This window comes from Rhinatrema bivittatum, chromosome 16 (genome assembly GCF_901001135.1).
Source record: "Rhinatrema bivittatum chromosome 16, aRhiBiv1.1, whole genome shotgun sequence".
NCBI classification, from domain to species: Eukaryota; Metazoa; Chordata; class Amphibia; order Gymnophiona; family Rhinatrematidae; genus Rhinatrema; species Rhinatrema bivittatum.
Window position 1 is genome coordinate 29378570 of NC_042630.1, and position 141390 is coordinate 29519959.

General features: G+C 47.6%; 6 protein-coding genes across 15 annotated transcripts in view; 2 read left to right on the plus strand and 4 right to left on the minus strand.

Annotated features, from left to right (window-relative positions):
- Positions 1-2851: 2851 nt before the first annotated feature.
- Positions 2852-11220, plus strand: LOC115078759 (cortexin-2-like). 2 transcript variants are annotated; one of them, XM_029581775.1, is made up of 2 exons: positions 2852-3579; positions 8311-11220. In XM_029581775.1, the coding sequence occupies exon 2, from the start codon at positions 8377-8379 to the stop codon at positions 8608-8610; it is 234 nt and encodes a 77-aa protein (XP_029437635.1). In that variant the 5' UTR covers positions 2852-3579; positions 8311-8376; the 3' UTR covers positions 8611-11220. The 2 variants fall into 2 exon arrangements, with proteins under 2 accessions (XP_029437635.1, XP_029437636.1); XM_029581776.1 differs by lacking the exon at positions 2852-3579 and adding an exon at positions 4348-4649.
- A 5619-nt stretch (positions 11221-16839) lies between these two features.
- Positions 16840-43981, minus strand: GABPB2 (GA binding protein transcription factor subunit beta 2). Its single transcript, XM_029580626.1, has 9 exons — positions 43678-43981; positions 40270-40377; positions 39308-39475; positions 38686-38880; positions 37681-37837; positions 25076-25189; positions 24150-24332; positions 23391-23503; positions 16840-21796 (listed from the first exon to the last, which is right to left on the minus strand). Exons 2-9 carry the CDS (start codon positions 40375-40377, stop codon positions 21509-21511), a joined length of 1326 nt encoding a protein of 441 aa, XP_029436486.1. The 5' UTR covers positions 43678-43981; the 3' UTR covers positions 16840-21508.
- A 1350-nt stretch (positions 43982-45331) lies between these two features.
- On the minus strand, positions 45332-51555 carry MLLT11 (MLLT11 transcription factor 7 cofactor). The gene is made up of 2 exons (XM_029581631.1): positions 51399-51555; positions 45332-48030 (listed from the first exon to the last, which is right to left on the minus strand). Exon 2 carries the CDS (start codon positions 48015-48017, stop codon positions 47769-47771), a length of 249 nt encoding a protein of 82 aa, XP_029437491.1. The 5' UTR covers positions 48018-48030; positions 51399-51555; the 3' UTR covers positions 45332-47768.
- Positions 51556-56249: 4694 nt separating this feature from the next.
- On the plus strand, positions 56250-87893 carry CDC42SE1 (CDC42 small effector 1). The gene is made up of 5 exons (XM_029580653.1): positions 56250-56395; positions 68896-69208; positions 77327-77437; positions 80782-80869; positions 82877-87893. The coding sequence occupies exons 2-4, from the start codon at positions 69155-69157 to the stop codon at positions 80854-80856; spliced, it is 240 nt and encodes a 79-aa protein (XP_029436513.1). The 5' UTR covers positions 56250-56395; positions 68896-69154; the 3' UTR covers positions 80857-80869; positions 82877-87893.
- A 6752-nt stretch (positions 87894-94645) lies between these two features.
- BNIPL (BCL2 interacting protein like) lies at positions 94646-121929 on the minus strand. 4 transcript variants are annotated; one of them, XM_029582009.1, is made up of 10 exons: positions 120333-121929; positions 106787-106894; positions 105884-105945; positions 104664-104891; positions 102859-103041; positions 100898-101000; positions 100256-100387; positions 99509-99595; positions 97436-97534; positions 94646-96596 (listed from the first exon to the last, which is right to left on the minus strand). In XM_029582009.1, the coding sequence occupies exons 1-10, from the start codon at positions 120377-120379 to the stop codon at positions 96572-96574; spliced, it is 1074 nt and encodes a 357-aa protein (XP_029437869.1). In that variant the 5' UTR covers positions 120380-121929; the 3' UTR covers positions 94646-96571. The 4 variants fall into 4 exon arrangements, with proteins under 4 accessions (XP_029437869.1, XP_029437868.1, XP_029437870.1 ...); XM_029582008.1 differs by lacking the exon at positions 120333-121929 and adding an exon at positions 112396-113212 and having other exon boundaries at positions 105884-105974; XM_029582010.1 differs by lacking the exon at positions 120333-121929 and adding an exon at positions 112396-112526.
- Positions 121930-122094: 165 nt separating this feature from the next.
- PRUNE1 (prune exopolyphosphatase 1) overlaps positions 122095-141390 on the minus strand; it is a 22021-nt gene continuing 2725 nt past the window's right edge. For 5 of the 6 annotated variants that reach the window (XM_029582003.1, XM_029582002.1, XM_029582007.1 and 2 more), the window contains exons 2-8: positions 133776-133880; positions 132489-132694; positions 130412-130596; positions 129998-130156; positions 129513-129607; positions 128588-128746; positions 122095-124327 (exon numbers count right to left, since the gene is read on the minus strand). In XM_029582003.1, the coding sequence (XP_029437863.1) occupies positions 123782-124327; positions 128588-128746; positions 129513-129607; positions 129998-130156; positions 130412-130596; positions 132489-132694; positions 133776-133880 (1455 nt within the window). In that variant the 3' untranslated portion in view covers positions 122095-123781. Of the gene's footprint in view, positions 124328-128587; positions 128747-129512; positions 129608-129997; positions 130157-130411; positions 130597-132488; positions 132695-133775; positions 133881-139026; positions 139195-141390 lie in introns of those variants that run through there. The other variant, XM_029582004.1, reaches the window with a different exon arrangement.

Here is a 141390-nt window from a genome sequence, read left to right on the forward strand (position 1 = left end):
AAAAATAAAGGGTAAAGATGCGGAAAATGTTCAGGTTAAAGATGCGATATTTTGGGCGCGCGTTACTGTATCGAGGGGAATAGCTAATCGGTCATTAAATACATTAACATACCATCTACATGCGGCGGGCGCCAATTGTAACGTGTCGTTTTCAGCACACGCTAAGGACGCATTAAAGGATATACTGAATCGCACATCCATCTTACGCACCCAAAACCCGTGTCTAATTCGCGTTAAAAAGCGCGCAAGCTCGGCAGCGCTTTACTGTATCGGCCCGAATGACAGCAGATAAAGACCAAAAGGTCCATCCAGTCTGCCCAGCAAGTGGCTATGGTAGTAACCGCCGTTCCATGCAGGTTATCCCCATGCCTTCCATTAAGGGTAGTAACTGCCGCTCTGTGCAGGATACCCCCCATGCCTTCCATTAAGGGTAGTAACTGCGACTCCCTACAGGTTACCCCCCCCCCCCATGCTTTCTGTCAAGGGTAGTAACTGCCGCTCTGTGCAGGTTACCCCTATGCCTTCCGTTAAGGGTAGCAACTGCGACTCCGTACAGGTTACCCCCTGTCTGTTAAGGATAGGGCACACGGTGTAGAAACGGCATCGGGAAAGCTAAGCCCGGCAGTCTTGCCATTCATCATAGCCTGTAAACACAAGCTAAGCAGCAGCGGGCAGCCAGCTGTGTTGAAGCAGACAAAAATGTATGGAAGGAGGTCTGCTGACATCTGTAAATCAGAACAGAGTGATTTATGGGTCTCCAGTGCCCTGCTTACATGTTACTGTCTTGTAATGGTCTTCATTTATTATAATATACAGGGGTAATTCTAAGTTTGACAAGTAGAAAAATAATTTTTTCCTAGTTCGGAATTAGAATAGCTCTGTGACATCACTCCTTCTCCATCATAGGACCAGTGACATCATCCCTTTCTGTTACAGGACCAGTGACATCATCCCTTTCTCCTTTACAGGACCAGTGACATCACTCCTGCTCCGTCGCAGTGTAAATTGATTGTTTGCTACCTCCTTAATGAAAAGCTGCTTTTAAAGATCAAACTCTTCTCGCCTTGCCTCTGCTGGGTTTGGGGGCAGGTGTTGCTACATGGGTGGTTTCACTTTTTAAATGAACCATAAGGTATGCAGGCATAAAAGCACCTGGTGCTTGCTGAATCTGCAGGCAGAGGAAGAGAAGTAAAGCTGCACACACAGACTGCACAATTCAATCCCACGCACGGAGGTTCCTCCACCACCACCACCACCCCCCTCCACTCCTGAAACGCCTCTTTTGAATCCAGCTGAAAGCATGCCCGCCGTGAGAGTGCATGTGTGCCTTTAGCAGCATCACTCAAATCCTTTCATCTAGCCAGCTAACTCCCTTTGAATATTGCCCTCCTCCCATCTACTTTCTCAAAAGACAATGCATTTAAATGTCATACTGTTCTGTGGCTTTCTTACAGCCACGAGCCTTCCCCGAGATCTATCTGGCTGCACTGTACATATTCCATCAGCGCTCTCACAGAAAGCCCCGCGCTGGATTACGTCTCCAACCCTGTGCTTGTAACCTCCTGGAAATCCCCCCCCCCAAGCCCTCTTACTCCCCCCCCCTCAACTGTACAAGCTAAGGGCCCAATTTACTAATGGGCTTATACAGTAAAGTCCACGGGAGAGCGGGTGAATGCCCGCTCTCCCAGCGCGCACACAGGCCACTCTGTGTGCGCGATTCAGTATTCGAGTTAGGCCCGGTGGTAAAAAGAGGCACTAGGGACACTAGCGCATCCCTAGCGCTTCTTTTCGGACAGGAGTGGCGGCTGTCAGCGGGTTTGACAGCTGACATTCAATTTTGCCGGCGTCGGTTCTCAAGCCCTTTGGGAAGGTGCTAATTTCTGACAGTAAAATGTGCGGCTTGGCTGCACATTTTCCTTTCTGAATCTCGCAGGAATACCTAATAGGGCCATCAACATGCATTTGCATGTTGCGGGCCCTATTAGGTTCGGGGGGGGGGGGGAGGTTGGACGCGCGTTTTCCACCCCTTGCTGAATAAGGGGTAACGCTAGCGCGTGGAAAACGCGCGTCCAATCACGGGTTAACAGTGCGCGCCACCGGAGCGCTCTGTACTGTATCGGCCTGTAAGCATTTTTTCCCATAGAAAGCACAAATCTTGCCTCGCTCTGCCACCCCTGCACCCAGCCTCCCTGGGCAGTGCTGTCAGGGTGGGAGGGGAAGGGATCCTTTCTGATAAAGAGCTCTCCTGTGACTGTTCACACCCAGGGCCCTAAAATACTGGAACCGGTTGGTTACCCTAGCTCAGTGGTTCACAAACCTGTCCTGGTGACGTCACAGCAAATCGGCTTTTCAGGCTATCCACAATGAATGTGCAGGAGATAAACTGAATGTAAATCATATAAATTAACATACATTGCAACAGAGCCCTAATAAAGGATGGGCAAGAGAGGCAACTGTCCAGGGTGCAAAGCCTCTTGGGGTGGGGGGGGGGGTGTTAGTGGCTGAGCTGCAGATGAAAAGGCAGGAGTGACCCTTTCCTTCTACCATGGACAAGGGGCTAGGGATCAGGGGAGAAAGAGGTACGAGGATCAGAGTCGGGGGTCAGGGGTGCTAATATGCTTGCCTACCCCGGGCTTTGTATTGGACATGCCCGAGCCCGGTCTTAGCACTTAGCAAGGCTCTTCTGCGCCCAGAATTTCTACAGCATCTGTGCACCAAGAGACCAGTTTATTTTTAAGGCTGCATTGGGAGGCAAGCTCCACCGAGACTGGGCTCCCTGCCAGAGCAGCAGCCCATATGACAGAGGGAATTCAAAACTACACATCCCGACATGCACAGGGGTAAGCTCGGAGCCAGCCTAGCTGTGCGGGAAGGAAGAAGCTTGTTGCTCAAAAGCAAGTTCTTATGAGCGGCCTCTCCACCTCCACTCCCCATCAGGTTCTGGCGCCTGGGGAAAGCAGACGGGGGGGACCGCTGAGAGATCTGGCTAGGGGACTGTGCCTTCCTTGTTTGTTTGCAATGCACCAGGCTCATCTCCTTGAGCCTCCAGGCGGTCGGCTTTGGGGAATCACCGACTCTGTGCAGCAACAAGCCTCAGCGTCAGGGAAACCCCCGAATCCCACGTAATAAGCCAGAGGTGGGGGAGGGGTGGTTTCTGGTCCCTCTGGCCGTGGAAGCAGCCTCTCCCCCCCCCCCCCCCCCCCATCCATGCACAGTGCACGCTCAGGGCTTCGCCACTGATGCAGCGGCCAGTTGCAGTCTGAGGGGGCCGTCCCGAGGACCCTAGAGCCTGGCTGCCAGAGAACAGGAAGGTGGACGGATAGCCATCTCTCAAGCATCAGCCTGCCACTGACAGCAATCCAGCTGCCTCCAGGGTTGCCATAGCTACTGGTTGCCACGGGCGACCCCGCTACTGCTTTGAAGTCTCTGAACATCCCCGTGAAGAGACAGAAAAGGGCAAGCACAGCTGGAAAAGCCGAAAGGGGATCGGCTGGGGAAGAAGGCTTACCCTCCTTAAAGTGGAGCCACACCAGCATGCAACTGACTGATCTGACTACCAACAAGTAGACAAGTACCCAGGTAATGATACTTCCCTTCATCCTTTAAAGGCAGCAGATGCTGGGTTTGAGGTGTGGGAAAGGATTGATGATGTTACCGGGTGGAGGTCCATGTATAGCATTTTGCTAGATTTTCTCCCCTGGATCAGGAGAGAGACTTGTAGTCTCTCTTTTTTCGCAGCTTCTTCTCGATGCCTTTGTATTTTTTTTTTTTCCCAGTTCTGGGTTGACACCTTCCTCTTCTTCAGTGGTAAAATATAATAGACGGGTCTTGCGTGCCAAGTATCTGGACGTAGAGCACATAGCTGCCATTGTGTAGGGACGAAGGAGCAGCCCAGGGAAATCGAGCCCTTGTAAATGTGCCTTCAAGCTCTGTGTGTGCACGCCGCCTCACGTGCAGATACATGTGTAGCTGCATGTAAATGCATTGCACGCGCCCACACACATGCATCACGCATGACTCTTAAGGGATAGCATGCCATGCACACAGACCCATTTCTGCTTCTGCGTGAGGGGCTATGTGTCTTTGGCCCAGACATGCCAGTACTGCATGGTGGCTGCCCCTGGAGCAGAAAAGGATGTGACCAAGAGGCCTTTAGGCGTTTCTGATTGGGGTGGGCCTTGGAAGAGGCTGGGGGGGGGGGGGGGGGGCGGAAGCATGGACCTGGCAGCTACCCTACTGAAAAATCCCCTTCATTCAGGAAGTTAAGAGCGCGTGCCAGAAAATCCATGCACAAGCATGGGTTTCACATCCTCTCTTGTTTTTGGCAGCACTTTGCTTGTGGTACCCGATTGCTCTACCAAGGCCGGCGGCAACACTCACGAGGCCCTAAGGCAGCGGACAAAAGCCCAGCTGGCACAGCAGAAAGAGAAGAGCAGCGCAGAGCAGCAGGAGCAGGGAGGTGCCACCACCATCCTCGCTGGCCCCCCCCGCCCCCCCCCTGCGGGCACACCTGCAGACATCACTGATATGGAGCGATCCAGCTTAGTCCCAAAAAGTGTGGCGAAGCAGGGCAAAAGGGGTTCCTTCCCAGAAATGGAGGTCCATGCAAACCCCTGAGTTCTGCTCACATTTACCTCCATCAAAGTGGGGTAGGTTCAAGCTATGGCCCTAGCTATTAATGTTTATTGCATTGTTCTATGACATATATTGTTACTGCTTGTATGTTTTGTGTTATTTTAATGATGTATTGCTATTCATTTTAATTATTCTCATGATTTGTGAACCGCTGTAAGGTCGGACGTCGCCTAACGATGCAAATACTAGGGATCTACTCTATCAAAAAAAAACATTTCCCTCCCATCTATGTTATGCTGGAATCAAAGCACAGCTCCCAATCTCTTCTGATAGACAGATTTATTTATTTCTTATACCGACATTCATGATACAAATCATATCCTATCGGTTCACAAGGAACAAGGAGGTTATAACATTTTTATTTCCCAGCTTCAGCGGCTGAGAAAAGCAGCAGCGGGGCCTCCGTAAGAGCTCCCTTTTCTGCCGAGATTAAACAGAGAGACCCGGCAGAGGAGATTTGTATGAATGCAGAGCCAGCGAAAGGCCACTGCCCTTCCCCACCGCCAAAAACAATTCCATGAGTTTGTCCATTGGTGCTTCCATTTATCATCTTCAGATGCCCAAATCTGTCTAGGTGACCCCCCCCCCCCCACAGCCTGTCAGGCCACCCACCATGAATATGCATGAGGTAAATCTGCATACACTGGAGACCTCATATATGCAAATGCATCTCTTGCTTTTGTAAAGAGAGTCACTTCATCGGGGCCAATGGCAGTTGGGCCCATTAAAGGAGGTTCAGGGGAGCAGGGACTTCATTCCCCAACCACCACCTTTACTTTGTGAGCAGTTTACAAGGGGCTCCTGAAAGCAGCTCCTAGCAAATACAAGTATTTACCTTCCAGCAATCTGTGACAAGTTTGGTCTGCGTTTCAAGGAAAAGGAAGCAGCTGTTAATGTAAGAGTGCTGCTTAGTTGACTTGCCATGTTACTCTGTAAACATGTACTCTCTCGCCTTGTCTTTTCAAGGGATTTATCTACTGGGTGCCTCCTCCAATATGCCTTTGCCCACATCTCCCTTCCCCATCTGCTGAGTCATGAGCTCTCATTGATCTAGGTTTCACTTAAAGACAGCTTACACATACTCATTACTTGTTCTAAGTCCCTTATCCCATCTACCTCCCCCTTCCTGCCCTCCCAAGGCTGTTTGCTGATTTCAGGATGGCATGATGCAATACAGCAAAGCTATGAATGAATGAATGAACGCTGCTTTCACATTCGTACAGTGCCATTAGGGTATTGGTCTGCAGTTGGAATATAAAGGCGGGGAGGATTGGTGCTGGGATCCGCTCTGGCGCTGTAGGCCTGGTCCCTAAACATCCAGGCTGCATGAGGTTGATGCCTGTTGGGAAGTTCCTTGAGCACCTTGAACAATAGCACCAACGCCCCAAATACGTTTTCCCACCTTGACAAGTTATCCTCTGGCTAAGCGGGGGAAATGCATTGCTGGTTTTAAGTCCTGGCCTTACACTGCAGCATAGGAGGCCCTAAGCATCCCAAGGTGCTTGACAGCCACCAGTAGGCCACAACAGCATTGCAGAAGTATGATTCTTGGTTCATGCTCTTCCTTATTGCTCTTTTTTCAAACCAATTTAAACAGGAGTGCCACCAAAGCAGCTGCAGATTTTTTTTCCTTTGAAATTTACTTTCTATTGGAAACCTTTAGAACAGTACAAAAGAGCGGCAGAATTAACCATCCAACACCATCATTAATGTAAAAACAAACAAACCCCAAACTAGGTTCACAGCATTTTCCATTTAGCTCCAATCAAGCCCCAAGCGTAGCTGCAGCTTTATACTCGCTGCCTCTTGCCAGTAGAGTTTCCAGAGGTGAAATACTCGAGCAAATGGGCAGCCAACTTCCTGATGCACAATGCCTTCTTTTTACACATTTAGGGCCAATGCAATAAGACGTGTGTTGAAAACGGGCACTTGCATTGGGCACCCGTTTTCCTAACGCGCGAAAGCCACATTCTTTGGGTGCTCAATGCAGTATTTAAATGAGGGGCTGAGTAAAAAACAAAAGGACATGCTAGAGAATTGTGTGTTCCTAGCACTGAAATGCATCGGGCGCTAAATGCGAGCATCCATTTTCATCCCACTTCTTCTGGTCAATTTTGCTGAGGTTGCACAAGACATCCATAGCCCATATCTTGCATGCCATTAGGCCATCAAATGGCACAACTGTTTTCCTCAGAAATAACCACCTATTTGCACATGCAGCTTCCCCACCTAGAATACACTAGATTTTGTTTGTCAACGGAATATGTTGGTTTCAGAGTCAATAAACAACACATTAAAGGAATTAACGTCCTTTTTGTAGCTCATCAGTGAGGTTTCTCTGGATTGTTGTTCTCATAAATACCAGATAAGACTACTGAGCTGCATCTCCTCTCCCAGCATTTCTACCCACGTTTCCTCTTTCTTGTCTTCCTTAAAACAATCACCAACCCAACCTCTGTTTCCTTCTACTATCAACATCAACAACCAATCATCAAGGAAACTCCCCAATGCGTGGTAATGTGCGGTTGCTATATCTGAGGGAACCCTTTGTGATTCCCTCTTAATAGCTACTGGCTTTATTCTTCAAATTTTTATTTTTATTACTTTTTGTTTGTATTTATATAATGCAACCATGTACCTCTTTTTCAACAATGAACTGTGTCTATCGTTTTCATTTTAAGTAAGTGTCCTCTCCCTGGCGGTCAACTCGACCTTATTCAGCGTTCCCGCTCCTTCATGTGAATACTTATTGGTTCTGTCTAAACTCCTATGCTTCTATGAGGTTGAAGCCGCCTGCCCGACACAGGCCATGTTTCGACTGCTTGTCTGCTTCAGGGACCATGGAGAGATCTTGCTTACCATCCTATGGTTCAAACTTCTTTGTCACCTTGCGGTTTGAACAACATCGAAGTGTGTATCTCTCAAGTTTCTCTTATAACGACCATTTCGATGAGCGGCGCTATTAAAAGAGGATAGCTATTAAAAGGGGGAATCACAAAGGGTTCCCTCAGATATAGCAACCGCACATTACCATGCAACGGGGAGTTTCCTTGATGATTGGTTGTTGATGTTGATAGTAGAAGGAAACAGAGGTTGGGTTGGTGATTGTTTTAAGGAAGGCGGCAAAGAAGTTTGAACCGTAGTATGGTAAGCAAGATCTCTCCATGGTTCCTGAAGCAGACAAGCAGTCAAAACACGGCCGGTGTCGGGTAGGCAGCTTCGACCTCATAGAAGCATAGGAGTTCGGGCAGAACCAATAAGTATTCACATGAAGGAGCAGGAATGCTGAATAAGGTCGAGTTGACCGCCAGGGGGAGGACACTTACATTATATAAATACAAACAAAAAATAAGGAAAAGAAAAATAAAAATTTGAAGAATAAAGCCGGTGGTTATTAAAAGAGGGAATCACAAAGGGTTCCCTCAGATATAGCAAATGCACATTACCACGCATCGGGGAATTTCCTTGATGATTCCTTAAAACAAGATAACTGTCATGATGGGGATCACAGGGCAATAGCAAAGATGGGAGGGGAACCAGGGAACTGGGTGACAAGGCTGCATCTCATTCTGCCAGTGCCTCTTCTCTCATTTCCTAGAGGGATAAGGGATGGGGATGTGGAACTGAAATTCACACCCCCTACAAAAGACCTAACACTCTGCTTTCTGCTCACAGGTGCCTGAAGAAGAGGACAGGCGCATTGATTCAGCAGGTGCTGATGGGGATCTGAAGTGACTTGCCATGACAGAGGACGTCCTGAGCACCACGTTTTCAGCCTCTGGCGCCGCTTTACCCGGGACCTCTCTGACCTTGGAGCAGAAAGCGGCTTTTGTCTTCGTCTTCTTCCTGTTTATTTTCTTGGGGCTTCTGATCGTACGCTGCTTTAGGATTCTCCTGGACCCTTACCGCAGCATGCCCTCCTCCACCTGGACAGACTACATGGAGAAAGATACCTTTGATTACCGCCTCACCTGAGGAAAAGGTGGACAGTGTATGCTTCCAGCTAAGTGGAGGAAGATCCCCCAAAAGACAGCCCCATACAGGAGCTTCCAACTTATTCCTTAGCATCTGCCACCCTCACCTACAAACGAGCTTCTGTGGGTAGAAAGGTGCAATCAACTAATGACCTGGTTATCACTTGTAGCCTTTAAAGCTGTCAACAATTAGTTCTAGATTAGAAGGGACTTGAAGAGCTGATGCCAAATATTGGTTTTCCAACCAGTAGAAGAGATCTCAAGAGAAAGCCTCTTTTGACTCAAGCCTAACCCCAGCTCGCAAAGCACTGAGGTATTCGCCACCTACTGACCTCCATCCACATTACCCTTGGTAGAACTTGGCAGGTGTACTGCATGGCCCTTTCCAGGTCTGACAATGGCAGTACTGTTTCTCGTTCAGGTTCTTCCATGCCATCTATGTCCACTGGGATGACAGTTGAGGACCCTCAGCTTACCATGAAGGCCAGCAGGCTTTCAGAGCTATGAATCTGGGTCTCTGTTGGAAACAACACGGTTTACAAGTCAAGCCAGAGAGCACATGAGAATCAATTCAGGTTGCTGGTCATTCTAGCACCAAATCAGAGGGGGGTTCTTTGTGTTTGGAAGCAGCAAGAACAAAGCATGCTGATTTTTCTTGCCCAAACAATATGAAGGCTACATGGCCTTCTTAGCAGGTCAGGCAATCAAAGTGACATTTCACCATTAAGAGTAGTTGACTCAAGTTCCTGACAGGGCTTCACACATATCAGCTCGCTTAACTGACGGGCAGCAAATGTAGCCCCCTTTGGGAACTCCACTTCTCTTTCACAGTTCTCTTGGCCAGCAGTTCCCTGTTGCACTTCAAGGCTTCTGGCGCAATCAGAACTGGTTTCTGTTGGGCTTATGGAGCTACAGGCCTTCATCTGCAAATACCTGGGGCGGAGGTCATACCCCCTCCTAGCTCACTTAGCCCAGTCTCTGCAGTGAGAGCCCTCGGCCTGGGGCCACATACCGGGGCTCCTTCTGGATCCCTGCAATCATAGGCCCTAAGTCTGGCCACAAGGTGCACAATGACTAGGACTCTCTCTCCAGCCGCCCTCCCTCACCTGGCTCCTCAGTTCCTCCAGGCCCCGTTGATGCGCAGACAGGAAGACTGGAGCCAGGAACTAACCCCGAGTCGCCCCGCCCCCACCCCTGTTCTTCACAGAGTGCTAGCAAAGCCTTTGCACAAATCACTGAGCTTTATTCTAATCTCTATGCGGGTTCCATAGGCCTTCCTGTTTATACAGCTGTGATGTTTTCTCTTGAGATCCAGGACTGTCCCAGTATTTTGCAGTTGAGTCCTATGCCTACTGTACATCCTAATTACAGCTTGGGAGCTTTCGCTCATCTATTAATGTCCGTTTACAGCTTATCGTGAGGTACACGAGCATACGATGTCAAGCTTTGTCACGCTTCGTGTTCATCCTTTTGCAAGTCAGCAAATCCAAGATGAAAGAAATTGCTTAGGGCTTTTTTTTTTTTTTGGGGGGGGGGGGGAGTTTAATTTATTTGACTGTAATATGTTCCTCACAGCACTCCCAACTCATTAGTCGTACAGAAAGGGTAGGTTGCAACTTCGAGACAGTGCCTTACAAGCAGGCCTCGGTCTCCCGGAGGCGTACTATGCTACGCTGAATGCTTCGCTTTTACAACCCTCGGTGTTCCGCAAGGTGCTTTATACCAAAACCAGTTCTTTAACAATTTTGAATTGTAAATAGGCTGTAGAAGTTCTTGAAGGAGCCCTGGCTGTGGCCACTGAATGAGCGATAGGAGGTTGGGGATGGCCAGAGCCTCCTTACTAAAGGAACAGTGGAGTGTAGGGCCTTAAGGAGCAACAGCTGAGATAGCTAGGCAGATACTGCAAGGTTTTTGTCCATACACCAGTATCATTACACTAAGTCGGCACTAGGTACTCCAAACAAAGTGTTTAGGACCGCTACAGTTACCAAGTTGGATTTTCTCAGCCTTTAAGAGGATTACTACCAACCCTTTTGTCTTTTCTTGGGAGCCAAAACAAAGTGTTACAGCAAGATTGTATTTATTTATTTAAAAGCATTTATGTGCTACCTTATCCATCCATGGTGGTGTAGCCAATGAAATTAGAAGATCATAAGATTTGCCATACTGGGACAGACCAAAGGTTCATCAAGCCCAGTATCCTGGCAGGATCCTAAAAGGCTGATAGATTCCATGTTGCTTATCCAAGGGATAAGCAGTAGATATCCCCAAGTTCAGCTTTGTAATGGTTTATGCATTTTTCTTCCAGGAACTTGTCCAAACCTTTTTAAAATCCAGCTATACTAACAGCTTTTATCATATGCTCCAGCAACAAATTCCAGAGAGTTTAATTATGGATTGAGTAAAAAAAAAAAAATTTTCTCCTATTTGTCTTACCTGGTACCTTCATTGCATGTCCCTTAGTCTTTGTTCTTTTTAAAAGTGTAAACAGCCGATTTGTATTTACCCATTCCACTCCACTCATTTTATAGACCTCTCTCATATCTCCCTTCAGCCGTCTCTTCTCCAAGCTGAAGCGCCCAAACCTCTTTAGCCTTTTCTCATAGATGAATCGTTCCATCCCCTTTATCATCTTGGTCACCCTTCTCCTTACCTTTTCTAATTCTGCTATATCTTTTTTGAGATGTGGTGACCAGAACTGAACACAATACTCAAGATGAGGTCGCACCATGGAGCGGTACAGAGGCGTTATGATATTCACTGTTTTATTCTCTATTCATTTCCTAATAATTCCTAGCATACTATTTGCTTTTTTGTCCACTACCACACTGAGCAGAAGGTTTCAACATATTATCCACAATGATGCCTACATCCTTTTACTGGGTGGTGACTCCTGATAGAGAAGGATAGCCTGGCAGAAAATACTTTCTTCAGCCATCCATGTTTTATCCGTTCATCTTGCTCCTTTTTTTTTCTAGTTTATATCATCTCTGTTCCGAGACCATGCTTGGAAACAATTACGAGCCATTGACCTCAACGAATGCTAGAGATGAGAAACAGGCAAGCCTTAACATACCAGACAACAGCAGATTCGGCCCATAAGGCCATCCAGTCTGCTCAATTTACTTCTGGTTGCAGTACCATAGATCCCAGGTGTTTCCGGCTCTCTCTTCATATCTTTGCCTGCATAACTTCAGGAGTAACATTAGGAAGTATTTCTTCCCAGCTAGGGTGGTAGATGCATGGAATAGCCTCCCAGAGGAGGTGGTAGAGACAAAAATAGTAGCAGAATTCAAGGCGGCCTGGAATAAGCACAGCATATCCTTAAGTTTGAAGAAATAATGGATTAGATGTCTATTGCATGGATAAAGGAAGTAAAGTGGGCAGGCCTGGCTGGGCCTTAGGGTCCTGATCTGTCATCACATTCTACATTGCCAATGAGCACAAGTCATTTACCCTGGAATTCCAACTTGTTTTGCAGTCTGTACAAATTTAAAACAAAACAAAAAATATTCTGCCTTGCTAACTAGATCTCCCCCTATCTTTCATTGCCTCTGAAGAAAAGAAAGACCAATATTCTCCTTCTTGCACTAAAACCTTGTTCACTAACTCCTGCGGGTACTGGGACCGTCACACGTTGCAGAAAGCAGCAAGTGCATCCAGAATACAAAGGTTGCTGTGGTTTCTATGGAAACTACAGGAGCTCTGGTCACTGGATTGACAAATGACCTAGTCCCCATCAAAGCACAAAGACGAGAGCTCGCAGGAACTCCAATTACAAAATTGCTGGCTGCCTTGCAGAAAATGAGGCTCACTTTACAGGCAAAGGATAAGGGCTGATCCGAGATGGGCTTGTTTCCTGCCCATGACTGTTTCTGTATTTGGGCATTGGTTCTAAGCACAAGCAGAGAACATCTACATGTGGAATCCAGAGCAAGGGGGAGCTTAGCGCAGAAGGGGTTTTGAGCTGGACATTCAAACTAACCAAGAAGATTAAAAAAAAAAAAAAAAAAAAGGGTAAACAAAGATTTGGGAAATGAGATGTATTTGGTGTATTTAATGTTTGCGTCCTGCCCCCCCAAATCATAATTGTAAAATATGAATAAAAACGATTACAAAATCATCAGAATTCATGACCTGCTCTCATCCTGCTGCACTGGTTTCCACCGTGTTGTCTACGGCGTTTGCATACGCAAAACAACGGGGATGCAATGTCGGGCAAGCGATAGGCAGCCAAGGCCCTTCAGCAGAGCGAGCGATACTAAACCAAGCCACCTTCCTCCTTTTTTTTTTTTGCATTGCTTCAGTAATAGTAAAAGATGCCACAACCTTTCCATACCTCAGGTATGGTCAGCGCAGGCATGCGCTCGCTCCGACACGCTTTGAAAATCACAAACACCCCCCCCCCCCCAAGTCAGGGTCAAACACCACCACGTGCAAGACAAGGGGGACCTTTGGTTATTTTATTAAAAATCTCTTAACAGTAGTACAAAATCGTATAGGTACACGTTTACATTAAAACAAGGTTTTTAAAACATTATCCTAGTAATAAAAAAAATTCCGCAGGTAAAGCTATTGCAGATTTGTATTTGCTGGCATGTTGTAAAAATCCTGAAATCACAGTGGTCTGTCATATCCCTGACGTGTGAGCGGGGGCATGGGGGGGGGGGCTCTGCCAATCACTAAAAGTGGGCACAATATGCCCACACTTCCAGGAGAAATATACTGTGTTTTTCTGGGGGGGGGGGGGGGGGGGGCGAGGAGAATATTATCGCCTTTGTTATTCTGCAGCAGAAACATGTGCATGATCTTAGGTTTCTTTTTTAGGGATGCAGAAAGAGAAACTGGAGGGTAAAAAAAAACCAAACCTACCAGATAAGATTTTTTTCGGTTTTAAATACAAATGAAAATATATAAAAAAAGTGATGGACATACATGCAACACCAATGATTAGAATTCACACTAGAAGAGAGCAGTGTTGGCAAATTCATTCTGAAGGTCGCTATCATATCATAATGTGACCCTTTACAGGTGCATTATTGAGGGCTGAGTTTGAGGATATCTAATCTTATTTGTTGAATATTTGGGGGGGGGGGGGGGGGGAGCCAGCGGTATCCTCCCGAGTGCGCTCTGTAAGTTTTAAGTTATGTTAGAAATCCTTTCAGCCTCTCCCCAAGCTGCAACTGATTGGTCTGCCTCAGCTATGAGGTCATAAATGACATCACCCGCCCGGCATGAACCATGCGAGGTCATCTGTGGCTCAGGAGACTGGTGTGACAAGACTTCTTTATTTTCCCTTTGGGAACAGCAATGTCCTCCTGGGTCCTTTGTACTTCCAGTGCTGGGATCGGGTGCTTTTCTCCCTATTTTATACCCACTCCGGTCACTATAGGGGCAGGGCCTAGGCTGAGGGCCATGCACCCAGACTCCTGCAGAACCAGGCAATCACGGGCCCTGAAACACTGCACGTCTAGGACGCCTCCCAACAAGGGGCCGAGAATGTCACTTTTACAGCATCTTTCCCGGCCAATCCGGGAAGTGAAAGACCTGAGCCAGGAAGCCAATTCTGGTCCCTCCATATGGCAATGGCCACAGCAATCCATTCCAATCAAGCAACTGGGCAATTTATTTTTTGATTCAGGATGAGTATTTTCCCGCCCATCATTCATTTATTTACTTATGCTTTTTATTATAACAGAAGATCCACATCATGTGGATCTTCCGAAAGTTTACATGGTACAGAGTGAAGACTGTTTTCTTGTAGAGCAAATTTAGCGCAACGAAGCAATCGCTTATCAGCTGCATGACAAAAGCGAACCTGTTAACACTCAACGCAAGCTTAGCATTACTGCAGCCAGGGTGCTCCAGCAAAGGGCCCAACGAGCCACCACTGTAAATGTATTAATGGCAACTTAAGGAAAGGGGGGTGCAAACTTTACTTTCTCCCCTGCCAAGCAGCTCTCCGACCCAAACCCAGCAAGTTCCAGTAGGAAAGCTTGCGCTCCCATTACACCAGCTCAGGAGGACAATGGAAGTTCAAGGACCATAAAGGATTCACTCTCCCCGTCCCTGTCAAAAGGTATACCCGGCTAGTGCCCTAAGCCACTTTAAAAGTACGACAGATCATCTTCTGCTGCCCAAAATTAATTAGAAAGTCCGACAAACCTCATGGAAACCACCATTTCATGAAAGGGGGAACGCAAATAAATTCAGATGGGGCAGCACTATCAGATATTCGAGTCCATTCCACTCTTTTGCTTTGAAAAGAGTTTATTGCTGGGAAAACATTTACTTGTATACAAAGCTTCTCCGGAGAAAACCAGCGAGTTAAAAATTATCACCATCGCTGCAAAGGCTGTAGGAAAGCAGCACGTCGTACAGCTGAAACAAACCTTCATATGCAGGGAAGTCCGCTGTCCACATGACCTTACCAAGGGGTAAAATACAACTGCCCAAGGGCCCAGTCAACTCGCTCTTCTGTCTCTGGATCCGGACGCACAATTCTGCTCGGCTATGCAAATCCTCCATGGATGGCGAGAGGCTGCTAACTAAGATGGATCCTATGTTTTGCTGTTCTTACGTTCTTATCATTTAACCATGCAAATTAAAATCTAGAACCCCATGAACAAAATTGCATCTATTTTTCGTGGTCGTTATTCCCCTACCTGACCCTTTTAGCAAGAGCGAGTTTGCTTACCGTAAATGGGGTTTTCTGTAGGTAGCAGGACGAAACAGCCATGCTATCTGGGTGACGGCACGCAACAGCGCACCACGCGGAGCTCTCGCTCCAAGAAATCAGAGCTTTGCTCTGCTGCGCCTGCGTGGCAGTTCCCGTGCGAACGAGCGGCCAGTCACTCCTTAGCCCATGATTAAGCCTTAGGCAAGCACTGTCTACCTTGCGAGGAAAAGGGGCTCTTCAAGGAGGAGGCTATTCAGGTTCACATGGCTAATTCATCTTGTATGTACAGAAAACACAATTTACAGTAAGCAAACTTGTTCTTTTCCCATCGATAAGCAGGCTGAATTATCCATTTGTCTGGAGAGACCCAAGCTTAGGGTGTAGAAATTTAGAGAAGATGGAGGAGGCACCGTATAAGGTAATGTCCCTTTTTTAAACACCACAGCTCCCCCATGGATAGTTCCCGTCAATTGCTTAAAACTGCTCTACCCACTGCACTGTCTGAAGCTGCAAGCTGCTCCAGGCAATAATGGAAAGTGAATGTGTGAACGGATGACCACGTGGCTGCCCTGCAAATCTCTTCGATAGGGACATTGTGCAGGTGCGCAAGAGGCGGCTGTGGCCCTCACTTGGTGTGCTTTCACTAAGCCTGTCAAGGTAGAGTGCACTTAATGACAGCACTGCTGAATGCAACAGGAAATCCAGTTGGACAGTGCTCTCTTAGTCACTGCCATTCCCAAGGCATTAGGATCACAGGGGACACACAGTTGTGATGATCGCCTATGGCTCTGAGTTTGTTGCTTGTAGTATGCAAACACTCTTTGCAATCAGGAGTATGTAAGAATCTCTCTCTTTGGAAAAATAGGTAGGAAGTTGATGGCTTGGTTGATATGAAACTTTGGGCAGAAATTTGGATGTGTTTGAAGAACAGCTTTATCGTGGAAGAATTGCAAATAGAGTGGAAAATGAACCAAGGCCGGTAATTCACTCATTCTTCTTGTGGAGATGACGGCCACAAGAAACAGTACTTTCCATGTTAGAAACTTTACTGAAACTGATTGTAACAGTTTGAACTTATCCCTCATTAAGGACGTCAAGACCACATTAATGTCCAATGGAACGGGTGGTTTTTGAAGTGGAGGATTTAGATGGAGAAGTCCTTTCATGAATCGGGATATGAGAGGATGAACTGAGATGGCAGAATCTGCGCCTTTATAGAGATAGGCTGCAATCACACTGAGGTGGATTCTGATCGAGGATATCGCCAGGCCTGACCTGGACAAATGATGTAGATTGGCAAATAATTCCTTTGGTGAAGATTTAAAGGGGTCAATGAGTGAAGGGTACACCACCCTGCGTACAGTTTCCATTTGAATGAATATTTACGTCAAGTTGATGGCTTTATAGCTGCTATAAGTATATCTTGGATCGGTGAAGGATTGGATAAGTTCTTGGAGGAGAAGTTCATTACCTGCTATTAAGTTCACTTAGAGAATAGCCACTGCCATCAGCAATGGTTACATGGAATAGACTTAGTTTTTGGGTATTTGCCAGGTTCTTATGGCCTGGATTGGCCACTGTTGGAAACAGGATGCTGGGCTTGATGGACCCTTGGTCTGACCCAGTATGGCATTTTCTTATGTTCTTTTAGAATGTTACATTCAACATCCAAGCTGTAAGATGAAACGAAGAATGGAGGGGTTGAAGACGTGACACCCCCCTCCCCCACCACCTGAGTTAGAAGGTCTGGACTCTGACCCAGAGGTATCTGTTTCTGTGCTGAATTCTGTATGAGATAAGCATACCAAGGCTGCCTTGGCCATGTAGGCGCTATGAGAATCATCCGAGCTCTCTCTTGACTCGGCTGTTGGATCATCCAAGAAATAAGAGGAACTGGCAGAAAGGCGAATAATAGACCGCTGACCGTGACATTGGGAAACCATCTGGTGCCTCCCTGTGCCGGCTTGGCAGGATGGAACAGAACCTGTGGCAATTTGATCAGCCAGGTGGATATTGGAGCTGCAGGTTTTGTCCTGTAAAGAGCCTTTCCTACGGATAACAGAGGATGGGGTATCATTGCATATATTGCCCTCATTTTTGCCAAAGATCGTTTCCTCTTTCCACCTTAACCAGATGAAAGCTTCTGGCCTTTCCAAAATAGGTTTTGGAGATGTTACCATCTAGGAAGCTTGTTGGATGTGAGACCGATCCTGTTACGCTATCTGAAAGTCACTAACAGCTTTGGTGTTCGGATCATCTGTTTGTCTTATCTGGTGGGGCAAAGAAAGGAAACAAAGCGTCCAAGGCTATGATTGCTAGGTGAGTAAAGTAGGCTATTTTCTCAGTCTATCTTTGTAAGGGCTGGAAGGATGCACAGGGGTCGTGGGTACATTCTACTAGAGCGCAAGCAGCCTCCTGGGCGGAATGTCAGTTGGTCTTCTCAGGAGATCTGTAGGGTGGCAACATGGTCTTCCCTTCACACTTTCAACCAGCATTACTGACTGGATGTCAGGGTGTCGGAAGAGACTACGCTTGGTGAGTGTGTGTTGCGAGTGGGTCTTTCGGGTGCCCACCCAGAGTAGTGGAGCTTGGGTACATCCCATTTGTCTGGACTGATCTGCATATGAACAGGAAAAGAAAATTGGTTCTTACCTTCTAATTTTCTTTCCTGTAATACCACAGATCGGTCCAGAGTCCTGTCCCTCTGCTGACAAAGTAGAGTTACAATGGTTTTTTAGTTCCTTTGATGAGGGGGGCTCCAGTTTAGGGAGACTCCAACCATGAGCCGAACATCCTAAACATTCCAGCTGAGCCCTCAGCACTGCCTTCTCGTGCTGTTCTGGACACTCTTATGTCTGTCATGATCTCCATTCTTCAACCTTCTGATGGTGAGAAAATTAGACTTGAAATTCCATCTGCAAAAGTCTCCAGCCTATGGGGGGGGGGGGGGGGGTTATGTGCAGTTGCCCCATGCATTTGTGGTCATAAAATCTGCGCTGAAGAGGGCAAAAAAACTTGAAACTACATTCTAGTGTTCCTCTGGGGAAGGATCACAAGATACAGACCGCCAGGATCCAGCAGCATTAAATTTACATGGTCCAATATTTGTATGAGTGTCTGCAGCAGTTGAAGCCTTTTATTTGCTTGGAGACAGGTGAGCAAATATCTCCACAGCCTCTCTATGACCTTGAGGAAGGTATGCATCTCCTGCTCAGAGCTGTCTGTGAATCCTTCGAAGCTTCTTCCCATCTATCAGCAACATCTATTTCAGCATGCCACATGGCCTGGTTACAGGCCAGCATCATATGGGCAGATGTTCATGAAAGATTGGCAGACTCACCATGTTTGAGAGACAACTTGTTTGGGGACAAGCTTAAGGAGACAGTCTCCCAAAAAAAGGAGCAGAATGTGGCAGTGCAGTTACTATCCAAATTGCTGGAAACTCAAGGAACCTCTAAGCGGTTCTATCTCCAATTCCGGAAGTACTATCAGCAGAAACAGTATAAGTAGTTTACACCTTATCGTATGCAAATATACCAGCAACCACGGGTCCAATCCAAGTCAACCCAACCTAGAGGTCATCCACGAGACCGTAAACAGCAGAAGTAGACACAACCGTCTGTGGCCAAACCTTTGCAATCTTTCTGAGCAGGGAACAGCCACAGCCCGACCCTCCAGTTGGGGGCAGACCTCACTATTACTTAGAGTGGAACAAATAATATCTGACCAGTGGGTACTCAATATTGTCCGTCGGTATATTGTCTGGATTTCAAGAACTATCCCGGCCTTCCTTACCTTACCACTCTCTCACAAGATCAGTCATGGACCCCTCTGTTAGATCAATAGGTTCAGAGATTATAACATCAGAATGCCATCAAAGTGCTGCCGGATCATGCGGTCAACACTGGCTTCCATTCTGGTTCTTTCTCATCCCAAAACGTTCGGGGGGGGGGTGTCTATGTCCTATCTTAGACCTCAAATCTCTGAACAAACATCTTCAAAGAGAGAAATTCAAGATGACTTCGCCAAAATCAAATTTTCCTTTTGTCCAATTGAATGACCTCAAGGATGCCTACACTCACATTCTGTTGGCGGTACCTCTGCTTCCAGATGAATTCCAAACATTACCAATTCACAGTGCTCCCTTTTGGTCTATCATCTGCCCCCAGAGTTTTCATCTGCTCTAGCTCACTTACTTCATCAGGGCATACATGTCTTTCCTTATCTGGACAACTGGCTTATAGTTTCCCCCAACCTGTCAGCTCTATCATCAATAACGGACATATGTCCGCAATGACAGTATTTAGAGCCCGTTTTTTTGGACATAGTGTAGTACTGAAAAGTGCTTTTTGGGAATCACTTGCGTGAAAAAAATTTCTACTGAGAAAAAACAAAATGGAGAGGAACTTCAACACATGCCTGTGAAAAAAGGAAAAAAAACAGACTGAGGAGTGATTGGCCGAGCAGAGCAAAGCTCTGATTTCTTGGAGACAGAACTCCGCGTGGTGGGCTGTCCGATGACGTCACCCAGACAGCATGGCTAATTCAGCCTGCTTAACAATGGAAAAACAAAGGCCTCCAGACGGCCAAGTTGTAAACGGCAATTTATAAACGTTTTGAGTTTGTCCAGTCATACAAGGTCAAAATATGACCATACGTGGGCATTGGCCTCTTAGAGAGCAATCTGGATGTGGGCTTTGGGGAAGTCTGCAGTTGGGCTGCTATTTGAGAAGTCAGTAGAAATCCCCCCTTGGAGAGGCACTGAAAAAGAGCGTATGTGTGCTGCAAATGCCCTCCTGTCCAGCACAGGTGAAGAATCAGAAGGAAATACCTCGCACATGAAAATGTCCAATCTGACCACACGTACCAAGACGCCCAGTGTACTTGAAAGGGGGACCTCACCAGAAGACCATTTCCTTACATCTGTTAAGCCCAAAACCTTCGGCCACTAGGCCTATTTGTAATTATTCGCCTGCACTAGAAGGAGGGAGCCCATAGGTGCAGAAGTCTGCAAAAATAATAATTAAAAAAAAAAAAAAAGGCATCCCCTAAAGTCAAGGAACTTTATCTTAAGCTAAGAAACCAAGAAGATCCAAACTAATCCAAACCCCTCTCCTCCCCCGCACCCAAAACAATAAAAACCTGTAAATGTCAGAAGATGAAAGTTAGCCCCGCTCCAATACAAGTAAGGTTAAAAGCGGCACTTCATTTTTCTTATAAAAAAAAAAGAAAATACTGAGAGTTCAGACTAGTAAAAGCTGGCAGATTCCACTGGATACATCCTTTGGGACTCTTAAAACACAGTTCTGGAGGTTTACATTGTGTCTATATATGGATGTATATATATATATATTTATATTTATAAAAATGGATTGCTACTAAATAGCAATAAAGTAGGCCAAAAAAAACTTGACCAAGTTTCATAATTTCTCATAAATGAATGTCAGAGAGTAAGCAATCTGAACAGCAACTACCGCTTGGATGTAGGTGTTAAAAAAAAAAATTTAAAAAAGGCATTTAATATATTCCCTGATATCTCACGTTGCCTTGATCAGTATTTTCACACAGACACTGCCTGTGCTTTCTCCCTGCATCCGAGATACATGGAGCTTTAAAGTAATTAACATATAAAGCTGTATTAACAGCACACACACAGGTTCTCTCTTCTGCTTTCCTGTGCCGTTTTTCTGGGAAGACACAGAGCCATGGGGAATTCTCAGGTTTGCGTCGAAAGGAAAGCCAGGGTGATAAAAATGGATTTATTAGTCATTAAAAAGCAGTCTCTTCCATGCGCTGTCCCCCAACATAGACCATGGGTTTTCAAAAAAATGTTTTTAAAGACTCCTAACTGAAATTTACAGCTCTTGCCCACATAAAAGGGTGCAAATGTGCCGACCACATGTTTCAGGAGAGTAAGTTCAAGGGCAACTGAGTGCAAGGACCCTCTCCTTTGGCAAAAATACTTTTCCTACACCCCAGTACAGAAAAAAAAGAAAAAAAAGGGAGCTCGGGAAGGTGCTAACCCCTTAGCATAATTTAACTTAAAAAAAAATAATGGATGTCCAATGATCAGAATGCCGTATGTAGCTCATCGCTCCTTTGTTCCTTCCTCTGCATCTATTGCTTCGTGCTCCAGCCGCACCATGCGCTGTCGCCAGCAGTGGGCGCTCAAGCACATGCAGAAGCAGACGATGCAGTACCGTGCTCCTGGGCCTGACGGCTATGACGTCACACTTTCCATGGGAAGATGCTGCTCTATGGTTTCCACCTCTGTGGTGGTGGAGCCATCCAGTTCCTCGGATGTTATGATGACTGTGTTCACCTCACTGACCTCTTCCACCACAGTGATTTCATCCCCGTTGGTCTGGTGCCGGGCCATGGCCTCCAACTTTAGCCGGTATTGCTCGGCTTCCTGCTCTTTCTTCAGCAGCTGCTGCCGGTACTCCTGCGCCTTGCAGTTGGCCTCGCGCAACTGCTGCTGTAACAGCTCTCTCTCCTCATTACTGTCCTGTGAGAAAGAAAGAAAAAGGGTACAGGCTTTGCAACGAGAGCCAACAGTTCACCGACGCCAACCACACAACAACTTTCCTTGAGAGGGAAAGGAAAAGACAACCCGACACTGAAGACCTCTTTTTACAGCCTGGACAATTTTTTTTTAGCTTTCTTTTCAAAGGGAGGAAAGCTTTTGCCAACGTTCTCATTCCATCACATGACGAATCTGACAATGGGGTTTTTTTTTTCAGTGCATGTATGCCATGAATAAACTCATGCAATCGTCACCCCTTAATAAGTATTTGGCTTTTGCATCCAAGACACACCAAATTTTTACATCAAGGGATCCACGGGTATCCTAAAGGGGTAGTCCACAAATTAGCATGTGCAATTTACAGCACCTAACAGCATTACGCCAATTGTGACACCCAATAGCTTTTTTGATTGCTATCTGACACACACCAAATTTTCAGGAGTGGGGGGGGGGAAGCACAAGTATATTGTTAGGGTAATGCAACTATTGCCCACCCCCCCCAATATCTTTTGGTTTTGCATCTGATCCACACCATAATCCACGGACACATCAGGGAGTCCCACGATGCATTCAACAAATACCCGCACTGATGATTTTTCATCTGATCCATATCACGTTTTTATGAAATGCGACGAGCCCACTAGGATCAGGCCATGGGAATTTTGGGGTAGAGGGAGGGGGGTGTTCCACATGTAATCATGCCCCATAATAACTTCTTGTTTTGGTGCTCGATCCACACCAACCTTTCAGATTTTAGAAGATCTACAGGATTATGGAAAGGGGTATTTTTTGAGAGAATCTGCTTACTCACTTTTGGGTTTTTTTAATGCAATCCACATCAAATTTTCAGGCAATGTCACAGGAAGCCAAGAGTTGTCAGAGACTGGCCCTTTATTCCTGCATCCGTGTAGGCAAACATGCACGCACACACACGTCCGGAAAGCAGGCTCCATTAGCTGTGTGTGAGCTTCCAGTTTTCTACATTAGCTTTTTACCCTCGTAGGCTGATCCTCTTTGGCAGGAGGAAGACTAGAAATCCAGCATGCATCCACACTACCTTACACAATAAGATCTTGCTGTCAACACAGCCTTCTACCGAATGCTCCACCAGCTCTTCATTTTCACCCCAAGCCAACCCTATATAAAGTCATAGGAGACGGGGTGGGTGCAATGTGCACCAAGCAGACATCGGTGACCACGTGCATGAATGAAGTCAAGCCAAGATACAACCACTCTTGTCTGCAGGGGTCCTAATGCCAACTGTGGAATTTAAGCCAAACCACAAAGCTAGAAAGTGTTGTTCATCTGATGAAATGCCTTCACAGGCAAAGGAAAACAATGCAGAGGATAATGCAAAAAAATCATCTCATTGCTGAAAATATCTCTATCTGTAGGATATAGGAAAGAAAAAGAGCATTTAAATGCAAGGGAGCTTTTTTTTTTTTTTTTTTGTTTGTTTCTGGAGGGGTTGGAATTCTTCCACTACCTGTCTAATTCAAACCAGATTCAGCTCTTAGTTACAATTCACCGTGTGGACTAACTCCGTTGTGCAATGCGACCAACTGCGACTTCTAACCTTGTTCTGCTCCACGTCGCTTAGAATTAGTTCGATTCTTTGCTTCTTTGCTGGGGGAGGCTCTTCTTCCAGGATGGTCTCTTCTGTAACCTGACTCGCAGGTACGGTTATCACTGCCGTACAAGGCAAAAATTTTATCACCACTGCACAGAGACTGTCCAGAAAACCAATGCTATAGAACTGGTTTTCCTGTTTCCCTGCATGAATAACTTGCAAATTCATATTTTCTTTTCTCAACCTTACTAAACACTAGTTAAACCCAACTTTCTTTTAATTATATTTTTGGCCTGGCACCTCTAGCTCAAATTAGAATTTGCCTGTACTGCCCTATGGCAATAAAAATCTTCCTTCATATTTACTTGGCTCTCCCCAAGGCATGCATCCCTCAGACCTGCCACTAGGTGTCATCAATGTGTAATGCCCGAGACTCCCTCCCCTTGGGGGCTGAGCACTGCATCTACAGCCTGGCTGGCAATGCGAGCAGAAGACTTGGGCTGGGAATCAAACCCAGTTCCCTGCTATTGGATTGGCCAGTTAAAGCCAACTTTAATTACACACTATTAATACATTTTCTCTAATTACAGCCAGAAGAAAACCAGCTAAACAAGTTTTGTTTTGTTTTTTTTTCACTTAAAGTGCTCTTTTACACACAGCATGAAAAGGCAGTAGTCAAGCATTCAAACCTGCTTTAATGGTAGAAGAAAATAAGCCTAGTCTCCGGTCATATCGTATCGTTTACCGGCATAAGCATGGTCTTACCTTGCTGTCCATCTTGCATGGTCACTATGAAAGGCTGACCGAGGCCACCAGCTGGGATGGCTCCCTGGAGACTGCCCAACTGAACACCATCCGTGACGATGGTGATAACTCTTTGACCGCCACCAACCATCTGTTGTATCGCTGTATCGACAGAATCTGCTTCCACCATGTCTTCTGTGCTGGCTGTAGAAATCCGGAGGACAATGTTAATGCAGGCCGCCCCCCCCCCCCCCGAAGCGCCAAGCTGCTTTCTGCTGAATGTTCACGTAAATGGTTAACAGGTAAATTATGCCTCAAGGAGCATGTGCCAGCTACCAAAAGCAAAGAGTGCAGGAGCTCAGCCAGTGAACCTCAACAAAATGATCTCATATTATGGAGAAGCTACAGGCAGATATTTTCAAAAAAAGAAATAGCAGGGACCCTGTTCATTAAACAGGAAGCCTGTTCTGACATGGGAAGGGTGGGATTACACAAGGTCAGAAGCCACAAACGTCATACGGCTGATGGGTGGTTTTCAGAGGCATGACAACACTCCTCAGCTAAAACACAGCCCTCAAACTGATAGCCTGATACAGTACAAGTAAACCCAGAAATCTATAGGGTTCAGGTAATTCTGAAATCACCTGGAACAAGAGGAAACTGCAGGATCAAGTCTCCAAATACTTTGATTTAAGCTACTATCTTGCCTGCCACCCGTGAACACCTCAAAGCGCAAACTGTTTTAAAAAAAATATCACTACCAATGTTTGAAACTCAGTCCTCTCACTGCACACTCAAGAAGACCCCCCTCTACCCTTCCAAGGCTTGCGAGCACACCAATCCCCTCTTATCTCAGTCCTTCTAATGTTAATCAGAACATTCCGGGCAAGAAGACAGGTAAAAGGAGAGCATCATTCCAGGGGACACGTGCTGTTCATTTTGCCTACCTGTAACCCTGCTGGAATTGGACAGGGGTGCAGATGCTTCAGCTAAAGCTGCAAGTGTGGCCAGCACCGAGGTGGTTGAGTTGGAAAACTGAACTGTGGATGCATTTGAGTCCCCTGATAAAAGGAAGAGTTCTCGTTAAGCGTAATCTTGATGAGACCATGCATCTTACACTAAAAGTCCCAAAGCAAATCTAATTCTACTTTAATTTGTAAAACACTAGCAAAAATGTTCAGCAGACCAGACAGGAAAATTGGTTCTTACCTGCTAATTTTCGTTCCTGGAATACCACAGATCAGTTCAGACAAGTGAGTTTCTCATCCCTACCAGCAGATGGAGGCAGAGAAAACCTTTTCAGTCACTGCTACATAACCGAGGGTGCCACCTGCAGTCCCTCAGAATTGAACTGTACCCAAGCCAAGATGAACACCCACCAACATTAACTCCCCTACCAGGGCGAGCAGGAAAAAGGTTGGACACCCCTCCCTCCAAACCGGAGCACTCACATTTATCAAAGGACACTGAAAACCTTCAACCATAAAAGGTCTAACACATAGACAACCTCAGTAAATTCTGCACTCTATACATACAGGTATTTTGAAGTCAAGGGGATGGGCTTCTGGACTGATCCGTGGTATTCCAGAATGAAAATTAGCAGGTAAGAACCGATTTTCCTTTCCTGTTCATAACCCAGATCAGTGGGATGTACCCAATCTCCCCTACACTGGGAGGGAAACTGAAAGACCACCTCGCAACACACTTTCCCCAAACGTTGCCTTCTCTGGCACCCAAACATCCAATCGGTAATTTTTCATTTTATTTATTCAAATGTATTAATCGCTTAACACAAAATAGGTCTAAGCTATTTACATGTAATACATTCATAAAATGGATAACATAAAAATATAATTAAAAACAATCGAACAAACATTTAAACCGCAGATAATATTCACATACGGAAAATCTTACAAATGCACTAGTGGAAGGCTTGCTTCAGCAGAAAGTTTTTTAGCAGCCAGATTGAATAGATTGATTAACAATCTTAGATAGAAAAGGAGCAATAACGTCTTTGCAAGCTTTAAACAATGCTATGGAAACATTAGCAGCCGGACAGACCACGTTATTCATTGTTGAGATGATACTTGAGATTTCAAGGACTGAGGAGACTTCAAACGAGCGCCAGGACTCTGGTGTCAAAGATGTCGCATCACGATTCCAGGGGCGTTAGCTTGTCTTGAGAGAGAAATATTTAAGAAAATATTCGGCAGAGAGATTATCAGGAGAGATCTCAGCATTAGTTACGCTAGTTAGATTTTTGGCAAACTGGAATAAGGCATGAGTCTGGTAAAAGTGTGATGCGAAGACCACGTCGCTGAACGACAGATCTCCTACCAGCTGACACTCTGCCCAGGAAGCCACCTGCGCCCTAGTAGGGTGCACATGCAAACCTTCCGGAATGGTTCGATCCTTACAGATATACGCCGAACAGATCATCTCTTTTAGTCATTGCGCCACTGAGGCCTCACAGGCCTTCACACATTTCTTCACCCCACTAAACAAGACAAAGATAATCTGATCGCCAAAAACAATTACTGACCTTAAGATAATGCAACAAACATCCAATAAGTGAAGTTCTCTTGCATGCGGCATCTCCGCCATCAAATGCCGAAAGATACCCTAAAGCTGCTACCTATACTCGAAGTTAATTGTAAGCCAACCCCTTGGCCAAACCTTTCTGCAAGAAAGCTAGGATCTGAGAAACCTCCACATACGGAGGATCTAGACCTTCCTCCATACACCACAACTCAAACACTTTCCACACTCGGACATAAGTTAGAGAAATGGAAGGCCTCCTGACCTGTAGCGAAATAGCAATAACCACTTCAGAGAACCCTTTCAAGCGCAAGTGCCTCCTCTCGAAAGCCAAGCATTGAAACAAAAGCGATCCGTCCAATCCAAGAAGATGGGCCCTTTACAAAGTAACCCCTGCAGATGACCTAATCTGATGAGTCTGTCTACTGCGAGATGTACCAGATCCACAAACCATGGACAGAGTGGCCACTCTGGCACTGCTAGCACACTCTTCGCGGGTGTCGCTCTATGCGATGCAAGATGCTGCCTACAAGAGGCCATGGGGAAACACATACAATAGGATCTCTGCTGTTCACGGACAGATCAATATATCGATCATCTCGGACTGACCTCTCTTCTGTAATTGAAGAACTGACTCGCCTTGGCACTGAGCTGCGAAGCCATCAGGTCCAACTAGGGTCTGCCCCACCTGGCTTGAATGATATTCATGACGTCTGCGGACATCTCCCATTCTCCTGGATCTAACTGCTGCCGGCTGAGATAGTCAGCCTTCACACTGTCCTCTCCGGCCACATGAGATGGTGCTAACCCTGTCAGACACTGCTCTGCCCAGTCAAAACGTTCTTGGGCCTCCTAAGCCACCAAGCAACTCTTCATCCCACCCTGACAGTTGATATACACCACCGTCGCTGCATTGTCTGACAAGACTCTCACTGTCCACCCTCGAATCTGATGAAGGAAAGAAAGTAATGCCCTGCAAATGTTTCTCGTTTCCAACCGAATGACAGACCAGATTGCTTCCCTTGTTGACCACCAACCTTGAACTGTTCACCCTTGACAAACTGCCCTCCGAACCCCCAGTCCGGAATCTCCAGCTCCATCCCTCTCTCCAAATTGGGACGAGACCACGAGATACTGAACCTGAAACACCCCTGAAGTAATAAAGGAAGTGAAAGTCCTCCAACAGCGGATTCCAACAAGATAGAAGCGGAAGTCCTGACCAAATCGTACAGCGCATCCATTACATAGGCCATCGTTGCTTCCAAATGGGCTAATAGCTTGGAATTGGCCAAAGACCCAGACTCCTTCTCTTGCACCTTCTGCACCCAGCTCAAACAGGCCCGCTGAGTAAGGCTCAAGGCAGACCCCTCAAACATCCTCCAACTGACTCTCTAATTTACGATCCTGGGCATCCTTCAACACGGCCAACCCCACCACGGGAACAGTCATCTTTTTGGTCACCGCCAAGACCAAAGCATCCACTTTCGGAAGCATCAAGAGCTCCAAGGTCTTCTCAGGAAAAGGATATAACTTTGTCATGGCCCTGCTTACCTTAAGACCCACCTCTGGAGTATCCTATTCCCGGATTACCAACTTCTTCGCCTTCTTAGGTAAAGGAAAGGTCTTCAGAGGACCTTGCAGCCCATCCAAAACTGGGTCCACCCCTTCATTGTCCGATTTGTCATATGTAAGCTTGATCTCCAGCTCATCGAGAACCTGGGGGATGAGAGGGCGTAATTCCTACTTCTGGAACAATCAGACAATCTTCGGGTCATCCCCTTCCATTACCAGAACCTCCTCCATGTCCGACACCCCCCCGTCCGCATCTGGGACACCATCCTCAGAATCGTCACCACGATCATCTCCAGGTTCACCTCCAGGAGCCCCCTGAGGATCTCCCTCATTGTTTGAATCCAGGGAGGACTCCAGACCACCTCCCGAAGGATCACCAAGGCCTAAAAGATGGAGGAGCTCTCCAGATTTCCCTGGTGGCATCACCTTGCGCACCTTAGTGGATACGGAGATTTCTGGGCCAGCTGCCATTTTCCTCCTACTCCCCGCTTGGCCAAATATACCTTGTGAAGGAGGACATAATCTGCAGAAAAGGCCCCTGAATCAATGGCATCACCGATCACCACATCCTCAGCAAGCTCCCCTACACTATCCCGATCCTCAGGTGATCTTTGGACCATCAGCGACAGTAGGGGAAGGCAGCCTCTGGCCCCTGCCATTTGGTGACAAAATGGCCACCACTCCCTCAGCATTCCCCCGAGGCCTGCATGCTAACCCCTGCAGATTGGGTGACTCGCCAGGTTGCCTTCTCCGTAGAGCATCCCTCACCCCTGGAGACACAAACAGGACACAATGCACTTGCACTGAGACACGATCTTCTCTCTGCAGGTCAGACAATTTTTCCCGTGTTTGGCGGCCGGTTCCTTGCTGCTGAGTGCTCCTGCTAGAGCATTCGGCTGCGCTAGAGAAACTTAGCCTCTCGCTGAGCTATCCCAGACTCCGGGACCACTATTGCATTGTCTTGCTGCCTCACACTCCTGCTCCTGGTACTACAGGAACGAAAATTATCAGGTAAGAACCAATTTTCTTTTCCCTGTACGTACCCGGATCAGGCCAGACTCCTGGGATGTACCAGAGCTGTCATTAATTGGGATGGGATCCGGTGAGGCCTGCTCTGAGCACCCCTTCTCCAAATCCACCAGTCCCTGGAGCCTGAACGTCCAGATGATAATGTCTGGCAAAAGTATATAAGGACTTCCATGTAGCCGCTCTGCAAATCTCCTCTGGAGAGATTTGTTGGCATTCCGCCCAGGATGCAGCCTGAGATCGCGTAGAATGAGCCCAGAGACCCACCGGCAAGGACCGTCCCTGCAACAAATACGCAGTTTAAGGCCTCCTTCAACCAGCGAGCTATCGTAGTCTTTGAAGCCTCATGGACTTTTCTAGGTCCACTCCACAGTACAAACAAGTGATCCAAAACACAGAAACTGTTGGTAACCTCCAGGCAGCGCAACAACGCCCTACGGACATCTAATTTCCGCAAGTCCTTAGACAAAGGATCCGAGCTGTCCAAATCCAAAAACGAAGGAAGCTCCACCACCTGATTTAAATGGAAGGAAGACACAACCTTAGGGAGAAAAGAAGGTACCGTCCGCAGAGACACCCAGACTCCGTGATCCGCAAAAAGGGCTCCCAACAAGACAGGGCTTGAAGTTCTGACATCCGCCGCGCCGATGCAATAGCCACTAAAAACACCACCTTTAGAGTGAGATCCTTCAAGGTGGCCCTGTGCAAAGGTTCAAAGGGTGCCCCACACAAGGCCTTAAGAACCACATTCAGATTCCAAGAGGGACAGGGCTGCCGGAAAGGCGGGCGTAAATGTTTTGCCCCTTTGAGGAAATGAGCCACATCAGGGTGAGACGCCGACGATGCGCCATGGATCTGACCGCGCAAGGAACCTAGCGCTGCCACTTGTACACACAAGGAGCTACACGATAGACCCTTTGCCAAACCATTCTGAAGAAAATGTAAAATCTCTGGAACGGTCGCCCGAGTGGGCACAACATCCCTAGCAAGGCACCAGGCCTCAAAAACCTTCCAGACCAGCACATAGGATAAAGATGTAGAAACCTTGCGGGACTGTAAGAGAGTAGTCACCACAGCATCCGAGTACCCTCTGGATTTTAGCCGTTGCCTCTCAAAAGCCATGCCACTAGACAAAAGCGTTCTACCTGGTCAAAACAAATGGGCCCCTGATGCAGTAGATCCGGAACGTTCGGAAACCGCAGGGGCACCTCTACGGCCAGAATTACCAGATCCGCAAACCAGGGACATCGCGGCCATTCGGGAGCTATGAGCACCACTTCCGTTGGATGCAACTCTATGCGGCGAAGGACACTGCCGATGAGGGGCCATGGAGGAAACACATATAGCAGAACATCCGTCGGCCAAGGTAGTACCAGAGTGACCAGAGTGTCCACATCCTCTGCTCCCTTCTCCCTGCTTCGGGCGAAGAACCGAGGAGCTTTGGAATTCTTGAACGTTGCCATTAGATCCAGATCCCCTTCCCTCACCAGCACCAAAACCCCAATAAAGCTATCTGGAGTGCCTCTACTCTTGTGTACAACTTGTATTTGCTTAGGTGTCTCTGCTCAGTGACCTGCAGATCAGATCTGCTTAGTCTAAAATTAAAGAATAAATGTGTGCTCTTCTAACTTCAGTTAGGATTACTGAGTCAACAGGGGGTCGTAAAGTCTTATTTTGATTTTGAAAGCAATAATAAATCACCAGCCAAACCCCAGTCCCCTCACATAAAAATATAAAAGAACATCTGCAAAACTTTGTCCATCCTTGGGAACAGAAGTTTCACATGTGGACGATACCGTGTTCAACTGCAGTTGCAGTGCAATGGCCTCAGCTCTACGACAGTTTCTTATGTTATGGCAGCAGATATCATCCGCTTTTGACTTTTCTTTTTACTTTCTGGTGATGCACTAACTGAACTGGCCTGACAAACCCCTTTCTGTCTTTTCCTTGTCCATGACATCAGACAACGAGCAAATTACTGTTACACGACGTCATCAGCAGCATAAAACAGGTCCATTACTCCCTAAATACAGAAGGCAGAAGCTGCCGTTTAGAGTCAGACCAAATAGGTCCAGCTCCCTGTCTGCGACCGGCTTTTCTATGTCATTCGCATCCCGTCGCTTCCTCTCCCTAACAAATCCCAGTCGGGTTTCACAGGCCACGCTCACCAACTTGCCAAGTTCTGGAAATCTGATTATTTTTGTTTCGTTTGTTCAAGGTATCAATCGTAATAATAAATAAATAAATAAATAAATAAATAAATAAATAAAAAGGCAGGCGGCTTTCACTGAATTACTATTACACAAATTCTTCTGCACCATTTCATATGTTTTTAAGATGACTAGTGGTACATGCAGGAGGTACTGAAAAGACTGCTTTAGGGGGCACAGTAAAAGAAAATTATTATTTACCTGCTAATTTTCGTTCCTGTAGTACCATGGATCAGTCCAGACAGTGGGTTATGTCCCCAATCCAGCAGATGGAGTCAGCACAAGCTTTGAGGGGGCGTATCCATATATACTACTACCCCCTCTGCAGGAGTTCAGTATCGAGTATATCAAAGCCCGAGTAGAAACCCCCGAAGGATCAAGTTTGTGGAAACAGATAATGAAAACAATTGTAACCGCAACAAGTAACTGCAAACATCCTACCAACTTGTAGGGAGCTGTGAAAAACAGCGAAAAGAAACAACTGTGAAGACACAGAACACTGCGAGCAAGAAGCAGCGCAGAGCTGAGCAGGATCAAGGACCCAAACGCGGTGGGCGTCTGGACTGATCCATGGTACTACAGGAACGAAAATTAGCAGGTAAATAATAATTTTCTTTTCCCTGTACGTACCTGGATCAGTCCAGACAGTGGGATGTACCCAAGCTTCCCTAAATCGGGTGGGGTCCTGCGAGGCCTGCTCGGAGAACCTGCTCGCCAAAGTGTCCAGAGACCGAAGAGGCGAGGTGCAGACGATAGTGCCTCGAGAACGTGTGTAACGATTTCCAGATGGCTGCCCTACAAATTTCCTGCGAGGATACCGAGCGAACCTCCGCCCAGGAAGCCGCCTGAGAACGTGTAGAATGCGCTACGATTCCGGGTGGGGGAGTCCGACCCGCCCCAATGTAAGAAGCAGCAATGCCGGCCTTCAGCCATCTGGCAATGGTAGTCTTCGAGGCCTGAGACCCCTTCTTAGGACCGGCCCAGAGTACAAAGAGATGGTCAGAGGTTCGGAACTCATTTGTAGCCTCCAGATAGAGGCGCAGAGTGCGCTTGACATTCAAGAGACGGAGAGACTTCGGCTCTGAGGAAGAGAAGGACAGCAACTCCACCGTCTGGTTCACATGGAATGCAGAAACCACCTTCGGAAGGAAGGAGGGAACGGTGCGAAGCGAAACTCCAGAGTCGGAGAAACGGAGATAGGGCTCTCTACACAACAGAGCCTGCATCTCCGAGATGCGTCGAGCGGAACAGATGGTCACAAGAAATACAGTCTTGAGAGTGAGATCCTTTATCGTTGCGCTGCGCAGCGGCTCGAACGGTGGTCCCGACAGGGAGCAAAGCACAAGGTTAAGACTCCAGGAGGGACAAGGGTCCCGTAACGGAGGACGCATATGCTTGACACCCTTGAGAAAACGAGCAATGTCAGGATGCTGTAGAAGAGAGCCCCCATCGCTCAACAGTGAACCAAGGGCGGCCACCTGAACCCGTAGTGAATTATAGGTGAGCCCTTTTTCCCACCCCCGCCTGTAGAAACTGAAGGATCTGAGGTACAGAAGCCTTAGCGGGTCTCGTGGCCTGGCTGGTACACCACAGCTCGAACACCTTCCAGACTCGAACATAGGCCGATGTCTTTCGTGCCCGCAATAGCGTGGATACTACCGCCTCCAGGTAGCCCCGACGCCGGAGGCGGCGCCTCTCAAAAGCCAGGCTGCAAGACAGAAGAATTCTGCCTGCTCGAAAAATAGCGGGCCCTGATGTAGGAGCTGGGGGAGGTGCCCCAGCCTGATTGGCCCGTCGATCACCAGCTGTAGCAGGTCCGCAAACCAGGGTCGCCTGGGCCATTCTGGGGTGACGAAAACCACGGTCCCCTGATGGCTTTCTATTCTGCGGAGCATCCTGCCCACCAGGGGCCATGGTGGAAAAGAAAGATATGGCGGCCACGGGAGGACCAGGGCATCCACTCCCTCCGCGCTCTCTCCGGCGACTGAAGAAGCGTGGAGCCTTGGCGTTGAGAGCGGACGCCATCAGATCCAAGTGGGGGGCCCCCCACCGATGGACGAGAAGTTGCATTGCTTTGTCAGAGAGAGACCACTCTCCGGGTCCAGCAGTTGACGACTGAGGAAGTCCGCCTGGACGTTGTCCACACCGGCGACGTGCGAGGCCGCTAGCCGGACGAGATGACGCTCCGCCCATTGCATCAGCAGCGCCGCCTCGAGCGCGACCTGCGGGCTGCGCGTGCCTCCTTGTCGGTTGATGTAGACCACGGTGGTAGCGTTGTCCGATAGGATTCTGACTTCTCGGTTCCGAAGAAGCGGGAGGAAATGTCGCAGAGCTAGCCGGACCGCTCTGGTTTCCAGACGGTTGATTGACCACTTCGCCTCCACCGTGGACCACATCCCCTGCGTGGCGCTTCGATCGCAGACTGCACCCCAGCCTGCTAGACTGGTATAGGTGGTCACCACCACCCAATTTGGCAGATCGAGGGACATGCCACGGGCCAGGTTCGGCGGATCCAACCACCAGCCCAGACTGTCCCTGGCATTCTGTGGGAGCGGGAGAATCATCTGATAGTCCTGCAATACTGGTTTCCAACGGGAGAAGAGCGCCCACTGTAAGGTCCTGAGGTGCGCGAAAGCCCAAGGTACAAGGTCGATGGTGGACCCCATCACTCCCAGGAGTTGCAGGTAGTCCCAGGAGGTGGGCTCTGGTAACGCAGAGAACCGTCGTGTGTGATCCCGCAAGGATTGAGCTTTGTCCTGGCGCAGAAAAACTTTGCCCAGTAGGGTGTCGAAAGTTGCCCCCAAAAAAAACCCAAGCGTTGCGAGGGCATGAGGGAGCTCTTGGAGAAGTTCACTACCCATCCCAGGGAATGTAGAAACCGTACTACTCGAGTCACCGCTGAGCGTCCATGATCGAATGACTTCGCCCGGAGGAGCCAATCGTCCAGATAAGGATGAACCAGGATGCCCTCCTTCCGGAGAGATGCCGCCACAACTACCATGATCTTGGTGAAGGTGTGCAGCGCCGGCGCCAATCCAAACGCGAGAGCCGTGAACTGAAAATGCTGGTCCAGAATTTTGAAACGAAGGAAACTGTGGTGGTCCGGGCGGATGGGAATGTGCAGGTAGGCCTCCGTTAAGTCCAGGGAGGCGAGGAACTCCCCCCGATGCACCGCCGCAATCACTAACCGGAGCGTTTCCATGCGGAACCGAACGACTCGAAGGGATTTGTTGACTTCCTTGAGGACTAGGATAGGCCGGAAGGAACCGTCCTTCTTTGGTACGACGAAATAGATGGAATAGTGGCCCGAGTAGCGCCTATCTCCCGGAGTCTGTCCAGAGTCAGCTGCACCGCTCCTCTCTTGAGGTCCGAGCCACAGGGGGAAAAGATGAACCTTCCCTGCGGGGGGCGGACAAATTCCAATGCGTAGCCGTGTTTTATGGTATCCAGGACCCACTGGTCCGAGGTGATCCGTGCCCACTCCGCTTAGAAATACGTTAGTCGGTCCCCAATCCTGGAGACAGGGGAGTGGGCGAGACTGGCATCATTGTGAAGACTTGGTATGGGGTTCCCGGTTCCGGGAGTAGTGCGTGCGGGCCGATGCCCGCGGAAGGCGCGCAACCAGGGCTGAGACCTGGGGGCGGATGGCCGGGAGCCCGTCTGTCTGTAGCCCCTGTAGCGCCGTTGCGCTCTGGCTCTGGTCCGAGAAGAAGAAAACGCTCTGGATGGTCGAAACCTATCCTCCGGCAGCCGATGAACAGCGTTCTCCCCCAGGGACTTGATGATCTGGTCCAAATCCTCCCCGAAGAGGAACTTGCCCCTGAAGGGAAGAGAGCCCAGACTGGACTTAGAGGACGTATCAGACGCCCAATTGCGTAGCCACAGTAGTCGTCGTGCTGCCACTACCGAAACCATGGATCTTGCGAGGACCCGAAAAAGGTCGTACGAGGCGTCCGCCCCATACGCCACTGCGGCTTCTAGCCGATCTGCCTGGGCAGCCTCATCGGACGGCAGGTTCTGAGACGTGAGGAGTTGTTGCACCCAAAGGAGACTAGCCCGCTGGGCAAGCGAACTGCACATCACCGCCCGCATACCCAGAGCGGAGACCTCAAAAACCCGCTTAAGGAAAACTTCCAACTTACGATCCTGTGTGTCCCGCAACGCCGCACCTCCCGTCACTGGGATAGTCGTCCTCTTCGTGACCGCCGACACTGCGGAGTCCACCTTTGGGACCTTGATGAGGTCCAGAAAATCTTCGGGGAGCGGGTACAGCTTTTCCATAGCCCGGCTGCTCTTCAGGGAGGCCTCCGGGGTGTCCCATTCCCTGGTGAGAAGTTGTAAAAACGAGTCATGAATGGGAAAAGCCCGAGCCCTCGGCCGGAGTGCCGCCAGGACAGGATCTCCCTTCCTTGAAGAAGTGATGACAGCGGGAGCTACTGGGGCAGGCGGGTCTGGTGGCGGATCCAAATCTAATTCTTGGATGATCTGCGGGATGAGGTCGTCCAGCTCTTCCCTCTGGAAGAGGCGTAGGGTACGCGGATCATCCCCCTCCTGTGTGCCGTCCCCTTGTCCCCCGTCCGGGAGGTCAAGTCCATGTCCCGCTGGGTCTGGCACCGCCCCCACTGCCGCGGGCGTGGATCGGACCCGGGTAGGAAGGCGGGAGGCCCCCACTCCCGGAGGGTCGGGGGGGGCCGGCGTCGAGGGCGACATCCGAGGGATCTTAGGAGGGGGGGGGGGGGTCCCACAGGTGCTTCCAGCCCCTGCAGATAAGCGGTATGCATGAGCAGGATAAACTCCGGAGAGAACCCCGGCCTGCTCGGGTGCGCTTCGGGGGCAGCGTGGTTCCTGCTCCCTGGCTCTGGGTGCTTGGTTCCTGCACCAAAATCGGGGGAACACCCCCGCTGGTAGAGTCCTCCAGGGATCCGTTCTCCCTCGTGGCCTCCAGGGATCCGTTCCCCCTCGTGGCCTGCGCCTCAGGGCGCTCAGAATGTAAAATGGCCGCCGTTCCCGCCAAAAATGGCGGAGTGGCCGGCCCGCACCGCCCGGGCAAAAAAGAGAAATCAGTCAGGGACTGTGAGGTACCTTCCCCCCCGGGAAGGCATCGTGCACAGATGCCCTCCCGGGAAATTCGGGACCCCGGGTCTCCGCAGGCCGCACAGCGGGACGGCCGCGGCATCAGGATCGCTGCAGGAGAAAAGAAAAAGCCACGGGGGGGGCCACGCGCACAAAGGCGCCGCTGCGGGGGGGCCCGGTCGGCCCGCACTGCCCGCTGTCTGAAAATAGAGGAGGGTGCCGCGGGGGGGGGGCCTTCCTGGCCACACGACCCGCCCCAGACATCTTTCCCTAAATGGCTCAGCAGCCCATGAGGAGCTGTAAAATGGCCGCGGGTGAGGGAGTAAAGAGCGAAGAGGCCGGCTCCACCGGCTTTCGCGGGCACCGGGGGCTGAGCTGTAAAGGAAAAAACTACAAAGGAAAAACAAACTTACCCCTGGCTGCAACGAGAAATAAACAGCAAGGCCGCAGAGAAGAGACAAGGAAGATAAGCCACTCCCCAGAAGTTGAAAGAACTCTGCCTTTTTTTTTTTTTTTAAACTTAATACAAACTTGATACAAACTTGATCCACAGAAAAAGACAACAACAAGCCATAATCAAGCAAGAAAGTGAAGGAAAAGGAGGGGAAGCCTGATTCCCCTACTCGCATCTGCTGGAGTCAGAAGATACTGAACTCCTGCAGAGGGGGTAGTAGTATATATGGATACGCCCCCTCAAAGCTTGTGCTGACTCCATCTGCTGGATTGGGGACATAACCCACTGTCTGGACTGATCCAGGTACGTACAGGGAATGCAATTTAGTCTCAGCTCCTTTTCCCCTCCAACAGGAGATCGGAACACAGATGAACTTCCTGGTGTTCGTTCTTTCGCAGCACATTCGTATGATAGAGGAACGCCCAAACCTTTTAATATTCTAACGTGCATCAGTTGTACTTGATTAAATTTAAACTGCATATTGTCAACCATACACTTATAAAGATGTTACACTTAAAAAAAAAAGTCCTCCACCTTGCTACAGTGTTCGTCGATATCCCAAAACGACATGGACAAGCAACGGTCATGGGGGTTTCTCGAGAAGTAACATCAATCCCCAAAACTAACACACCAACAAAAGTTAAAAAAATAAATAAATAAATCTGCTGGGAAGCATTACCTGAGGTTGTTTTGGTACTGGCTGTAGACACGAGACTGGCGAGGTTAACCAGGTCCCCCGATGCAAAAATATACTGTGGCGCTGTAGCCAAGGAAACAGCATCTGTGGTGGGATCTGACCTCTCAGGATGTGTGTTCACTTGATTCTGCATTGCCTCCTGAAAAGGAATGAGGGAGGAGAAAAAAAAAAAAAAGCATCATCTTCACTTCCCATGTCAGTCCAGCTTTCACATACAGTAAATTTTCAGCATCTTTTCAACCACAAACAGGCACGTGAAAGTGTTATTGCAAAGTGGCCTTGCAAAATCTCTCCCAAGATGTAGATGTATCAACTTCAAGTGCAAGGCTTCAGCTCGGCTACCAAAGGAGCACACAAGTCAGTTAACTGGGGCACAGGAGAGAGTCAGCAGTAAGCATGAGACCCAGCGCACACCCACCGAAGCATATTCCATTCCTATTCCAGGCAAAAGAAGTGCATCACAGAGACTTCAGGCAGCGGAAAAGCGACGTCATGAGAAGTTAGTGCAAGCACGTAAGAACCTACTGCTTTACGGAACAGCTCCTTGCAACACAAAAGTCTTAGAGGCGGTCTGAATCATGCAGAACCATGATCTGATGGATAGAGCGTAGTTTAATTTGACCAGAAAGGCATGTTAAAATAAAGTATGCATGAAAAACTAGTAGGATAGAAGTGTTATCTACCTAACAAAAGAAGATCAAAGCGGGTCAGGAACATGCTCGCTAAATACATAAGGAAAAAGATGACTGTCATGTCGGGTTTCCGCTCTGTCCTGGTTACACACAAGCAGTGAAAAAGCAAAGCAAAGAAATCATTAGGCTCTTGTCACTTTCAGTACGATTATGGTGGACGTTTACCCTCCCCTATCCAATCCCAACTGGTGCATGTTAGGGGACATTATTGCACCTCCAGATGGACAAGGCGGACAGACACAACCGGCCTCATGGGTGCAAAATAACAGCAAGCCCCATCTTTCGTGTAACCCACCTGTATTAAGACCAGGAGCTCGCCGTTATTTTTGTCCAGGGCTATATCAAAGGCTGTCTTATCGAACTTGCTGAAGGCATGAACGTCGGCTCCATATTTAATGAGCATGTCCACCACATCTCGGTGGTCGTGCTCTGTTGCCCAGTGTAAGGCTGTCATCTTTAGCATGTCCTTGGCATTCACATCTGCCCCGTTCTGACCAGAAAAAAACCCCAATTATTATCTATAAAAATATTCCTCCAAATTCCCCGGAATACATCGTAAGAGCATTCCACAAAACTCTGGATTTCACAGTGCTTTAAGCAGGAATTAAATTACAACACTCTTTTACAATCTACTTTAAGGCATTTACAGATGTGCTACATAGATTAAACAAAGGCATCATCCTCTATAGCTAAGGACAGGTGCAGATGTTTTAGTGAAACACCTCACTCATGGCCAGCAGTCAACCTGGCTGCTATTTGGTTTAAGTGTGGAAGTAGTAAAGGGAGTATAAAGACACCTAACTAATAACACACTGGAATGACATCAAACATGGCCAGCAGAGTCTATCTGCTATTCAAATACCCTGCAATTTTTTTTTTCAAACCCTACACTTGCTCAGAGCTCACATCTCAATTACCCTAACCAGCAGTTCTACAATATGTGCGTGTCCATCAGCCGCCGCCATGTGCAGGGGTGTCCTGTCCACTTTAGTCCGGGCATCCCTGCTGACACCTGCTCGGAGCAGTACTTCCGCTGTGGAGTAGTGACCATACTGGGCTGCCAGATGAAGGGGTGATGTTCCCAGCTGAAAAAAACATCAAAAGTGGAACACAAAGGAATTAGATATACATCCAAGGAGAAAACAACATTTAAACTAGATGTTAAAATCCAGCATGATCCAGCCGGGGGACTACAGGTTTCAAGTGCTGCTTTCCCACCCTCTCCCCCATTCCCTGCAAAAGTCTATCAGACAGTTGATCATGGGAAAAGAGCTGTACCACACCTCAAGATAGGGCCCCAAGGTTAAAAATGGAGCTCATCAATCGCAGAGAAAACACATGCTTTTTCAAACTCTGTTCATTCTAGAGATACAATCACTGGTACTACTTCCAACCAGTCATTTACTGACAGTAATGAGACTAAATACTTTATCCATAATCATGTTGCAGTCGCTCCCTGCAAGATCACAGGCCCCGTGAGGTTTTTGTTAAAAATCCTTGTCAATGTAGGGAACCGTTTGCCAAGGCTTTTGCAATGGGAAACATAATAGGGCACTATTACTGCAACCACTGTCTGAAGTGCTTTATAAAAGGAAGTGCAAAAAAAGCATGTGTAGCACTACAGAACACTATAAACACTGATACGTAAGCATTATAACAGCCAGCATTCTGGCCACCTCTATGGAACTGCTACTTTTAAAAAGGGCAAAAATCAATCATCAACCGTCCCCAAAATATGCCTTCTCCCCTATGCCCTTTGCACTAGTGAAGTGACATGGGAATTGACAGATTTCAAAACACAAACCAAAACGGATATAAATCAGGATGGGACCAGACAAGGTTTATAGCAGGAGCCTTGTATCATGCCAATGGAACGTACCCAGTCGGTGGTGAAGGGAGCACCATTGGCCATTAGTGTCCTAACTTCATCATCCTCCCCTTTGCGCGCAGCTTCAAGCAACCTCTTTCCCAGGTCCACCAATGACATCTGCAAATGTAAAAAACAAAGAAAAAAAAAAAAAGGTAAAAGGAACAACATTCTATCTAGCCTCGGTTCTAGTCCTAATGCACTTCTTATAGCAAACGTACCAATTCTGCCCTGAAAGTATTCACCAACTTTCAAAACTGAACTGATGTAATGTCCCTCCAAGAAATCTAGTTGCACACCAAGTTATGGGGGGAGGGGATGACACACGCAAGCCCAGAAACTGCAACACCCAGAGGCATCAGTATAATCTGATAAGCCACAAGGAACCAAGGCTCTAAAACTACCGCAAGGGTTTATTTACATGTGACATACTGCGTGAGTCTAGCACTTACACAGAACCAGCTCCCATGTCAACAACAAGTGCTCAGCTAACATCCAAAAGTAATAATAGAGAACCATCTCCCTTTGGTCACAAGAGGACAGAGACCTCACATACCACACATGTGTCAGGTGAGGGTTCATAAAATCATCCTCTTGCCCAGCTGATTTGGCCTTTCATCCAAATCCAATATATTTAAGTCCGAGTGTTGAATTAGATTACACACATCTTCGTCCTATCTGCAGCACATGTCAGACAGAAATAATCTGCAAGCCTACGACTATTCAAAGCTCTGTGTACCACAACACAAAGCTCTTGCATCTAAACCAAAGCTCATTTTTCCCCCAGGGACTTTTGATTGCTCTTAAAAGGTATCACCTCTCTTTCAATTGTATCTGGCACCAGTTGCTTGCCCGATTAAGAAGCAAAGGCATCTATTATGAGTGCCCTAGGACCTGAAATAATTGTATCACTCTTTTGCAGCCACTAGAAGAGAGAGAAAGAAAGGGAGGGGGCATTCCAGATTAAATAAGGTTTTGCAAATGCCCTAAAAGTCATTTGGAAATTTAAGGAAAGCTGAGCCGATAAGTTTTCCTATTCAGCAAGGTGGTTCTCACTTATTTACCTGCAGAGCTGCCTAAAATTCCCCTTTCTCCCCCCTAAAAAGCTCTCTTAAAGGCAGGTCATTTAAATGGAAGACGAAGCTATGTCCCTTTTTCATGCTTTCATATGTTGAAAGCGTTTTCACTCCTTATTGGTGCGATATACCTAGAAATAATTGGATTCACAATGTTCCTGTACTAAAACAGTATCCTTAAAAGATTTCTAATGGCCAAAATAACACTTAAAATGAGGGATGACGTGACTTTTTCACTCAGTACAGCTGGTCGTATAATAAACACAAAACTGTATTATTTTCCCTTCTGATCTTTAAAAGCTTGCAGTGCTGTATAAATATAAAACGGGATTATATATGAGCAATAAAAACCTAACATCTGAGCTAAATCACTCTTAACACTCAGCTTTCCAAGCTCACACAAACCAAACTCTGATGGGATTTGCCCTCTGCTGAACTGGAGGGTCTATGCCTCACATTCTTGGCCCTCAGAAGTTTATTGCTCCCTTCCCATGAAAGTTCAGGGGTAATGGGCAGTGGATTCTGCTGTTCAGAAACTGATTTAATCCCACTAGAAAACTGTCAGTTGGTTTTAATTTGGGTATTAGAAATGCCCCAAAACTCATTATGTTTGACTTCTTAAACCGTGATGAACTTCCAAAGCCCTCTTCCCTGACCAGAGTTGCCTCTTTGTATCACTCTCCTCCAACACAAGATAGTGGAATTGTTTTTCTCAGAGTTGCATGACTGCCTTACATTTATTTACAGGTAAAAGCTAAGGCTTGCTCTTCTGTGTCTCTTAAGATTTCCCCCCCTTTTCATGATTAGTACTGGCTGGGTCCTAAGAAACATGACATCACCATTACAGGGACTCTCAACCAGACTTAACACTCCAGACAAAACTAGCTTACTGAGAGTCCTGTAATGCTGTCACGTTTCTTGAAACCCTGCCAGTACGTCATGAAAAGGGGATGAGAAAGGGAAATCTTAGGACTCTCAGTGTTGCTAACCAATAATAATTAAATAGCAGCCTGGCAGAGAGTGCTTTTTAAGCCAGTCCCTAGACTGCTCTCTGCCAAGCTATTTTATTATTATTGGTTAGCAACACAGTCGTAGTTCCACAGCCCTCATCTGTAGGGTGGGTGAGTACTGTTACAAATGCCAGCAAACAATTTTTCCATAATACTATGCCTACAAACACTTGATGTACAGTATTAAATCATATACCAGTTGTCCACAAACAGCTGACTGCCTTGACTAGACTGAACTAGACTGCAAACTCCATGGCGTATCTGTACAGCATTGTGTGCACCTTGTAGCACTATAGTGGTAGTTGGTCCTCCATTCCCTGGGTCAGTTAGGGCTAGGGGTGCTGTGGAGGACGTGCTCTCTGCTTCAAAGGCAGTGAGAAAAGGGGAATTGGATTCACACAGCAACCAATGAGGGCCCCGACTTTTATGGTTTGGGGAACAAATAAACACAGGGGTAACTTGCTGATGCATCACTTACCACCCTTAATCACTATGCCTGATACTTTTGATGCAACTCAAACATTGCTCTCTGCTTTCACAGAAAGGTTAAGGAAAATTGGATTTAAATAGCATCCGAGGGCCCTGACTTTTAGGGTCTGGGAAACTGATAAGCATGGAAGTAACTTGCACAGTGCAGCAGTTACTGGCATAAGCTTGCTGGGCAGACTAAGTGGATCATTTGGTCTTTTTCTGCCGTCATTTCTATGTCTCTATGTGTTCACAGCCCCTGAGGTGGTGGAGCCCCAGCCATTGCTCAAAGGCAGATTTAGGATCCATGATCGCAGAGCGTCAGAAGCAGCCCCTGTGCGTGGCCCTATTGCAATGCCTGCACTTCATGAAAGCTGGGAGGAGATTTAAAACAGAAAAGAAATTCCCAGGGAGTGGCGAATGAAGGCGCATACTTCCAGCAATCAAAGTATTATAAACATAAATACGCTTATAAACTACACAAATGGCTAGAGGCAGATACTACAGAACAGGAAGAGAGCATGGACAGGAAGTGTAAAACAAGAGGAGAAACAAGCCACTATAGTCAGATGCGAGAGAGAGGCGGAAGGACGGACTGACAGAAGGCCGGCAAGAGGAAACGCAGCTCCCGTGCTCTCACACAGACACGTGCTCCGGGTACCGGCAGTGAATCCTGAGCCGCCTGTGCGAGAGCCCTGACCCGGCCCCTTCCCGCGCTACCGAAGGAAATGGGGGGAGGCTTCACTTTATCGCTGCCCGGAAGCAGGGGGGAATGCAGTTCCCACAGGAGTGGAAGGAGGCATTTTTAAGATTGAAGAAAGACGAAAAGTGAAAAGAAATTCCCCGTCTCCCCCTCTCTCACTCACCGCCGCGGGATCCCTCGCTCCGGCCCGGACCCCCGCCCGGAGAGCGCCAGCTTGCTTCTCGGCTCGCTTTGTAGTGGGGGGGGGGGGAACCGGAGGGGGAGGGATGTCGTTGGATTTTGTTTTGGTTTTCCTTTAGATAAACAAATTATTAAGAAACGTTTGTTTTGTTTATTAGCTTTGTTTGTTTGGATTCGTTTAATAGACATCCATTATTTATTTTATTATCCCTCTCGTTTTGAACCATATGTGGAGCCAGCTTACAAAATGGCCGCCTCCGCCTCGAGAACCGGAAGCGGAAGCAGAATTCGTCCTTCCCGCCCCTCCGGGGCACCGGCTGGCAAATACGCGCATGCGTTCCCCCCTTCCCGGCACTAGTGGCATGCCCATGCGTCCTTTTCCCACGCTCCCCAACCCGTGCGCATGCGCCCCATTGGAACTCTTCTACTCGAGTCACGTAGTGACTGCATACTATAGACAGTAACGAGATCAAATACTTTATCCATACATAATGCACTCTTGTATGTTTCTCATGGCTAAAACCTTGGCAGACGGTTCCCCTACACTTGCAAGGGGAGCGACAGCAACGTGATGTACTATAAAAGGAAGTGCGCATGTCATTTGATGACGTAGGTTTTCTCGCGCTCGAAAAGGAAAGCGAATTATAAATTAAACTGCATGTTTGTGTTAAACTATTTTCTGTTATCTTTATTTTGCATTTTGTAGCACCTCAGGATCGAAATAAATAGTTTTCGGCGTCATTCAGCATTTTTTCCGTGATTATGCTGCTTTTGGAGGGGCGGGGGTGAGGGATTATTTATATTGGTGGAAGGTGTAGAAGATGGAGTTAAGCTCCCGGAAGTAGAGTCAGCGGGTGCACGTTGGATCTTACATTTGCAGGCTACCCACCTCTTACTGTGTTATTTTGCCACATTATATAATTTTTTTTCTCTGCAACATATGGTGAGATGGCAACTTGAATACTGTGTACAATTCTGGTCGCCGCATCTCAAAAAAGATATAATTTCGATGGAGAAGGTACAGAGAAGGGCAACCAAAATAAGGGGAATGGAACAGCTCCCCTATGAGAAAATACTAAAGAGGTTAGGACTTTTCAGCTTGGAGAAGAGACGGCTGAGGGAGGATATGATAGATGTCTTTAAGACCATGATAGGTCTAGAACGGGTAGATGTGAATCGGTTATTTACTCTTTTGGATAATAGACTAGGGGGCACTCCATGAAGTTAGCACGTGGCACATTTAAAACTAATCTGAGAAAGTTAATTTTCACTCAACGCACAATTAAACTCTGGAATTTGTTGCCAGAGGATATGGTTAGTTTAGTTAGTATAGCTGTGTTTAAAAAAAGGATTGGATAAGTTCTTGGAGGAGAAGTCCATTACCTGCTATTAGTTAAGTTGACTTAGAAAATAGCCACTGCTATTACTAGCAACGATAACATGAAATAGACTTAGTTTTTGGGTACTTGCCAGGTTCTTATGGCCTGGATTGGCCACTGTTGGAAACAGGATGCTGGGCTTGATGGACCCTTGGTCTGACCCAGTATGGCATGTTCTTAAGACCCTGTAACTTGTGGACATGCTGCCGTGAAGATAGGATGTGAAGCGCCAACATGAAGAAAACTAGCTTTCAACAGTTCTGTTTAAACTTTATTAAAGTTCTGATACAGTGACCCTTTATTTCTACATCCTCGTACAATCTTATTTAACAACATTTTCATACCTTCTCACCCCGTCCCCTCTGATTGCATAATCTGAGAGCACCCCAAAATCTTTCTCCTTTCCCCCTCAGATGTTCAGCATCTTGCAAAACCATAATAATCTAAATACAGTAATTCGTGCTATCTGACCACATTTTCATTTTATTCAGCTTTCCATTCAAAATGCTTTCCTTCTTTTTCCCTGTGATTTCTGTGGTTTCTCAGCAGAAATCTTAGGCAGTGCAGAGGATTAAAAAAAATAAATAAAAGGAACAAAATCACATTCACTAGTTCTAGGACATTTCCCTGAAACAGCAGATTTGGCATTTCAAGTAAGGGAGGATACCGCAACAATTTTTCGAGATGATTTTTAAATTAGCAATGTAGCCATTTAACACTAGTGCAATGCCATATCTTATTCATTGCCTTGGTTGCCCTGCGATGTCCTCTTGTACTGTGGGAACCTGTAAACATCCTCTAGAAGCATACTAGTTTTATCATGTGGAATATGGTGGCCCCAGTTCCTCTAGGGCCCTGGCCTAGGGGTACAGTGGGAGCCGAGCATCAGTCGGCCCCCCCTCCTTTAAAAAGAAGCTTTCTTCAGTAAGTGGAAAAGGGAAAGGTGCAGAACCAGAAGATGGTGCAAACAAGCTAGGCCTTCCAAGGACAACATAATTCATTGGGTCTCCTGCCTTGCTCACGTCGTGCACTGTGGAGCTGATTTATATTCCGCCTTTCAGCCATTTCAGAGCAGCTTATATTCGTGCTTTCCATAATCCTTTTACCTTAAGATGCCTGAAAAACCTGGAGAGACCCCATAAGTTCCTAGCAGAAAAGGCCTCAGCAGCAGAGCCACTTTGGAGATGAGTTTTATATACATCTTATGACACATAGCAAAGATCATGTACCACCGTATCCATCATCTCATTTTATGCAGAGAGGAAGCTACACTGTGCCCTGTAGCATCCAAACCTCATGCAGAGTTAACAGCTGTCAAATAGCTTGGAATGGACCTCTCTGGTCCTGGTATAGTCTAAACCAAAATGGGCATGCCACATGGGCCAGGCCCACATTTAATCCCTCCCCCCAGACACATTATGCAAAATATAACACAGGAAATAAATAATTCACATCACCATTAGAAAATAAATAAATAAGCTAATTGCATTCTTCATGTATGGCATTTTGGGCAAATGTACATTTTACTTCCACTGGGCAGGAATGGGTATAAAGAGAGGTGAAGAAGATATAGATGTATGAAAACTTAGCTCCAGGGTGAAAATTGCTCTAACAATTAAAGTTATCTTGACTTATTCTACAGGGAAAATAACACCAGAGCAAAACATTTGGCTGCATCTGCCTTAAAGAATCCTTTCCAGCACCAGAAACTGCATTTGATATGCAACATTTCTACAAATCATGTGAGAAAAATAATATTTTGTGTTAAGGAGAGGCAGTCGCCCCCATAATCACCAAATGTCATTTGAATTCAAAGCTTCTGCTTACACATCAGAAAAGGCCAAATTGGGTGAGCCATGTGGCTCAGTCCACAAATTGGGGTCTCTCGTCTGACAGGACTTGCAGGGTTCGGCCATGCTGCAGCATCTCAGCGTATAGAGGATGGCTGCTACTGTGGCATCCCCTGCAGGCCAGTGGAATAGCGCTGAGAGTAATTACCCATGATCAATGCATAGGGCCTCAGCTGCGGAATAATCTACCACAAGATATTAGGGAGACTCAGGACTATTTGGCTTTTGGAAAGCTAGTGAAGACTTTCCAACTGGCTTTTGACTGGCTCTAGATCAATGGACGGACCCTAAAAATAGCCATTGAAGTGGATGTCTCACTTTTGATGACCTTACCACCTCACATATTTTAGCTAATTTATGATATGAAAGTCTGCAGCCATAATTGTTTATTTTATGGATTGTTTTGACCTGGTATCTTTAGAACAGGGATTTTTCCCCTTGTTTTTAATTTGGTTTATTTTATCTAGATATTCTGTGTCTGCATTTGCTGCTCCTCGCCTAGGATGCCGTCTGTAGATAATGAATAAATAAAAGTCTGATCAAAGAGGTCCCTTCTAGCTGACAAGGGGAGCTAGAGTGGGGAGGCTCTACAAAAACATGAGGGGAAAAATGTGCAGAAGAGAATGACTGAATTAATCCAACCTCTTCCAGTGCCCAAATCCCCTCTCTGGGAGGCAAAGGGGAAATACACTCCAGGGGAAAAACTTGTTTGAATTGAGCTGTGGGTTACCACTAAAAATAACACAGGCCACAAAACTTTCCACTGAGATTCTGTCATCGCAGACCAAATGGACAGGGAGAGGCTTTCAGAGGGGGTGGAATAAGGGTAAGGTTAGAGTTGAGCATTAAATCAAATCGAAGGAGTCGATGCTGGCTATGGGTGCCCTCCAGAAGTTGAAGGTGTTGTACTGCAGAAGGCTCTCTTCTTCGGTGGTTGCTTCTCTCTGGCCTCCGGGGAACTTGCGGCCATCCCTGGCTTTAAGCCCCAATGGGCCTGCCACACCCAGCCCTTCCAGCTCGGAGGGGTCCAGCTCTGGGATAGGAAGCTTCCAGAAAAGGAAAGAGTCGTATTGGCTGCTCAGGGTGTCTAGCATTTTTTGAGCCCCCCTTTAAAGGAAAGGAAAACAGAAATCCGATTACATTTGCAGAAAAAAAAACAACCCTGGGTGTTCTTTCTTGGCTCTCCTGAGGCACACTTCACCTTTCTAGCAAACCTTGAGACCTGTTATGTGTTGCAGGTGTTAGAGCTACAATCAACCCTTCTACAACCTCATTGCACAAACTAGAGGAACACACATTACCATCAACAAAGTCTTCATTGTAGCTAGTTACAAAAGATTTCTGAATGAAACTGGGGAAGTATCTCCTACTCCATGTATTTACTACTCTTCTCTGGGCAGGCACTCCATTCTCATAGTTATGTTTACCTAGCTAGATGTGACCTGAAAGATCCCAGTGTCAGATTCCCAATTGTCACTTGAAGGTTTGGGGTTTTTTTTTTGTTTTTTTAAATTGTTCTCGAAAGCAAAAGGAGTTCTCTCCACGTTTTAGCTAGAAATGGCCCGAGGAATCACATGCAGGGGCCAATGCAATTTCACGCGCATAAAAACGTGCATCCAAACCGAGCGCCTGTTTATTGTCAACGCGCGCACATCCACCTCTCCTGGGCCCCGTGATGCAATATTCTAATAAGCTGCCACGCTAAAAAGGGCACACTAAGGATAAACTGTGTGTCCCTAGTGTTCAAAGCCTCGGGCGCCCAGGAGACATGGCTGTGTGTAGGTTAGGAAGCCGATGCTCAATATGAACATCCGTTTTATGCCGCCACAGATAATTTACCAGCACTATATGCATACACAATATACACAGCCTGGAGCATGTATATTGCGTGCCCATAAACATTTTTTTTTTCATCAAATCTTCCATTTTCTAATAATTTTTAGTCATCACAAGGAGTAGATCTTAGTATTGCAATGATATTAAGTAGCAGGTCCACAGAAAAGATGTATTATTTTTTAGTTGAGCCCTTGATGCGCAGCAAGATTTTATGCCAGCTGTGGGGCTGGCATTAAATTTGCCGTGTTAAAAGTGCACATTGTGTGCATGGCGATGTTTTGCATTGGGGTAATAGCTAATATCCTTGTCCACATGGCATTTACGCATGATGAGCGCCATTAGCTACACATTTTGGATGCGCTAAACCCCTTATTGCATCAGGTGTTGGTCTAGCGCGTCCAAAACGTGCATCCAACCACGGGTTAACCTGTGCGCTATGCTGAGTGCACTTTATTGCATCAGCCAGTCAACTGTGAAAAATAGCTTTACATATTATTTTCCTTAAGCAAGGCGTCTCGGGAGTGGCCAGTCTCACAAGAGCCCCTTCCACCCGTCCGGCCAGTAAGGGCACCTGAGGTTTTATGGAGCAATTGTCTAGGGAAGGGGTATAAAAACAAAAGTGAGAAAATGGAGAATTATAAATTAAAAATAGAAAAGCAATGAACTCTGGGAAACTTTTAGTAATCCGAATGTTTCTGAATAGCTAAGCCACACGGTCTTTACCCTCACACAGGAATTCACAATGAATAGAGCAAGTTATCAAAGCTTTTTTTTCCTGAAGCTGGAGTCCCATCTTTTTTTATTTTGGTATAGGATCTGTTTGGATCGGCCTCCCTTCTGTGGAATCCAAAGGTGTGTGAAGCGTCAAGCACAGGAGCGAATCTTTGCTGAGCAGAGCTGAATATCCTCCCTCTCCCTCCCCTTCTGCCACTCTGAGCTGGTCCCAAAATTTGTTTGAGGGGCTCACGAATGCTGCAGCCTTGAGGCTTTATGATGTCTGACAATAGGGGGGGGGGGAGGGGCAGGGAGGCGAGAGCCCTCCACCCAGCTGCTCCCCCACTCTGGCTGGACCACTTTGGTTGGAGGGAAAAGCACTTAGCGTTTGCCCACCCTGAAATTCACTGAGCTGGTACTACAGATAATGGGTTGGGGGGGGGGGATTGTTTACCTATGACAGCTGATACGTGACCCTACTATATTAAAGTGCTATACACCTGCATTCATTTTATTTCAGCTTCAGACACAGGCCTAGGGGGATGGACCATAGGAAACTGCCGTCACCAAAATAAAACTTAAAAATATTCTCCATAAATCCTCATGTGCCTGAAGAGGTCCTTGGGTCGTTGCAGATCTGCTGACCATTGTCTGATAGCTTTGATTTCTATGCCACCTATCCGCAGGATCTGGCTACGCGCATCCCTATGACCCATGCAGGCCGCCAGCGCGTTGAAAAAAAAAGATCACTTCTGCAGACAGCCGCACCCCGCAGAGTAAATTCCTACCCCCCCCCCCCCCAAAATTGCCTCCTCTTCTATTACTGCAGGGCCCCAATTCTGAGTTCAGGCCTCCCTTAATCCAGGGCATCCCATGCCTGCTCCGGGTAAAGGGAAGCGACTCCAGTGCATGCAAATACATCTCCTGCAAACCTGCACTGCACCGGGGATCACCAGGACAGGTTCGGGAAGCCTCACCCACACTCCCCTCCCCTCTTAACCCCCTCAGGTTTCCACCATCCCTTTCCTCTGGATGGAGGGAAGCCCTCATTTTCAGTCCTTGCCCCCCCTCCGTCTGCTAACCAGGCCCAATAACAAAAGCAGGCCAGGAGATTTCCAGACTTTGGCACACCATGCGGATAAGTGATCCCGCCTGCCCCTCCGCCTTCGTTTAAGAGGAACTGCAAGTATCTCCTAGTCTGCTGCCTATTTTCCGACTGCATCAGTTGCAAGAGGTTACCCCCTTACACCCAGCGTGGTACCAGTTTAGCCACGTATGAGACCCTGGGCATATATAGCATGGCAACTATTTATAAATATCACCAAGCTTGCTGACAATACCCTATCTATTACACATGCCCGGCATAATCACAAGACGTGCACCCTCGCCCCCACCCCCATTCAAGCCAAACTGCTACTTTCAGGTTTCTAAAATTAAAAGGGAGCAGACACAAGACTGCAGCTGTATACATAATGTCTCATGCCTGTTTTTAAGTGTCTCCTCCTGCATTTGGTGGCAGGGAGAGATCAGATTAGGGTGGGGGGGGGAATCAGGCATCCCAGCGATGCCAGACAACGATTCAATTAACAAATATATTAGAAAACGAATTAACGAAGCACATGGACACGAGCAAAACCCAATCTGTCATGATATATACAGCTCAGACAGGAAACTGTCTGCCAGAAGATCTTATGAAATAATGAACCTGAAATATTTTGGAATTGGTTGGGAGAAGGGGGTTTTGTACATGGTCTCAGCATGTAATGTTTCAATTTACAGAAAATAATTCTCCAGAGGGCTCTTGACTGCCCTGTTCTCTTCTTTCTCCGTCACACTGGATGCCCGCTGAGCCTAAATCCAGACCCGTGAACCCCCCCAAAAAAGTGGTGGGAGAGAGGTGGTGGTGGGGGTAGGATAATACCAACCTGGGAATGGGTGCACTGCTTCTGAAGATGAGACCGGAGAGGCTGCTCGCTGCCAAGTCGCTTTGCTGGGACTGGGAGGAGGCTGCAGCAGTCTCCCTGCCCTGCTTTGTCTGTGTCTCTCTGCAATGCAGCCCCTCATCAGCCTGACAGCTCTATAATTACCCCCCCACCCAGCTTGCGAGGGATGCTGGGCGGATGATTCAGTCTTGCCAGCCCTGTTCAGTCACATGCCCTCACCCTGCTCTACCTATTTGGTGCTTTGCCTCGCACAAGGACTGTGATTGTGCATTCTCGGTCTCATTGATGTTCAGTCGTACATACATATATATATATATATATATATATATTCATACATACATACAGACATATTTATAGTTATATATTTTCTCCTGCAAAGAGAAATTCCAGTTTCAATATTGTAGAGGGGTGCAGGAAAAAAACCCAATTTTTATATCTTTTTCGTTTCATTTTTTTCACACTTGTTTCTTTTGTTTCATTTTTAGTGCACACTAAAAACGAAATTAAAAAAACAAAAACAAAAAAGCTGCCCATCTCTGCTATCATTTCATCAGAAATGACATTTTTGCAGAAATTCCATTTTTTCCTGTCTGCAGTGGAAATCCATTACACCTCTGCCCCTGACGTGGGTAATCGTGCCGTCAATTCTTTGAAAGCCACTGAGGAATGGCCCTGTCATGGCTCCTTGTGGAAGTGCTTAAAAACTCACTATTGTACGCACTCTTTCACCACAAGGATGAGCCATTTTCCCCAACTGACAACAGAAGAAAGTTGGACTCCACTGGTCATTCACCTTTGACCTCCTCAAGGACACAACTACATAACTGGGCATTAATCATCCTATTGTGTGGAAGTGCCACTGAGCTTTCTGTTTCACGTTTACTGAACAATAACCAAGGGTGCGGAAAGCCTTGAGAGGAGGCTGGAAGTGGTAGAATAGACGCACAGAACAGAAGAGAGTCCCATCTGTCCGAGAAGCCATCACGGGCTTTTTTTTTTTGTGGTGGCTCAAAGCTATGTACCCCCACAGGTTTACAGGCTCCGTGACTGGGAAGATCACTTTGCAAGGTTGGTGCCTCTTTAGGCACAACCCGGGGGGTTAAGTGAAGAGCACGCTGGGTCATCGGGTACCGGCTGAGGCAGTTCTGAGGAGAAGGTTTAACGTCCACCTTGCTGCCAGCAGGATTTTCTCCTGAGGAGCGGAGGATTCCAGATCCCACAGGAGAGGGAGAAAGAAAAAAAGTCAAGGAAGCAGAGCCCCATCCATTTTCCAGGTACTCATCGGTGGATGGGACGGTGAGATTAGGAATCTAAAAAAAAACCGTGGGATGTGAATGCATGACTGGTTCCTGACTTCCAGAATTTTTTATGTCACAATCTGGGAAATCCCAACCTCCCCTCCCCTCCGGATAAAGACCCAGATTATCGCATTTGTGGGGAGCGCAGGAGGTTGAGTCATCTGCGTCCCAAAATACAGTCCCATGTCCTCTTATGCTCTGACCTGTTCATTTTGGTTTTGACCTGAGGATGGGAGTGTTAGCTCCTGAAAGTTAAGAAGCTATGGGCAGGCAAGCCAAGGGTGGGTGGGCACAGGAAGATGCCAGCCTCCCCCAGATACATATCAAAACATAGGAACAAGTTAGCTCAATAAAATGGTATCACCTTATACAAACAGGGGCCTGAAAGCTGCAATGCAGAGAACAGCTTTGGAGACTGCTGGTAGTGCAAAGATCAGCCTGCAGCCCCGCAGGCCCACACAGCTCTGCCTTTCAGCAGGCCTCAGTAACCTTTTCCCCCCCCCCCCCCCCCCCCCCCCCCTCTCAGTTGCCATCAAGAAATCTCATTTCTCCATGTTCTCATTGTGGGATCCCAGACGGCTCCTGGCTGAGTGACTCCCAGCTCCAGAGGCCTTTGTGAGGCAGATGGACACCCTAGGAACAAAACCAAGGCTGCTGATCCAGCCAGTCCCTAAAATCCTGACCTCTCCTGGCCAGATCTGTCAGCTTTGCAGTTCTGAATTGTTTATTGCATTTTCTGAAAAATCTTCGTGGTATATTGGTGATAATCTATAGCCCTAGATGTAGGATGTACCGCACAGAAATGCATGGGTAACTCTACTACAGATATATTAAAGTTGGAAGGGAGAATAAAATAAATAAAGATTGGATCAACACCTTCTCCGTCGCCAAAGGCCTTATCTAGAAAAGGGCTTTCTCCCATTCCGTGCCGATGGGAACAAATGTTTATTGTTTGAGGCCCTAGCATGCATCGACAACGGGTATTAAGTGCGGACGTAATTACGGCACAAGAAGGGTGCTGATCCGAGGACAATAACTCTTCCAGAAATGGAATGACAGCTTTTATTGTAATTGAAGCACTTAAGCTTATTGTAAAGAAGCTTCCCCAAGGAGCTGGGAGTTTTCCCAAAGGTCGGTCAGGCAGTGGACACACCATTCACCCCCCTCCATGTTTAGATCCTATTTATAGAATTTCTTGAATTCTTTCTCCATAATTTCTGGCTTCAGTGTGGACCCCCCCCCCCCCCCGAATGACACCCATCTTTAACAACGTGCCAGGGGCGAGGTGCACGTCCACCCCAAGGCCTTTGAGACCTCACTGGTACAGAGTTTAGGCGCGATCCTTGATACGAATGTGCATTTGTGACCAACTGCCCAGTTTTCGGTCAGACATCCCGGTTTTGCAGTCTGTTGTACAGTGTCCCGGTTACAAGTGTGACCGGGACACTGTACAACCTGGTCAGGCAAGGCCAGGAGCCAACCAGTGGTGGCAGCCTGCAGTGTTCCAGTCACCTGCCTGTTTTCAGGGCTTGATTTGACTCTTCTCCTCCTCATCTGCCTCTCCCACAACTGTGCCGCATTTGTTGCTGCTTCGCATTGGGAGTCGCAGAGGAAGAGAAGAGTCAAATCCCAGCCCCCAAGACAGGCAGGCAGAATCTGCCTAGGAAAAAATCAACGCTCAATTTAAAAGGGAAAAATGGGGGGTGGCCGCAGCCGGCCCCCAGCCCCGCTCGCCCCCATGTGTCTGGGCCTGCTCCATGGAAAAGTTGGCAACTCTAGCGGCGACCAGAATTGCACACAATACTCAAGGTGTGGTCTAACCACTGAGCCTTACAGAGGCATGAAAACGTCCTCTGTTTTATTTGCCATTCCCTTCCTAATAATTCCTAACATTCTATTTCTTTTTTTGACCGCTACAGCAACTGAGCGGACAATTTCAATATAATATCGACTAGGACGCCCAGATCTCTTTTCTGGGTGGTAGCTCCTAATATGGAACGTAACATCGTGTAACTACAGCAAGCGTTATTTTTCCCTATATGCATCACCTTGCACTTGTCCATATTAAATTTCATCTGCCATTTGGATGCCCAATCTTCCAGTCTCACAAGATCTTCCTGCAATTTATCACAATCCGCTTGTGATTTAACTATTCTGAATAATTTTGTATCATCTGCAAATTCGATTACCTCACTCGTCATATTCCTTTCCAGATCATTTATAAATATATTGTAAAGCACCGGTCCAAGTACAGATCCCTGATGCACTCCTCTGTTTACCTTTTTCCCACTGAGAAAACAGACCATGTAATCCTACTTTCTGTTTCCTGTCTTTTAACCAGGTGATTTGCTACTCTTCAGTTTGTCAATCTGGCCTACTACTTCTTCCAGGGTCACTGTGATTTGGTTCAGTTCATCTGAATCATTACCCCTGAAAACCGTGTCTAGAATGGGTATCTCCACAACATCCTCCTTGGTAAGCATAAAAAAAAAGAATTCATTTAGTTTTTCAGTGATGCTTTATCTTCCCTAAGAGCCCCTTTAACCCCTCGATCATCTAAGGGTCCAACCGACTCTCTCACAGGCTTCCTGCTTTGGATATATTTTAAAAAGTTTGTATTATGAGTTTGTGCCTCTGTGGCAAACTTCTTTTCAAATTTTCTTTTAGCCTGTTTTATCAATGTTTTACATTTAACTTGCCAATGCATAGGTTTTTTCCAGTTTTCTTCAGAGGGATCCTTCTTTCAATTTTTGAAGGAAGATCTTTTGACTAAAATAACCTCTTTCACCTCACATTTTAGCCATGCTGGCAATTATTTGACTTTCCTTCCACCTTTCTTAATGCCTGGAATACACCTGGCCTGCACTTCTAAGATGGTATTTTTAAATAATGTCCATGCCTGTTGCACATTCTTAACCTTTATAGCTGCACCTTTCAGGGGGGTTTTTTTCTATTTTTTTTATCATTGTATTAAAGCTTCCCTTTTAAATTTTTAGTGCTAGAGCTGTGGATTTACTTATTGTCCCTCCTCCGTTAATTCAAATGTGATCATGTTATGATCACTATTGCCATGCTGGCCCCACCACCTGTACCTTTCGCACCAATTCTTGCTTGCAGATCTAATGGAAGTACTTAGGTATCCCTGGAATAATTTCCTCCCCTGTAATCAGTTCCTTATTTATGGTTTAGGGTTAGATTGTGCATTAACTCGGGGGGGGGGGGGGGGGGGGGGGGGGGACAGGCTGACTGTGCTCCTAGCCTAGGCAGGTTGGCCAAATGGCAATTCATCTCTCCCTTCAGACGAATAATTGGCCACCCCTGCCTGTTGGAATGCAGATGAAATTCCAGTGCTCGATGCCAGCCTCTTGCTTGGGAGTCTCTTGTCATAAATAAATAAAGGACAATGATTAAAAAAAAAGAAAAGTATTTTTCAGGTATAGGGGCAGGTGCCAGAACAGCCGCAACCCTCGGCCCTCCCCTTCCTCGGCAAAGGGAAGACCTGGTGGCCTAAGAGCAGCAAGGGGTTAATGCCGTTGCAATGCCTCGGCTCGCCAGGGTCGGCGCTGCGCGAGCCAGCGCCGGAGCTGCATTTCCTCATTCAGCCCAGTTCAGGGCCACACCTCGCCCAGGGAGCAGGAGAAAGGGCCCCCAGAGCCCAGGAGGCGGCAGAAAAAGGGGGGGGTAAGTGATTGCAGGGGGAGCGGTGGAAATGATGGGGAGGGGGCAACGAGAGAGAGATCTTTGCAGAGGACAAAAAGTTTTCCAACTTGGAGTTTCTGGCTGGATCTTAAGGTTTCAAGGGGGAGGGCGGGGGAGAATATAAACTATTGACCAAGTCACCTCCGGCAACCGAAAGTGTTTCTAATTTATTATATTTAAACCCGGGAGATTTCTTCGCTTTTTAACTTTAGGTTAGTGCAAAGCAAAGAAATTACTTTCAGAGCGTTTTGCACTTTTTTTTTAATGTTATTTTACTTGGATCGCAGAAAAAGTTCGATATTATCCTCCTTTCATTTTTTGAACGATACTAAAGGGGAGAAGTGGTGTTCTTAAAGTTAAAGAGCAGTTCCAGCTGTGGGGCAGCTGCCGGGGGCTTCTGGCTCCCCCTGAGCGCAGTGCGAGGGAATGGCGAAAGGCTTCCACAGCTCGGAAAACCCCCGACAAGAGAGTGAAGAAGTGACAGTTTTAACCTTTGCACAGATGCCTTGGCCTTTGTTTTCGAGGGGGAAACGATTATCTTTTTGTCACTGATCTTTTATCACAGGGCAGATGTTTAGGGCCTGATAGGAGAACTTGATTGATCGTTAGTTGGAAGGGAAATCCTGATTCTCCAGTCTCTCTAAAACTTTGTAAAAGTATTTTTTTTTTTTTAGTCTACTAGCGATATGACTGTAACTCAGAGTCTGATACTCTCATTCTTCTATGACTTTCTCCGAGTTGATCATGCGGCTGGATTTTGTAAAGGTGGGCACGGAGGAACAGCCCTCAAGTTGTATAAGAACCTTTTCCAGACCTGCCTCTGAGCTCCCGGTGCTGATTCAGCCCATGAGTTAGGCGGGAGCTCAGCCTGCACCAAAAGCGGATAAGTCAGCAAAGAAACCCCCTCCGTGTACCCTTTGTCCTACCCTGCCCCTGTTGATTAACTGCCCCGTCCTTCTTTTTTTTTGGGGGGGGGGCCTGCAATCTTTCAAATTGGTATCCCAGGCCTTCGGCGTGAGAGCAGGGGCTGTAAGTTTATGATGCTCCGGAATGGAAAAAAAAAAAAATTCAGTGCAGGAAAAGACGTCACCTCGTGCTGCTTGTGTAACTTCTGGGCTGTAGCTGTGTGAGAGGGCGAGAGACAGAAGCCCGTGGCACTGCGGCTTTTATGTCTCTGACACAGTAAAGAGAGCGCCTCCCTTCCAACAAACCCCAGGCTTGTCTCTGGAAGTAATAATTCTGCTATGACACCACCCCTCTGTTTTTTAGGACAAAGAAAGCTGTTGTGCCCCGGACATTTTGAAGAGAGGAAGGCTGTATAATTAGCTCGCCGGTTGGTTTAGGAAGGTCTCTGGGTTTTTTTTTCTCTCTTTTAAGTTTAAAACGGGCGGATTGTGATGTCGTTTTAAAGGATCCGCAAACAGATGTTGCAATAGGTGCTTTGGAGAGACCCTCCTGGTCCCCCCCCATCTTCAGAACCGGACAGGTCCATTAGCAGCTGCTAGACAGGAAGACCACCAGCTGTTAACTTCTGAGTCTGCAACAGGGAAGGGATCTCCCCATTAGGCCTTGTGACCCAGACTGGCCACGGTGGCGGGAAGGCAGGATGCTGGGCTCCATGGGCTCTTGGTCTTAACTTAGCATTGCACGAGGCTCTAAGAGGCTGGCATCAGAGGGACCTGGGAAACTTGTGCGCTCCAACCTCCTCATCCTTATGAATTCTTGAAAAAGGAGTTGCAGCCTGCTAAGTCTCCAGGTTTTTTTTTTTTTTAGCCGCCAGACCACTCTGAGGTGGAACAGCGCGTTGCCTTAATTTATTCTGTGCTGCACCCCTGCAGAAGGCATGGAAAGCTGGGGGCTTCACGTAGCTGCATTCCTCCCGTGCTTTTCTTTTGTTTCAAAAACCCAGCGCATCCCGTCCCAGCTCTCATTTTGGGAAAGCCCCCCCCTGGAGGGACTTCGTTTTGTTGGAAAGTAATGTTTACACCCCCCATCCTCTCTGGGCTTGCTGGCTGGCTGGTGACAGAACTCTCAGCAAGGCCCCGCCATGCTCCTTCCTCGCCAATGGCTGCTGAGGCCTCGGTGTCTGTCTGAGGAGCCGTGACATGAAATCGTAATCCAGATGAGAAGGCACATTACCCCGGGGGAAGCTTGGTTCAAAAAAAAAAAAAGTGTTTCCGGAAAGCCCGGTGGCATTCCAGGAGATGAAACCTGGGGAAGGAGAAACTTAAAAAAAAATGTACTTTTGCAATTTTAAAGTGAAGCGTTTGTTGTGGATTACTCGCTGGTGGTTTGTGACTGGCCAACTGGCTTTTTTTCTTTATTATTTTAAAATTTCCCTTAAAGAACTGGCAGGGGTCGATCCCGTTCATAAGGAGGAAGCTTGCATCGCGGGCCCGGAGGTCGGTGATATGGGCAGTGTGTGAGGCTCCCTGGCTGTAAGAGGAGCAGTCATACCAGGGCGTAAGCTTTGCCAGTATCCCGACTCCAGCAGTGGCCAGTCTGGGTCACAAGTACCCAGCAGATCCCCTAATGGTTGATCGATTTACTTGTATTTCATTGGCAGGGATAAGCGCCGGCTTTCCCACATCTACCTGGCTAATCACTGGTTGTAGATTTTCCCTTCAGGAACTTGTCTGACCCCCCCCCTAAGTTAGTCACCTTGACCTCCTGCAACAGATTCCATAGCTTGATTGTGCACTGAGTGACAAAATGCTTCCCGAGATTTGTTTTAAATGTGCTGTTTGCTGGCTTCATTGAGCGTCCCCTAGTCCTAGTGTTGTTGGAAAGGGTAAATAACCGCTCCCTATTTACCTGTTCTACCATACTTTTATAAATTTCAATCCTATCTGTTCTCGGGCATCTCTTTTCTAAGCTAAAGAGCCCTCCTCTGTTTAGCCCTTCTCCATAAGGGAGCTTTTCTACCCCCCCTCCCCCCTTATCATTTTTGTTGCCCCAACGTGGTTTTTGAACTGCCCGTCCTTTGCCTGGAGAGACCGCTTGGCTTGGAGAAACCAAGCAGAGGTGCATGAGGCATCGGGGAAGGTTTTCATATCCCAGGACCCGGAGAATCTCGTGCTTCCTGCCCCCTCCCCATGGTGGCGGCATCTTCGTTAGCGTCCAACTCTCGGTTTCCATGAACGCCGCCGTTCTCGCCTTGGTGCGCCAATAAGAATTCAGCCGCGCCGATTCCTCTTGGCAGAGCTGGGGGCCCCGCACCCCTGCACCCTCCTCCAGTGGCTCTCTTCTCGCCCTGCCTTTCCACTCTTGCAGAGGATCTGACATCAGAAAAAGGCCACAAGTGGCCCGCTTGTTCTTCATTTAAAGGGTTTTCTCCCCTATTTTGTGTCTATGGATAAAACGCTCAGAACATCTGGTCCACGGTGGTACTGCAGACCCTTCCTGGCTTCTGCCTTTTCCCCTTCACCTCCTCACTGCTAAAGTTCCTCTGTGTCAGCCCCGGACCACCTTTGGGTTCTGATACCGGTTTTGACCCGCCACCCCTACGCTGGAGTGCAGCGCCGTGCCCCCGCTCTTCCTGTTGAGAAATGCTCCATTTATCTCCAAGGCCTGGTGCTTGCAGTGCAAGTTCTGAGATAATCCCTCATGGGCTCTCACACGTTTTTTTTTTGCATTTTCGCTTTTCCTCCTTGCCCCACCCTTCTCCTGTCTCTCTCACTTCTGGGGAAGAGCAGTTCCGCAACACCTTTGCTTACTCCTGGCCCTGTGCTGGCAGCAGGCCTGGGAGGGAACTGTGTGAGAGGTCATGGGGGGGGGGGGGGGAGGGAAGGGACCCGGCGGGGGGGGGGGGGGGGAAGTAAAAGAAAGAAAGCAAAACCAAGTGGAAGTAAAAAAAAAAAAAAAAGTGAAAGCAAAGGGGAGAGGCGGCAAGAGACGTTCCTCGGGGAAGACTTTTCCAGAGCCAGGAGTCGTGATCTGAAAGTAGAGGCGGGCAGACGAGCCAAGGAAGGGCTTGAGGACCGTGCCAGGGCTGGCAATCGGTCACACAGTCCTGCCTCAGCCGTGACCTCGGGCGGCGAGTGGGTTTGCCCAGTTGTAATTGGTTGGTAAAGGATAATATGGGCCCACGGGCTGGTGCGGTGCCAGCCTTAGGGTTGTCATTTTGCATTGGGGGTGCAGGTGGGAGGGATGCGCGGGGCAGGATGATAACGTGTGTGCGCGTGATTTATGCTGGGCTCTTTCCTGTTGGTCGCGCACGCGCCCTCTTAAACTCAAGAAGGCTGTGGGTGGCTTGAGTCACCGTTTTCGTTCCTCCGTATCTAAAGGCAAGTCGGGCAGGTGACGATCCTTGGCAAGAACTCGCTCCTAAGCCCCTCTGCCACCCTCCCCACGGAGGTGGCTTTTCTGTTCCCCTTACAAGGGGTGGATGGGCAAAATGGGCACGGAATTCACATTTGCAGTTTAGTTTTTGGTTCACAGGAAAGCAGCTGCTGTGGAAGAGTGGTTTCCCCCCCCCCTCCCCCCTTCCTGATCTTCTCTGGAGAGGGTGGGGCCTGAGGGCCCCTGTTTTGATGCTGGAAGAATGAATAATTCCCTTTCTATGGGGGGGGGGGGAGGGGGTCCAGAGCACAGCAGAGGGCATCCTGAGCCCCTTCTCGCAAGCGCCCCCCTCCCCCATATCTCAGGACTGGAAAGAGACAGGAAGGTTAGAAGTTGGGGGGGGGGGGGGGGTTATGGGAGGAGGAGCACAGACTACTTTTAGTTTTCTTGGAATATTTGTTTCCCTTACATAAGAACAACATTCACGTCTTCTCAAACACTTTGGGTAAGGCAATCTGCACGCATCTCCCTCCTCCTCCTCCTCCTCCCGTCGCTCTTTAGCCAGACCTCTGCCTAGAAACGGGGCCTGATTTTTAAAGACGCGGCACCCACAGGCAGAGGACGGGTGGCGGGCAGGATTGCCCCCCTTGAAGTCGGAGAGCGGTAGAGGAGCCCCGCTTCTGGGTGTGTTAGGGGTTTGTTTTAGAATTTGGCTCCCTAGGCCCGTGCCTGCGTTACCTATGCCTAAATCCGGCCCGGGGGGGTGAGGTATGGTGGTGCGAGGTCCAGGCCAGTGCATGGCATGAGACGGGGCAAAACGGCCCAGGAATGCAAGCAGGGGGCTGCTGCTGCGATGATATCCCCCCCCTCCCTCCATTCTCTGTAACCCAGGAGTGCTGGCGACTTTCCGAGCATAATCTGAGGGCTTTACCTGTCCTAGTCCCGCAGAGCCGGGTGGGCCAGCTCCAGAATAAAGGCTGGCACGGTGGGGGCTGAAGCAACCCCGCGTCTGCCCGTCTTCCCCGGGTCATGCTTGCCGCTGTGATGGGCAGGATGCTGGGCTGGATGGACCCAAAGCTCTGACCCACTTCAGCCATTCCATAATGTCCTTTAAATCTAAATGGGGATGTGCACTTAGATAGATTCTGTAGGGTGCATCTTATACGCAGGTAGGCGGATCGTTATTATAGGTGTAGGAGCGTTTAACGGAAAAACCGTTCTGTCCTAGGAAAAAGAAAAAAATCAAGTATTTAATAAAACAGCTGGGACTCGTGATAATGTGTTGAGAGTTTTATTAGGAACTCTTACCTGTCGCATGGTTTTTTGTTTTTTTTTCTCTGATAGACGCTGGAAAAGAAGCGGCTTCAGTTTTTTTTTTTTTTAGATGCACGTCTTCCCCTCACATGCCCTCTGACCCCTGCCACGGACGTCCCATGCCACTGCCCAAGGACAACCTTTTTCTGGGGGGAGCTTTGAGTTTCCAGTCGGCGAGGCAGAGGGGGCTAGGGGGGGGTCAGAAGCCAGGGTGGCGCGTCTCGGGTGGCCTCCCCCTTCTTGCAGAAGCAAGGTTTTTTTGCAGCCTGGTAAACGGGGGGCGCCCCCGACACAAAACTTCCGTTTGTGATAGGTCACCCACAGTAGGGGCTTTGTGATCGTGGCGCCCGCTCAGCAGACCTCTCCCAAATTAGCTTCCAGACAGAATGGCTTCATTGAGTCGGCTCGCCGAAGCGCCTCCTCCGCCGAGTCCTGAATGGTAATAGGGCTGCACTCGCGCCGGGTGCCCATAGTTAGGCCTGGCGGGGCCGGCGTGCGGTGTGGGAAGAAAGGTGGCCAAAATTGGGTTAAACCTACGCCAGATTCCCTCTTCTTGATGCCAGCGCCTGGAAGCACAGAAGAGGGAGAGTTTGGGGAAGAATTGGTCACGGTTAAGTACTTATGCAGCGCTGCTTTGCGCGGATAGCCCCTCTACGAGATACTTCCCCCGTGGATTCAGTGCTCCCGCCCCAGAGAGCTTACCGTCCTCCGCGGGGGGAACGAGGGTGTTTGGAGGCCTCCATCAGCTCACGCCGGGGAGGGGGCAGTGGATCAGAATCAGGAGGCGTCTGAGTGCCTATACTACACACCGACCCAGAAAGAAAGAGAGGAGCTGCCTGGCAGCAGGAACCTCTGGCCAAGTTACAAGTCCCAGGAGTTGTGAGCAAGGCGGGCCACCTTCTGGATTACCATGGCCCTTCCTTCCCCCCCCCACCCCCCGAAGTGAAGAGAGGAGCAACTCTCTCTGTCCGGAGTGGCCTTCGCCCCTGACAGTACCACCAGTCATTTAATATGATACCAGAAGGAAAGGGTGGAGAGGGTGGTATTTAATATTGTTACTGAAATAGATGGGCTGTTTCAGAATTGCCGGGCAGGAGACATGTTCCAGAGGCAGGCGTTGGGGCTTCAGCGACCTGGGAGGCCTGTGAATTTGCTTTCAGAGGGTTCAGAGCTGTTTCGGGCGTTTCCTCAAGGTGCAGGCTCGGCACTTCACCCTCCCCAGCGGGACCATAAATATCCCCAGCTCCCTGCACGGAGTACACGTCCGTTACATTGGTGTGGAAAACAAAAAAAAAAAATCAAATAACAGAGAGGCAAGGTGATCCAGGATTACTGGGGTGGTTTTGTGCAAACCAGGCCCGGGTCCTCGTCTGCCGGGGACGGCTGTGAGCGAGAGCCGCGCTTTGCGGCACTCCACACGCCGGCGGAGGGGTGAAGCGCGATTGCCGGATTCCTTGGCCGGCGGGGGGGGGGGGGGGGTGAAGGGCAGACTGAATCCGAGCAGGCCGAGGCAGGAAGAGAGAGACTCTCCTCATGACGTCAGCGAGGCGGCATCACCAGGTACTAGCCGCCGGGCAAGAAGCCTGGGCTTGCACGTCCCTGCCACATGTTCAGGCCGGTTCTTTCCCAGACAGAGAAGTCAGGTTTTCGGATTTGTTTTATTTATTTATTTTAAACTTTTTTTTTTTTTTTCTTTTAAAGAGTTTTTTTTTCACTGGGAAAGTGAAACACGAAAGCAGGCAGTAAACTACTAGGTCTTTCAGCATCTTCCCCTGAGGAACGGAGGCACGCGCGGAGGCGGATGGAGACGTGTATCCACGTACGGGCGTCTCCCCTCTGGACCTGCGTGAGCGCGCGGGAAGAGTGCGGCCTCTCGGAGAACGTGCCCCCCCCCCCCCCCGTGTACCATTCAGATAGCAGATGCATTGGATGTATCCACGGGGGGCCCTCCCTTATCTGAAGAATATCCACCTTTTTTTTTTTTAATTGGTTAATTTTTTACTGAGATCTAAAGATGTATGCATTTTTTTTTGACTGTCCGGCATGGACAGAGCAGCAAGAGAGAGAGAGAGAGAGAGAGAGGATTAGGATTGTCTGAAGGAACAACTACAAAAATAGGCCACAGACCTCAAGTGGAAATTTGTTGGAAAAAACCTGAAAGGAGCAATCAACAAGGTTAAAAACTTGCATGAGGCGAGGATACTGTTGTTTTTTATTCCAGAAGAAAAAAATCCATAAACAGTTATTGGCCAGGTAGTCTTGGGAAAGCCAGCGCTTATCCCTGGGAACGAAATAGATCAACTATATTGATTTGCCGAGTTCTTGCGACCCGGACTGGCCTCTGTTGGGGCCAGAACGCTGGGCTTGATGGACCTTGGCCTGACCCAGCATAGCATTTCTTAAGAGTGAAAGAACATGGACTGCTGGGGAACTTCAAAGCCGTGCCCTGGGGCCTGGTGGTTGAGTGCACCGGCCTTCTCCTCCCCAGGCTGGCTGGGGATGCAGTGAGGGCAACGTCTTAAGAGCCCCCAAAAGGGAGGGAGCCTGTCATCGCTCGAAAGCCCTGCCTGGTGGTCGGATTTAGGGTCTGTGCCACCTGGGGTCCGGAGGGTGCCTGTGCGCCCCCCCCCCTGCCTCCCATGAACTGTCGCTACGGCGGAAAAAAAGGGGGCAAGTGGCGATTAAAAACCAGGAAACCTTTGAGTAGGTTGCAAGTGAAGGCTCATGAGCTAGTGAGGATGAGGAAGAAAGTTCCGGCTGAAAATCAAACCCCTTGTTACGGATGAAGCATGAATACGGCACAGATAACTGAAGGGTGAACTCAGGAAGCAGAATGATGAAAAAACCGGAGGCATGGTCATAATACAAAGGGCAGCCCTTCCTCTTCAATAAAACCATAAGAGAAAATATAGCGGGTCAAAAAAAAAAAAAGGGAAGGAGACCTAGGAATAAGATCTATGAGAAAAGCAGTACAGCCAATAAAAGGGTAAGGTGATGTTATCCTGCGGAATCAAGCTATAACCGCCGCTCTACCTCCTCCACGTAATCTCTGCATGCCAAAACAAGAAGACAAAAAAAACAAAACAGGTTTGCATACAACTCGGATTAACGTTACAAAAATGTTAACGGGGAGAGGAGTGGCTTGCCAGTTAGGGCGCTGGTCTGAAAAAAAAAAAAAATCGGAGAAATAAAGGACCCTTCCACTGATTTTTCTCCCATTCGTTAGTGATTTTGTGGTTATGTCATTGAGATTCCTATGAAAAATAAAAACTGAAAACAAAAGGTCCCTTTCTATGTGCCTGTGCCCGTGCCTCGATTGAATCCGGCTGTAACTGGGTTGAAATAATCCAGCAGCGTGCTGATCCCTTCTGAAGACCCGGTTGCCTGGGCCATGCGCCCCAGAGCTGGCTGCACACCTGCTTCTGCGATTCGGAGCATCTTGCCTGGCGCTCTGTAAATGCACAGAGCGAATCCTGACGGCAGATTAAGGCGCGCGAAGCCCGCTCCTGGTGCAGAGCCGCGGACCTCTGTACATCTCACGCCCCCCCCTCACACACACACACTTCCTTATAGCTCGGGATCCTCTATGCTTATCCCCAGGCTTTTCTTTTTAATTCTGTTGTGGGTTTCGTTTTCTCCACCTCTCTTGGGAGGCCGATCCACGCGGCCGTCAGAGCAGGTTGCTGGTCTTTGGGGGGGGGGGGGGGGGGGGGGGATTAGTAAACCAGTTCTCTGGCAGGGACTGCTAGCCCTGCTCACGGTAGATCTCTGCAACGAACTGGGGGTCATTCCCGGAGTCCTACAGAGGAGACCAGATCTGGCTAAGCAGCCCATTTTCAAACTTCCCCGTAGTGTTAAAAGTCGCTGAGCAGAAATGTGAGGGGACCGCCCAGTCTGATGGTTAAAATCACTTCTGACACACTCAGGTTACTGCACAGGGAAAGTGACTTACTAAGCTCCGGCTGATTTTTTTTTTTTTTCTTCTTACACTGAGGTTTGTGTTGCCTTCTCTCTCGCTCTCTCTCTGGGATTTATGAAGTGATAAACTGAGGTAATGTGAGCTGGAACGGCGCACGTCTGAGCTGGAGATCTGACCTTGCCGTAGGTAGGGGTGGACCACCCATCCGAGGCTAGGGGAGAGTGCTGTGGGCCTTCGGGCGCTGCCCCCAGACACTGGCATTTTACTAGAGATCCAAATGATGGGGACCACTTGGATCCAGGAACGTAGGGCAAGATTATCCTTGCTGTATTCTTTTAAGAGTTTAGTAACTTGCAACAGTTGATCGTGAAAATGGGTGATTTCTTTTTATATATATATTATTTTCTTTTATTTGAGATGAGTTTGGTGGGTGGATTTATCCTGAATAAATGTAACCTGGTAAACCTCTCGCGTCTGCCTTTCTAACCCTGGGTTACGGACGTGCACGCCAGGCAAAACTTGGTCACAGACTTCTTGAGGGTTTTATATTTAGAATAAGCGTTACCGCCAGGTTACCAGAATACATCTTCCGGTTCTCAGCCTGCCCGGCTGGCAGCGATCCATTTCCCCTGTCCTCCTCCTCCCCACCCCCAGCCTGGCCAGCTGCCAGACATCTGGGTTGGTTTTTTTTTTAACCTGTTATCCCTCTGATCTGTCTTGTAATCTAATTTTGATTCCTTTAGTCCTAAAAATGCCTAAAGTAGTGTGGTTGCCGTGTTAAAGCAAACAATGCCGTTGCCCGAACATACAAGTGGATCACGGATTACCTTACGGTCGTGGTGGAGGAGGGGGTTGGGGTTAGAATAGTGAGAAGGTGACAGATAGTAGAATTGTGTCTGGCAGTGAATTTTATAAAAAGCTTTATGAATGTATTGGAGGCACCCAGCTCCTGCAGGGAGATTTTAGATTAGTCCTGGTTTGGGAAGCTTTGAGTTGTTTTGGGGAAGTGAGGTCACAAGGGCTGTGTAGGTAGGTTGTTCTATAATTTGGAGGCAAAGCATCTGAATGGGCGAAGTCCTGTGCCCGTGTTAGTCTGGCAGAAACCAGCGGAGGGAGGAGCGACGCGCGCTCTCTCTCTCTCTGGTGGGATTGTAGGAGAACAGAAGCCGGGAGAGAGATTCTGGGGCCAGGTGATTGACGCATTTGAAGATAAAGCAAAGAGTTCTGAATTTTAGTCTCCTTTTCAACTGGGAGCCAGTGTAACGGAGTCCAGATTGACTTCGTAGGTCAGTAGATTTGTTCCCAGCAAAAATCTAGCTGCCAAGCTCTACAAAAAGTTGGAGGTGTTTGGGGTTATAGGGTGAGATGCTGCTGAATGGGGAGTTACGACGTCTACAGACTCCACGCGTTTGGTGATCAGAGAGTGTATCGCATTAGCAAGGTCGTCGTTTCTCAAAGTAGCGGTGGAGTTGGGCGAGTCAGGTGTAGATAGGTGAAGGAGGTCTTCGCCAAGGCTGAGAGCCGAGACTGTGGACAAGATGTATCCCCAGGCCACGCGGGGAGGCCTTTAGGTTGGAAAGGCGTTCCTGACAAGGTGATAGGAGACACCCTTGTCTGTTTGGATACAGAGGGAGTTTATTCTTTTTTTCCCTAGGTTGCTCATTTTTATTCTTTATGGTTTGCATTTCTTTGGAATAAAAAGGTGCTGGCTTTGTAGTAATCAAACAAACGCACAATAATACCCTTCGGACACATCTCTTCCCCTCCAGCGTGGAAGGGCTCTCTCCGCTGTCAGGCCCGCCTTTCCCACCGAGCCTGTGTTTACTGAGGTGCTGGGTTTTTTTTTTTCCTTTTGTTTCTTTCCCAGACGCAGCCCCTTGTAGTTCTCCGTCCCAGACTTTCCGTAAGGTCATTCTGCCTCCCGCCTCTCCATTTTCCCCCGTCCTGAAGTGTTTACACTATTCCAGGCCTTTTCCCCTCTGTGAGGATTTCTTCAGAGCTGGGCCCTGTCCCTGAGTTCTGGACCTTAAGCACCGTTCAGCTCCCCCCTTGCCACCGGGAGATGAGAGCTTTCTCGTTTTATGGCTCTGTGTACCCCTTAGCCCGGTTTTCACATTTAGAAACTTTAGGACAATCAGTAATTTAAACAGGGGAATTTCCCACGAGCTCAGCCTCTTGTCCACTCTGGTTTAAGGCATCGGATCTGACGCCCCCCCCAGTCGTACTATCCTCCACTGCGGCATGCGAGTGTGAAGGAAGGGGGGGGGTGATGTTCGGGTTACACAAGGTTTGGGATGGGCCCTGCTTACCACTGTCCCTGCTGTGGCGAACACTTCCTGAACTGCTCAGGCACTTTTACTCTGCACCCCGTGAGCTGGAGCGGACCAGGCCCTGGGTGTGAGATACACGAAACAGATCAACTGCTGAATGCTTGTGACCTTGACGGGCCACCATCAGAAACCAGGATGCTGGGCTTGATGGACTTCAGTCTGACCCAGTCTGACGCTGCTTAAGGCAGAGGCACCTGGATTTTAACTAGCGGGACCTCTGGTGCCGCACCCAGAGAGTGGGGAAGGGGTAGATCAGAGCAAAGCGTACCTTCAGGATCCTCTAATTTTTTTGGCCAGCTCCAAGGTTCCCGTGAGTGCACGTGTAGAGCAGTTCGTGGAAATTAAAAAGGTGTTGAGCTGGGGAACTCTCTCCCGCTGAGCAGCAAATGACGACCAACTCCAGTCCATGGGGGGGCACTGAGCCAATCCTGGCTTTTCGTCTTGCTCAGATGCAAGGCATGCAGGGATTTGTAGTGCTGGAAGTTTTGTTTTTTTTTTGTGAGGCCGGAGCCCAGCATGCCCAAAGGGATGGGAACTGGCTGAGGGTGGCCCTGCTGGACTGGCGTTAGGTGGCACAGATGGGAGCCTTCTGGCTTCTCTCATTTCCTAATCGGATCTTTTGGTTTCTCCCTGAACAGGTCTCCCGCTGATGAACAATCCTCGTTACAGAAGAGAGAATATTTGTGGCCTCTGCTCGTGGTTGGGAAAAAGCTGCCTTGTCTTCTGGCTTGACGACCCCCATGGAATGACTCGCAGGCTCACGTGACACGGGCTTTTTTTTTTTTTTTTTTTTTTTAATTCTCCTGGCTTTGTAAAACCCCCCCATCACAGGGGACGGAGGAATTGTGCTGCTCCTTGGGAAGCTCAGTCGGAAGCAAACTGGACACCTCGGAAAACATGAGTGACTTTTGGCACAAGCTGGGCTGCTGTGTGGTAGAGAAACCTCAGCCAGTAAGTATTCCCTGCGACCTCTCCCTCTCTCATGCGCACTGCGGTGGCTTCTCTCCTCTTGTGAGACAGAGCTGTCGCGTATTTTGCTGCCCCACCTCCCCCCAAATGTGTGCTGGTAGGTGTAGCGCTGATTTAAAACAAGCAGGACTACAGCTCCCACAATGCACTAAGATGCAAGCACAAAAAAACCAGGACTGGCCTAAAGCCTCCTGCCAGAAGCTGAGGCACCTGGCAGCTCTTGGATTCGCGCAAATTCCGATAACGTAGAATGATTTTGAATAACCAGCCCCTGTGGGACCATGTCACACACTCTGCTTATCCAAAACTTTGCATGTGGAGGCTGTGGGAGACGAGTTCTGTGATCCCGTCCTCCTGGAATCCTTTTGCTCCTCAGGTTTTATCCATGGCAGCGTTTCTACCCCTCCCCTCCCCCCCCCCAAAAAAAAGGCAGAACTACAAGTCCATGCAGGCAGAGGGGTTAAACCTGGCCTGGTTTAGGCAGAACTAAAAGTCCACGCAGGCAGAGGGGTTAAACCTGGCCTGGTTTAGCCCCCACCCTATCCTCAGAACCCCAGATGCTTCTTCATCTTTCCCCTTTTTTTAAATTATCATGGCTTCTTCAGAACTTAAGACGTTGCCATACTGGGTCAGACCAAGGGTCCATCAAGCCCAGCATCCTGTTTCCAACTGTGGCCAATCCAGGCCAAAAGAACCTGGCAAGTGCCCAAACATTAAATCGATGTCTTGTGGAACGCGTGCACACCCCTGGACAGAGTCTCGGGTCTCGGCACTTTGTCAGAGCGCTCGTAAAGCTCCCTGCTCTGCGGCGTAGGCAGGGGAAGAGCACCTTGGCACGGTCCTGCTGCCTTCCCAGAGGAAGGTCACGGGGAACGGAACGCGCGTGCTGCTCCTGGGGAGAGAATTCAGGGAGCCTCAGCCGCCATGAACATAATCTGGGCGATAAAGCCACTCTGTGTACGGTAAAAAATTTGAAAAAAATAATTACGCATGTTAAAGAATCTGAAACTCTCTCTTTTCAGTCCCACAAGACTTTTTTTGCACAGTTCTTCAAACTTTAATTTTGTCTGGTTATAGACGACTGCAGTCCAACACTAGTTGGATTGCCTAACGATGTATTAAGATCTCTACAAATAGTTCAAAATTCTGCTGCCCGATTACTTTTACAGGAACAAACGTACGAGAACGCATTACAGCCACACTTTTGTAGCCTTGCAGTCCAATACAAAATAGCAATAGTGATTCGTAAACTTTTACAGCACGGCTCTGTCTCGCGGTCCAGTGCTCTTCTCCGCATGCAGAAACCCAGCCGCGTCCTGAGATCCGAAAACAAGGATCTTCTCGACCTACCTTTGATAAGAGTAGCACGGGAGAGAGCTCGGTCTGTAGCAGCACTGGCAATTTAGAATTCGCTTCCGGAGCGATTTCGCTCAATTGCATGCAGCAAAACATTTAAAAAGGCCCTGCAATTTTTATTTATTTAGAAAGGCTTTTGAAGGCATCTAAAGGCAAGAGGTCTGACGTCTGCAACAGGCTACTGCTTTTCTTTACTTATTTGTACTGTGAAGTCTTTATTTTGGGGCAGGTATGTACGACTGCTTCTTTTTACTGAAGTGTGTGTTTAGTGTAAGCCACATCGTGCGATCGGATGGAGGCCGAACAGAAGAATTATTAAAATAAATAAACAAATCTTCTTTGCAAGGGGAGTGAGCCTTCCTCTTCCCCCCCCCCTGTACCAGCAGTAATGCCCTCCACCCCCACAGAAGCAGAAAAATAGCCAGGGGCACTGAACTTGCAGAAAGCCAGCTTGCAGACAAGAGCAAAAAAAAGAGAGTGAGTGGGTTGTGAGTAATGCTGTGTTCATCCTTCCCAGCGAGAACTGTGCAGTTTTACTCGGGCTCCCCGTCAACGGGCTCCTTCCTGCCGCTCCCCGTCTTCCTGCTGCTCTGATGTGGGGAGAAGAGAGGCAGAGACCGTGCCCTGTGCTGATGGCAACCCAGGGACTTGGCAGCGAAGCCCGGCTTGTGGTCTGAACCGACTTCTTATTCGCCGGGAAACAGAGTGACGAGAGGGGGATCCGGGGTGGGGGGGGCCACCGCCAAGCTTTTAAAATGGTTCCGGCCTTCATTCTCCGGCTTGGAACTGGGAGCGACTGGTTTGATCCCTTTGCTGTCACGTTCTGGCTGATGGGGTTTTGGGTGAGTTCCTCGCAGAGTTAGCCAGTTGGCCTTTCTGGGTATTGCCCACCCCTCAAAACAAGCCTGCATTGTTTTTATATTAATAATAACAACGATGCCTTCCCCACATCCTCTGAGATCGAGACCCCTGTACGATATATTTGCAGGAGGTTGGGGAAGGAAGAGTTTTAAGGCCCTGCCGCTCAGTTTCCCTGGGGGTGATGGTACAACTCTTGCCAGAGGAGGTGGATTGTGCCTTCTGCTTTAAAGAAATGCCTTGGAGTCTCCAGCTGTGTTACTGGAGTTGCCTGCGTTTTGAGCCCTTGAGAATCCATTTAATGCGTCTGATTCTGGCAGCGGAACTCTCCTGGGAGACCTCCAGCAGAGCACCAACAGCGCCAGGATGGCGGCGTCCCCAGCGGACGGAGATTAAGGAGCTTGGGGGGAATCCCTTGAGCACCAGGAGATCGCAAGAGGCAAATGCATTTCCTTAACGACCCCTCTCTGGCTGGGTTTCTGTCGATCCGGGATGCGTCCTTCCTTTGTCTTTAGGGAACGCAGGTCTGCGGTTCTCCGGACAGTGCGTATGAAGCAGGAAGGGAACGAATCGCCAAGTCCCTCATGAACGGGGTTGCCATGTCAAGAGGGCCAGGCTAGGCCCCGCGCGATTTTTACCTCAGGGAGGTGCGAGTCCTCCTCCTTTTTCTGAGGGAGATCAGAGGGACTCCATGCCTGGGGTGAGGCTAAAACCAGGTCGTCGCCCTGGTCGGACGATAGGTCGCGTTGAGAGAGCCGCTGAAGCAAGGAAGGTTGTGTGCCGATGGCTACGGATGTGGTAGTGGGGGGAAGAATCTGTCTTGTGCCGCTCTGCCTCGTGGTTTGTGCACGACGCACGTGTGCTCAGCTTGGCTTGGCGTGAGAGAAGGGGCTCTGTCGGCCCTGCCCTTGGCGCACGGGGAAATTTTCATAGCAGCCTTAAAAAATGCAAAAGTTTCATGTGAGAGAGAATGGAAAGCTTTCTACAATTAAAGCGCCATTAAGTTGTCCCTTCGTAGTTTTTATTTATTTTATTTTTTTTTTAGATTTTTTTTTAAATTTTACGTTAGATTAGTTTATTCTTAACTTACGTGGAATTGGTATTATGAAGGTTTACTTTTTCTCTCTATGCTTGTTCAGGTTGCTTATTCTTAATCTTTATTTGGTTTTTCTTCTGCAGTGCGGCATATTAAGAACTAAACTAGCAGTGGGACAAAGCTAGAGTTTATCCAGCGCTGCTAGAACAGGCCCTCCAGAACCAGACTTGGGGGGGTGGGGGGGGGGCAGCCTGGTGACCCAGTGACCCTGCTGGGCATCCATGCAGCACAAAACACTTTCTGATCCCTTCCTATTTCTTTGACGTTACCAGCAGTGGTGAAAGCCTCCAGACCCAACTTATATATCGTCGCGTTTCGCTCTGTGGCGGCTGCTGTGACCTTGCTCTAGATGACTTTGCGTTTGTGGGTCTCTGCCTCGGGGGAGGGGAGGGGGAATTCCTGTCCTTGGCGAGGAAATTTTGGTGACACCCCCCCCCCCCCCCCCATAGACTTCCTCGTAGGAAAGCTGTGACGACGGCGCCAGTGCGGTGCTGAGCCGTGTCGTGTAAATCGGGGTGAGTGCGCCAGGGAGAGCGGAAGAGCTGAAGCGCGGTACCAGGCTGAGCGTGGCGGTGGGGCTTGGGCTCTTGCCGACAGCTGGAACGGAACGACTTCGGTCCCCAGTGTCCGAATCCTTTTTGGTGCTTTTGTGTTATGCCCGGAGCTGCTGCTGCCGCCTGTCCTTCCCACCGCCTACCTGGCACATGTCAAAGCTGTCGCCGGCATCCTTTGTGTCGAGTGATCTCGGGCCAGGGCCCTTCTGATGCAATGGCAACCGAATGTAGGGTGGACCAAGCGGCAAAAAACCAGCAGCAGTCCAGAAACGTGAGATGCGAGGAGAGGCTTAGATAGGACCAGCGGTTACAATTGCATAACCTGATTGTTATGTATTTGCCTGTTGGTTCAATAAAAATCTTAAATATAAAAAAAAAGATAGGACCAGCGGGGGACTTCCAGCTCATCAGGGAAACTCCAGGCCTGTTACGTATACGGACCTCAATGGTCCTAGGGGAAATCTGAGCTTTGAATCTCTGCGTAAGCATAAAATCTATTATCAGGGGTAATGTCATCGGTGCTGGACAAACACCATTTATATGGCAATAGCATCCTTCCTGTGGACTGCTCCCACCCTACAGAGCTACGTCAGGCACACTGGAGCCCGGGACAGAAACTAAGCTTTCCCTCGCTGACATCGCTCAGCTTTGCCAAGGCATCCTCTTGTGGTGGTGCTAGAGCCCCATGCAGTTGGCCCTGCTTACCTCACCCTGCCCCTAAAACTGGCCCTGCCAAACTAACGGACCGAAACAGTAAAATCGCGGGAGAGTGGCCTGTGCGCGCGATACAGTATTTTAATTTATTAAAATTAGGGCCGGCGGTAAAAAGGCACTAGGGACGCTAGTGCGTCCCTAGCGCCTCTTTTTTCTCAGGAGTGGCGGCTGTCAGCGGGTTTGACAGCCGACGCTCAATTTTGCCGGCGTCTGTTCTCGAGCCCGCTGACAGTCATGGGCTCAGAAACCGGACGCCGGCAAAATTGAGCGTCCGGTTTTCGACCCGACAGCCGCGGGCCTATTTCAATTTTTTTTTCCTATCTTTTTTTTTTTTTCCTTTTTTTTTTAACTTTCGGGACCTCCGACTTAATATCGCCATAATATTAAGTCGGAGGCTGCACAGAAAAGCAGTTTTTGCTGCTTTTCTGTGCACTTTCCCGGTGCCCGAAGAAATTAGCGCCTACCTTTTGGGTAGGCGCTAATTTCTGAAAGTAAAATGTGCGTCTTGGCTGCACATTTTACTTTCTGTATCGCGCGGGAATACCTAATAGGGCCATCAATATTCATTTGCATGTTGCGGGCGCTATTAGGTTCGGAAGGGGGGCGGGGTTGGAAGCGCATTTTGGACGCGCTATTACCCCTTACTGAATAAGGGGTAAAGCTAGTGTGTCCAAAATGCGCGTCCAATCGCAGGTCAACAGTGCGCTCCGCCGGAGCACACTGTACTGTATCGGCCTGTAAGTTTTAGCACAGGGAGGTTAGCGTGACTTGGTTGGAGTCACACAGATCTCAGTCCGCTACGTCGCTGGTCCGTGGCATGAACAGGGCAGCACCAGGACGGGTTAACCTTAAGGTGGCTGGATAGCTGCATGGCAGGAAGGCCAGGGGGTGATCCAGTGCTGGTTTTAGCCCAGGGGTTACAAGTGCACAGAGGCGCCGGAGAAGGGTCAAACCACGACTGGCGCAGCCCGCCTCACGACAGCCCCGGGAACCTGGGAACACCGTGAGCCGAGGCCACCTTACGCGTCCCTTTACAGCTCACAGCCGCTGAGCTTTGGGACCAGTCAGACAGAAGCTCCTCTGAAACCCTCCACGGCTTGTGGCTTGTGAGAGCGCTGGCACAACATCCTGTAGACATGGAGACGAGCACGAGAAAAAAAAAAAGAGGATGTTGGTGTTCAAAGTGTAGCAGACACCGGGGAGCTGTGAAAGCCTTTTCAGAGGAAGGGAGGAGGCTGCTGGTAAGCGGTCGTTATTTTGTGCACACGTTTGACTGTACCCTGTCCAGCTGGTCAATAAGAATAATGCTCTTTGCTGGACAATACTTTTTTTTTGATTCGAGCCTTAATTCCAAGGTTTGGCTTATTGTTTTGTTTCGTGTAACCGTGTGTGTGTTGTCAGCCATAATTAGAAGCACAAGAGCACTGCAGTGATCACAGAAAGGAAATGGGAGGTGTTTATCTTTTTTTTTTTATCAGATTTCGCATTCCTCGGTCTCCGTTTCAGGGATTTATTCCCCATTCCCAGAAGCTTAATCGGGACCAGAACTGGGCCCCGGCACCATGAACCTTTTTATTCCCAAATTCCTGGGGGATTTGTTTTCCATCCCCTTTGCCGTCTAACCCGGTCGAGGTGGCAGGGGTCCTTGTTCCGAGAGGCGCGCGCTTCCCTCTGGAGCCGGATCCGAGAGCACCTCTAGAGCCAGCCAGCGTGTGCCGCCGTGGAACGATGACTTGACTCCTGCTGAAGGCATCCCCAGTCCTTGCCGGGTCTGGGATCGGGACGCGGGGCTCTGGTCCAGATTCCTTATCCGGGCTGTGATTTGCGAGCTGTGTCTTGCGGCCTGTTTAAAATGGCGCCATGCTGGGACCAACCCGGATCCATTGAGCCCAGCATTCTGCCTCGAATGCGGCCAAATCACGCCACAAGTGTCCGGCAGAACTCAAGAGTCCAAGGCGCCATCCACTTGGGTTTGCTGGAAGCATTCTTCATTTCTGTCCTGGGTCAGTTATGTCATCTTTTTTGTATGCAGTCAGATGTCAGACTTAATGTTTTTGGAGCTTCAGTTGTTGTTACAGCTTGTTAGATAAAGAATATGCGGCTTTGAACTGAAAGCTCAGGACTGCAAAGATAGAAGCCTTCATTTTATAAGGCACGCTGGAGCGTTCGATCACCGACCATTTAGATGGCTGCTAAATATCCCTTGGTGTTTGCCAAAGGCACTGCCTGGTCATAGTCTCCTGTAGCCCAACTTTTGTGTTCTGCAAGTTGAAGGCATTGGTTGGTTTGTTTTTATTCTCTTTCTACTCATAGCTCAAAGCAATTTACAAAATAATCCCGTAAGACACAAAAGCCATAATATCATCAAATCCACAAGACAAGAGGACAACCTAAAAAAAAAACCCAATGTTGTATTTGCTGGAGAAACACATCCTGAGCTTAGTGTTCTAATTTCTCTCTGCAGTAATTGTGCGGATGTGAGCTCAGAAGTCCTTGCAACGGCAGTTCATACCTCCCAAAGGTCTTGCATTTTCCCCAGTGGCATTTTATCACTAGCAGGGACCTGTTAAGCAGCATCTAAGCAAAATCTGACAGCTGGCAAGAGCATGAAAGCAGAAAGCAGCAAGCCTCTCGATTTTTGGTGCTCTGATAATGAATTTCAGTGAGAGGTTGGGCTCTGGAGAACACGTGCAAGGCGGCTGCTTGCTGGCAGGACATCTGAAGCCCGGCACCAGCAAGTTGTGACACATGAAATATTACACACCGACGTGGAAGGTTCAGTGGCAATTTTAACCTTCCCCACAGTCTGCTCGCTCGCTCACAAAAAACTGATCTCTTGTGGCATTCAATCATTGTTGAAAATAGCCATCTCTTTTCAGGAGATACCAAATGTAAACTAATTCTGCGTTTTCATATCCTTGGAAGATGATGATGATTGTTCGCTCCGTATAGAGATGGAAGATGCCCACCCAGCGACTTTGGCTTGTCTCTTGGTCTCTTGTCCTTGTGCTGCTCCTCTGTGTGCGCTGATTGGAGGGCCGGGAGGTTTTGACATCTCCGTTTCTGGTGCCAAGACTCTTTGAGAGCAGAATTCAATTCTCTGGTTGTCCCTTTTAGCGCTGGGAGCAGGGGGTGGGTGGTTGATATGTTCAGTTTCTCTGAGTTCTTTGCAAGTTATGATGTCTGTGTGGCTTTTTTTTTTGTGTTGTTTTTTTTACTGCAGTAACTTAAAAAAAAAAATGCCCAGAGGTGCTGATTCATGTGGACGAGCTTTGGCGACCACACAGGTTCCTTCTTCGGGGTGTGTGCTATTTGAGAAAATACCGAGTCGCGTGGGAGAATATCAAAGTGTTGATTAACAATATTGTATTTTCCTGGCTATGTTGTTGTATGCAGGGCTGTGCAAGACGGTCAACGTGGGCTTAAAATTTCAGCCTCATTTGTTACTACTAAGAATCTGTCCCTTCCCTGAGAAAGACGGTCTCAGATGAACTCCCTTCTCTTTTTTTTGTTAAATTTCAGAAGAAGAGGAAGCGACGGATTGACCGTTCCATGATAGGAGAACCGATGAACTTCATTCACCTGACGCACATCGGGTCCGGAGACATGGGAGCTAGCGATGGCCTTCCCATGGTAGGGTGGTGGTGGTGGTTGGGGGGGGAGGGTGTGTCTGTTTTATTTCTGTTGTGGAAGTGAAGTTCTGACTAAAGGAAGCCTGAGATTTTTCCAGCAAATAATTGTGTGTTAGACTTTAGCGTTGGTCTTCTAAATACCACAGAGGAAGGTGACAAAGTCAGAAAGGACCCATCCATCTGTAGAGATGGGAGGGGAGGGGCACACTTGGGGCTGATGTGGAGGGCAGTGATTCGCTCAACCAATTCAGAAAATACATTAAAACCTTTTTATTTAATTTAGTCTATGGTTGGTTTGTTTTATCATTTAACTCTTGTGTTCATTGTCTGTTTTGACTCAATATTTCCTATTTTTTGAACCATTGTAATATATTTTAATTTTTTTATTTTAATTGTATGTTTTATCTATTTTTTACTGTTTTGTTTTTTTTTAATTGTGTGTGAAGTTTTTTTCACCACCTAGGCCTTTTAGCGTTAGGCGGTTTATAAATCTAAATGAACTTTCAACCTTTTACATTTTAAGTAAAATCCATGGGCGAAGAGGCCGATGTTGGGTTGAGAATGGGGAATTGATCTACCCAAAGTGGAAGAACTGAAAGGGGGCAGACTATATGCCTCAGTTTGGTCTGTGTCTGCCGTGATTTACTATGCAACTAGGTTCGGCAGAGAGAAATACCAAAAGAAAAGCCCAAATCTGTAACTTGTGGAGGTTTTTCCTTGACCTGAGCCTTTCCTCCTGCTCCTCTGTACTTTCAGGGCTGGGATCTGGCACCAGGAGCCTCCTTCATTAGTCACTCCCTGAGGACGTTCTCCTTACGTTATCACCTCCCCTTTCTGTCCAACATAACCTAGTGACTGTCCTGGGACAGGGGCTCCTTCAGGAATCCTGCAAACACGGGCGCTGGATCCAGCCACCAGGGGTCGCTCATGAGCACTGACTGCGGACAAACCCCCCTCCCCTGGGGGCCGTGAATGGTTACCACGTCCCTGCCCAGAAACTCCGCTAAGCCCGAGGCCAGAGGAGAAGATGTTTGTGGAAGGTCACACCAGTGATTACATAGTGAAGAGGGGAAAGCTGATCAGAGTCTCTTGTTCTAGCCACCAAGTTCCACTGCAGGCCCAACCTGCACTACCACTGAACATGATATAACATTATTTCAGGAATGCACTAGACAGAGGCTGCCAACAGGCAGTACCGCTCTGTGCCAGTTATGTCTGTTGTGGGTTGTTGTTTTTTTCATGGTTTTAACTACACCGGAAAAAAATCTGAAGTCCTTAGCATCAGTAACAAATTCTTCAGCTGAAGTTGCATCTGTTTTGTCAGTAAGGGATACTTCAGAAGTTACTGTAATTCTGCTTGGGAGTAGCTGGGCCCATGTGGGGCAGTCCGAAAGGCAGAGAATGGTTACAGATGTCCAGAACTTGAGTCTCCCTCAAGAATTGCTCTTGTGACATCTCCTATAAAAGGGGACTATTTTCTTTGAAAGTCTCAACTATGTTTTAGGGGTGAGAGGAGGTGCATGACAGCGACCTCCCTAGAATTTATGTAGACGGGCCAACTTCAAAACCATTTCCCAGTCAGATCCTTCCTCTTAATCTCTCCTCTCTCCATCTCCTTCCTCCCTTACCCCGTTTCTCTCTGTGTTCTGTTGGGGGTTTTTTTGTTTGTTACTCTGTACTAGGCCGTCACATGGGCCAGAGAAATTTTGGAACAGGGGACTTGTCTCCTTGAGAACCATGTGGGATGTTTATGATTAGATTTGCCAGGACAGTTAACTTTTTTTTAAAGTGTGGTGTGGAAAAAAACAAAACAGGAACTGTAGCAATGCAGCCACAAAGCATAGACAAGACCCACGTGGGTGTTTGGGCTGCTGGGCTTGTGGAGAAGGACCTGAAAAGCTCAGCTAAGTCATTTAGCAGACATCCTCCTATGAGCATTACCAGCAGCAGAAATGCGAAGGGCCCTCTTATGACGATAAGAGTGCACTACTTTGTCTTCTCTTGTTTTATAGCCATTTATACATCGATATGCACACAGGGCTTGCTTAAAATCCATGTAGCTTGGTCTGTGGAAGCATTGGGTTATGTGTTTTGCAGAAATACTTATGAGGCCATTTTATTGGCATGGCGCTCCTGTTCTCTTTTTTTTTTTTTTTTTTTATCAGGATACATTGGCGCATGCCCTGCAGGTTTCAGGGAGCTCTTTGTTTTAGGCCGTGCAGCACTAGAATTTGTATTCATAGGATACTTGGGTTGATTTTGGGGGTCAAACTGTCCTTCGCTAGGGATGAGGAGGATGTCGTTCCAATCTGTGAATTCTCTTTGCCAGGCTGCACCCATGGAGCAGTGTGAAGACTTGAAATGTGCTTCATCTTTCTATGGGTTCATTGGCACAGTCCATGCAATAGGAAAGTCGCCTGCTGTGCTGCATAACCCCACACTCGATTTGCCATGGCAGGGCTCCTGTCCTCCTATAAGAGCTTAAGTTTTGCTTAATCAAAGGGGAGGGGATGGGAGATACCTACCGAACCTGATAATAACTCAGTTTGGGCTTGGATTTGAAGAGGCGAATAATTAAATCCAAATCCATAGATCATGTTTTGGGGTTGTTGTTTTTTTTGCTAGAACTTACAATAAGTCTAAGCTCGTTCTCGGAATACACGTTTCCACTTGCACGTTCAGAAAATGTTAACATAACTTGGAATGCGGGATGGCTGGTGAGGCGTTAGATTGCAGACGTGTGCGATTTACCCTGTGCAAGTGAAACCTGTATAGTTTGATTTTTCAAGGAACAGTCCGGGGTCATGACAGCCAAAAAAAACCCCCCAATCGAGATCTGGGAACCTGGCCAAAACGTAGAGCTGGTGCACCAGCGATTTGAAATGAAATCCATTAGAGAACCGACTGGATGTGGGGGTGACTGAGAGTCAGACTGCCCCAAGTCTCGGGTTGTGCAGAGCTGTGATCAGATTTGGGGAACGAGCTTTAATGCCCTCCCTGCCTTGAAGCTCCTATCTCGCATCATGCAGGAGGCGCTCGTTAATGGGCCCAGATACACCCCGCCCCCCCTCCCCTCAGTCTCACCCTCCCCTCCCCCTCACCCCCACATCCAGTCCGTGTCTCCAGGGCTGGTTCAGACCCGTGTTATTAAAATGAGGCTCGCAGGGATGCAGAACCTGCCGTTTTTATATAACTGCCTGGGCAAAGTAGCAGCAGTTTTGTCTTTCAGGAAAAATAATCATTAGGTATGGTGTTTGGTACACAACATATTTTTCCACTGTTCAGCTCTAAATAAGACCAGGTTAGGTGACTTGACGTGTTTTGTTTTCTGTAATCTGCTTGCAGGCAGGTGCTGTTCAAGAGCAGATGAGGTCTAAGGGTGGGCGCGATCGACAATGGAACAGTGCCAGAGTTTTGTAGCTGTATGGAGCAAGTAAGTTTTTAATTTTTTTTGGTTAAATATATTTAAAAAAAAAAAAATCTGTGTTAAACTATGACTTAGCTGAGCTGAGAATCTGCTCGGTCCCACGTGCACAAGAGACCGGATGGGGGTTTATTTAAGCGGTGGCTCGAGAAAAGAAAAAAAAAAGCTGGCGAGTGGAGGATTCGTCCAGCATTGCTTCAGGTCCAAGCTTAGACCGTGAACCCTCTGGGGACAGGGAACCAGTTATGGTGCCTGAACATAATCCACCACTTTGACGTGCCCGAAAGGCGGAGTATAAATCAAATAGAGAATAATCACGGACGTCCGGCAACTGCACGGATTGCAAAAAAAACATGTTTCTTTTGATCCTATATTAGGGTTGTTGCGAAGATTCGGTAAAGGGAGATACTTCGTTCGGTACCTGTCGATTTCTCGCCGTGTAAATGCACGCGTTAAGTTGCAGAAATCAAGAGATCACGCACCTAGGCTGTAAAATTCAGTTCTGTCCCGGGCACTTCCTTGGCGGGGTTAAGATCATATTCCTTCTGTGTCCCCCCCACAATCTCGTCGGTGTGCACGATGATGTCTGTCTGTCTGTCTATCGCCACACACTCCAGGTGTGTTGCTGGCTTGACCAAGAATGTTAATTCTCTGCCTCTTCCTGCTGACAGGCAAAGTGCATTTTGGTTTTGCTTGATTTTATTTTAGATAAGCCAAAATTCAACCTTGCCTTGTTCTTGGCATTGTTTTTGCACCAAAATCTAAAGCCCAAGGTTGAGATGAGCAGAGGAGCCTATAATAATAATTAGTTCAGTTGCTTATCTACTGCACCTGACTGTTAGACATCACACACCTGCTACCTCCATGCAGCCACCCAAGCACCGATGTTTTCTGACCTCTAATGCTCTGAATCTGGATGCGGGCTGCAATCTGAGTAAAAGATTGCGAGTGTGTTGTGCTCCTACCTGTGTTGTAACGTGTCACAAGTAGCTCTAAATCAGGAAGAGGAAGCCCGATTTATAACATTCGAACACCCCGAAAACATTATGAAGTGTAGACCCGCTTACAAAGCACTGGGGACCTGCTGTAATGACTGGGCCATACAATCCAAGGCTGTACTATACACATTTTCAGGCCGATTCAGTAAAGTCCGCGGGTGAACGCCCGCTCTCCTGGCGCGAGCATAGGCCACTCGCCTGTGCGTGTGATGCAGTATTTAAATTAGGTCCGTCGGTAGAAACGGGCAAAAGGAGGCGCTAGGGACACTAGTGCGTCCCTAGCGCCTTCTTTTGCCCCGGAGCGGCGGCTGTCAGCGGGTTTGACAGCCAACGCTCAATTTTGCCGTCGTCGGTTCTCGAGCCCGCTGACGGCTATGGGCTTGGAAACCGGACGCTGGCAAAATTGAGCGTCTGGTTTTCGACCCGACAGCCGCCGGCCGACTTCAAAATTTATTTTTTTTTTTACTTTTTTAACCCTTCGGGACCTCCAACTTAATATCGCCATGATATTAAGTCGGAGGGTGCACAGAAAAGCAGTTTTTACTGCTTTTCTGTGCACTTTCCCGGTGCCCGAAGAAATTAGCGCCTACCTTTGGGTAGGCGCTAATTTCTGAAAGTAAAATGTGCGGCTTGGCTGCACATTTTACTTACTGAATCGCGCGGGCATAACTAATAGGGCCATCAACATGCATTTGCATGTTGAGGGCGCTATTAGGTTCGGCGGGTTGGACGCGCGTTTTCCGCCCCTTACTGAATAAGGGGTAAGGGAAAACGCGCATCCAATGACAGGTTAACAGTGCGCTCCGTCTGAGCGTGCTGTACTGTCTCGGCCTGTTTGAGAGGTTGTGTTTATGCCACTACAGTCTCTCTAATTTTGTATTTTTTCAAGTATGATTTTTTTTTTAATCGCTAGGAAGCGCAAAAGAGAGAGTCCTTAACAATTCCTCTAATGCATGAAATTTCTTTGAAATGAAACAAGTGAAAAAAAATTAATTTCCTGCTTTCTTTCTTTTGGCAGGTCACAGGCTCACTTCAAACTACTGTCTACAAGCAGGAAGAAAAACAATGTCAAAAAGGGCTTTAGTCTCTTGGCAAAGGCAGACATACTGATCTAAAACATGATTTATTTTCCTGAAACAAGTTTTTTCTTCAGCATTTAATAAGATCGATTCACTGAATGTGCACTCTATTTTATTTTATTTTTTTTTATACTGAATAATGGCAAAAAAAAAAAAAAAAAAGCTCTGTGTGTGTATATATTTAATGGGCCTTTTCCCAAGTGAGTTTCACAAGCCTCATTTCATTGTTTGGGTACTTTTTTATTTGTGACTGTATGTTCAAACTAACAGCTTATATACTGGCGTAGCACAGAGGGCCTAGTTTTATAGTTTGAAGTGACAGAGAGCATTTCTTGCTGAATATAGATTCTACCCAGAGTCGAAACCTATGCTAAATGTTAAGCCATATAGTCCTCGCCTGAAACAGTAAATACCCAGTCTGACAGAAAAAACCAGAATAATCTTTCTCAGGGCAAGGCCACGGGAGGACACACACATTGCCATTCAGCAGCCTTGTGATACATCCGGAAATAAGCAGCAGGGCCCACCGGCAGCCCCGTCGTTCTGCTGTTTGTGTGTTAACATGTTTACGGTGCACGTAAGGGTGGGCTGCGTTCCCTCGGCAGACCTAAGTGTTGGGGTGCTGCTACCCATTCACCTTTTTAAAGCCCCAAGCAATGCAAAGCACAGAATGGAGAGAGGCTTTTTTTTTTAATTTTAAATAAGGACAGCGTTTCAAATGCGCCACAGCGTGTGTGCGCATGAGGACTGATAATGTCAGCGGCGCAGGCAACCAGAATTTGAACAGTTTGTTTTGGGTTTTCTTTGTCCAGCGTGATTAAGGGGTTAGCCTGGGAGGGGTGTGGATTGCCATTTTTCTGTTTCCTGGTAGCAAGTCTTAGTTTTATTTTGCAGCCAAACTGGCACCGACCCAGATTCTCGTCTTTCCCTCACCACACACCGTGGGGAAAGGCTTAGGCGCTTCCTGTTCCGTGCTGCTAATAAATCTTCATCCAGGCTCGAGATCGTGCTCTGGTTTATAAGACTTCCAAAGAATCTTTTTAGCCGAGCTTGGAATAATTTTTCCTCCGGTAGCGCGCGCACTCTCTCTTAAGTGTAATGGCCTCAAACCTGCTTGGTGGGTTTGGTTCTGAATCCCAGACCAATATTTAGGCTTCAGCTTGCTCTGAAAACCAAAGCTGGCTCCAAGGCTTGGTGATGGGAGGAGCGCTCTTCAACCCATGCAGCCTCGGGGTGAAAGCTGGATCCTAAGGTCCAGAAGACGCTTGCTAAACTTACCTAATCACACTAGAAGAAGGATGAGTTCTTCTTTTGTCTCTAGCCTTTCTCTAACCGAATCGGCTTCACCTTCAGACTGGCCTGGTCTTTGTCAGACGGAAGACCCTTCGTTCTGTGCTCAAACGTAGGATGAAGCTGTGCCAAACCTCGTGCTTAATGAAAAGCAGAGTACAACTTGGCTTGATGAGAGAGTGCTAAGGCACGGGGGGTCCTGAATAGCCACAGACAGGTCTGGTTTTCAGGATCTCCACAATGAATATGCATGAGGTATATTTGCATGTACTACTTCCATTGCAGGCAAATACATCTCATGCCTGTTCAGTGTGGATTGCCGTAAAACCAGATCTGTTGGTGGCTCTTGAGAACTGGAGTTGGTCACCCCTGTTCTAAGGGACCCAATGGGCCTTTAAGACCTGTCTGACCTTGAATGACCACTGAATCTGGATAGCTAAAATGCAGTCGAATGTCGTATCACATAAAAAAATACAGGCTTGTAGGGTTTTTAATATTTTTTTTACATTCAATTAAACAAAAGAATGAATTAAGCAAAACCGTGTCCCCAGTTACTGTAGAGATTGCTGAAGTTTCCATAACAAGATACCTGAATTTCAAGAAACAGGTCAAAACTGCTTTCTGTTTCTACCTCTTGCAAGCATTCTCATGATTTGCTGCTGGAGCTATGCGTCTTTGATTTAATAAGATCTTTTTAAGTTACTAAAAATGTCAGCATGCTACCAACAAGGTGAAATATTTTACTCCAGCTCAGTGTTAATCCCTGAATGCTTTCCAAAGAGACCCACTTTAAAGTCAGAACTTGTGCATTTAAAAATCTAGCAAAGTTTCAGCAAGTTAGTCGGTCAACTTTTGTGGTAGACTAAAGGTAGCCGGAGAAATTTAATGCATGGCATTGTCTGATTTGGATTCCTGCTGTAAGGTATCCTGACACCACCACTATACTGGTGTGGGGAAAAAGACAGCTATTTATTTTTAAAATCTCAGTTCTGTAACGGCACATTCCTCCAGCAAAGACGGTATTTTCCTTAAGCTTTGTAAAGTTCAGTCCTCGATGCCTCGCGCATCCAGTCCTCAGATAACCGTGGTTTCTGGGAGTACGAGTCATGTACTTTAATAGGGGACTTCACTATTTTAGCAAAAAGCAGGGAAAAAGAAGTATTGCGCCTCTTTCTTTTCTTCCAAGCAGACCACCGCCCATTCTGATCACGAGTAGTCTGATGATGGCAGCTTGAGTTTAGTTAAAACAGACTCTGGAACTACAAAAGCTTTAGAAACGGCTTTAGTGTGGGGCCATTCCCAGGGCCCGATTTTAACGTTATGGCGCCCATAGGCTGAAAACGTTTGGCTCTGGAAATCAAAGAATGGCAGAGTCCCGGTTTTTGGGCGCCTTCAGAATTTGGTATCCTACCGTAGGCACCTGCCTGGGCCTAAACCTGATACCAATATTGTGCATGGTCAACAGTAAAATAATGACTGTCGTTCCCCCCCGGGACACGGTGGTACAGGGGTTCCCTGGCTAAGGGCTTGTTGCCTACACGAGTTAACAATCAAGATCGAAAAGCAATGGCCTGTAAATCGGTGAAACGTTTCAGTGGACAATTTTATTCACAAAGCCACCCAGGGTTGCAAGTCACAGCCCTCCCAATACATCCACAGGAACCCTCTGGCTTAAGCTGAGCCCAGCGGGCAGTTTAGAAAAGCTGCTTCTTCAACAGAATATAAATTCTGATTTCACTTTTTTTTTCTTCTCAATTTCGTTGCTAAATTTACCTTGGCTTCAGGGACTATTGTAGAATAGAATAATGGCTCCAGTATTTCCAAAGTCTGAACACTGAGGTTGTCCTGAAGGAATGCTTGTCAGAATTTCCACCCACCTTTCTTGGAATGATTTATTAAAATATAGGTTTTTTTTGCCTTTTTTTTTTTCTTCTCCTGTTGCTTTAAGCACACTTATAGATATGTGCTAGATAGAGTTTAAATAATTTTGGGGTTGCCTCAGAGATGAGGTCTGCGTTAGGCTTACTGTTTTAAGATCCTGCCATTCACTTTTACTTCAGTATCTATATGCATCAAGGCTAGAAATTTACATAAATTACTTGTTAACTACTGGCATTCATGTTGGCTAAGAATCAGGTATCTCTTCATGATGGTGCATGCAGCATTTTCAGCTGTACTAACAATACGTCTTTAACACTGCAGAAAATAGTTTAACTGAAACCGGTGCTTCATTTCAAACCCAATATTCATTTTCAACAGCACTGGTAAATAATTGATTTCCTGCAATGTTGCGTACTCCACAAATCTATCAGTGTAAAGCGATTTCTTAGCTTGTTCTGCCATTCAAATCTTCAGGTGCATAAGTGATGAAATAGCAAGAAAATGTTGGAATTATTTCAAGTGGCAGGCCATATAGCACTGCTTATGTGGACAGGAGCTGAGGCCATTGCTGAGATATGGGGATTCTTCAGTCAGCATCTCGCATCACTTAATTTTGGCAGAAAATTGATCCCAATCTACTGCTGTTTTGCTTGCTAAGCGCTTCACCCTCCAAGCTGTAACAGTCTTGGGCTACAGGGACACAATACTGTTTTCTTGGGTGCTATGCTCGCTCTTAAATACATCATTCAGTCGGCTTACTTGCAAAGCTGTGCAAAAAAAATGACTTTTTTTTTAAATAAAAATCTAAAATTTTTAAAGCAATTTTTAATTAGTAATTTGAAATGTAAATTTCTAGTTATTATACAAATTGCATATAGTATAGATTTCACAGCTGGCCTGTTGAAATATCACTGTGATGAAGTAGCTGGACTATTTCTGTGAAATATGTGTGTTTTGGGAGCAGCAGATTTTATGTATAGAAGATGCTATCATACTGATCTAGCATAGAGTAACCATGGGTTTAATTGCTTATTGTATCCCTCTTATGATTCCCAATCCATTGATTGCTATTTATCATGTTACTTCTGCTGTAGGGCGACACCTAACTAGATTGCAATGTGCCATCATTTCACTGCTAGATTGGATAGTGTCTTTGGACTTTGGTTCTAAGGAATATTATTGAATTGCTTACATATGCTGAAGAAACCGTACAAAAGTCAAAAGATTCTGTCAAAATTCTTTGATGATAAATGTCTCTGTGAATTTTAATGGTAGGAAGTCGGCTTACTCCCTTTTTCATTGTTCACAACTCCCTCTCACCTGCTTTCTCTCCCTCTCAGACCCACCTTACTGATCTGCTGTAAGATCTAAAGATTATGCCACACAACATCCAAAGGTAGTGGGGACTTAAGCTACGTTTGTCCTTAAATGATGAGGTTTGATGCCAGTTTTGCTTGTGAGATGTAATTTAATTCATACATTTCTAACAAGATTGCACAGTAGGAACAAAAATATCTACAAACTATGTGGTAGATGGGCCAATAATTTACTGATCACAGCAAGACGCCAAGTTGCATCAGACCTGATTAACGATGAGCCTGGTTTTTAATTAAATGTGTAAGTAAATTATCTGGATCATCAAAACACACTTGTGTTACTGAGTGGAAATCCTTCACCACTTCTGTTACTTGCAAATAAGTTTTTGTTGAGTTTGGAAGTCTGATTTATCATCCGTCCAAAACCTGTAAGCACATTTTTCAATAAATATTCTTTAAAAAAAAAAAATCTGTACGTGCTTTTTTTAATATTTTCAAAAAAATTAATTTTAGGGGTTAAGGAATGAACGGAGGCAGCTGGCGCCGCTCCCACCGCCCCACACTGGACCTCTTCCGTTTGAAAGGGCACGCTTGGTTCAAAGAAGGCTCGCATGCACATGACACCGCTCCCTCTCCCGCCTACGCGCCACCAGCCACGATCTTCTCTCCGCAGCGCGCGACGCTGACGCTTCGGCAGCCTCCGCCTCGGCGCTTCACTTGCCCACAAGATGCCTCGAGAGCAGCAGCTTTAAACGCCCTTTCCTCACTTTATTCCACACAATTCAGCCTTTCATCCTTAAATTTGTTAATGCCAGGCACTGTGGTGGTGGTTTTTTTTTTTACAGGGAAAGTTGTTGCCCAGCCCAGCTCAGCCCAGCCATCCCCTCCTGTGGTCTCGCTTTTACAAATAAATACGCTGGGGGAAGGGAATAAGAGGGGCTAGTGAGGAATTGCAAACCCTGCTGCCCCTGGCAAGGCTGGGCCCCGTGCGCCCACCATGAACTGACCACCAGACTCCAGCCACGCACTCACCCTAGTGCGTTGCACCCATCCTTAAGAACATTAAGAAATTGCCATGCTGGGTCAGAACCATGGGTCCATCAAGCCCAGCATCCTGTTTCCAACAGTGGTCAGTCCAAGTCACAAGTACCTGGCAATTACCCAAACACCAAGAAGATCCCATGCTAATGATGCAATTAATAGCAGTGGCTATTCCCTAAGTAAACTTGATTAATAGCAGTTAATGGACTTCTCCAAGAACTTATCCAAACCTTGTTTGAACCCAGCTACACTAACTGCACTAACCACATCCTCTGGCAACAAATTCCAGAGCTTAATTGTGTGTTGAGTGAAAAATAATTTTCTCTGATTAATCTTAAATGTGCTACTTGTTAACTTCATGGAGTGCCCCCTAGTCTTTCTATTATCCGAAAGAGTAAATAACCAATTCACATCTACTCATTCAAGACCTCTCATGATCTTAGAGACTATTATATCCCCCTCATCCGTCTCTTCTCCAAGCTGAACAGCCCTAATGTCTTCAGCCTTTCCTCATAGGGGAGCTGTTCCATCCCCTTTATCATTTTGGTTGCCCTTCTCTATCACAACTATATCTTTTTTGAGATGCAGTGACCAGAATTGTACACAGAATTCAAGGTGTGGTCTCACCATGGAGCGATACAGAGGCATTATGACATTTTCCATTTTATTCACCATTCCCTTCCTAATAGTTCCTAACATTGTTTGCTTTTTTGACTGCTGCAGCACACTGAGCCGATGATTTTAAAGTATTATCCACTATGATGCCTAGATATTTTTCCTGGGAGGTAGCTCCTAATATGGAACATAACATTGTGTAACTACAGCATGGGTAATTTTGTATCATCTGCAAATTTGATTACCTCATTTATCATATCCCTTTCCAGATCATTTATAAATATATTGAAAAGCACCGGTCCAAGTACAGATCCCTGAGGCACTCCACTGTTTATCCTTTTCCACTGAGGAAATTGACCATTTAATCCTACTCTCTGTTTCCTGTTTTTAACCAGTTTGTAATCCATGAAAGGACATCACTTCATATCCCATTACATTTTAGTTTTCTTAGAAGCCTCTCATGAGGGAATTTGTCAAACACCTTCCGAAAATCCAAGTATACTATATCTACCGGTTCAATTTTATCCACATATTTATTAACTCCTTAAAAAAAGTGAAGCAGATTTGTGAGGCAAGACTTGCCTTGGGTAAAGCAAACCATGTCTTTCTATATGTTCTGTGATTTTGATGTTTAGAACACTTTCCACTATTTTTCCTGGCACTGAAGTCAGGCTCATTGATCTATAGTTTCCTGGATCACCCCTGGAGCCCTTTTTAAATATTGGGGTTAGATTGGCCACTCTCCAGTCTTCAAGTACAATGGATGATTTTAATGATAGGTTACAAATTTTAACTATTAGATCTGAAATTTCATTTTTTAGTTCTTTCAAAACCCTGGTGTGCATACCATCTTGTCCAGATGATTTGCTACTCTTTAGTTTGTCAATCTGGCCTACTACATCTTCCAGGTTCACAGTGATTTGGTTCAGTTCATCTGACTCATCACCCTTGAAAACCGTTTCCGGCTGCACAAGCAAAAACAAGATTTACATTTCAGGAGTTAAACTGATACAGTTTAAGCAGTATAGAAAGTCATTCTAGGATAGTATTCAGTAGCAGTAAGAAAAATATATTTATTTATACATTACATCCTGGGTTGCCCATACACAAAAAAAAATGAATCAGCAGATTGGTCAGGTCAATACATTTATTATTAATCCACAGAGTATTTTCCTTTGCTTTTTAAATGTGTAGACGTATGGGGGTCTTAGCCTTGATTATACACTATTCTTTGAAAGGCTGAGGTAGTTTTTGTATTATATGTTTATTATTGCTGTTCATTTACAATTCTGGCTGCATTAATTGTACGAATGAATAAATAAAGGGTCAGATTAAGTTTACATACTCTGTGTGGGGTCCAGGCAGCAGCAGCACTGTGGTATACTCATCACACAGAGATATTTACCTGTAAAGTGTTAACCTATTTTAATAAGCATAATTAGTTTGCTATTTTGAAGCCTGATGTTTCCCTCCAATATTCATTAAACATGGGAAGAATCTTTTTTTTTTTTTTTTTTTTTTTTTTTTTGTGATTACACCAAAATGCAATCCTCGCTAGCGACCTATTCTGTCTCATCAATAGAGAACAGTATGGATACAATGAGGGCCTGATTTTCAAAAGCATTTACCAGTGTACGTGGGCTTTTGAAAATTGCTATAATATATGCCATTGAATTGTCCATAAGATTTGCTCACAGAAGTGCCCTTTACGGGTGCAAATGGCTATTGAAAATTGCTACGATTACATGTGCAGCTCCTTTGAAAATTCACCTGTATGTTTGCAGCTGCCTGCCACTAGCACTGTAAGACAGTTTGTTCTTGAGTTATAACCTGAGCGTAGGTGCCAGCTCTGTGGGTGCAGAGGGTGCTTGAGCACCCCCACTATTGAGCAAATTCCTTCACTGGGCCCAGGGAGGGGTCATTTTTTAGGTTGAGCTTAGCACCCCCAATCATTTTGAATAGGTTGGCTCCTATGAACCCGAGAACACACTTTACCATCTTTTGACTCGCCCAAATGAAGCAGGCCCTAGCTATAAATGTCTTATGGAGGGACGGCTAGGAAAAGTTTGGCTTGTAAAGATGATAGAAAGATCTGCAACATGGTGGACTAGAAAAAAAAAAAGTCAGGAGTGTTCTAAGAAAGCTCGAGGAGTGGTCAAGTATTTGGCAACTAAAATCCACTGCATAAAGAAGAGGAGAGTGATGGCAGAAAAAGAGCGTATGGCCTGTCTAGTCTCCATCCACACAACTAATTCCTCATAGATCCCAGTCTTTATCCCATTATTTCTTGAATTCAGATACTGTTTTCACTGGGAGGTCATCCATGCATCCACCACCTCTCTATAAAGAAATATTTCCTAAGATTACTCCTGAGTCTGCCCCCCTTTCACCCTCGTTTTAGAGGTTTTCCATTGAAAGAGACTGCCCTCCTGTGCATGGAAACCTTTGAGATATTTGAATGTCTCTATCATATCTCGCCTTTCCTCTAGGATACACATGTTTAGATCTTTAAGTCTATCCCTATATTCTTTAAAATGAAGACCACTGCCCATTTCAGTAGCCACCCCCTGGACAGACTCCATCCTGTTTATATCCTTATGAAGGTGCGGTCTCCAGAATTGTGCACAGTATTCCCAGTGAGGCCTCACCAGAAAGCTATCCAGGGGCAACATCACCTCCCTTTTCCTGCTGACCAGTCCTCTCCCTATGCAGCCAAGCATCTTTCTGGCTTTTGATATTGCCTTATCCACCAGTTTGCCCACCTTAAAATCATCAGATACTATCACCCCATGATCCTGTTCTTCTTTCAAGCTTAGAAAAAATTCCCTCTCTCTACTGTCCCTCTCCTAAATGCATTACTCTACATTTTTTAGTATTAAATCTTATCTGCAAGACCCTAGAACATTCCTCGAGCTTTGCTAGATCCCGCCTCATGTTTTCCACATCTTCCTGGCCATCTACTCAGTTCCAGATGTTGGTATAATCGGCAAAAAGACAAACTTTTCCTGACAATCCTGCAATGTCACTGACGAAAGTATTGAAAAGAAGCGGTCCAAGGACTGATCCCTGAGGCATACCACTCGTAATGTCCCCCCTTCCCCGAGTGAATTATGTTTACCACTACACTTTGTTACCTTCCACGCAACCAGTTTTTAACCCAGTCAGTCACTCTAGGGCATTCAATTTATTTATAATGGTCCTCTGTGGAACCCTCTCACAGGCCTTATTAAAATCCAAGTACACTGCGTCTAGCACTCTCACATGATCCAGCTCTCTGGTCACCCAATCTAAGGAAATGATCAGATTCATTTGCCAAGACTTACCTCTGCTAAAACCAGGCTGCGTCGGATCTTGTAAGCGGTTGGATTCCAGAAACTGCCCTAGCCTCTGTTTTAGTACCACAATAAATGAACCCAAAAGAGAAATATAACAATATAGCAAAAAGAATTCTGCTTGAGAATCGATGGAAACGTATTCAATAATTTAAGAAACAAAGTTATTATAATGTTTCATTGACCTTCATAGTGACACCTTAGAACCTCATCAATTTAATTAGATGGCTAATGTTCAAAGGAAGCGTCAACAATATAATCATCGGTCAAAGTAGTGCCTGAAAAGATTTTTTTTTTTTTATATGCAAGTAAAAAATATTTGAGAACTGAATGCCACACTTATCTGAGAGCAGCTCGTCAATGTTCACAAGTTGACTGTTTAATAAATTGGAAAAATGGAGTGCAACATGTCAGAGTGTCTCAGGCTGTCAGAGGGTTTTTTTTTCACCTGGCCTCGATTATGGATGAAACCATAAGACAAAACTGAATCGGATTGTCTTGAAAAATTGGTCCCTGCTGTAACAACCCCCGACCCCACCCTCGAGGAAAAGGAGTTGCCAAAGGTCCCCCCCATCAGAAGATGATGCAGATTCGTGTTTCATGGCCTGCACGGCCAATCTGGGGCCTCTCTAAGCACCGTGCCTGGATGTTGCGCTATCTTCTGGTGACCATGGGGCCACAGCGGAAATGCATGGAGTAATTTCTCTTACGACCAGGCCTGAACTAGCACATCTACGCTGAGAGCTTAAGCATCCCTTGTCCGACTGTAAAATCTCTCCACTTTTGCATTATAAGAAATGCCATACTGGGTCAGACAAAGGGTCCATCAAGCCCAGCATCCTGTTTCCAACAGAGGCCAAACCAGGCCACAAGAACCTGGCAAGTACCCAAACATTAGATGGATCATGCTACTATTGCTTATTAATTACTGTAACAGCACTTAATGGATTTAACCTCCAAGAACTTATCCAAACCTATTTTAAACCTAGTAACACTAACTGCTGAAACCACATCCCCTGGCAATGAATTCCAGAGTTTCACTATGCGCTGAGTGAAAAAGAATTTTCTTCGATTAAATGAGCTACTTCCTAACTTCATGGAATGCCCCCTAGTCCTTCTATTATCTGAGAGAGTAAATAACCAATTTACATTAACTTGTTCAAGTCCTTTCATGATTTTGTAGACTTCTATCATATTCCCCCCGCCCCCTCAGTCATCTGTTCTCCAAACTGAACAGCCCTAACCTCTTCAGCCTTTCCTCATAGGGCAGCTGTTCCATGCCCCTTATCATTTTGGTTGCCCTTCTCTGCACTTTCTCCAGGGCAGCTATATTCTTTTTGAGATGCGGTGACCAGAATTGCACACAGTATTCAAGGTGCGGTCTCACCATGGAGTGATACAGAGGCATTATGACATCCTCTGTTTTATTTGCCATTCCCTTCCTAATAATTCCTAACATTGTTTGCTTTTTCGCTCGCCACAGCACACTGGGCCAGCGATTTCACTATGATGCCTAGATCTCTTTCCTGGATGGTAAACTCCTAAGATAGAACCTAACATTCTTGCGAGCCGCCATTAGATCCAGGAAGGTACACACCCCCCCAACGATCCACGATAAGACAAAAGACTTCGGGAGCCAGTTCCCATTCTCCTGGATCCAACTCCTGACAACTGAGATAATCTGCCAGCACGTTGTCTACTCCTGCTACATGGGAGGCTGACAGAGACTGTAAATAACGTTCTGCCCACAGTAGAAGGACTTCCATTTCCAGAGAGACTGTTCGACTTCGAGTCCCTCCTTGATGATGGTCTGACATAACTCTAATGCCTTTCCTGCCAACCTTGTCTGCGAACTGAAGGCAGGCTAGTCGAATCGCCTGTGATGGACCAAGCCACCTATTTGGGAGATCTCTGCCCTTGCACCACCAACTCCTGACACACTTGTTGAATGGAGGGCACTGACAGATGGAAACAGATATCCTGAAGCAGAGAGCGGTGCTCTTGAAGCGTTGCAGCAACGTACGCTCAGCTGCGTTACGCTCCATTCTTCCAGTGAACATCGAAGAGTTGCTCTCAGATAAGTGCGGCATTCAGTTCTCAAATATTTTTTATTTGCATCTCAAAAAAACCCAAAAAAACTTTTCAGGCACTACTTTGACCGATGATTATATTGTTGACGCTTCCTTTGAACATTAGCCATCTAATTAAATTGATGAGGTTCTAAGGTGTCACTATGAAGGTCAATGAAACATTATTATAACTTGGTTTCTAAAAATATTGAATATATGTCTCCATAGTTTGTCAAGTGGAATTTATTTTTTTTGCTATATTGCTATCCTAGCAATCCTATTGCTATGCTAGCAGTGATTCTATTAATTTGCTCACCACAGATGTCAGACTAACCAGCCTGTAGTTTGCACTTTTATGAACAGGAAATGCAGCATTTGGAGTGCATACATCCAAGAGAGCAGTACCTTATGGGAAGGTGAGATGATGATATACACTGAACAGGAAAAAGATATCTTGTGATCGTTTGTGATGACCTCAAGGTAGCGAAAAAGCACGATGAGGCGGTAGCCAGAACCATAGGGAAGCTAGGAAGCTTGGGGAGAGGCGTAGCTAGTAGAAAAAGGAGGTGATTCTGCCGCTGCGCAGGTTGTGGGAGTCTGGTGTCCAGTTCTGGAGGGCATAGACCGAGCACAGACAGTCCAGATGAAAGCTACCAAAATGGTGAGGGATCCACACCAAAGCCAAATGAGACTGACAGATCTAAATTGTATTCATCACAGGTGAGGCGATATGGGAAATACAACAGAGAGATTCAAATATCTTAAGGGTATTAATGTACAAGGAGTAAGCATTTTTTTTTTCCCCCAGTGGAACAAAGGGTCATGATATGCAGCTCAAAGCGGGTAGACCTGAAACTAATCTGCACAGAAGTGGTGTTGGATGCACGGAACGGCTTCCCAGCAGAGGCGATGGAGCCAAAAACAGTAACGGAATTCAAGAAAAGCCTTCGACAGTCACAGAGGACCCTGACACGTAAGGATGTGCGGGTATAGCCCAAGAGCAGTGTTGCATTAGAAAACAGGCAGACTTGGCTGGGCCTTGCCACCCTCATCTGCTGTCCTCTTCTGTGAAAACAAAACTGGTTCGTCTTTTTTTTTTTTGGTTATAAGTATGCACAGTCGTGCTGTTTATACAAGCAGCCGTAAAGGGAATGATATTTCTGCATAAAAGCAAGAACAAAGGAGGTAATTATGCGGAGGAACTGATGACACAGCAAAAGAGTTCATCTTGCCTTTCTAGCTCTGTTCCTAGAGGGAAGGTTCAAAGCCACCCCGCACTGTTTTACTCCCCGGCCTCTGGAAAATGCACGTGCGCTCTGGAAGCTCACACTTATTTACCCCGGCTGCGGGGCGCTGAGTTTAGTTGAGCCGTATCACCCGAGTTAATGGCCAGTTCCCTTCGAGAATTGTCCTTCCCGATGGTTTGCTGTTGGTACGTTACCGAGGGGTGCTTGACGGACCGACGTTGCCTTCCTTTCCGTCCACGGTCACGTTTTAACAGCCGGTGGTTGCGTTATCCTGTGCGCCCAGCAGTGCTCCTGAGGAGTCCGGTAGGTTCCCGGAAATCGTTACAAACAAGCCAGCACAGCACATCAGTTCAAAGCCCTGGGCGTGGTTGCCGGTGGGTTTGGGAGATGCAAGAACATAGATTGATGATGGAAGAAGTTAGAAATATATATATTATTTTTTTTTTCAAGTGTCCTTTGTGAGAGCCCCGAGGATGCTGACAAACGTTGGGAAGGGAGGAGGAGGAGGAGGAACACAGTTGAAGGAGAGACCTGTCCACTCTTAAGTTCATAACCTGTCTCCCAGAGCATTCTGGAGTTCGTACTTCAGTTTCCCGAATGGCAGAGCAAGATTAGAAATCCCCAGACTGCTCTGAGATGGAAGTTAACGCAGGACACAGATCAGTTTGTCCCAAATGTTTGTTCACAAACTGTGTTCAGATTTCCTCCTCTGGCTATTATTGTTAAAAAAAAAAAAGGAAGTGACACTCTTAAGTGTATAGAAGACCACAACATCTGTCCCAGAACTCCACATCTGACAGTAGCTCTTTGTACATCCCTTAGCAAGACCGGAGTATCTTCAGCTCAACCATTCAGTTCCTGGTCCAACCTAGAAAATAAAATCAAATAGGCTAAAACAATATGGGGTACATGTAAAATAAAAGCGCGAGCGCGTACTTTTGTTCGCGCACCAGGCGCAAACAAAATCCGGGGTCGGCGCGCGCAAGGGGGTGCGCATTTGTGCACCTTGCGCGCGGCGAGCCCTGCGCGTGCTGCCCGCGGCCTCGGAGGGAGCTTTCCTTCTGCCTCCCCCCCCACCTTCCCCACCCCTCCAGCCTTATCTAAACCCCTCTACCTGTATCGCAAAAGTTACGCCTGCTCGAGGCAGGCGTAACTCGCGCGCGCGCCAGTGGCCCGCTGGCATGCCATCACCCGACCCGGGGTCTGGTCCAGAGGCCTCAGCCACACCCCCCCCCCGGAATGTCCCCGGGCCGGCACCACACCCCCCAGAATGCCCCGAACGTCGCGCCGCCCCCGACACGCCCCCCTAGCAAAGCCCCGGGACTTACGCGCGTCCCGGGGCTTGCACGCGCCGCCGAGCCTATGCATAATAGGCTCGGCGCGCGCAGGGATTTTTTTTTAAGGGTTACGCGTGTAACCCTTTTAAAATCCGCCCCTATATTTCCACATTTGTTTAGGCGCAGAATAAAAGCCGGGGATGGTGCTTCCACTGGCCGGTCACCAAGAGCGCCAAGATTTTGGGGGTGGCAGATCCTGCCAGCCTGATGCCCTAGGGGGCGAACCTTTGGTCATTCACACACACTGGCGGCATTGACGCCAGCACATTGCTCCTTTCTGTGACAGTATTTGTAGATTAAGGGCTTGATTTGCTCAGGTTCCCCCCCCCCCCCCCGGGGGCATGCAGGCCGCACGAGGCCATGGACTTACTGTCTGACGCACTCTGGAATGTGGATTTGGTCCAGAGAAACCAACTGCGACAGTTCCCACAGGCTGTTCATGAACCGGACTTTTCTACCAAATTTCGAGCTGTTTACGAGAGGTGAGGGATGAAACAGCATTTAAAAAAGTTAAACAGTCGGCGTTTTCAATTCAGGCCCTGCGAACAAAAGGAATACGGCTGGACAGGGCACCACAGGCTAAACAAGTCTGCCAATTTAGGGCAGTCAGCTCTTTCTAAGAACAGTCCACAGGAAACTGTTGTGTGGATCTCCTCCACGATGCCTTTGCTACTGGAAATCCGACTTCCAGTCGAAAAAGTGATGCCACGCCTTTTGCAGCGAGCAAATGTTTCCAGTCTCCTGCCACCATCTCTGCAGGCGCAGACTCAGAATCACGGTCCAAAGCCCTGCAGTGGATGGACGGTTTTATCCCAGACTTGTAAAGTGTTAAAGAAATTAATCTGGAGTAACAGCTCCGCTTGACCCCCCCCCCCTGAATGTTTGTTGGAGTATCGAGAGGCACTGTCCGCCTGTGGCACTGCCAGCTGAGCAATGTCATTTCAGTTTGGGTTACACCTTCCAGAAGGTAAAACCAGCACTCAACGCGTTTTATAATGAGAAAAGAAAAAAAAAAAAAGCAGGATGCTTCAATAAAAGCATTTGACAATCATTAAATCCATAGCAAATCATAATTTCATCATAATGCAAGCAATAAATCATTAAGGGGGTCATTTTCAAAAGGTTTTGGCGCATAAAACTGGAAGTTACGTGTGCCAGTAAGCAGTATTTTGTAAAAGCCTGACGTACGCACGCACTAACAGCGTCGTCCATGAATGGTAAAGGGGGATACAAGAAAATCTTGGGGCATTCAGGGGGTGGGGTTCTGTATTTTGTAAGCGGTTTATGTGCCTACATTACCAAACACGTCTGTACACTTTTACAGTTCCTAAGTCACGGGATGCAATCGCCATTGACCTTTGTCTGCAGTTTTTTTTTGGATGGGAGGTCGGGGTTAAATGGAGGTGGTTGTGCAGGTGGCGGGGAGCCAGGGTGAAGCAGTGGAGGGGAGTAGGTGCACCGTTGATGTCCCTACACAAACTAGTATGTTCATCGGCGGAGTACACGCAATGCTTGATAAAATACCTGCTTCCTTTGCATGAGCTGCTGCAATTGCACACACAAGTTAAAACGATTTTACAGGTAAAGTATGTGCGTGTACTTTTCTAAAACATGTGTAGAAGGTATGCAGTTCGCTTCATTGAGAAACAAAATGTCGATGTACTGAAACGAATGCACATACTTTTCAGGTGGAGATTTGCGGTACTGTGCAGCTTCCCACCGCATGCTTTATAAACCAAAGGCATAACTTTCCTCCCGGGCCCACTTTTGCATATATCTAGGGACCTATGTGCACTATTAAAAATTACCCTTTAAAAACATAATGCGGTGCTAATTTAAATCAACCTTAAGAAGCCCGTTATCAAACCGGCAGCAGTTCGGCAAACCCCGAGGAGTCTTCTGGAAAAATCAAAGCGAGTCTGCACAGGTAGGTTTGCTTTGGATATTGCGTCACCAGAAAGCAGCTGCACGGGTTTCTGCCTGCTTTTGTGCAGGTATTGTTTTAAAGGCAAAAATATCTGCACAGCCTTTGAGTGCAACAGAGAGACTCAGTACTTTTGTCAAAAGAGAAACCATCCGTGACTTCCTACATGAAAATGCAGATGTTTCGTGACTTGCGTTATAGGAAGGATCCGTGCCACGGCACAGTAATCGGTTCTCTTTTCAGATCTCTTGCTCTTTCAGCAGCGACGGCTCTCACAACCACAGCGTCCCTGCTTCAGTCCTCTCTGCCATGCTGTTAGCCAAGCAAACTGGGGTCTCTACTGTCCTACGGTGCTAACCCCCGCTATGAATTTATATCTTTAAAGAACTGTTATTGTCGTCTTTTAAAGGGATACATCCTAGACCTGTTCTGGCTTTCAGTACAACGTGTCTTTAAAGCATCCATCAGGCATATTTACCCTTGCCAAAACTGCAATAAATCCAAAGAACGATGTGTTACCTGATAAAAGGACGAACAATAGCCAACAGTGCCCTCATGTACCAGGTGGGATGCAGAATGATCAAGGCCTTCAGGTTCTTCTTTAGCCTGGAAGCAAGAAGCAGAGAGAAAGTTGTTGCTTTACAGAAACATCGAGACCTCAGCCCCCCGAAGGATTTCTGTGGACATGGGAACGCTTCCATTTTTTTATTCCCCCCAGAGGTAGCCCAGCTGGCCCCTCTGTCCCTCCTCGAGGTGGCGCGTGCATAGATTTCCACTTCCTCACTGTAAAAAGCCACACACCCCACAGAGGGAAATGCACAAGCAGGCTCTATTTTTTTTTTCCAATATATAGGAAGGATTCGGGGGAGGTGGGGGGGCCCCATCCTGAATAAACCAAAGCGAGGAATCCCCCTCCCCTCCACCCCCTGCCACAGGGGAAGCAGAAGAACTGCAAAGTCAGAAACCCTGGATATCAGACCCAAAAACGCATACAAATTAGTTTAGACTAAATCGGAAACCCCAGCGTAGGACGCGGTGATGCCTCAGAAAAGTGCAGCGCAGCTGGTGGAGTACGAGCTCCGCGTGGTCAATTGATCTGGCTCCTCCCAAACTTCTAGTGGCGGCGCTTTGAAGGATGTTCTAAGCTTTGCGCCGGATCATGGCAGCACACGTTCGGCGGCCTCCAGCTTATTTTTTTGGGCACCTGGCAAGCATGTGTGTGGCTATGAAAGAGTCTTTGCTAGCTCAAAGCCGTTCTTTCCTTACCGCCTGTCAATGGTCTGGTAGCACTGCTTGATCCAGCCCATGGTGGGGACTTTGCCGCGAGGCGTGGCTCCGTTCAGATAGACCAGCATGTAGTTCTCCGCCACCATCAGGTCCAGCGTTCCCACGATGTACCTAAAGGGCAGGCAGGCAGGAGATGTGAAGAGGAAACGGAACGAGAAAGGATCCCGCGCCTCTGCTGTTGAGAAAGGCAGGATATTGTTGTCCTGGCTGGGAACCTGCACGGGCTCGTCTCTAACGGAGACCTCGGCACTTGTGTGTTCTCGGCCCGTTGGATCGTCAGGGAAAAAAAACCCAAAAACGCATTCTCACCCCCACCCCCCCCCCCCTTCCCCATCCCCTGGCTGGAAATGAGTGAGAGGCGAAAGGAAATAATGAAACCCCCCCCCCCCCCCAAAATAGAGAGCACCACTTCCACAAAGCAAACACACCAGATCTTCTGCCCCCTTTCCCGAACGATCCCTCTCCATAGATGTTTGTGATTTCCCTCCCCCCTATCCTAAGATATATGCATTTACCTTTCCCCCCTCCCTCCTCTTTATCTGCGTACGCTTTACGTCGTACCCCGCTCTGAACGGGAAATAAATCTGTTTTAAACGAATAAACAAAATCTTTTCTACTTACCTAAAAAGATTGTCCATGATATACTGGTAGCCCGGGATATTGCTCTCAGGTAAATAGCAAGAAGCAAACATAATCACCGCATTCAGGCCATCACCATAGTACCCTGAAAACAACAGACAGCGTCACTAAAATTCCAGTCACCTTCTTTACTTCTTTTTGCCTGACATGGAAACACCACCAGCCACATAACTTCTTTCCAAATAGCTCATAACAGGGCATGCATGCCTGTTCTTTTTCGTGTTGGGGCTTTTCCTGGCAAATCGGCGCTGTTGTCCCATGTTTGGGACTGGAGCCAAGAGCACCGCAGTCAGACGGATCCTCCGGGCCAGAGGCTGTGGCCGGATCTTTGTGGGGGGGGGACACGACTCCCGGAGGATTGGTCAACATTCGGTAAGGTGTCCTGGAGGCCTGTGCTGATCGTTTATATCTAGACCTAAAGCTCACTCCCAGTTTACTTCTGTACCGCTTCAAAAGGTAAGAACAGGAATACCACGCCAGTTCCCTACCAAAGATAAACTTTAACAGAAAGGAAAACCTGCAAAATAAGTTGGGTGAAGCTTTGCAAGCACTGACGGGTACAAGCTTTCCTGACTACCCAGGCAGTGGGCATAGAAATTTACAGCAGAATCAAGAGGCTCACTTTGGAAGTGCCCGAGACATGTCCGCTCAGTAAGCGGAGCCGTGTAGCTCATTCCACACCTGCTTCCTTATCTTCTGATGCCTGCTCTACCCTTGCGTCTGCCTGTGTTAATGGTTTCCTGTTGTGTGCAGCTTGGGCATGAGCTGGTGTTCTTCCTGCAAGAGCGTTCAGGAATTCCTGGAGAGACGTTCAGGAGCTCACCCCAAATCTGCAGGCCCTGCCTTCCAGCTGAAGGAGTAGTGAATATTGATAAAAACCAACCAACCAAACAAACTCCCACAGGGCATAGACAAGAGAGAGTGTGTAAATTCTCACTGTAGGGCAGGGAAGCAGATCTCCCAAAAGAAGATCCGGGGCAGGGTGCAAACAAGCACCGTGCACAGTTTTAATTAATTGTCAATAGCTGAAGAGGAACGGAGGAAAGATCATCAGGTTTTGAAAAAGATTTCGCTCGAGCACATAAGCAGTTACCCGGGCAAAAGTGAGGGCCAAAAACTGCTCTCCTGCTCTGCGGACTTATGCACCCCTGCTGAAAAGGGACAAAAGGAGGAAGGAGGTGGACTGTACATGGGGACTTCATTTTGAAATTCCCCGCTAAGTCATTCACAGCACGGATCTGGCACCCGCCACCAAGCCGCTGCAAAGTCCTCAGGGTTGTAAACGATCCCGTGATGCCGGCCGGACCCTGAATTCACAAAAAAAAAAAAAAAAAAATTGTGTTTGCAGGCCCGCAGATCATTTCTGCAGGTAAAAGGACGAGCGCAGAGCCTCTGTGCGTCTACTATTGCCCACAGCTGGGGGACCGGGATGTAACTGCATGCAGGACCTGCATCTGGGGGATGATTTTCAAAAGGAAAGCACATTGGTTCTCACCCTGTGAAAATCAGTGTAAAGTCTGCAGGTAAAAAAAAAAATAAAATAAAAAATTATTTTCCATAGAACTTTAACTCACAAAAAAAAAAAAAATATTCCAGGTGCGAAAGCCCAGTGGTATTTTGTATCTGTGGGAGATTTTCAAAGGGAAAGTCCGCCCATGTTTTCCCTTTGAAAATAAGGCACAAGCTCCGCAGGGAACTGGCACTGAGGTGGGCAGCTGGGAAGTTTTCCCCATGGTGCCTTTCGTAAACACTTCAGACAGGTAACTATTAGCACCTCTGAAGGTACCAGTGTTAGGGGCCCTTGGGGTCACAAGTCGCCATTGCTAAATACAGACACTGCCCAAATAGTACAATGAGCGGAAGTCAGCACCTACCTCCCCTTCAAGTTACCCACACATTATTCTGCGCTGCTACTGTTTTAGTACAAATCCTTTCGCTTTTACCTCCGTGGGATATCACTCTCTTGTAAGGCTCAATGACCGTCATGTCCACCTTGTGCTCCTGGTCCCCGCTCAGGAAGATCCTCCACTTTCTGCCGTCCTTGTCTTCCATGTCTGCCACCCGGCCCTCGCCAAATTTGTCCTCCGCGGCGCCGTCGTCCGGCCCTCTTGCTCTCGGCAGGTCGTCTGGCAAGCAACGCATTATTGTGTATTTGCTTTTGGCATTCATTATTCAGCCTTCCCCCTCTCCCTGCCTGCGCGATTCCGCCAGAAAACCGAAACCAGGCATTGGAGAAGAAACTCCCTCTCCAGCTCGAATCTTTCCTTCCCTTTTGTGTGCGTCTTGGCCATCAATAATTGATGGGGGAGTGCGAGACGCTCTTTGGAATTGCCACAATAGCCGGGCCCCCCCCCCCCCTGCTCGAATGAAACCTGGAGAGGAACGTAAGGCACAACAGAGGGCTCAGGGCGTTTGTGGTGGCTCTTAAATCAGGAGTGACCGGGCCCGGGCCTAGCCCGGACAATAGCCGCCCGGAGGCGAAGAGAAGGCTCTCCTGCTCACAAAACAGCACATTGTCACGGGCCAGGCTTCCTCGGCCTTCTTATTGCTTTCGAGATGCCGTCAAAAGGCAAGTCGTTAGTTGAAAAGGGGACAAAATGAACGGATCCTTTCGTCAATAAAACTCTTTAACCAGCTCAGGGGGGGGGGGGGGGGCTCTGTGCGCTGAGCGGCCCTAAAACCAGCATGGCAGCGAAGGCTTTAATGCTGGCGGCCTATCGGGCTTTAATGCCCATTGTGCCAAACTAAAGTTGCTGTTTACCGGGGGGGGGGCTGCGTGAACGACAGCGTGGCCATGCAGGAGGGGGGGGGGGCGGCTCTGAAGTCGATTCTCCGTCCTTGGAAAGTTACCACTGTCAGAGAGTAGCGTGTGTAAATCGGCTTAAATATGAGCAAGCTACAGCGAGAAGTGCCACCCTATACTGCATTCATCTTAATATATTATTTTACAGGTCTTGTCCTTGGGGGGGGCAGTCTTCCTATTGCTGAAGTTATATCTTGTTTGCTAAAGGCTTTGAAATTTAACAAACAAGTCTGAAGACAAAAAAAAAATAAATATATGGACCTCTGTGCCTTCCCTCGTCCATCAAATTGATATTAAGCTGTCTCCTCCCAAGCAAACTGATGTTGGGCATTTGGGCCTACAATAAAACCCCGACCTACCCCCAGACCCTCACTGACCTTTGCAAAAGGCACCCCCCTCCCTGATTTTTTGCCAGCAGGAAGGAGCTGGAGAGTAACTTCCACATTAATTGCCTAATGAGGTACATTTCAATACATGCTGTTATTTATTTTATTTTTTTTTTACTTTTGGGCATTTACGTACGTGTTAGCATTACCGCAGGAGACCACAGCAGCAGTAGACACTAACATGCATGCAGATCCTGTGAGTTAACGCATTCGGTACATTGGGGGGGGGGGGGGAGTTGGCTAACACCCTTTTTACAGTAACACCCATTAGTACAGGTCACAAGCGATAATTATGAACATAAATATTCAACATGCATATCTCAGTCTTTTTCAACTCTGCCTTCACACTCTGGATACTTTTTGAATCGGGCAAAAACATCACTGTCAGAACAGGTACAGGCTTATGAGGTAAGTTTCAAAAAGAAAATGTTAATTGTAACACACTAAGGTGGCGATTGCCAAAAGCCCATTTACCCGTGCCGAGCGCACTCAGCGCGGGCGGAAGCCTATTGACAATGCAACAGCAAAGACGAACTCCTAGCAGGAGAAAGCGTCTTACCTTCCCACTCAAACTCGTGACCGTCTTCGGGGATTTCGAGGTGCTCACTGTCCGACGGCGTTTCGAGGCCATCCACGTCGATGTCGAAGTCCTCGTCCGGCGTGAGAGCTGGGCACTCGCCCGAGATCACGGATCCTTCCGCCCGGTCCAAGGTCAAGCTCAGGGCGGGGGCGAGGAGGCGTTTCCTCATGTGCCGGTTCCCGCAGAGCTGCAGCGTGCTCGCCGGGACTGCGACGCCAAAGAGAGAGCGGCAGCAGGGCAGAATGACTTACGTGCGCAGCGAAACGCATTCTCTCCTGTCACGCGCCCATTCTATAGATATATATTATCCCATGGGCACTGAAATAATGCAGTTTTCTGCTTAAAAGGGGACCGGTAGTGGGGTTCACACAGCAGCGTTAGTCAAAATTGCCCATGACCTGTCACCCTAACCGTAAACAGTTCCCTTAAAATCAAATTAAATTGCTTTCCTTTTCTTGGAAGAGCTTGGTCTTTATCTAGTAACCTGGCAAATGACAGCAGATAAGGGCCAACTGGTGCATCCAGTTTTGAATGGACGAGTATACAAATTCCCATCGCCTAAACCAACACCTGCTCCCCCCGCCCCATCTTCCACCTGACCTCTCAGCCCTGCTCCCACCATTGTCCCAAGGAAGTTCCTTTCTGTCACATCTTCTACCTGTCAGCCCCCGCCAGCCCTTTACCACCGTGCTCTGTGTCTGTCTCAAGCATGCTTAGATTTCATCAGTGTTAGTGGTGACTATCTCGGCCAGTGGCTATTCCAGGCATCTACCACCCTCTTGGTAAAAAAAACAAACAAACAGGGTGTTCTCGTGTTTCCGAGCCATCTCAAGGATTTCTCATTGTGTATAATGCAGTATCAAATACCAACATGATGATAATATCCTTATCTCTACCATATTATGCAGTGTAAACATTCTTCTGTGTAACTGATTTATGTATCCTTAAAGTGTAATCATTATTCCCATCTGTCCTGGTCGTTCCTCCTGTGGAAAATGTTCCATTCCCAGGACTGTGCTCAATTTGAGCTCTTTTGTAATCCTTCGTACGATCGGGGTGGCCTGCATATTCCAGGTGCCAGCCCTTCTCAAAGTCTAAAGCAGACAGATTTAGGAAACTTATCCCTCTGCTATGAACCGGTGCACGGCCTGCTCTGTACAGATCGCTTACTGCCCCAGCAAAGGTTTAGCCTTTCCTACCTGGCCTGCCGTCCCCGCTGGAGTCTTCAAGCTCCTCCTCCAGGGCCTCTTCTGGAATCGGTCTGAAAAACACGTCAGTTTGAGATCCGAACTAAGGGAAGGAAAGTCCTTATTAAAAAAAAATAAAAATCTATGCAGTTAGAAAGAAGTCTGTTGTGGTTAGAGAGCGCCTCCCAGGACGAAGGCAGCAGGAGAATCAAACATTTCTGCAAATCGATTGAAAATTTGGCTGATCTGCACCCCAACATATGAAGACAGCCTGGGGTAACTCGGTGATCTTTGGGCTTAACTTGAAATAGGTGGATCTGAACACCCCCCCCCCCCCCCCCCCAAAAAAAAAACAATACCCCCAGCAGAATCGCCTTGGACGCCCTGATATGTCCTGAGAAGTTATTAGGGACACGCAAACCTTTTTCTCTTGCTAAAAAAAACAGTGCAGTTTGTGGATTCTTAGCCTTATCTTATTGTACCAACATAATCCAAGAGCTTGATGACAGTGTTCTATCCCCGCAATACAGAGAGACCCAGGAACTCATCATTACGAGCTGGGAATCGCAGACTTGTCAGGTTTGCACAATGTTATTATTAATATTGTGAGGCTTCTTCCAGCATGCAAACCCTAACTGGGATGCGCAGGGTGAAAGTCAGAAACAGAGAAGCATGATGGCAGAAAAAGACCATATGGCCCATCCGCCCAGTTCATTTAGCTTTAAAAAGTCTCATCACTTCCTTAGAGAAAGTTGCTCCTTCCAGTAATATGTGTAAACTTTGAACGGAGCTCTCTTGTGCTCTTCTCTGTAATAAAATAATCAGGCCCGTTGCCTATTGCATAGAGGTTTATGGGTCCGGCCATCAATGAAACCCCCATGATGCTGTGGGGTGAGCTATTTGTCACGTGCTTACCTTGGAAAATCCTCTTCCTGCCACTCTTCTTTCAGCTCCATGTCGTCGATGCACACGTGTCTGACCCCTGGCTCGGGAGAGTCCTGGCCGTGCAAGCTCTTCCTGCACCTGGAATGCCAAGAAGCCACACAACATGGATTTAGTGCCACAGACCTCTTTGCGGGTCGGCTCTGCGGGGCACACGCCGGGTTCTGATGTGTTCCACGGCACCGTCACACCATTAACGGCCTGCGATGAGTCGGGTAGCAGGAATAGGGGTGGCGAGGGGCTGGGAGGCTGCCGAAAACATGAGACCATGGGCCTGATTTACCAGAGCAGAAGTCTGAATCCCTTTCCCAACAGGATGCAAGCCACTTGGAATTCCCTGCTAACTTTTGGCCTTTTCTCCCATTTTAGGACAGGCGGGTCGGGCTCTGGGACTCATCTTGCCTGACCTCTACAGAAAACTCAAATTTATGTTTAATTTACTCGACAAGAAATTACTAAAAACTGCTGTCACGCAGGCGCCCAATCAAAATCTTTTGTATCCGCTGCAGCTCAGAATCGGGGCATCCCTGTGCCATACGGGGAGCTGGAAGGGAAGGTGGAGGGAGATGCTCATTTCTGCGGCAGGCCCCCGAGCCAGGCTGCCGGGCTCGGGGAAGCGGTCACTCTGACACTACGGAGGCGGCAGGCACGCGGCCTCTTATGAGGAGGTTCTGTTGCCCTGAGCCCGGCAGAAGCTCGGTGGATTTCCCCAAACAGCCCACACCCTCCATTCCCACCCACCTCTCTCTTTAGCAAGGTGTCCAAAGCAAAGGAGAGTTAACAAGGCAACCTCTGCCTTATTTTCTGGCCAGCTCAGGGGTGTGCCACCCCAATCCTGGAGGGCCACAAACAGGTCTGTTCCTTAAACCACTACAGCTTCCTGATCCTTTCTGCAGCGCTGGTAGATGTACACGGCACTGTAGAGGTACATATTAAAGACAGTGGTGGCCCTCGAGTTTCTCACCCCCCCCCCCCCCCCCCCCCCCCCAGACCAAGAAACCATTTAATCACCGCAGGTTGCCCGCTCTGGCACTGCGGTCGCATGCACTGAATATTCATGAGAAGTTAGTACACATTTGGTTTAAGATCCGGCTTTAATTTGCACGTTGTGATTCCCCCTAAAAACCAGGCCCGTGTCCGGCCCTTGAAGGACTCTGCCAGTCTGTCAGTGCCTGTGTTCCCGTTGCCAGTAAGGCCCGGTGGATAGGGCATAGGGTGGCTGGGAAGCTGCCCCACCGGGGGCTAAGAAACGCATTCAGTTCCCTCGTTAACTGAAACCAAGAAATATTGGTTGAGGTAAATCTTTTGAACTTTGCAGAGCAGCCCGATTTCTGAGCACGGCGTGCATCGTTCCAGACCACCGTCGCGCGGAAGGCCACAAAACAATTATGACGTTATTCCTTGGAGCCCATAAAATGGTCACGAATGGGTATGGTTATGTTTTGTCATTCGTGGGGGACTTTTAATGACTTCAGGAGAATTTCCAACAGTCCCCCAGATTCCCTTACTATCCTCTCAGGCCCGGGTTTGGCAGCGTTTTCCAGGATCCAGGCCGATGGTCAGTGAGCAAACCGGTTTGTTGATTTGGTCCTAGTCAGTACAAGAGCACTAGGTTAAAAGCATAAACGAGGCACAAAACACTAGGAACCCTTCCTCAATTGTATCGCTCATCGACTGTGAACAGAAGAGCGTTCCTGGAGCAGTGAAAAAAGCGACGCTTTCCACACACACACACACACACACACACACACAATTTGTTTTTCCTTCCCAGCAAATACTAATCTTCAGCATCCCAGGGCTGAGTCTCTGCCTCCCCCCGCCCCATGCCAGCAGCTGATAGACCAACCCTACCTGGTTGCAAGTGGCCCTGAGCTCAGATTTGGAAAGGGCAAGTCATTCAATCTGGAATCCAGGTGCAATTACAGCAATCGCCTCTGTCTGCCTGGGAAGAGGAAGCTGCGGAGCGGAGTCAGATTTCCTTAAAGGGGGCCCAAGCTCTGTTGGCAGGATCCCCCCCCCCCATCCACCACCCCTTCCAGACTGGTAGAACAAGCAGGCCGCTCTCTTTCCCCCCCCCCCCCCCGTCCTGAGCAGGTACAGGAGAAAGGCCATGGAGCGGCCCTCGTGCGGTAGCCAGGAGGGATCTGAAGCCCTGACCTCATCCTCCTACCTGGGAGGCAGGGAAGGGCTGCGGTCTTCAGGGCACACCCAAACCTGCAGAGTTCCCTTAGTAACTATAGCTTGGACATATTTGCATTGCTACTGATAACACAGGGAAGGAAAACACACGGATCCAGGCACAGCCATTAATCTTGCAAGTTTGTAGAGAGAAAGCCTTGGAAAGTACTTTTCTGCTACTTTCCTCTTAAGGGTTAATGAGCAGTGTCCCCGTTCCCGCCCGCCTGTGAGCTGCCTGTTCTCACACCTGCAGCTAAAAAAAAAAAGTAAAAAAAAAAAAAAAGGATTACAATTTATGAGAAGAGGGAACTGGCACGCACCGTGAAATGATAATGTGAGAGATCAAAGAAATGCCTGGTATCCATAATTAGAGAACAAAATACTAAGAATTTGTATTGCTGACGACGCTGAAGAAAACCCGCAGAAAATTATAGCGAAAGTGGAAAGAAGGCATTGACAATTGCCTAAAGAGCGAGTCTATGGTAATCTCGGTCATCCCGAGGTGCACCATCTGGGTGGGTAATAATATCATTAAAAAAGTGAACTAACTATGAAGCTGGACTACATCTGTTGGCAAATACAGTCGGGGGGAGATGAAGAATACTTTTTAACACACAAAAAGCTAGGTCTACAATACAAACAAGAATGAGTATTAGCCTGCTACAGTACATACATACATACTACATTTTACAGTATAGATCAAAACGTTGCACACTCTCACGCACTATGAAAGACTGCATCAAACTAGCAGAGATGTGGTTTATAGGCCGAGCATTGACAAGGTCATGGCCAGAACGTATAACGAATGAGGATGATCCTCACGGAGCAGGAATGCAAAGACCCAGAATGGCTGGAGATAGGCCGTTGGGCTTGATGGACCACTGGCGTGGCCCAGGGTGACAGAGCAAACGCCCGTGAATGCCCTGGGTTAAAGCCGGGACCGGCTTTACTCGTTCCAGGTAACACGGGGGCCAGGTGGTAACTCTGTAAAATGGAGGCGAGTTATACACATGGCGAGAAAGGAAACAACAATAGGAACGTCCCAGGCCTCTGGCTCCATCACGATCAGATGATGTACGTGAGACATCCTCGTGAAGGTCTTCTCGTGGTAGCTGGACTGCATGGGAAAACAGGGGCAAGTTATCATTGTCTCATCAGTAATCGTCCCAGTGAAAACAAAATGCTCCAACTAGAAACCCCTTCTGACTATCTTATCCCCAAACCCACTGAAACTTTAGAAACCTGCCTGGCCCACCCACCCTGTCTGGTGGACCTGCTTCAAGAAGAACTGAAAGTCTTAGATTTAGCCGGTGACTGCCATTATCAGTGTCACCTTTAAGTCCTACCAGCCAGGCTGCACTGCTTTATTATTATCACATAATCATTTTCTTCCATTTAAGGACTGAGCAAATAAGGTTTCCCCAACGCAAACAAGCGAATGTCAACAGAGTGTGTAAAGGGGAATGTCGCCAATGTGCTCCTGGGAGCATTCGGTGGGAGCGCTGACAAGTGTTTCTAAGCAGAGCTGAAAAGGATGACAGCAAAGGTGCGGAAAACACGAGGAGGGATCTGGTGAAACCCGAGGCATGGTCTAGGGTTTGGCAGCTAAGATTTTATGCCAAAAAAAAGTGCCGGGTCGTGCATTTGGGCTGCAAAAACCCAAGGGAGCGGTTCAATACAGAGGGGATCTGGGGCAATTATATCTGATGATCTTAAGGTGGTCAAACAGGTGGATAAAGTGATGGTAAAAGCCAGGAAGATGCTTGACTGCATAAGAGAGGAATGGTCAGCAGAAAAAGGGAGGTGATATTGCCCCTAGATAGATCCCTGGTGAGACCTCACTGGGAATACTGTGCACAATTCTGGAGACCGCACCTTCATAAGGATATAAACAGGATGGAGTCGGGCCAGAGGGAGGCTACTGAAATGGGCAGTGGTCATTGTTCTAAAGCTTATGGGATAGACTTGTATACCCTAGAGGAAAGATGAGCTAGGGGGAGATATGATAGGAAGTTAGCCTCTTTCAAAGGAAAGGACAGGGGTGGTTCTCTAATGAGACAGGATGAGGCGTTCGTTTCAGGCGGCAAATTTTGGAAGCTGCAAAAACTGCCTCCCCCCCCCCAACTCCTCTGGCGGCCGCCTCACCCCACCGCCAAAAATGACAAAGGACCCACGGGTCTCCGGTGGATACGTCCTGGGGGAATTCTGCGCCACTGCGAAGCACAGAATTTGCGCAGAATTGCCCCCCTCCCCCCGTGGCAGCTGGGGTCTCCCCCATCTTTGCCACTTTCTGCTCAGAATTGATTCTGGTGCGCCGTGAGAAGAGCTTGTCCTGCTCATGGCAAAGATAAAGGCCCTGGCGTGCCGTGGGGCGAGAGCGAGTGTGTGTAGAGGGGTGTGTGTGTGTGTGTGTGTGTGTGTGTGAGAGAGAGAGGGGTGTGTGTGTGTGTGTGAGAGAGAGAGAGAGACTGTGAGCCTGGGTGTGGGGGGTGGTGGTGAAAGAGCATTTGTGAGGGGGGTGGGGGCAGAGCAGGGGCGCCATCTCATCTCTCACCTCAAACAGAAGATTGCCTTGAGCCACCACTGGGAAAAGAGGCTCCGGGCAAGGGCTCATGGGATGAGGATGAAAGGGGGTAATCTAAGGAAATGTTTCTTTCCAGAGGAGGTGGGTAGAGATAAGGACAGGAACTGAATTCAAGAAAGCATGAGACAGTCTCATTAGAAGTGGTAGGGATCATTTATTATTTTTATTTATTTTAAATCTTTTCTATACCCGTCGTTAAGGTGGGTACCGTCACAACGGTTTCCAGTAAGGCACATAAAAGTAATGATACTAAAATCTGTCAGGTTAAACAGGTGCCATAAGGTTCGGTAACATAGTTTGTAATCAATATTAATTGTTAAATCATGACCAGGTCTCTCTATATCAGTTTTGAGTACAACACTAGCTTTATAATTGTAACTTATCCTTTAGTGATGAACTATCAATTAAAAACTACACGCTTGGTGATTACTGTAGTGTGTGTGGGTGTTTAAATGTTTGTACCTTGCACTTCCCTGGCTTCTATTCTCCCTTCTCTTTTTGAAAAGCTTGTTTAAAGAGCCAGGTTTTTAATTTTTTTCTAAAGGCTTTGCTGTCTCTTTGTAATCTTAACTCCAAGGGCATGGAGTTCCATAGTATGGGGTCCTGCCAGGGACAGTGCCCTAGAGATGGGCAAAGTAGACATGCCTAGGTTTCTCTTTCTGCCGTCATGTTTCTAAGCCCTCTGTGAAGGCCTGCTTAGGATTTACTCACCATAGGACTGCGGAAAAACTGCTTGAGATTGGAGAGCCCCTGAAAAGGAAGTTCCCTTATTCTAGAAACAGGTGTTGTAGGCAAGCTGGCGTGAGCCTATCTCACTTACATGATTTGTGTGCCAGGGCACCAGGCAAAGACAACCCCCCCGGCTGTCACCAGGATCTCTGCCGTTGCATCCCCCTTCACTAACTCCACGCGTAGAAGGGCCCTGCCCAGGCATCTTCAGAAGGATGTGCCATCCAGAATGTAAATCATTCTGCTAGGTCAGAGGGTGGTTTCTAGATATGGAAACACATACTTTCCCTGCTTTGACCCAGCACTTGATTAAGGCCTGAATAACACTGAGTTCCTAATTACGCCACGCCTTTGGGTTGTAGGGAACCGCACTGCCAGCTCCATGGAGTCTCAGGGAGTTCCCTCGGAGCAGCCTCCCGTGCCTCCCACAGGCGTGAAGCGTGACCCTCCCCTCCGCTGCTGTGCACAACGTGGGCGAGACAACAGCAAGTCAGAACAGGGCCTGCAATCTCGGAGGAGGAAGCCAACGTTCAGCTAATTCTTCCCCACACCTTTCTGCTCTGCAGGCTAATATCCTGGGACCCATAAACTATGTGGGGTTCTTACATTTCCAATGCAGGATTTGTGTTTCTTTGCATTTTGCGCTTAATATCTAGCCACCCCTGAGGCCTGACCCTTTAACTGCACTCGCAGGCCGAGGCGGAAACCCCCAGCGTTAAAACTGTGCCCTGCCATTCAGCGGGCAGATTCCTAGCGTGCAGGATAATATATTTTTTTAAACTCCCGAGGCAGTAAGCTAATGGTATGCTAATGCATCAGGAGTTAAAAATGTGTGCTCACTGCATTAAAGCATATGTTTAGCATGGGGCTGACTATATATTTTAACTCGAGAGGGGGTGTGGGGGGTGTGAGGGAGCCACCGGCGGTAGAGTTCAATCTGACATCCGCTGCCACGTAGCTGGGTATGGCTGAAACTTATCCGGCTATCTGGCCATGGTTAGCAGTTGCCAATTAACCAGATACGTAAGTACTTATTCGGCTAGGCAGTGGCTGACCACGCCAAACAGCTGGATAAGTACCGACATATCCAGTTAAGTAGCAGCAGCTAACCACAGGAAGAGAGCCAGATAAGTCCATGCTGAATTCAGCTAACCGGTGGCAGAGCGTAAAATTATTCTTTTTAAAAATGTTACGTGTCCGACAGCTGCACTAGAAATTTTACTCCACCTCTGACCCAGCCGTAAAGTTTCCAGTGTTAAAAAAAAAAAAAATGTGTGTTCAGCCAGTGCACCTCTCTGCATTTGGAGGAGATACGTAATGATCTCATTAGCATGGGATTTCCATGCAAGGGCACTAAGCTGACCCCACATTTAACAATGCACATTTTGACAGCGAAAAACTTCTTGCCGAGTTGGCAGTAAAGTTTACAGTCACAAAACATGCATTCTGCCTCTGGCAGAACCGCATGCTGGACCGAACGCAGCTCTCTGCATGGGCTTGTCAGTGACACTTTTCCTGCACTTCAGCAGTTTTTAAATCAGGCGCCACCAGTGGGCCCCCAGCCTGGCCGAGCCTGACCTGCTCAGATCTTGGAAGCTAAGTGCCTGGCTCGTACCTGGATCAGAGACCACCAGTGAAGACCGGGTGCTGTTGGTTGCAGAAGGCAACACCAAACCCCTGCAGCATCCCGACCCGAACATTGCGGTTGCTGAGATTGCCTAAGACTATGATGGACAAGACATTTGTCACCTCCAGCGGATGCAGGGCTCTGTACATGACAGCGCATGTGGGTGGGTGGGCTGGTCCCCTCCCCAAAGAGGCATGAGTGGTAAGGGCTGGGAAAGTGACTTGTCAAAGTCACACTGGGAGTGGTGGATAAGGGGGCTCTCAAGGTCTCTTCCCTGCCAGCCTTCAGTCTAACAGCAAAATAGCACAAATTCCCTTGCTGTGACAGTGTACGCCCTAGCAAGCTTCTACAGCGTTCACACTGTAATTCCAACACAACATATTATTTATATTTTTCCAGCTAAGCCCTGGTATTATTTTTTAGAGCATCGTGTATGACTGCAGACACGGAAATATATGAGTCTCTCGGACACTAGGTTGTTCTTTTCCCCCCTGTTGATGGTTTGTTTCTTTGATTTTCAGGCGAAGCACCATTATGGATGAGATTCGTCACCCAATCAGGCCTCTTATCACTTGACATCTAATTCTCATAAGGGGTCGCGTCTATGCTTAGCTGCACCACAGTTTAACACCAAAAGTGCCATGGGGAATCAAGGTGTGAGTATGTGGGGGTTGTGCAGCTGAGAGGCACAATGTAATAAGTACATGGTAGAAAACCAAAAGGATGATACTGTAAGGAAGCACTGCCTTCCCCGCCTTGCAGTGCCCCGCTGATGGATAAACGCAGCAGCTTGTCACTCATGTTTACGATTGCTGCAGCCAGGCACGGGGGAGGGGGGGGGGGGCTGGATTTAAGATTATGAACCCTAGGGGGCAGTGGGTTGCACCTCTGGCAACCAGAAAGCAGCAGGGGGGAGTGCCAAGGTTTTGGGGGGGGGCTTTCAGAATCTGACATCCTAGACAAAATCCGGCCCTAATCAATCCTGCTCCACTGCTTCGTCCCAGTTTGCCTTCAAGCAGCATCAGCCTTAGCTCATTGTGTAGAAATTCCTGCAGTTTCTGTTTCTTTGTCCATTAGATTCATTCTGGTGGCTCCTCTTTAAACAAGGTCTGTTTGGGTTTTTTTAGTTTGGGGATTATTTTGTCACATCTCTTCCCACCTTTTTCCATGTGAAATGTTTCTGTGTGTATGCGTGTGCGTGTATGGTGTGGAGGGGAGGGGGGGAGGGGTAATATTTGCATGTCTACCTCATGTTTCCTGTCTGGGTGTCAGGCCCTTCCCAGTGCCTGTGACCTCACAAGTCGGCATTTTGCAGAACATTCCAGTACAAAAATAGACCAAACAAGGGGGACGGCTTCCTGAGTCTTGACCAGAAGCCTGTGAGCAATCTGAAGGGCAAAACTCTCCCAGACAGGCCGACAGGCGACTGCGGAAGAAGATTAAGAAACCAAATTATGTCAGCAGCTGGTGGCTCTACTCACAGCCACTTAAACCATTCACAACGCATGTTTTCAGAAAATCAAGTTTATCCTAGAACAAGAAAACCCAGGGGAAAGGATATGAAAATTGTCTAGCCGTGTTAGACTGGCGTAAAAAATAAAGTGACAGGCATTGGGTGGCACCTTCTAGACTAACCAATTTATTGAAGCATGAGCTTTCGAGGACAGAGTCTTCAAAAACCTTAATATCATCACCCTAGGTCTGAACAGAGACAATGGCGTCATGACTCACTATGACTATCTATAAACTTAACTGCTATCAGATTATTCTGTCTTTTCACACTTACCACAGTTGGCAGTAGGCTATATTATAATGCTATTAACACACTCACCACACCATGGCCTGCCTAATTCAATGCCTTCTCTCTGTTCTGAATATATTTTACACAACCTTCTACCCGTTCACAACTGTACTCCAGGGTACCTACAATGTGTCCCACAAAAATCAACCCAATCGTACCACTGGTAAAGCTATCAACATTTACTAGTTAACGCCAAGTATTGTATGTAGGCCTCTCACTCACAGGGTCTGCATAATATAACAGACTCCTAATTAGGTACAAGGCCACCTTACTTTAATTGTAATATTTTTTGTTGGAATTTTTCATTTTTTTGCACATTAAAAATGCCCCATATCAGTTCTTCAATACTCTTCTTGATTTTCATATGCTATATTCCAAAAATACGGGAGAAATAATAACTACTTATCTTGCCAATTTTGGTTAGTCACCCGACACGCGCGTGTTTCGAACCAACGGTTCTGCTTCAGGGGAATTTTCTTCCGTATCCAGTCTCAGAGGCGAACTTCTGAACTTCCATGCCGCAAATATGAGGCTTGCATCTTTCTTTTCTTGGCTCGATTACCACGAATTTTAAATATTGCCGCGGCTCCCTTACGCCGCGTCCCTCTTTGAAAGGCACACCCACTCGAGTGATCCTGTTATAGCCTAAACCGGAACCTACGTCATCACAACCAGTTTCCTTCCACGTCCGGTTTTCTCCTTTGGTTATTTACATTTGAAATATACAAACACTGCGAGGATCACAGCTGTTAGCATTCAATATACCACGGAGTTAAAAGGTTCTTGGTAGTTAGGGACATTCACAGTATCGGAGGTGACAATGATCACTGTCTTTTGATATGAAAGGTGGGGAGAGTTCGCCTGAGTACAGAGCGGTGCTCTGTTGAAGAAAGGGAACTCCGTGAGGCAATATTCAATTGAAGAAAAATCCTTCCACGATGTTTGAATGGATGAAGAATTTGTTAATACACGTTTGGAAGACTTTGTCAGTGTACATGGAGATCAAATGATCAAGTTGCTAGGGACGCTGAAGTGGACGGGAGGGAGATCACGTGATCAAGTGCCTAGTGACGCTGTAGCGGACGTGATAGAGAACGCCGATTGGTCAAATCAGCAATAGCAGCGAACATCAATTATTAAATAAATAAATAAAAAATAAAAAAAGAATATGAGAAAGAACATGGTGACTTGCCTTTTAACTCCGTGGTATATTGAATGCTAACAGCTGTGATCCTCGCAGTGTTTGTATATTTCAAATGTAAATAACCAAAGGAGAAAACCGGACGTGGAAGGAAACTGGTTGTGATGACGTAGGTTCCGGTTTAGGCTATAACAGGATCACTCGAGTGGGTGTGCCTTTCAAAGAGGGACGCGGCGTAAGGGAGCCGCGGCAATATTTAAAATTCGTGGTAATCGAGCCAAGAAAAGAAAGATGCAAGCCTCATATTTGCGGCATGGAAGCTCAGAAGTTCGCCTCTGAGACTGGATACGGAAGAAAATTCCCCTGAAGCAGAACCGTTGGTTCGAAACACGCGCGTGTCGGGTGACTAACCAAAATTGGCAAGATAAGTAGTTATTATTTCTCCCGTATTTTTGGAATATAGCATATGAAAATCAAGAAGAGTATTGAAGAACTGATATGGGGCATTTTTAATGTGCAAAAAAATGAAAAATTCCAACAAAAAATATTACAATTAAAGTAAGGTGGCCTTGTACCTAATTAGGAGTCTGTTATATTATGCAGACCCTGTGAGTGAGAGGCCTACATACAATACTTGGCATTAACTAGTAAATGTTGATAGCTTTACCAGTGGTACGATTGGGTTGATTTTTCTGAATATATTTTACCCATCTCCTCTACATCACTTCATGCTTCTAATGACGTGGACTCTGTCCTCGAAAACTCATGCTTCAATAAATTGGTTCGTCTATAAATTTGTAGCCTGGCATAGTACAAGTTAATTAGCCAAAGTGTATGACACAATTATATGCAAGAAATTCCCCCATGTAACTCCTTAGTGCATTAAATTTAAGCAAGCTTGGGCTGGATGCAGAGGGCAGCCTATGAAAACACGTACGATCACCTATCCAAGATGAGCTAAAAAGGGTAGATAAGCAACCCAAGTGGCCTGGATCGCGTGAGATATCCTGCAGGCGGTCAGCTGGCTAGAAGAGGGTAGAAACAAACAACTGGACAAACCAAGTCCTCCAACGGGTCTTTCCCTCCATCACTACCATGCCACAATGGCTTAACTTAACCTTTCCAACCAACCTGTTGCTTTAGATTCTGTAAATCAGACTGCAAATAAAATAGCCACGATTGCTATTTATTTACAAAGCCCATGGTTAAAATCCTCCAGCACGTATGAGACAGAAACATTACAAATGTGTTGGTGTTGTCCTCCCATGAATATTAATTAGGAAGAGCAGCATCATTTTGGGCTCGTTTCAATATGTTATTAAGACTCAGGGGGGAAAAGTATAGGGAGGAAAAACCCCATCCTAGCTCCGATCATCCTAAGAGGTGGGAAAGTATGGATAAAATAAGTAGAGGAATGGATGGACTGACTGCCCTTGTAGACTTTTCCACCATCATATTCTGTTTGCACCGATGCAAAGTTGAGGGATGTTTCCTCTCCTCTGTATTCAGTGCACGGCTGCTTAAGGGCTCTACTTGTCTGGCTTACTGTTTATTGAATGTTTGCATCACTGAATCCTATTCACAAAGTAATGTTTTGTTTCAATTTATAAAGCAGGATGCATCAATGAAGGAGCACATGACCATGGTGACATTTAGCACACAATCATATTCATTTCTCACTTGGAAAAGGGGCAGTTACCTCGCTGTCCTCATCACACTAAGAGGCTATTCCCCAAGCCAGGTGTGTGGTAAGTCATAACTGCACCCCCACTCCCCACTCTGAGGCAAGCACTCAGCTTCACCTCCACCCTCACAGACAACTGGTATTTGCAGAAATATCTGGCTTATTGCATGGCCATTTATAGCTCACAACTTAACCAAGGGTGCGTTGGTCGCATCTGCAGAAAAATACGATGCAGTGCTGGCCGGAGCACATCCCACTACCCTGACTCCATGTCTTCCATAGTGACTGTAGGGTCTTTCACCAGGGCTGCAGAAACTTACCAAAAAAGGTTTAACAATCGGCTCTATTTTACCGAGTCAGAACATGTAGTAGTGAGGGATAATTGGGTTTTGTCTTAAATCAGGCCTAGGCTAGGGGGAATGCAGAGAGGGCATCATTGTTAATTGTTACAGGTCCTTAATCAGGCTCCTGTTTGCCATCATGTTATCACTCTTCACGGGATGGCTTCGGATCCACGGCTGCAGAGGGCTAAAGCACCAGAGGATTCCTGGATGCACAGCAGTGAAGTGAAAAGCGGAGCAGCTGGGGTCCCTGGAGCCTTCAGCAACTGCGATCCAGACTGTAAAGCCTATCTGCCGCCATCATCATCATCACCAAGGATGTGCTATAAGCAGAATCCACTGTAATGCAAGCAAATTATTTGTACTGGCAGGGATGGGGGCGCAACGCTCTCCAAACTGCTTCAAATCCAGATTTAACTCTTGGACGCTCTGGGTCAGAGAGCCAGGGTCCACATCCAACTCCAATTGTTTTTTTTTCTCTCAGAAATCCAGTTCTGCTCAGATCTACTCCACCTCTTCACAAATTAAAGGCATTCCTAGCTCATCTGAACCTTTCACTCATCTGAGCACGGGCAGCAATCTACAGTGGTTCCGGTCCAGAGAGAAAGGGCTTAGAGAGTTACCAACTTCATTCATAGGATCGATGCTGGCTCAACCCCACTGCCATGAATCCTCAGCTCATAGTTCCTTTTTTTTTTCCTTAAAATGTATTAAAAACGCCTCACACTACAGGCCGAGGCACTGTACACTAAAACATACACAAGATTATTATGTAAATATATTAAACCCCCCCCCCCCCCCCCCCCCCACAAACATAAATCCAGACTCAACTGCCCCTACTTTCGGTGCAACTCTCTGGACCCAGTCCTGGGGGTTGGGATTTGATTTGAAGCCCTGCAGAGAAACTGCTGGGATAGGGGAGTAGCTTCAAGCACATGCCCTCAGCAAACTGTCAGGCATGCATCCAATCCAGCTGCCTCAAGGCACTGGTGCTGTGCTCGATCTGTCACTCCAAGAGAGGCTCTTTAGGCTGGCATCCTCTTTCAAAAAGGTGGATGAATGGTTTGATCACTGCAGGTTAGGAGAAATTCTAGGACACGAGTTCAGGACCAGCCCTCTCCCTCAAGGCACCCGTCTGACTTGAAATCCACCAGGGGCTGCCACCCCTTCATCTGTGCTGGCCCCCTCCTCCTCTATCGCGGGCCGTGTTAAACACTCTGCATAGTCTGAACAGAGGATCCTTGACCATAAGCTGCCTCACACCGAAGGCCGGCAAGAGGTGAAGCATAAAAATTGTCAGTACGAGAAATAATCACAGAAGAGCAGATGCCGTCCAAACCCATGAAAACATAAAATGCATTGTATCTCTGCCCCGGCAGCTTGGATCGCTGCAGTAACGAAGCAGTGGGAATCGAGCTGAGCAAAGGAACTCACCTGGGAAGGCTCAGGCTCTCGTCCTGGTGCTCCAGGTAAGTTCCCATCTGGAACGCCGAAGAGTCTGAGGGGGGTGGAGGGAGGGAGGGGGAACTTGGAACTCAGAAGGGCTCTTCCCAAATCAATGTGTGCGTTTGTCTGCTTCTCTTCGCTGCTGGAAAAAAATAAATAAAATCGCAGCCCTAGCCCAGTGGCGCCGCTGGGCTCTCATCACAAACTGGTTTGTCAACCCTCACAGCCGGAGATCCTTGGCCCATTTTGGAAGGCACGCGCTCCAGCATCACTCTCTCCTCCTCCCTGGCCCTAGTGCCGTCCTACTTCCACCTCAGCGCAGGGCCCCAACCTCCCGGGAGCCCCTCCTATCACCTTTGTAACACTGAGAACTGATCTATTAAAATAATAAGAAAAATCCTCCACCACTCCACTCATACGCATGAGGTCAAGTTGCAAAAGCCACGTATCCAGGTAAATAACCATTTACCAAGGTAGCAGAGGTATCTGAAGAGTGCCCCCAGCTTTCAGCCGGCTTAAGAGTCACTGCAGGGTCGCCATATTAGCAGGCGACATTCGCCGGGGCATGTTTTGGGCAGGATCAGTCTGTCGGAAAGAGAGGTAGATGTGCTATGCCAACTACTCCATGCCTTCCCTCAACACAAGGACATTTTCCAACAATAGCAGCTGTAAAAAGCTAGAGAATGGGATCACGCAAGGAGGCGTGGGGTGGAGGGCATTTCCCAGTATGGCAGAAGAGGCTCCTCGCTGAAATACATCTTTTTGACGATTTTGAAAAAGGCTTTCATAACGTAGATGCTTACAGCTGCGGCAGGGGGGATAAGGGGTGTACCAGGGTGAGAATGCGAGCGGATGTTTTCCCAGATGGCTTTTTGAGTCATTCTTTTAATAGGATGTAAGCATCTGGGTAGTTTCAGTAGCGCATGTCGAATTATATGAGTCAAGTTTCACGTAGGATGGAAGTACTGGGATTTAATGCGTAGATAGGATCCTGTTGATTTAGAGCAAGCTTATGGTGGAGAGACAGGTACAGTAAAACATTTTATGCAGACCTAAACATAAGAAAGTATGCATAGAGGCCGAGCTTAGATAAGTTTTTAAATAAGACAATTTCAAAGCCTCTCATCATAGTACATTATTTATATCCGCAGCCCTCGCCTGGGACCAGGAAGGGCAGATTAGAAAGACAAAAAGTAATTAATAGCATGCGTCCACTGAGGATTCCTGCGTTTTAGGTGCTATAGCCCAGCCCGATGGCAGCACCTGTACCCAAAGCCAGGTACAAATCCCACTGGCCCGCTGCAACCATGGGCAATTTTCAGAAGAAAGCAGCATGCAGCGCCTTTGCACGTGGGACAGAGCTGTTTTGAAAAGCTTGCCCATAACACCACAAGGAATCCCTCCATCAACTGGGCAGCTTTAGGTTTAATTCTCAAGCTGATTAATGCTGGGCCTGGCCCAGCTGAAACTTAAGCGTGCACCCGTGACCTCGTCCCCCACCAGCAGAAGGTGTGAGTGGCAAAAGTAACAATTCACACCCCACACGCATACAACTGTAAGCCCATGCACAGACAAAACAAACAGAGCCTCGGCTGGCTCCCACTAACCCAAGTCTGGGACCCCACCATTCAGCGGAAAGGGGACACTTACAGGCCGTGAGAACACAAAATGAGGGTGCGGTTGAGATCAGGCTCGTGCAGACAGAACAATCAAAAACCAGAATACCAGAGAGGACACAAAAGGAAGCAAATCTATTTTAAAAGTTAACATTTTAAAACTGATCTGAATTACAAAAAAAACCAAAACACAGCCTTTGGTTAATCACATCTTACTGCATGTACAAAGTCATTTGTTTAATAGCTAAAGGTGGATTTTATTAACATAAACCAACTCGCTTACTTGAAATTAAAATGTACTACAGAAACATTAAAAGGAATACAAAAAGTGTGTCCCCTTCGTACCCGATCTGTATTCAAGACCCACTTCCAGCTCAGGAAGGTTTATAAATGCCCAGAGACTGGGACACGGTTCAGCTCGCATGTCACTATGGTTTTCCACTTTGCTCCTGTCGTTATAAATAACAGGAGGGTGTGAAAGCAGATTCTTGGCACGACTGGCTACCATGCACAATGCTCTTGCTCGCCACCCCACCCCCAACCCCGTTACTGCAAGAGGGATCGATTTGAGATACAAGGAAGAGAAACAGCCAGCTAGGTTTTCAAGTTATCCTCAGATGAATCTGCATGAGACTGAGTCTTCCACCTAGGCAAATCTACCTATGCAAATGTGTTGGGAGGATCTATGGCCTGGCCACCCTCCAGCACAGACAGGAAGGGGTTAACCCCCCGCAGTCGACGCACCTGACTCTGGGTGGAGGGGTGGGGCTGCAAGGGTTTCTAGACAGGATGGAACCTGCACTGATGAATCCACCTTTTGCCCTGGCTCTGTACCAGCACCGCCTCCACCGAGCCCCTTCCTTGTACATATATACATTTTTAGTGCTCCCCCCCCCCCCCCCCCCGTAAACAACCCTTCCATACTGCCGCCGAGGAGCGCGGACACAGTTCTGATCCTGAAAGCAGGAGCTCAGGCCAGAACTGGTACCAGGCAAGGAGAGAAAAATTCCACCCAAAATGTAGCCCCGTGCATGTTTACTGTGCAGATCCTGAAAACCCGACTGCCGGCAGGGCTGGTGAGATACAAAAATCGACCAGCGGAGAGGTCAACAGGACAGATGGGGGGGGGGGGGGGGGGGGGCGTGATCACCACAGTACAAGGTGAAGGGATTGGCCTTGCTTCCTTGGCAAAAAAAATTTTTTTTTTTTTTTTACTGTGGGAGAAGGCCTACAAAAAAAAAAGGAGGAAAACCCCATCCCCTAAACAGCAGAGCTGCTCTGTGATAAAAGCCTGCAGAGCTGCCACGTGAGGCCTGTAGCTGTGACAAGACACAGGAGACACCTGCTCCAACCGTGTGAGACTAACAGTAAATACACAGCATCCCACGGCACCGGTGGCAGCTCCAACGCCGTGGAAGAGGCATCGTCGCAATTAAGAACAGGAGATCATGTTCACTGCAAAATAACGCATATTAAGGCAAGTGCAACCGGAATCGGACCACAGTGAATGTGCTCCCTCCAGCTTTCAGCAACCAAGGGGGAAATGTTAATCCAGAACTGGGCCTGGGCCAGGTCAATACTGTCGTGGATAAGAATAGCTTTGTCTTTCTAACATTGGCCCTGCTTTATCAAAGCTTTTCAGGACAGGCACAGAATGGCTGAAAGCTCTTGATAAATAGACATCCATAGTCCGTGTACTACACTAGAATTACTGAATTTGAATGAAAAAGAAAGCAATACCTTGCTTAAGAGTATGAGCTTTTTATACCTGTCCAAGAAAAAAAAACCAAACAAGCCAAACAATACTCCAGTTTAAAAAGCTCACGGCTCTCCCTCGTCGGGGCTGTTTGTGTCCGAGCCAGTCATGGCGATCTGATTAAACCGCTCCAGGAACACCTCCGCAGTCAGTTTGGGAAGCTCCCTGTCTAGAGGGCACCCTTCCACCAGGCTGTTCATGGGGGTGGCAGGCAGCAGGATATCCTCGTCCGGTGACGGGTCATCCACCCGCCTCACGCACCGCCAGCTGTACTCCTGGCCCCGCAGCTCGTCCTCCTCTGCAGGGGCCGCGGCTTCGTCTAGGGAACCGCAGCCCTCTGGCGCCTGAGCCCCCGACGTTCGCAGGCCGCAGCTCCAGTGGACTTTTGCCTCCCACCCCACTTTGTTCTGGGGGTCGCTGCTCTCCGGTGCCCCCTGCTGCATGGCGCCTGCCAGCTCCCCACTCCTCAAGAGGTGCTTCAGGATCGGCAGGGCTTTCTTACGGGAGGCAAGGGTATTGCCTTGGTCGTAAGCCTGGATGGCCGAGTATGGACTGGGTAATGGGGTCAGCTGCAGCAAAGGGTTTTCAGCACGCTCCAGGGCTCTGCACACCTAGAACGAGGAAGCAGAAAGAAGAACATAAGAACATGCCATACTGGGTCAGACCAAGGCTCCATCAAGCCCAGCATCCTGATTCCAACAGTGGCCAATCCAGGCCATAAGAACCTGGCAAGTACCCAAACATTAAATAGAGCCCATGCTACTAATAAGCAGAGGCCATTCCCTATGTCAACTTGACTAATAGCAGTGAATGGACTTCTCCCCAAGGAACTTAGCCAAACCTTTAAACCCAGCTACACTAACTGCCTCTACCACATCCTCAGCCAATAAACTCCAGAGCTTAATTGTGCATTAAGTGAAATAATTTTCTCAGATTTGTTTTAAAAATGTGCTACTTACTGCCTCATGGTGGCCCCTAGTCCTTGAATTTTCTGTAAGAGTAAATAATTCACATTTATCCAATCTAGCCCTCTCATGATTTTATAGGCCTCTATCATATCCTCCTTCAGTTGTCTTTTCTCCAAGCTGAACAGCCCTAATCTCTTTAGCCTTTCCTCATAGGGGAGCAGTTCCATCTCCTTATTTAGATCACCCTTCTCTGAACCTTTTCCAGTGCAAATATATATTTTTTTGAGATGCGGTGACCAGAATTTCACACAGTACTTGAGGTCTCATCATGGAGTAATACAGAGGTTCTATGACATTCGCTGTTTTAGTCACCAATCTCTTCCTAATAATTCATAACAGTTTGCTTTTTTTTTCACTGCCACAGCACACTGAGCCAACAATTTCAAAGTATTATCCACTATGATGCCTAGATCTCTTTCCTGGGTGTTAACTCCAAATATGGAACCTAACATTGTGTAACTATAGCATGGGTTATTTTTCCCTGTATGTAACACCTTGCACTTGTCCACATTAAATTTCATCTGCTATTTGGATGCCTGATCTTCCAGTCTCGCAAGGTCCTCCAGCAATTTATCACAATCTGCCTGTAATTTAACTACTCTGAATAATTTTGTGACATCAGCAAATTTGATTATCTCACTCGTCGTACTCATTTCCAGATCATTTATAAATATATTGAAAAGCACCGGTCCCAATACAGATCCCTGAGGAACTCCATTGTTTACCCTTTCACCATTAAGAAAATTGACCATTTAATCCTATTCTCTGTTTCCTGTCTTTTAACCAGTTTGCAATCCTCAAAATTGATGTTGCCTCTTAACTTATGTCTTTTTAATTTTCTTAGGAGTCTCTCATGGAGGACTTTGTCAAACTCTTTCTGAAAATACAAATATACTATATCATCATCCATGGTTATTAACTCCTTCAAAAAAATGTAGGCGATTCGTGAGGCAAGACTTCCCTTGGGTAAATCCATGCTGGCTGTGTCCTATCAAACCATGTCTATCTAAATGTTTTGTGATTTTATTCTTTGACAGTTTCTACGATTTTCCCCCGCACTAAAGTCAGGCTTACTGGTCTATAGATTCCTGAATCTCCCCTACAGTCCTTTTTAAATATCGGGGATACACTGGCCATCTTCCAGTCTTCAGGTACAATGGATGATTCTAATAAGTTACAAATTGTTACTAATAGGTCTGAAATTTCACTTTTGAGTTCTTTCAGAACCTTGGGGTGCATACCATCCGGTCCAGGTGATTTACTACCCTTCAGTTTGTCAATCTGGCCTACTTCATCTTCCAGCTTCAACCATGATTTGGTTCAGTTCATCCGAATCATCACCCTTGAAAACCATCTCCAGAACCTGTATCTCCCAAAATCCTTTTCAGTAAACACCAAAGTGACAAATTCATTTAGTCTTTCTGTGATGGCCTTATCGTCCCGAAGTGCCCCTTTAACCCTTCGATCATCTTAATAGTCCAACCGACTCCTCCCTCACAGGCTTCCTGCTTCAGATATTTTTTTTTTAAAGTTTTTATTGTGCGTTTTTGCCTCAAGGCCAGCTTCTTTTCAAATTCTCTCTTAGCCTGTCTTATCAATGTTTTGCATTTAACTTGCCAATGCTTATGCCTTTTCCTATTTTCTTCTGATGGATCCTTCTTCCAATTTTTGAAGGAAGATCTTTTGGCTAAAATAGCTTCTTTCACCTCCCCCCTTTTAACCATGCTGGTAATCATTTGGTCTTCTTTCCACCTTTCTTAAATGCGTGGAATACACCTGGACTGCCCTTCTAAGATGGTATTTTTAAAATGTCCATGCCTGTGGTACATGCTTAACCTTTATAGCTGCACTTTTCAGTTTTTTTAAAACTATTTTCCTCATTTTATCAAAGTCTCTGTTTTGAAACTTTAATGCTAGTGTTGTAGATTTACTTCTTGTCCCAGTCATTAAGTCGAATTTGATCAATGTTATGATAATTAATGCCCCGTGGCCCTATCACTGCTACCACCAATTTGTCTATAGAGAGATTGATAAAGCGCTCCACATATAAAGCACATTTTTACGGTCAAGCCTTAGAAAAGGAAAGCCAGTCGGAAATGCCTAGCAAAGGCTGTTCTTCACCCTGCTTCTTGGATTAATCCTTAAATATATTAAATATTAAAATATTATATATTCCCAACGGCAGGTTTCAGAGAGTTATCTGCCCCCGTTCCAGCTGACCTTCATTTCATCATGGCGAAAGCATGAAAGGCCAACTTGAACCCAACATGGCACAGAAACATGCAGTGAACATTGTAAGTGCATCCCAAGAGGAGGGGGAGGAGGAAACCCCTCTCTTACGAGACACCAAACCCCCTCGACTGAGACCCCAATTCGTGCCGTGCTTCTCCTTAAATGTGGCAGCTTCATGCTAGTGGAGAAGGGGGGTTGGGGATAAGCTGTGCCATAATGGGTCGGACCAAGGGTCCACCAAGCCCAGCATCCTGTTTACCAAAGGGTTTCTTTACCTCATGCCCATTCTGTGCCCATGGCACACATCTCTTGAAAATTAAGAACCCCGAGGAAGGTTTAGGGAGAGGGGTGTGGGGGTGCTAGCCATCCAGCCCCTGGTTATTGCTTAAAACAGGTGTGTTTTGTTTTAAAGGGCGTCCTTCTGAATCTTGAAGCCAGCTTCCATCCTGATGCAAAGTCACCGGGGCATACGATTCCTCCAGCATTTTCCCATAAAAAGAATAGCAACTGCTCATGATCATACCTGGCCAACCAGTAACAGATGCCTACCCGCCACTGCCTCCTTACCTTCCATGGCTACGACGACATGTCTGCTAAAGATCAGGGTGACCAGCACTAGCAAGTGCCGGTGGGAGCTCTGACCACTCACGTTGCACAACCAGCCAGTCTTAAAAACCTTTGACCAGGTTAATGAATGACCAATCAAGAGGACACCAGCCAAAGAGGCTGCTGCTGCATCTGGTTCCACTGTTTGATCATTAAATTTGTACGAAAACGTAAGGCATAACTTGCAGGAAATCAAAGAAAGAAATCCAAGAGCCAAATCTTGGGGCACTGTCGTTATCCATTCGTTGCAAAAAAACAAAACAAAACAAAAACCAAAAACCCAGGGCCCAACCATGCCATCATGACCAGTTGCCTCTACTAAGCTGACGAGGCCTGCCCTGGGCCCCCCCCCCACAGACACATGCGGGATCCCAGCTTCACGTTGCCCGACATCGCTGCTGGCAGGGAGGACTCCGAGGAGAACAGCAGAAATACTGCGTCTCAGCTAATTAAAAACACGGCCTCTCACCCACATGCCTTCCATATCAGTAAACACTAGGTTTTCTCCTGTTGGATCTGGGAAGACCGCTCCGCTTTATCAAGAAACGGTGCGCGAGAGAGGAATACCTCGTGTATCTTGCGCCTCTCTCCTCGTCACCTAGATCTGAAAGGCACTCTCTGGCATCAGCTGCTGCGGACCAGGTTTCTTTTTCTCTTACTACAATTGGAGGACCGCATGTGACTCAAATACGCACAGAAAACGGAAAAGTAAAATAAGAGAGAGAGAGAGTCAACCACTAGACAAATCTTTTGAAGGGATATCTGGAAACAGTTCCGTGCAATTCCGATTCGGCTCAGCGCGCTCTGAGACACCAGCCAGCGCCACCTAGTGGCAGTCTATCTCCCTACCATCACCCCCCCCCCCCCCTTCAGTTCCGGATACTGCTCGGTTTTCCAGGCGGCTGGTTTTGCAGCACAGAGCTGGTTATGAAGTGCCCTGTGAACGCTGTCCTGCCAAGACCTGAACGCCCCCTCCACACACACACACACAACCATGTCCGGGGAGTGGGGCCGAGGAGGGTCAGGAGTTTTGCTGTTTTCCGCCCAGCCTGGGGGAGCACTTACAGATTCTCTGAGAAACTTGTCCTCGCTGTAGACTGCCAGCTGCCGAAATGGCTCGTACTTCTCGTTAAAGGCGATTGTCATGGCAACGAGAACATTATAGCCGTGCCTCTGGCAGAAGGCGCACAGGTCCTGGTGCAGATTCTTCCTCTGTAAAAAAGCCTAAAACCAGAACAAAAATGATGAAAACGTCCTCAAACAGGATGTCAAGCCAATACATGCAGACGCAAACACTAAAATAAAAAAGATTTCCCATTACTTTTATGAGGCAGTTGGTGATATTTATTGCTCATGGATATCAGCCATAGAAAGCTGCTCAGTATCAAATGCACCTCACTCCTGCCCTACAGCATCTCCTGCTATTCCAGTACCGACACCCCTCCCAGCACAGAGCTCTGCCAATACATCCCATTCCTGTCCTGCAGCACCCCCTGCTATTCCAGTACTGAGACCCCCACACACAGATCTGCCAATGCACCTCACTCCTGCCCTGCAGCACCCCCTGCTATTCCAGTACTGAGACCCCCACACAGAGCTCTGCCAATGCACCTCACTCCTGCCCTGCAGCACCCCCTGCTATTCCAGTACTGAGAGCCCCCACATACACATCTGCCAATGCACCTCACTCCTGCCCTGCTGCACCCCCTGCTATTCCAGTACTGAGACCCCCACACACAGCTCTGCCAATGCACCTCACTCCTGCCCTGCAGCACCCCCTGCTATTCCAGTACTGAGAGCCCCCACACACACACATCTGCCAATGCACCTCACTCCTGCCCTGCTGCACCCCCTGCATTCCAGTACCAACATCCCTCCTAATACAGAGCTCTGCCAATACATCCCATTCCTGTCCTGCAGCACCCCTTGTTATTTCAGTACTGAGACAAACAAACATTCACAGAGCCCTGCCAAAGCACCTCAGCCCTACCTCGAGATTAATGTAGATGGAGCAGATGGCAAGATGGACGTGATCACTGGAGAGGGCTTTCAGGTCCTTCCGCAGCATTTGATCAGTGGTCAGAGCTGGGACACGGATACAAAATGGCAAATCAGAAAAATAAATATAAGGGACACCGGCAAGAGGCATTTCTCACAGCCACGTGGGTGGCAGCAGTCCAAGCTTGACCTGCAGTGATTAAAGGCCACAGCCATGCTCTGAAAGCTTCCATACTACAAAGCTTCCCTCTCAGAGAAGAGGATGCAAAGTCCCTCTGGAGAAACTTCCAGCCATAACCTCTCATCAGCCAGAAAACACCTCCTCGACAGCTGCACTTGTCTTTCTACTCTTGTGTGGGCTATGAGTGTCGTTCTACCCTTGGGCTTGAGGAAGAGGAGAACACACGCCAGCGAGCCCAGCCTGCATCTTCCATCTCCCGCAGAGCCCGCTACACTCTTGGATGCGACGACCGGTACCTGACACATCAAATTTGGCTTTCTGCAGCGACTCAAAAGTAGCGCTCCTCTCTGGGAGGTCCGGGAACCGCGATTCCAACAGGGCGACGCACTCGCTGTCCTTCGGGGTCACCTTCCCGGCCTCGGGAGCCAGATTGACGCAGTCGAGAACAATGGTGCCTTTCAAAAGGAGGGAGAATAGAAAGCAGCAGATCAGCTATTCATAATGCAGCTTCCGAAGATCTCAACTGTGTGCATTTATGTGGAAAATTTCACCCTTTAGGATTCTCGGGTGCTGGAAGTGATGAGGATTCTCCAGCAAAATGCCGAAATCTTGCAAGGTACCGAGTATGTCACAGCGAGATGTCCCCTTCCCCCCCCCCACCACCCCTTCTTGGTCACCATCTTAACTGTAACGTTTTCCCTTCTGCTCACCGTGTAAGAGCGATGCCACCTGCGTATCCAGAACCTGTGGAGCCTCCTTCAGGATTCTCTCCGTTACCAGAGTGGCACAGGAGCCCACCAGCTCGGCGGTGACTTTGCAGGATGGGCTGCTTCTCCTTTCCAGGGGCCGGTGGTCAATGACCTCGGTGACCGCCTCCTCCAGGGCCTCATCCCCACTGCAGAACAGAGGGGGGGGGTGGGGAGGGGAGGAGAAGGCATTCAATATCACGGCCGGGCTGTGCTCTCGGGAGTCCGGAAAGACCTGTACCTGCGTCTCCACCTGGAGGCACAGTTTTTGCCAATTGCTTTAAACCTAGATGTAAAAAAGTTCCACAGGAAGGGAGGGGAAGATTTATCAACAAGAATATACAGAAGGACACAGAGGATGAACATGGATGTGATCGCCTGGGACAATCCCAGGCCACCTGACGAAGTGCTCGCTGGGAGAAACGGACATTGTGACAAAGGATAAAAATACAGGAAGGACATCGCAGTGTCAGTACGAAGCAACTATCCTGCATTACGTATGGAAAGAGACAATGACCAAGAAGACGTGGCAGAAAGACACGGAAACAGTCCCAACTGTCTCTGGCGCCACTGGCCTGATTAAGGAACTTCCGAGCGGTGCATTACAACTAACGAGCCCCCGGAGGAAGCTTCTTTGGCACAAGAGCACTGTGGCAGTAAACCAGAGACTGAGATTATACCCAACCTCCCCAGGCCTAAGAGCGAGGTTCACTCCTGTCACAGAACGCACAACACTGACCCATTTGGAGACAAATAACCCCCCCAACCAAGGGAAGCCATCCAAGCTCATGAAATAAACCTGTCATCTCAGGAGCATTTTCTTGTTCAGAGCGCACACTGTGGATGCGGTGAACAGTTGGTAAGGCCACCGGATGTCCGGTACCAACAGGGAGCAGGCGGGGAGGAAGCCGGCATGCCCAAGGAAAGCTCTGAAGTGTGCAGGATCAGTGCCTTGCCCGAGCGCACTCTGCCTTCAATCCCACGGCTCACGATGGAACAAGCTCTCCGGTACCGGGAGAGAGGTAGCAAAAAGTGATAACCGGGGATGGGACAGCTAAAGGCTGGAGAGCACATGACAGAGGGGGACCTGACAGAGGTTGGGTTGGGTGGAGTGGGTAAATAGAAGTCTGGGTTTAGAAAGTGTATGTCCAAGAGACACAAACTGACCACTGTCAAGAGACAAGCTGCTGGGTTCAATGGACCATTGGTCTTACCCAGCTTGGCATGTCTTGTGTTCTCCATGAGATGGGCGAGGCACCTCTCTCTGACAACATAGGTGCCAGTGCTGGTTCACTCGGTGGGGTGGGGAGAAACATTCTGCGGGAGTCCGTGCACCACCACTTAAGGCTTACACTAAAAGGCCTGTTATAGCCCAAATGCAAAATCAATACTATGATAACGTGATGAGGCCATGCCTCACTTGGAAAGGCTTAATGGGTTTTCAATTCATCCATTAAAAGGCAAACATTACGACTGCTCACTGTACGTCTGGGAGGCTCGTAGGGAGTGGAGACTGCTTTGTTCCGTCACCGATGCAAAATAAAATTCTTGGCAAGACTTATTTTCTCTCTCCTGAAAGCACCAGATCCCAGCCGCTCTGCGGTCATGCGCAGGGCCTGATGCAAGGGGCAGAGATGTCTCCTTCCCAGGGGCACCAAATATAGAACCAGGTCCCGACAGACATGATGTGCATTTGATTGCCCAAGCTGGTCCTTCTGTATCAACAAGAACAGGAAACCTACTCGACCATTTCTACTGGCATCACATTTTCTCCTCAGACAGGACCCTCCTGTAAATTAATATCTGAAATCGCTAACTGGAACGCTTCACTCACAGTATGCACCTCCTCAAAACCTCCAGAAGTGGACACAAAGCCCAGCACCTCTGCTACAGTGGTAACCTTTTTACATCTGTGTGCCTCACATCTTTCCTGGACTTCGGTGAGGACATTATGGGAGAAGGATGGGGGGGATGTTGCTCCCTACTATCAGAATGCAGCAGAGAGGGGTGGATAGGGGTGGGGGGGGGGAGACCCACTTGCCTGGGTAAGACATTGTGATCCACCAGAGTCAGGGAGAGAAGGCCAGCCCGATGCAGGGCGTGGAGGTCGATTTCGTCCCTGAAGACCAAGTGCTCCTCTGGGATACCCCGCGCCTTCAGGAAGAAGGTGCACTCTGTCCGGAGCGGGAACTCTGAGCGCAGCGTGTTCAGCACTGGGACGAAGGTGGGACGCATGCCGGAAGAGGTCTGTGCAGACAGGGGAGAGCAAGGCAACACTCAGCACCATTATAATGTCAGCAGCCTCTCAATTACTCTAACCTATGGACCGGGGCTGCCATAATAGAGCAATGCCACCCACCACACGTGCACACTTCCCAGGAGTGGATGTCCCATGTGTGTGTCAAACCCCTAGGGCAGGGGTGGCGAACTCCAGTCCGAGCGTCACAAACAGGCCAGGTTTTCAGGATAACCACAATGAATATGCATGAGATAGATCTGCATACATTGGAGGCAGAGCATGCAGATCTATCTCATGTATATTCATTGTGGATATCCTGAAAACCTGGCCTGTTTGTGGCCCTCGAGGACCAGAATTTGCCACCTGTGCCCTGGGTATGTAACCAGAAAATTACAAAACCATTTCTGTTCCCTCTTATTTTTTACCATTCAACATCTGGACTAGTGCAAAGGATAAGGGCAGCATTAGACTGCCTACACCCAAGTGTTGCAGACATCTGGGCTCTTCACAATCCAGAAGAGGGAAAGAACGGGACAGAGGCACTCCAGGGAATTAAAAACAAACTTTTTCAGTGGCTCAAAGCTCTACAAAAGAGGAGGCCAACTCCAGTCCTCAAGAGCCACAAACAGGCCAAGTTTTCAAGACATCCACAATGAATATGCATGAGATAAGTTTGCATACCATGGAGGCAGTGCAAGCAAATCTGTCTCATGCATATTCATAGTGGACATCCCGTCGGCCACTCCTGCTCTAGAACAAAGCATCCTAAGTCACTTCCCCCTTCAGACCCCCAGTGTGCATGCAATTCTGTATCCGACCCGCAAGCGTTGCTGTTGTACAATGACCGGGATTCCCTTCAGCCATCAGGGGCCGTGAACACCACCCTCTGCAGCGTTCTCCGGCCGGCCCATCGCAGAAGCCGAGGCTGGGTCTCAAGTTCTGATCTCCAGAGGGCCACTGGGACAACCTAACCCAGAGAGCTTTTCAACCTGCCACCACAGACCCTCAGAAGTCTACTTCAGCAGCGGGTGTTGCTCTACGACACGGGAACCGTGTCTCCCCTCATTAGGGCTAGCCGCGGTGACCAACCTGTGCCAGGTAGTAAGCCAAAGCAATCGCAGAGACCGCAGAGTCCAGGTCACACGCCTCGTTCCCCAGGACTATGTGCACTTCTTGGCTATTTCTCTCGGCGCACTGGAAACAGAAAGCACAGGGTCACAGCACACTGCCCACGTGGTGCAGCACATTGGTATTACCAAGAGGGTGGTGAGAACCGGGACGGTGCGCATAGGACATCCGAACATCCTACGTTCAGTCCTGGATATTCTGACGACTTCCCTGTCCCAATATCAACATCTACCCAGGCTTGTGTAGCCACAGCGGACAACAAGCCAGAAAATTAAATGGGGATAGACCTCTAGATACACCAACAATTTGAAATATCAATAATTATTCAGTTGCGCAATCCTGTCAACTTGTAGATAACATTTGCAAAGAGAATGTGTACAGCCTCTGAGCAGATGAATGTTTTTAAAACAGTATAATTGTTAAAACATTTTTTTTTTTTTATTGAAACAAGGAAAAAGACTTCAGATGCCAGTCCTTAGACGAACACCTTGTGGATTGGTGACAGAGCAAAATCTGTCAAAAAAAACTTCCAAAATTGATAGCAGCAAGATTTCAAGGCACATCCATTGTTTTTTTTTTTTAAATCTCTTAGTGTATTATTACTATTTAATGTCTTTGTAATTTTTGTTTTAAATTTTTGAAATTACTAATGAATTAAAGCACCCAAATGGTATCTTAATCCTGCTCGCGCGTTACTGCTACACTTCATGCTGCTCACAGGTTCAAGACAAAATGTACAATTAGCTCTGTGAATGTCATGGCGGTCTTAGAGGACTAAGGCTCTGACGTTGAGCATTCCGCACAAGGAATAGTCTCCACCGCCAGTGTATTCGTTCTATGGATAAAGGAATAGCAAGAATCAAACAGCTGCGATTCTTGTTATTCCATGAACGTCTATGCAACGAGAGAGCGCTGACTATAAAGATCGGGCCCACTCAAGAAGCTGTGCATCAGAAAAACTGCGAGAGCATCCAGAGTGAGGCGGTCAGAACACCGCAGCTGTTTAAAGCACAAAAATAAATTCAAGCACCATTGGCTGGTCCATTGCTTATCCCAGAGTCACGCGTTCAGAGAATTACGTTTTGGTTTTTTTTGTCATTGATCACGTCACTAGACATCCAAGAAATGGTGATCGGGACAAGATACTCATGCAAAATGAACAAAGAGGGATTTACAGCTAAACAGCCTTGAACCAAATGGCTTCACCTCCAATACTGAGTGGGGACAATTTTTAATAGTCTGCGCTCTCTCACTGCACAGACGTTCATGGAATAACAAGAATCACAGCTGTTTGATGCGATGGCTTTTCAGGGACCCATCAGATTTGTCCACGTGGAGATTTGATATTTGGGGTGGGGTAAGGTTGTGGAAATCGTTGCTCACTGCCTTCAGCTGTTGTGAACAGAAGTTTAAGACGACTGCAGTCACGTCAGAAAGTTAAGTGTTTTGCAGTTGCTTGATCTTCGTAAGCAAATTTTTTCTTCTCGTCTGGGTCTTAAGATTTGATTTGCTCACATGCTGTTTCTTTATGCATAGAACGAGTCCACTAGCGGCAACAAACCAGGCCAGATCCGCCGGATCAACGCAGTTTAAACTCCTCTTATTTTTGCCTTCCTGAAGCGTGGGGCTAACTCCCAGCAGTCTGCACCGTTTGTGCACCCGGAGCAGGTTAAGCATGGTAAACATGCAGGGGAAGCAGCTGGCTGAAAAGCTATTTAGCCCCCCTCGCCTGTCTGCTAGCTAAGTGACCGCAGAGATGAGCATGGCGTTCGCTGATGGTTTAAATAGCACCCTGGCCTGTCAGCCGGAGAAAAGGAGAGATAAGGGCAAATGGAGCAGGCTGCATTTTAGGAGCTTATGAACAACACAACACCATATGGCTCTAGAGAAAAGAGGGGGGAAAACAGGACAAGGGCACTAGCAATCAGCAGGGGAAAAAAAAAAAAAAAGATGCTTAAAGAGCTTGGTATTTATAGAAGCTTCTCCTTAAAAGCCAATGTATATTAATGATGTGTGAACACAAGCAAACACGGCAACTCTGCATGGGTGAGCAAGACCTGCAGGCACAGCAGCTCTTCAATTCTATCTTACGCTCTGCACGAAGTGCCTGGTGCACCCCATAGCACCGGGACTGGGAGGAGCACTCAGGGGCCCAAGCACAGTGAAACTCTCGCTGACCTGGCAGCTTCTGGACAGCAACAGCACTTACACGACCTAACCGAAGCCGCTTGTCCCTTATAGAAAAATGAGCACTGCTTTACCTGCAGAAGTGCTTCTGAAAATAACCCTCAATTTTCAAAAACCCGGACCTTCTGGCTAAAATGTCAAAGGGGGAAACTGCAGGCATAGGCGTCCTGCATCCCTGGCAAAGTCTGCAGGTACAAAAACTACTCACGGACTTTGCCTACCACCTCCCCTTTACCTGCAGGGAAGTACCATGAAAATCACATCCCTCCCCTCCCAGGGGATGACCCCTTTTGCCTGTGGCTGAATGTAGTAAAACTAGGAGACTGGATTTAGCTGCTGGGAGAGGCAGGTAACTAGGTCAAACCTAAAAATACTCATGGTCCTCACCACCTACATCCAGATCCCTGGGTTTGAAAATTTGCCCCGGAGAAAGCATTAAACGTAGCTGCTGTCAAAGCTGGTGGGGGGTGTGCTTGGATCAGGGAAGAAGAGGATATTGTGGGATAAAGGAAAGTTGATTCTCACCTGCTAATTTCCGTTCCTATAGTACCACGGATCAGTCCAGACTCCTGGGCTTTGCCTCCCCTCCAGCAGATGGAAACAGAGAAAGTTTCACCGACGTTGCTCATAACCCAGAGAGCCACCTGCAGTCCCCCAGTATTGACCTGTACCCAAGCCAAGATGACAATCATAGCAATACCAATAGAGAAATAACAACCCCCCAAATGAACAGGGGGGGAGAGAAACATTTAACAAAGAACCACACCACACTAAAAAACATGCAGGACTAACAAACCCTGTGTCAAATTTTCAGATTAATTACAATAACAAGATCGAGCGGACTCTCCAAGTCACCCCAACCTTCACTGGGCAGGACTCTGGACTGCTCTGTGGCACTACAGGAAGAAAGATTAGCAGGTAAGAACCAATCTTCCTTTCCCTCTACGTACCCAGATCAGTCCAGACTCCTGGGATGTTCAAAGCCTCCCTACCCGGAGTGGGACTGTGCGAGTCCCGCTCGAAGCACACTCGCTCCAAAGCCCATGGCCTCTGGGGCCTGGACATCCAAACGATAATGCCTAGCGGAAGTGTGCAACGATTTCCAAGTAGCCACCCTGAAACCTGACATCCGGCCCAGGACGCCGCCTGAGAATGGGTGGAATGCGCCCGCAAACCCTCCGGGACAGGACGACCCTTACAGATGTAGGCAGAATCAACAGCTTCCATCAACAGCCGAGCAATCGTGGTCTTTGACACCTTATGACCCTTTTTTGCCCCATGCCACGGGGCAAAAAAAGGGTCATAAGGTGTCAAAGATGATCCGACAATCGGAAGTTGTTAGTGACCTTCAGATACTGCAACAACGGGCGCTTAACATGCGAACTCCGCAACTCCTTCACCTGAAGTGCCACAGTATCCAAACTTGGAAAGGACAGGGGTTCCACCGATTGATTTATGTGAAACGACAACACCACCTTCAGCAAACGGAAGGAACCGTCCTTAGGGAGACCCCCAAATCTGAAATCCTCAAAAAGGGCTCTCTGCATGATAAGACCTGAAGCTCTGAGATCTGCCTGAGCCGAACAAATAGCACCAGGAATACCAACTTTAAAGTGAGATCTTTAATAGTAGAGCTTTTCAGAGGTTCTAACGGCGCCACATACAAACTCTTAAGGACTACGTTAAGGCTCCAGGAAGCACTACCTTTGGATTATCTCCTCCCACGGCCAGGGCTTTCCTCCGGCCTCCATCCAAAGTCTGGATCCACCAGAGCTGAACCTGCATTCTGGGAATCTTGTCCTTGCGGATCGTCAGCCTCTGAAACCTCAGAGACGCTTTCTGCCTCGTTCAACGGAGCGGACCTCTGTAGCACTCGACGAACCTGCATCGCAACTGCAGCTCGAGATGGCCTGGATTTCTTACCCGGCTGGGGTCCCAGAGACTCCCCATGGACTTTCTGGCCCTATAAGCCTTGTGAAGTAACAGGAGAAAATCAGAAGAAAAGACGGAGGAATCACTGGAAACCTCCTCCAGGAGGTCCTGATCCTCTCCTGACTTCAGATCTTGCACCTCCAGGCTTTCCCCCCCCGGAGCACCCATCCACCAGGGAAATCCCCCTCCATGGCTGGCGAAACAGCCCCGGAGGAAGACAAAATGGCCACCTCTCCCACGCCGACCGGGAAGGGAACTCCTACTGCTACCAAAGCACCAGTGAGCTTCTCCGAGTCAGGCTGCCTCCCCAACGCAGGCACAAGCATTCCCCACGCTGCCCTCGCCTCCAGAGAAGCACCGGGAGCAGAGACCGTCGCAGGAAAACCTCGCACGCGAGTCACCGCAGCCTCTGGAAGCCGTGCAGCTCGGGACCTGAATCACACAGTCAGCCGCCTGAAGAACGGAGCCAAAGAAGCTGCTTAAAACTCTGAACGCACAGCCCCGCCGCCAACCGGAGGTAAACACACAGAAGGAGCTCAATCACTTGTTTACCTTTTTTTTTTTTTTTAAACTTTACGAAGAAAAAAATAGCCAAAACAATTCCCTGAGATCTGAAGAGAGGCAGCAGGCCTGACAGTCCTCCACAGGGTGAAGGAATTGGAACCACCAGCTTTGAACCCTGGGCAATAAGGGGTCCCCATCACCAGCTCACCCACCTCTACAACCAGGGGGATGGGCCTACCAACCCCCTGGGAGGCAAGCTCTGACAGCTGAAGACACATACAGACAGCAGAATTTGCACCTTCACTATCTGCTGGAGACATACTGAGAAACTGCAGTGGCACCTCAGGTTATGTGGCAGTGTCAGCAAAACTCTGTCTCCACCTGCTGGAAGAGAGGCAAAAACCAGGAGTCTGGACTGATCTGGGTACGTCCAAGGGAACTGAATTTTCAAATGTACCCATACTGGTTCAACACGCCCTCCCCCAGCTGCACAAACAGTAGGAGCAAAGTCCACAGGTGCCTGGGTAGTTTCTCTTTGGCTAAAATGTACAACCGGGCAAGCACAAATACCACCTTAGGGAGATTTTACCTGGATTCACGAAAGGAGCGCGTATAACACACCATTTACGATGGCATCAAAGAGTCTTTAAAATTTCACTGGCATGACGCTGTTAGCCACAGGTCAGTCTGATCTCTTCAATTGTGCAGCCGCTCCCGAACCATAAAGAGAACCCGTTCATGCAGTACTGTCAGAGTCAAAAAGCAGACTGCTACTAGCCGAGAGAGAACGGGTGACGGGCTGGTTTCCCCCCCGAGAGACAGAACTGAGCCGTAATCTTCCAGCTGCAGGCCTGAGACCCAGTTAGTGATCTGTCTGAATAAGAGAAACATGGCATGTGATGGCAGATAACGACCACATCTGTGCTTGTCCCATGTTTCTGGAATTCACAAGGAGGCCCGTTCCATACATTCACCACCCTTTCCGCTTACTTATATTGTTAACGGACCCTTATACTACGCGGGTTTAACGATAATGTATCCCACCTTCTAGTGCTAACAGATCTAACAGCAGCCTTTATGTCATGCGTCACACCCTGCTATGCCATCGGCTGAGAAAAACTGGAAGAGACGGCAGAGCCCACAAATGGTTCTCTTCCTTCCTATCCAACAAGTAAAACTGGGAAATATACCCGACACCTTCCCCATCAATGCAGAGATGTCCCCCAGGGCTCAGCACTCTCAGCTACCCTTTTCAGTAACTACATGCTTCCTCTGTGTAAGTTACTGATGGAATTAGGGAATCACCTTCTTATATGCGGACATTCAGTTGTACACTCCATTCAACTCCTCTTTTGAAGAGACAGCATCAACACTCTCAAAATATATGAAGTCAATACAGCTAGAACTCTCTAATCTAAAGCAAAACACTAAATACAAAAACCCGAACTCATCCGGTTAAGGAGGAACTCCTCCATGGTTAAACCTAGGTAATTTTGATATCACACCCTTAGATCAAGTCCAGGACTTAGGAATCCAGATCGACGAAAATGTTACTATGAAAAGACACACAAACTAATTAATCATTACAGGATATGCAAAACTGCGCATCCTACAGAGACTGAAACCATTACTAATCACAGAAGACTTCTGTACAGTTCTACAATTGCTAATTTTCTCAAATACTAACTACTGCAACTCCCTACTTCTAGGACTCCCAACCAGCCTATTAAAAAACTACGACTACTACAAAATGCTACTCCAAGACTTTTAATTGGAACCAGGAAATCTGATCACATCACACCCTCACTTATAGCACTGCATTGGCTACCGATACAGTACCGAATATATTACAAAGTTTTAATTTTAATCTCTAAAATCATATATAACGATATCCTGGGACTAACAGGCGTGACACCTTCAACCATACGCTCCACAACAAACCCTAAGGTCCCCGAACAAAGGCCTATTAACTGTACCTACGATCCGGAGCACTCCGTGGCAGGCCCTAACATGTGGAAATCACTGCCAGAGACAATACGACTGATCCCAGAATGAAAGACAGTCAAACAAACTAAAAACTTGGCTTTTTAAAAATGCTTATAACCTAACTTAAATACGATCAGTATGCTGTGTCAACAAGAATGTATAGCTTAACAAACTATCTGAATGCAGAGTTAACAATAACCTGAACACAACAACAATACCAAGTAACCAGAGAACAGTGTAGCTCATGATGACTCCCTTACAACCGTGTAAATTAATGGACAGGTTCCCTATACTACTAACCTACTGTGCCCTTCCTCAGTTGAGACCTTTAAGAACGTCACCCTTGATTCATGACCCTACTGAGTTCTTCCAACATAGCTGCTATGCCAAAATACGTATCTTACCGAAGTGTATGTGATATCAAAATGTATTAGACCAATCTGTGATACACCACAATGTAATGACCTAAAGGACAAATGTTACTTTTGCAAACCGCTGTGATCTTCACTTGGAACAATGGTTTATAAAATAACTAAATAAATAAATACATTCCTTGGAAGAGTTTAGATGTCTCCATCATACCTCTTCTTTCCCTGCAAGGCTTACACGTTTAGATCTTTGTGATGAAGAGCACTGAGCATTTCAGTAGTCACCCTCTGGACCAAATCTATCCGGTTTATACCTTTTGAAAGTGTAATCTCCAGAACCGTACGCAGTACTGCAAATGTTGTCTCACCAGGGGCAATACCATCGCTTTATTCTGGTGCTTTAAGGATTCCTTCAATGTTTGGATTTTAAATACCCCCTCCCCCAGCCTGCCAAACACACAACTCGGCCATTACAGCAAGCTGGCGGCCACAGAGCGCGTTCCCTTTCGGAAGCCTGCCCCGCGTACGGCCCTGAGCCTGGCCAGTGCAATGACTGGGATTGGGCAGTTGAAGGCCACTAACTGAGGAACCACCGGGAA

Bases quoted from the DNA above. Each gene is read 5' to 3' on its own strand.
- CDC42SE1 (XM_029580653.1), top strand. From the start codon at position 69,155: ATGAGTGACTTTTGGCACAAGCTGGGCTGCTGTGTGGTAGAGAAACCT. The intron at 69,209-77,326 runs GTAAGTATTCCC...GTTAAATTTCAG, and splicing joins TGGTAGAGAAACCTCAGCCA to AAGAAGAGGAAGCGACGGAT. The intron at 77,438-80,781 runs GTAGGGTGGTGG...ATCTGCTTGCAG, and splicing joins CTAGCGATGGCCTTCCCATG to GCAGGTGCTGTTCAAGAGCA.
- GABPB2 (XM_029580626.1), bottom strand. From the start codon at position 40,377: ATGTCATTGGTGGACCTGGGAAAGAGGTTGCTTGAAGCTGCGCGCAAA. The intron at 39,476-40,269 runs GTACGTTCCATT...TGTTTTTTTCAG, and splicing joins CTCCCTTCACCACCGACTGG to CTGGGAACATCACCCCTTCA. The intron at 37,838-38,685 runs GTGGGTTACACG...ATTCCTTTTCAG, and splicing joins AGCTCCTGGTCTTAATACAG to GAGGCAATGCAGAATCAAGT.
- MLLT11 (XM_029581631.1), bottom strand. From the start codon at position 48,017: ATGCTAGACACCCTGAGCAGCCAATACGACTCTTTCCTTTTCTGGAAG.
- LOC115078759 (XM_029581775.1), top strand. From the start codon at position 8,377: ATGACAGAGGACGTCCTGAGCACCACGTTTTCAGCCTCTGGCGCCGCT.
- BNIPL (XM_029582008.1), bottom strand. From the start codon at position 112,509: ATGCCTGGGCAGGGCCCTTCTACGCGTGGAGTTAGTGAAGGGGGATGC. The intron at 103,042-104,663 runs GTAAGACGCTTT...GTTGCTTGCCAG, and splicing joins TCACGAGTTTGAGTGGGAAG to ACGACCTGCCGAGAGCAAGA. The intron at 96,597-97,435 runs GTAAGTCCATGG...TTTATTTTCTAG, and splicing joins ATTCCAGAGTGCGTCAGACA to GTTGGACCAGGAACTGAATG.